The sequence below is a fragment of the Trichoplax adhaerens genome, genomic scaffold (genome assembly GCF_000150275.1).
Source record: "Trichoplax adhaerens TRIADscaffold_26 genomic scaffold, whole genome shotgun sequence".
Classification (NCBI taxonomy): Eukaryota; Metazoa; Placozoa; class Uniplacotomia; order Trichoplacea; family Trichoplacidae; genus Trichoplax; species Trichoplax adhaerens.
Genome location: NW_002060967.1, coordinates 261,684 through 377,862, shown reverse-complemented (window position 1 = coordinate 377,862; position 116,179 = coordinate 261,684). Strand labels below are relative to the sequence as shown.

At 34.7% G+C, this 116,179-nt stretch overlaps 12 protein-coding genes across 12 annotated transcripts; 5 read left to right on the top strand and 7 right to left on the bottom strand.

Annotated features, from left to right (window-relative positions):
- The first annotated feature begins 9,697 nt into the window (after positions 1-9,697).
- Positions 9,698-10,892, top strand: TRIADDRAFT_38460 (expressed hypothetical protein). Its single transcript, XM_002117615.1, has one exon. The coding sequence runs from the start codon at positions 9,707-9,709 to the stop codon at positions 10,670-10,672; it is 966 nt and encodes a 321-aa protein (XP_002117651.1). The 5' UTR covers positions 9,698-9,706; the 3' UTR covers positions 10,673-10,892.
- A 976-nt stretch (positions 10,893-11,868) lies between these two features.
- Positions 11,869-20,463, bottom strand: TRIADDRAFT_64362 (uncharacterized protein; the record flags this gene model as incomplete). Its single annotated transcript, XM_002117586.1, has 26 exons — positions 11,869-11,986; positions 12,065-12,153; positions 12,276-12,415; positions 12,497-12,591; positions 12,862-12,954; positions 13,058-13,145; positions 13,262-13,310; positions 13,415-13,625; positions 13,924-14,042; positions 14,121-14,255; positions 14,607-14,695; positions 14,803-14,830; positions 14,900-14,969; positions 15,100-15,314; positions 15,552-15,644; positions 15,815-15,916; positions 15,996-16,143; positions 16,272-16,392; positions 16,628-16,748; positions 16,953-16,990; positions 17,138-17,202; positions 17,964-18,062; positions 18,193-18,306; positions 18,434-18,536; positions 19,814-19,882; positions 20,430-20,463. 26 exons carry the CDS (start codon positions 20,461-20,463, stop codon positions 11,869-11,871), a joined length of 2,646 nt encoding a protein of 881 aa, XP_002117622.1.
- Positions 20,464-27,092: 6,629 nt separating this feature from the next.
- On the top strand, positions 27,093-29,147 carry TRIADDRAFT_32818 (uncharacterized protein; the record flags this gene model as incomplete). Its single annotated transcript, XM_002117614.1, has 4 exons — positions 27,093-27,869; positions 28,124-28,414; positions 28,563-28,781; positions 28,980-29,147. 4 exons carry the CDS (start codon positions 27,093-27,095, stop codon positions 29,145-29,147), a joined length of 1,455 nt encoding a protein of 484 aa, XP_002117650.1.
- A 1,343-nt stretch (positions 29,148-30,490) lies between these two features.
- Positions 30,491-34,052, bottom strand: TRIADDRAFT_32834 (uncharacterized protein; the record flags this gene model as incomplete). Its single annotated transcript, XM_002117585.1, has 12 exons — positions 30,491-30,644; positions 30,719-30,846; positions 30,970-31,026; positions 31,122-31,194; positions 31,286-31,366; positions 31,484-31,758; positions 31,847-31,891; positions 31,962-32,139; positions 32,265-32,371; positions 32,648-32,720; positions 33,124-33,299; positions 33,861-34,052. 12 exons carry the CDS (start codon positions 34,050-34,052, stop codon positions 30,491-30,493), a joined length of 1,539 nt encoding a protein of 512 aa, XP_002117621.1.
- Positions 34,053-46,756: 12,704 nt separating this feature from the next.
- TRIADDRAFT_32779 (uncharacterized protein) lies at positions 46,757-52,447 on the bottom strand (the record flags this gene model as incomplete). The annotated part of the gene is made up of 6 exons (XM_002117584.1): positions 46,757-46,982; positions 47,100-47,792; positions 47,918-47,997; positions 50,588-50,626; positions 51,423-51,585; positions 52,404-52,447. The coding sequence occupies 6 exons, from the start codon at positions 52,445-52,447 to the stop codon at positions 46,757-46,759; spliced, it is 1,245 nt and encodes a 414-aa protein (XP_002117620.1).
- A 5,138-nt stretch (positions 52,448-57,585) lies between these two features.
- On the bottom strand, positions 57,586-62,291 carry TRIADDRAFT_61654 (uncharacterized protein; the record flags this gene model as incomplete). Its single annotated transcript, XM_002117583.1, has 12 exons — positions 57,586-57,602; positions 57,783-59,318; positions 59,416-59,476; positions 59,619-59,684; positions 59,848-59,939; positions 60,100-60,279; positions 60,458-60,587; positions 60,710-60,811; positions 61,017-61,209; positions 61,405-61,595; positions 61,703-61,784; positions 62,152-62,291. 12 exons carry the CDS (start codon positions 62,289-62,291, stop codon positions 57,586-57,588), a joined length of 2,790 nt encoding a protein of 929 aa, XP_002117619.1.
- Positions 62,292-72,677: 10,386 nt separating this feature from the next.
- TRIADDRAFT_36727 (40S ribosomal protein S13) lies at positions 72,678-74,332 on the top strand. The gene is made up of 6 exons (XM_002117613.1): positions 72,678-72,736; positions 73,424-73,472; positions 73,564-73,726; positions 73,844-73,929; positions 74,036-74,136; positions 74,220-74,332. Exons 1-6 carry the CDS (start codon positions 72,714-72,716, stop codon positions 74,251-74,253), a joined length of 456 nt encoding a protein of 151 aa, XP_002117649.1. The 5' UTR covers positions 72,678-72,713; the 3' UTR covers positions 74,254-74,332.
- A 2,187-nt stretch (positions 74,333-76,519) lies between these two features.
- Positions 76,520-77,248, top strand: TRIADDRAFT_32769 (uncharacterized protein; the record flags this gene model as incomplete). Its single annotated transcript, XM_002117612.1, has 1 exon — positions 76,520-77,248. The coding sequence occupies one exon, from the start codon at positions 76,520-76,522 to the stop codon at positions 77,246-77,248; it is 729 nt and encodes a 242-aa protein (XP_002117648.1).
- A 1,567-nt stretch (positions 77,249-78,815) lies between these two features.
- TRIADDRAFT_61651 (uncharacterized protein) lies at positions 78,816-80,069 on the bottom strand (the record flags this gene model as incomplete). The annotated part of the gene is made up of 1 exon (XM_002117582.1): positions 78,816-80,069. One exon carries the CDS (start codon positions 80,067-80,069, stop codon positions 78,816-78,818), a length of 1,254 nt encoding a protein of 417 aa, XP_002117618.1.
- A 2,445-nt stretch (positions 80,070-82,514) lies between these two features.
- TRIADDRAFT_61650 (uncharacterized protein) lies at positions 82,515-83,333 on the top strand (the record flags this gene model as incomplete). The annotated part of the gene is made up of 1 exon (XM_002117611.1): positions 82,515-83,333. The coding sequence occupies one exon, from the start codon at positions 82,515-82,517 to the stop codon at positions 83,331-83,333; it is 819 nt and encodes a 272-aa protein (XP_002117647.1).
- Positions 83,334-86,225: 2,892 nt separating this feature from the next.
- On the bottom strand, positions 86,226-90,739 carry TRIADDRAFT_32809 (uncharacterized protein; the record flags this gene model as incomplete). The annotated part of the gene is made up of 17 exons (XM_002117581.1): positions 86,226-86,703; positions 86,850-86,995; positions 87,099-87,141; positions 87,233-87,333; positions 87,434-87,559; positions 87,732-87,829; positions 88,003-88,101; positions 88,241-88,337; positions 88,443-88,623; positions 88,809-88,921; positions 89,007-89,070; positions 89,098-89,160; positions 89,698-89,857; positions 89,952-90,036; positions 90,129-90,251; positions 90,425-90,505; positions 90,638-90,739. Coding segments are annotated over 17 exons (2,160 nt in total), but the record flags the coding sequence as incomplete, so codon positions are not given.
- Positions 90,740-106,933: 16,194 nt separating this feature from the next.
- On the bottom strand, positions 106,934-109,828 carry TRIADDRAFT_61648 (uncharacterized protein; the record flags this gene model as incomplete). Its single annotated transcript, XM_002117580.1, has 10 exons — positions 106,934-107,018; positions 107,165-107,296; positions 107,442-107,521; positions 107,634-107,690; positions 107,789-107,958; positions 108,032-108,211; positions 108,323-108,528; positions 108,644-108,822; positions 108,902-109,065; positions 109,756-109,828. 10 exons carry the CDS (start codon positions 109,826-109,828, stop codon positions 106,934-106,936), a joined length of 1,326 nt encoding a protein of 441 aa, XP_002117616.1.
- Between the last annotated feature and the right edge of the window lie 6,351 nt (positions 109,829-116,179).

Here is a 116,179-nt window from a genome sequence, read left to right as displayed (position 1 = left end):
AAAACAAATGTTTGCATAGTGATAATCAATATCCAATCGATGACACTGATCAACTGTCAATTGAAAGCAAGACTAGCCATGATTTTTTTAAATGCAATGTTGGAAACCATCAACAAGAAGCAGCCATCGACAGATCTATTGACTACTCACAGTGGAAAAAATGCTATTACTGTCTATATCGATTTCAATTACACGATGATATGAATTATTGTTCAATTTCTTTCGCTTGCATCCTCGTTTTTCTATTTTGAATCTCACGAGAAACATTTAAACACTCCTCACAGCTTTCCTCGTTATATTCGGAATTGTCAGGCCTTACTCATTGTCCCATTTTCTCTGTAGCAAGATTTTGCCTGTGCTATTCAGCTGGTGGAGAATCCCTCGTGTGTACATTGATTTCTTTTTAACCTTATCGTAGTCATTAATTAGTGTGAGAGAGTATCCTATTATCGTCGTTCCAAAATTGGAACTTTTTGCAGCATCAGCTCGTTGATCGTATTATATACAGTAATTATGACTGGTGCTGATGATGTGCAGTGTGCACACCGATTTCTTTTTATAATGTCAACCTTATTCGTAATGAATTAGTATATGATTATCCTATGGTCAGATCGTTGATTGATTAATTATGTCCTTACCGGTGTGCATACCTTCCATTTTAGCCTTACAGTAGCAATTAATTTTGGTGGTGTGCACACCGATTGCTTTTGAACCTTGTAGTGGTACAGTAATTAATGAGCATACGAGTATCCTATCGTCGTAGTCCAACTCTTTCTTGATTACTAGTGTGCCCACACGTTCCTTTTCACTTTCTACAGTAGTAGTGCCCTAATTGATAGACGTACGAGTATCCTATCGTCGTCGTCGTTAAAAAGTCTAACTCTTGCAGCATGAACTCGTTAAGTTCTAGTAGTCTTTCATTACCGCAGCCGAGCTCTTTTAATATCAGCTCGTCAACGACTGGTATGTATAACGATTCCTTTTTAGCCTTATCGTAGTCATTAATTTGTTTACAAGTATCTTATCCAGGTAATTTAAAATCAAAACTTTTAGTATCAGCTCGTTGATTCTTAACTTAATAGTGAGTGTTTATCAAAGCCTGTGCCTATCAAGTTGACATTGGTAGCCACAGTCTTTTCATTCCATACCCATGCAGAGACTTGTTTGAAGAGTCAATATTTTTCAAAGTCTGGGCCTATCAAGTTGACATTGATAGCCACAGTCTTTTCTTTCCATACCTATGCAGAGACTTGTTTGAAGAGTCAATATTTTTCAAAGACTGCGCCTATCAAGTTGACATTGGTAGGGACAGTTTTGTCTTTCCCTTACCCCTGCAGAAACTTGTTTATTTTGGGAATCTCAACAGTGTACTACAGTACTGTAGAGTAATTGGTTTCGTTTTTACTGTTCATTAATGAACCAATTAACAAGTGTCAAGTTTATCAAGAGATTGTTAATGAATGATCATCATTTCATTTGCAAGATCTTGCATGTGTGGATTTCATCGAAGCTCGGCATGATATTCTAGCATACAACTTGAACAAATTGGAATTTGTAGTGGATTGCGATGTTATGGAGCAATACCTGCTACATTTAAATCATCATTACCTACCTACCTGCCTATGGTGCACAACTACCTATTAGTTCATCATGGTGCATTGGATATTAGTCAATTAGTGTATGAATTTGTCATCCAAAAAATTGGTAATCAGTCCGGGCCGGTACTGGGTTCAAGAACAGAAAAACATGTTGGCCATATTTGTCGAGAATACAAGATTAGTTGATAACACTGCATTCCATTGCTGGTCGCCGACAATTTAATCTAATAGTAAGAGATTATTACCCAGGCGACACTCCTGCATTCTCATCTCGCATGGTTTTGATGGATGGAAGCCAAAGAAAACAGATAAAAAAAGCAGCAAATAACCAATATTGCATCAGGTTATGCATGAGCAAGTTACTTCAATGATGGCGTGTTCAATTTTCAGGCAATTTATACTGAGTAGAGGAGCAATGATGAAGGATAGGATAGTCTAATAAATGTCATTGACTAGCCATCATCCTTTTAACAAGGAAGAAAGGAAAGAAAATACCAATGTCCTATAATGGCTTTCAATGAGAGAGTGTGTGGCAATTATTGTTGAAAATAGTCAAGGACATTACAGAATGGACAGCAAAAATGCAATCCACTTTTATTTATTGTCAAATACTTTTGATGATTACGTTTGTTTATAGGATAGTAGAACTCATGCCATTGACTAGTCGTTATCCTTTTAACAAATTGTTGTTGAAAATGGTCAAGGGCATTTACAGTATTTTGTCAAAAGTAAGATGGAAGAGAATGGACGATAAGTGGAGAAAGAATGAATCTCTTTGAGCAGTCCACTAGTCTATCATGTTAGTTCAACGACAATTCTATCCATGCGATGGACTTACCAACGACAATCCTATCCATGACATGGACTTGCCAACGACAATCCTATCCATGACATGGACTTGCCATCGACAATCCTATCCATGACATGGACTTGCAAACTATAATCCTACCCTTGACATGGACTTGCAAACTATAATCCTACCCATGACATGGACTTTTCGATCTACTACAAGTATGATTGTAATGATTGGACAGTGGACGAGTTGCACATCAAGGCACAAAAAGAGTGGAGAAATAAATCAAAGTGCTCCATGGTAGCCTTTTCTTGCCGTCTCGACATGTCAAGTATGATAGATTGACCTTTTACAGTGGATGCTCTACTCGTCAACACTGACAGTGAATTGAAAGCAATAGCGTACCTGATCGCCAATGAAGGAAGAAACAACCACTACGCCAACATCCTTTGGCTTTTCCACCACTTGGAAATCCCCTTTGGGCAAATGTTTTCTTCAACACCGTCAGCAAGGCCTGTAGTGCAGTCAAAGCGATGGATGCAATACTCTGGTAGACAAGAATAGACAGCACCGTTATGCCTTGCCACTTGGTTCATTCATTCCAATTTTCTCCCTTGCAACAGACTACAGTACTCTTATGGATTGTCTGTCCATCATGCCAACACGAATTCACTTTAAATAGTCACTGGCAACACTTTGAGCTCTAGCGGCCATTAGTCGATTTCTTCTATTGGAGAGTTGGCCCAAGTTTCCACAGTCCACTGGCTAATTCTGGAGGATTCCTCAATAGCGCATGCGCTCAACATGGAATGCACCACCGCTACTTGTGGAGTCCATTTTGCCTCTATGCCGGAGCCGTCAAATTCCTCATCTGCGTCGACGATAGGCAAGAGAAATGGCGTCGAAATTGCAATTGAGAATGCAATTTAACTCTATATAAGTAGGTTTTCATTACTGAAGGGAAAATGAAGACGCCAGACAAACTTGCCTATTCAAACGCGACAGATGAGTCCCACAATTCCTGATCTGCGTCCATGGTTGGCAAGAGAAATGGCGTCGAAATTGCAATTGAGAATACAATTCCAACTCTTTATAAGTAGGTTTTCATTACTGAAGGGAAAATGAAGACGCCAGACAAACTTGCCTATTCAAACGCGATAGATGAGCCCCACAATTCCTGATCTGCGTCCATGGTTGGCAAGAGAAATGGCGTCGAAATTGCAATTGAGAATACAATTCCAACTCTTTATAAGTAGGTTTTCATTACTGAAGGGAAAATGAAGACGCCAGATAAACTTGCCTATTCAAACGCGACAGACGAGCCCCACAATTCCTGATCTGCGTCGATGATAGGCAAGAGAAATGGCATCGAAATTACAATTGAGAATACAATTCAACTCTATGTGAGTAGATATTCATTACTGAAGGGAAAATGAAGACGCCAGATAAACTTGCCTATTCAAATGCGACAGACGAGTCGTAAAATTCCTGTTCTGCGTCGATGATAGGCAAGAGCAATGGCATCTGCATTAGAATTGAGAATACAATTCAATTCTATATACAGTACAGTAAGTAGGTGTTCATTACTGAAGGGAAAATGAAGACGCCAAACAAACTTGCCTATCCAAACGCGACAGACGTGTCGCAAAATTCCTGATCTGCGTCGATGATAGGCAAGAGAAATGGCATCGAAATTACAATTGAGAATACAATTCAACTCTATATAAGTAGGTTTTCATTACTGAAGGGAAAATGAAGACGCCAGACAAACTTGCCTATCCAAACGCGACAGATAAGTCCCACAATTCCTGATCTGCGTCGATGATAGGCAAGAGAAATGGCGTCGAAATTGCAATTGAGAATACAATTCAACTCTATATGAGTAGATATTCATTACTAAAGGGAAAATGAAGACGCCAGACGAGTCGCAAAATTTCTGATCTGCGTCGATGATAGGCAAGAGAATTGAGAATACAATTCAATTCTATATACAGTACAGTAAGTAGGTGTTCATTACTGAAGGGAAAATGAAGACGCCAAACAAACTTGCCTATCCAAACGCGACAGACGAGTCGTAAAATTCCTGATCTGCGTCGATGATAGGCAAGAGAAATGGCATCGAAATTACAATTGAGAATACAATTCAATTCTAAGTAGGTATTCATTACTGAAGGGAAAGTGAAGACGCCAAGCAAAGTTGCCTATGCAAATGCGACAGACCAGTCGTAGAATTGCTGATCTGCGTCGATGATAGGCAAGAGATGTTGCATCTGCATTAGAATTGAGAAAAGAATTCAATTCTACCGTAAGTAGGTATTCATTACTAAAGGGAAAATGAAGTCGCCTATACTCGTACCAATGCGACAGACCAGACATTTTCAAGATGGAATGAGCTACCGTGACAAGAAGCCAGTGGCACTGCAATTTAAATAAGCTACTGCTATCACTGCAGCCCAATTAACTGTTCGTCGTCGATGATTTTTGTTGCAAAAGTACCGCTGATATAGTGCGATCTCAATGCTACTCTGAAAAGTAGCATTGAATCCCAAAGTTTACAGGAGTGATGTATGAGCATTTAAGGAACGAATACCTTTCTCGTCCAATCTGAGTGGCTATCAAGATTTCTGTTGGACAAAACAGAATTTGAAATCCTACATTAGAACTTGCTTAAAAGTGTGCAGTCCATAAAGTAATGAAACTAGAAAAATGAGTGCAGCGTCGAGAAGAGACGAATGTTTCATCGCCTACTAAAGTCAAGTCATCATAGCATTCTTGAACTTTGTTCAAAAGTTCCTAGTTACCGAATACCTTCCTGATGGATTGCATTGATGAAATTCGATTGTAATTATTGTATACGTACGATAGGTAATGAAAAGGTGAACGAGTATTAATGTCATTAACCGCATTGATATCGATGACTCTAATTTCAGCCTGACTAGCCCTAAGATTCTGATCTATCAATAGCTTGAAGTGGTTCAACTGTTATGTATGCGAATCTAAATGAATCTAAATTTGAAATCTATAATATTTATTTAATAAATTTATTTTATCGAATTAGTAAAACCAGCTCATCAACGTGCAGTAGTTACAGCCATTTTTGGAGTGTATCATCACAGAAATTCAATGTAGTAGACTATTTCTATGTTCATTTCCTAATGGCTGGATCGGTCAATCGCCACTAGCCAATATGATATGGCCGGCACGATCTCCCGATTGAACTCTTTGGGATTATTTTGGATAGGGCTACCTTCAACAGGGGTGTATAGTAAGAACTGTGGAGATGACTTTGTGAAATTAAATGTAACATAGAAGCTGCTATTTGTACAATTAATCCAACAATGTTGTATAATGTCCAGGAGGACTTTACCGTTCGCGTAGAACGATGCGTAGCCTTGGATGGCTCACATGTGCAGCTCTAGTATGGTGATGTATAACTGACTAATAATATACTAACGGTGTGATTTGTTGCATTCTTCTATCGTCAATTGTAGTGAAATTTTATTTTAAAATAAAGTTACGAATCCATCTTTTTTGTGTCATGAAGGTGTCTAATTCAAATGCTTCAGTATTGCAGGCATTGCAAAGAAGTTTTTAATTTCTAAATGCATCCTATTTGTGTCATGAAGGTGTCCAATTCAAATGCTTCAGTATTGCAGGCATTGCAAAGAAGTTTTTAATTTCTAAATGCATCCTATTTGTGTCATGAAGGTGTCCAATTCAAATGCTTCAGTATTGCAGGCATTGCAAAGAAGTTTTTAATTTCTAAATGCATCCTATTTGTGTCATGAAGGTGTCCAATTCAAATGCTTCAGTATTGCAGGCATTGCAAAGAAGTTTTTAATTTCTAAATGCATCCTATTTGTGTCATGAAGGTGTCCAATTCAAATGCTTCAGTATTGCAGGCATTGCAAAGAAGTTTTTAATTTCTAAATGCATCCTATTTGTGTCATGAAGGTGTCCAATTCAAATGCTTCAGTATTGCAGGCATTGCAAAGAAGTTTTTAATTTTCTAAATCCATCCTATCTGTGTCATGAAGGTGTCTAATTCAAATGCTGCAGTAGTGCAGGCATTACGAAGAAGTTTTTAATTTCTATAGATCCAATTTTATCTTAAAATAAAGAATAAGGTTACCAATCTATCCTTTTTGTATCATGAAGGTGTCTAATTTAAATGCTGCAGTAGTGCAGGCATTGCAAAGAAGTTTTTAATTTTCAAAGTCCATCCTATCTGTGTCATGAAGGTGTCTAATTCAAATGCTGCAGTAGTGCAGGCATTACGAAGAAGTTTTTAATTTCTATAGATCCAATTTTATCTTAAAATAAAGAATAAGGTTACCAATCTATCCTTTTTGTATCATGAAGGTGTCTAATTTAAATGCTGCAGTAGTGCAGGCATTGCAAAGAAGTTTTTAATTTTCAAAGTCCATCCTATTTGTGTCATCAAGGTGTTTAATTCAAATGCTGCAGTATTGCAGGCATTGCAAAGAAGTTTTTAATTTCCATAAGTCCAATTTTATCTTAAAATAAAAAGTAAAGTTACCAATCCATCCTTTTTGTATCATGAAGGTGTCTAATTTAAATGCTGCTGCAGTAGTGCAGGCATTGCAAAGAAATTTTTAATTTCCCCCCCCCCCCTTTCAAAACTAAACTACTTCCAGGATACAAGGCGAGTTACTGTTAGTGGATCACTCAAACTCTTCACCTTTTAAGTGCTTTACTATGGCAACGTAACGTGACCATTACTTTTTTTTTTTTGCAACACATTACGTCAGGGTTTACTGACCATTCAATGACCATTGCTGAATTGTATGTTTAGCATATTACAGTCCCGTTGTACTTTACTATGTAGAATCATTTTCTACTCTGTCCAATTTTCAGGCAGTAGTCCAATAAAATCCATCAATCAAATATTATTAGTGGAACGGTCGCTGGTGCTATTTCGCCTACTGTCGTACTTTTACTTTGGACTTGACATTAGCAACCAACTGCCCACTTACGGTATCCACAATGTCAAAAGAGATTGGGAGATATTGCTCTTCTTCTATAGAGTTGATTTGGCCATGATGGGAAGAAAAGTAAGCTAGATAATGGATTGGACCTAGGTAGTTTACTGTAGTTAGTATTGATGTAGAGTGGAAATTGGTCAGCAGCAGACTTGATCGAGGAGCTTCTTGACCTGGCGTGACCATTGTGGACTTCTGCCTATGGAGGCCATTTCAACCGGATGGTGGTCAACAAGCAAAATCTCATACTGTCACCTACAGTGGGCCAGCAAGCGAAAAGCGCCTGAGTAAAATCAACAAAAATGACCTCTCATCTTGGTACAATGGTCAGTGACGACCTGACATTGGTCACCATGGTCAGCTGGTCACAGGATAGAGTAGTCAAAGACGCATAAAAGGTGTCATGGCCAATGGCATGGTACTGGTCACCATGGTCAGCCGGTCACAGAGTAGAGTAGTCAAAGACGCATAAAAGGTGTCATGGCCAATGGCATAGTACTGGTCACCATGGTCAGCCGGTTACAGAGTAGAATAGTCAAGGACGCATAAAAGGTGTCATGGCCAATGGCATGGTACTGGTCACCATGGTCAGCCGGTCACAGAGTAAAGTAGTCAAAGACGCATAAAAGGTGTCGTGGCCAATGCCATGGTACTGGTCGGTGTACCATGGTCAGATGGTCACAGGATAGAGTAGTCAAAGACGCATAAAAGGTGTCATGGCCAATGGCATGGTACTGGTCACCATGGTCAGCCGGTCACAGAGTAGAGTAGTCAAAGACGCATAAAAGGTGTCATGGCCAATGGCATGGTACTGGTCACCATGGTCAGCCGGTTACAGAGTAGAATAGTCAAGGACGCATAAAAGGTGTCATGGCCAATGGCATGGTACTGGTCACCATGGTCAGCCGGTCACAGAGTAGAGTAGTCAAAGACGCATAAAAGGTGTCATGGCCAATGGCATGGTACTGGTCACCATGGTCAGCCGGTTACAGAGTAGAATAGTCAAAGACGCATAAAAGGTGTCATGGCCAATGGCATGGTACTGGTCAGCCGGTCACAGAGTAAAGTAGTCAAAGACGCATAAAAGGTGTCATGTCCAATACCATGGTACTGGTCGGTGTACCATGGTCAGATGGTCACAGGATAGAGTAGTCAAAGACGCATAAAAGGTGTCATGGCCAATGGCATGGTACTGGTCACCATGGTCAACCGGTTACAGAGTAGAGTAGTCAAAGACGCATAAAAGGTGTCATGGCCAATGGCATGGTACTGGTCAGCCGGTCACAGAGTAAAGTAGTCAAAGACGCATAAAAGGTGTCATGTCCAATACCATGGTACTGGTCGGTGTACCATGGTCAGATGGTCACAGGATAGAGTAGTCAAAGACGCATAAAAGGTGTCATGGCCAATGGCATGGTACTGGTCACCATGGTCAACCGGTTACAGAGTAGAGTAGTCAAGGACGCATAAAAGGTGTCATGGCCAATGGCATGGTACTGGGGTCAGCCGGTCACAGAGTAAAGTAGTCAAAGACGCATAAAAGGTGTCATGGCCAATGCCATGGTACTGGTCGGTGTACCATGGTCAGATGGTCACAGGATAGAGTAGTCAAAGACGCATAAAAGGTGTCATGGCCAATGGCATGGTACTGGTCACCATGGTCAGCCGGTTACAGAGTAGAGTAGTCAAGGACGCATAAAAGGTGTCATGGCCAATGGCATGGTACTGGGGTCAGCCGGTCACAGAGTAAAGTAGTCAAAGACGCATAAAAGGTGTCATGGCCAATACCATGGTACTGGTCGGTGTACCATGGTCAGATGGTCACAAGATAGGGTAGTCAAAGACGCATAAAAGGTGTCATGGCCAATGCCATGACACTGGTCGGTGTACCGTGGTCAGCCGGTCACAGAGTAGAGTAGACTAAGTGGTAAAAGACGCATAAAAGGTGTCATGGCTAATGCCATGGTACTGGTCGGTGCCTGGACACCATGGTCAGCTGGTCACAGTGTACTGTAGTGTAGTAAAAGACGAACAACCAGTACCATGGTACTGGTCGGTGCCTGGACCATGAGCTGACTGACTGGGCAAGCGCAAAAGGACGACTATGCGCTGTAGCCCCACTGTGACGATAGTATATTAGTATGGGCTTGTATATTGATTTGCTGTTCAGAAGGTGGAGAGAAAACTTCTGCTTGGACTGTAACTTTGCAAGCTTGCCAGCTCGTCGTTTCTCATCGTCATCTCGACCTTAACTACATTCCAATCTTGTAAGGGTAAGAATCCATTTCAAGCTATTACCACACAGAAAGAAAATGAGCTCAGCTTTAGAACAAATCAAAGGCTATACCTACGTGGTAGCAGATACTGGCGATTTCGAATCGATTGGCAAGTATTCACCTAAAGATTCAACTACCAATCCTTCGCTCATTTTGGCTGCATGTAAAATGCCTGAATACCAACATTTACTGGAGAAAGCAGTCGAAGAAGCCAAACAACGCGCTGACGATATCAACGGCCAAATTGAATGGGCTATGGATTTATTAGCGGTTAACTTTGGTGCAGAGATATTGAAGTTAATCCCTGGTCGCGTCTCTACGGAAGTCGATGCCCGACTTTCTTTCGATGTCCAAGGTTCGCTTCAACGTGCTCGCCGTCTTATTCAGTTGTACAACGATATTGGAATTGACAAGGAAAGAATCTTAATTAAGCTCAGCTCAACATGGGAGGGCATCCAAGCCGGCAAAATATTAGAAAGTGAAGACGGTGTCCATTGTAATATGACATTACTATTTTCTTTCGCTCAAGCAGTTGCCTGTGCTGAAGCTGGTGTCACCTTAATCTCACCTTTTGTCGGCAGAATTTTCGACTGGTATGTCAAAAATACTGGCCAGTCTTCTTTTCAACCATCACAAGATCCTGGCGTAAAAAGTGTAACACAAATTTACAATTACTACAAAAAGTTCGGCTACAAAACGGAAGTCATGGGTGCATCATTTAGGAACACAGATCAAATTACTGAATTAGCTGGTTGTGATCTCTTGACTATTAGTCCTGCTCTTTTGGAAAAACTAACCAATTCTTCTCAATCGGTGCCGCGCAAATTGTCGGTCGACATAGCCAAGCAATCATCCGCTGACAAAATCTCTTTAAATGAATCTGAATTCCGTTGGTTATTGAATGAAGATCAAATGGCTACTGAAAAATTATCGGAAGGTATCCGTAAATTTGCTGTTGATGCGGTCAAATTGGAAGATATCATTCGTCAAAAGCTAGCCTAGATTGGCTCGTGTATCTTGCTCCAGTAAATTTGTTCAATGCTACCCTTTAGAACGTTACCATTCAAAATGGGTATCTTATCCCTTCACTTCTTCAGTCACACCACGTTATTCCTTTCGTATTTCTATAGTTCATCTATGTATGTAGAATGGATGATGAAGGCTTTGTTTTGGATAGATCTAACTTAATTTTACTAATCTGCCTTCGTACACAAGAAAAGTTGATACAAGCTGAAAATAAACTCAATCTTATCAAGCCTAGCAGTAGTGAAATTTGAATGATGAGCAATATTGAACTGATGTGAACAATCAAATGGATTTAGTGGACAGGTTCACATTGCTTCGCAGCAAAGACTGCTACAACAAGCATGCCAAAAGGTCATTTCATCAGTACAGTACTCGTAGTATAAATCGATTCATTATGATTGCTACTCGACAAGTTGTACACGATACAGTCTGATACTTCCCTTCACTCTCGGAAGTTAGCTAGTAATGAATCGTCGTCATTCGCTATAGTCTCCTTCATTTATAATTTTAATAGTAATCATCTTAATAATAAACAGAATAAAAAATTACTTCACACACGCAACATATGTAATTTACCTTTTAATGACCACGAATTAATAACTGCTTATCAACATCAGTGATAGTTGCGATCGAGCAATGAAACGTTTTACACATTAGTATTTAGGCTTTAGAAATACAATCACTGCAGTATGTAGAGATATTGAAAGCAATATAATCGGTTGATCGAATTGCATCAAATATTTGAAACCATTTACGCAAACAAATGTCTGATATCGCTACTGATTGAATGGTATTCGAAATTACCTCAAGCAATCACTACTGGTGAGCTTGAGAGATTAGGCGATATACTTTTGAATTTATTGAATGCATTTTTAAAGATCCATAACATAGCATGCACAACTTTCCAGCATCAATTCTCATTGCAACGTTATTTTTACAGGGCGCATTAAAATAGTTCATAACCAAGTAAAGCTATTCATCGATAGGAAGGTTCTCATGTAAAATTACGCCACAACAATCTTGGTATTTGTTTCAACATTATAAGTCTCTAATAACATTGTTTTTTAGCTAGCAGATGTCAATTAAAAATTAAGACCTTTAAGGTTAACAATGATTACGTAGTAGAAACGTTGTAGAGTAACAGTTTTAATTTATCAATTAAATGAAATAAGCTAATACAGCCTTTTCCGGCAATTACTAGCACCACAAAAGCAATATTTGACTTTTCCCTCAACACTTCCCATTTCATAGCCATAATCCCAAGTCAATTCACTACCAGCCGGAATAGATCTATCCATGATATTAAAAGCCATCATAAAATCAATTTAAAAGACACCATCATCACTTATAACTAGCCAATACCATTACCTTAACGTAAAGAACGACAACGTCGGAAATCTTAAATCTTGTGTTTTCCAAAAAACATTCTGAACAAACATATTCGGATCACAGCTATGCTGTTATAAAAGTTCAATCATAATGAGATACTACATAGAATTCAAGCTCTTCGAGATACATATCGTTCAATAATATCTGAACAAAGCTTATTCCAGCACTATTACTCAAAATTTTAATTTACGTTATAAAATCTTCCTATGTTGCCAATTCTTTTAGAATCAACGATGAAGGGTTCCGATGAGCCACCATGTAATTGTCTAAATTCTTCACCTTCTATTTCTACAGTTTTGCCAATCGTAGTTCTATCTTCATCGTCTGAGACTAATTAAAGATAATATACCTCAACATATACGTAGAATTTATCGCTGGAATTGGACACTTGATAGAATTATGCTATAATACCTTCAACATCGAATAATTTTTCCGATAAGCTATCATGATAATATTCAATGCTGTTCTGCCGATTTTCTTCTGACGTAGACACCACATCTTCAAAACTATGATAAAGCTATGTCATTCAAAGTACGAGTGACTACTGTTCAACCTTATATGGTACGTTACATTAAAGTATACCATGTCAAATCAACCATAGCTGACGATATAAAAGGATCGTCACTCTTAGTAGTAGTTTTATAACGTCTATGAATATGGTGATCCCTGGTTATCAGATTGTAATAGAATTCTAAGCTATGCTATTCTATGCACATATCATGACTTCAGTTGTAGACTAGTTAATAAATATCTAGTAACAACAACCATACACAAACCAATTGGAAGTAGCATCCTTTTCTGAGTAAGACCGATTGTACTGGTCCGATAAATTATCGCTACAATTTTCTAAATCTTCTTTACTCGATGTTCTAAAAAAAATTCACATCATATTGATTACATTATCTAGGTAAAATTCGTATTGATACATTTTCTATAAAAAGTACTCAAAGATCACAAGAAAGCAAGATTTACTTATTTTTGTTCGATTTTTTATTGTTCTCTTCTTTTGAAGATCTACAATCTTTCGATTTCTTAGCCTCTTGTGATCCAATGATCATTTCTGAGTTCAAATAAATTAATTTATTAAAGACGCTTATGATGAAAGCATCAAATTTCACTTAAGATAAAATTAACTTTATCTCAAGAGAGTTTGCTGTCGTTGAAAATGTTACTAACCGATAAGATCCAATTCCGCATAATATTGATCGTCATGCTTAACTCCTCTCTGTTAATAACAGGATGCAATAGCAAAACGTAATATGAATTATTTCGCAGGTGTATGCATTATGCCTTCAAGCGTAATGAAATCAAAATCAAAATGCTACTGACACGTTGAGCTTCTTGTTCAGTAATTACAACACCAGCATACATCGATACAAAAGCTCCTTTTGGAATATCATCTAACGTTCGAACACCCCACCCTTTCTTGGTTGTCATAAAAACCTGTAGTCGATGCTGAATTCCATTTTGAACAACAGAGTTATAGCATTGCCCGGCTTTATTTCTCTTGCAAGTACATCGTGGATTACATTCATAAATTCTATAATAAAAAAATAATAATAAAATTACCCATGCAGCAAGACATCGGTACTACAAACGTTATACGATTGATTGAATGTATATTTTAGGTAGTAATAGAAGACAGTTGTGGTACTATCATAGAGCTATTAGGCATCTTCTGATATAAACTAGACAATTTTAAATGTAAATACTATCATGCATCATTCACTTTTTTAACAAGATACAACAATTGCGAAAATTTAATGTATATTATTAAACAAAGCAAAGGTTTTCATCTGTATGATATTATAGCATACGCACTACAAACTCTTACAAACCCAGTCAAAACACGTGCGGCAAGTCTCTTTAGTTCATATCCAACTGAATGTGTCGATCTACCAAATACAGCAGCATTACTTGTATATGTCAATCGTTGACACTCACACTTAGTTTTATCCTAAAATTAAAAAAATTAAAAATAAGTATACTATCTCGACAGAGCCTTATTACCCAAAAAATCTCCATTCTTACTTACTAAACAATTATCCTTACAGTTGCAGCAAACCATAAAATCAGGATCGGACGGAATTTCTAGTCCATCAATACAAATACTGTCAGCGATATAAGTAAATGACTCCGAGACTTGGGTGATATCGGATTCATTCATGCACTAAATTGATAAGAAAAATGCAGTTATCATTGAAAACATATCATCAAGGTATTTAGCATAACTGATTTAGTTTACCGAAATCGGCACCCGTTCCAAACCGTTAGTTATATCGACGCAATAATAAAACGGATCCTGCAGAATTTTAAAGTAGATTGATCAATCTTGACCTTAATTATATTATTTAATATATTACTATCCGTACAACAGCAAATATCAAATTTTCCGATAAAAACTAGCGGTAGGTAGGAACAGTAACAACAAACACCTTCAAACATAAGTTATGCAATATATTGATAGGCAGATGATTGCATAAAAAAATTGTGATTATCACAGAATCTAAGAATGAGTTACCTTTCCAGGTACAAATGAGTTATTTGAAATTGTGATACTTTCCACCGCAAAATGGTCGATCGAGACGTTCTTAGTTTTAGTCAATATTACTGCAAAGTGTATATAAATTTAAATGTCAATTTTATTTTTTAATCTGACGTGAATGCAATGCAGAGCTACCGTATGTTTGACCAGGATAGCACTATCTGCTACTTACAGTAGTTGTTAATTTCCGTCAAGTCTGTCTGATAAAGCACAAGAGTCAATGATTAAGACCCTGTTCAAAATTAATAATAATGAATTTTGTAACTTACTAGTTTCCTTGAGCATGGAGCAATATAATAATATGACTGGTCCTCAAATCGCCTTCCTTTAATAGGTTTTCTATATAAAAAATAAGCACAGTAGATCATTCGTAAAATCATCATCTTATAAATTATTTGAAGTTACAAAAAAATTTGATCAATTTTTATACAAACTGTGAAAGCAAGGCATAATTTAGAATTTAAATAACCTAGTCCATCCAAGTTTTTCAGGGATCAGCAGTGGGTTGCAAACTTGAGTAGGTAAATCCGGTACTTCGATTCTTCCGCATGCAATTGTGCACTGATGTTGACGAGTGTTAATTTTCTTTTTCTTCAGATAGCCTGAGTTCATGCTACCGAAATCGAGATCATGATAATTATGATCTGTAAGGGCTTCTTCCATACATTCTTCACTATCGTTGATCTGAAATATTGTTCAATACTTTACTGGTTACAAAATCAATGCACGCAATTGGTAAAATTATATAAGCTAATAAGTATAAATAAACAAGGAAAAATCTATTTTCTTTTGTCTAAATACATTTTATTTCAGTAATTATGAAATTAAGTTAATATATTTAAGGCCTATATTTCGCGATTACGCTATCAACGTAATGCTCAATGTCTGTTTACATGTAAACCGTATCACTATATTACGTACGCTAATTGGAGAACTGCTTTCCTCATCAGCGAAATCAATTCTAGGTGTACCGCGATATAACACCTCTGTTTTCTTATCGGTTAGAAACATAACCTGACATGAGTGAGCAAAACAAATGAAGATCATCCAAAGTTTGAACGATACAATCCTACTTATTCCTGTACCATTCAAAAAACTCGAGAGTAGTTCATATTATAGATATAGCTAAAGTCGAGTGCACTTGTCATACCAGTAAAATTTTTAAGCACATAAAGCACTCTTACCTCTACCAAACTACAATCTAGGGAATGTATAATAGCGTCCCACCAATAGCCTTTCCACTCGACAATTACTGACTGTTTAAGCCTAAATTCTTTTAATGGAAACTATTTCAAAGTTATACATTCAACTAAACGTATCATTTATGCTAACCAGCATAATTTGTAACTGATATACTTTACTTACATCTGGGTATTTGGTTAAATATTCTTGAAAAAAACTTCGAGTCACACTATCTAAGTCTGACCAAAATTTATTGCTTTGATCCCATACAATTCGTATTTTATCTTCGTGTAAATACGATACGAAACCATCATCAAAGAATATTAAATATCTAAAGTAATAATATCGTCACCATAACGCATCACCGTTGATATGTTGATTTCTGATTATATCTGCTATTTTCTTAAAGCTAACAGTAATGGGTACCGTAAGATAATGTATTAGTAAAATACTATATACCTGTCATTATTGGATTCTGATGGCACCTCAGCGATAAGGCCACCTTTATATTTTTTGATTATGCCGTAAAACGCTGGAATAAAGAATAAAAGTGAGACCCTACTGATATATGATAAAAGTCCTGCATATTAAAATACACAAAATTGTTAATTATATATGTCATGGGAAGCCGTCAGTCTATCTTGCGTTAAATATAGAATGTAATTAGACATTATTTCCTATATTATCAAAGTTTCGATTTCATATCGGGTCAATAATGGGTGAAGTGACCGCATTCATTATTATAATAAACCAATGGGCAATTTATAGCCTGATAGGTCAATATTTAAGCTGTAGCTAGTTAAATTTCATCATACCTATAATTCGCAAACCGATTCTTAATTCTGATCTTAGAGGGATAGTATCGTGCGCAATATGATGTTGTTCAGTAATGACAATCTTTCTCTTTTTTAATGATTTCAATTCATATGTAATTGGCTGAATAATTTATCCAATGTTATCAGGAAACAATAAATATATAACAAGGTAAGCAACGGCTAATAGTAAAATAAAATTACCAATATCATGTTTAGATATATTCTAAAGGATTATGAGCATTAAAAGTGAAATCTATCAACTTTAATCAATTATATACTGGTAAATACAGTGCAAATCTAAATCATTAGCACGATATCCATTTACATGTCCATTTTGATCCTTTGTAACGTTGTTGATTGAACCTATGAATAAAGTTTCAAAATGCATTGTAGACCGACATTGTAAGCGCAGCTATTCTTAAGCTATACGGATATCAATGATGATTTAAAAGTAGGTGTTTCAATTTTCTTTAGAGTTAACGTAATTAAAAGAAAGAGCTATTAACCAACATTTATACCACCAATGTTCATCTGCAGGCCTAGCATATACAAACTGTCTTCTCGGGTATCGTGCTCTACACAGAAATAAGACCTCCAGTTAATCGCAAAATTTTTCAATCGAATACGTGTATAATATTATCCGTACACTATATTCATATTAATCGAATATTACCTTCGTGTCGATTTAAAGTAGCAAGATCAAGATGGCAAATTGATAATTGTCAATCAACAAGATGATCATCTCAATTAAAACGAATATAAACTCTTTTAAGTTGCGTGTACTGCACTGTAGTAAGCTGAGTGAGAGCAATACTAACACGATTGTAAAATATGACGAGTGTTAATGAACTGCATGTTGTGAAATAATACTAACTCTTATAATTGTTACTCTACATCGACGACAAGTTAAATATGTAGTAGGAATTTTCACATTTTAGGAGATTTTATAATCCTGATCCGAAACAGATCTACAAATTTTGAAGTAATGCAAACTCTAATTTTGATCATGACTGGATATACGTAGCTTCATTATTTGCAGTTATGATTGATTAAAATCGATAAAAGTTCAAATCACATTTTAGATAAAAGACTGCATGTACGTAAATTCAGACAATCGAAACAAGACTGTTTTCTAAAGATTAGATTGTATAATAGGTTAGCGTAGTTACTACCTGATGATTATCAAAATAATCGAAATTTCGGCAAGAAAGGTTTTGACTAATACTGTGTACAGTACAGTATTAATTCATTTCTAATCTGCATACATATCAAATTCTGTCTAGATTACAATATTTACATACTGTGACAAGCATTAATAAAAGTGACTGCACGCTACCTCTTTGAAAATTCTTCTTTCACAGGATATTCTCGCTTAGCGAATTCATTCTTTACGTTTAATTTACTATCTTCTTCAGGAACTATCACGCTCTTTGACCTATCATATTAGTAGACAGTAATTAAGCGAAGTTGCACATTAGCAAGACGAAAATTGAATGCCTTGTATAGTATGACTACTATAGTATCGGATGTACAACTGTAAACTCTTGAACAGATTTTAACGTTACCTATCGGATGCTTGTAGCATTTTAATCTTTTGTTGAATTATTACTTTGGAATCATCTGAATTTTGGCAGCTTTCGACTTCAATTACTTGATTTTTATTATTATCAGCCTTACTACTACAATATACAAATTAAATTATTATGTAGCAAACTCTTTGCGAACCAGAAACGCTTCATATATTGGAAAGAATATAATAATCGGTGATCGATAATAATATTACGGTCTGAGGACAAACGATTTTACCTCGTCGGTTCCAAAACTATAGGACTTTCATTACCGGTGTCTATCGAATTGCGTACAACATTTATTAATCCCTGTAAGAAAGTGGTACACGATCGTCGACGATCTATCAATTCAATCGAATATCCGAGGAAGAACATTATTAGTCTAAGATCAATTTTAATTCTTGCAATGGTACGTTCTGTAGAAGAAATCAATACACGTATGCCTAGTATCCAACGTATTGTAAGTGGATTACCACTAAATTGGTCCAAAATCTTGCAGTCATCTTTGTTGATTGTTGTAAGAGATTTTTCACTAGTCGTAACGATACATACGAAGACGAAGATAGAGTAAGTAGCAGTTAGTCATGGAGAACATCGCTGATAGAATAACAAGATCTAGATAGATCATTTGTACATTACATTGCGTCGATAAATCAATTGAAGCAGTGATGTCTACTCGTAACACACTACAAACTGACTCATCGTAGAGTTCATTTTGGTTCAATTTGATGTTGTCCAATTTTTTTACTATAAGAGGAGCTTTGACCGAAATACTGTAGTAGTTATTGACGTGCAACAATATACTTATGGCGGTCCAAAAAATGCTTTTCATGATGGCCTTTCAACGTAAAAGTGAAGGAATAGGAAGTTAGCATTGAAACCTGCTTAATATCGTTCACTTCAACTTATTTTTACACGAGACATTAGTTTATTTACTGCATTTGTACGTCCTGCAGTATACTGTATGTTCATTAAAGCAGTAATGAACTGTAGTAACATTCCATCATCATGCATAAGCTTATTCCATGGTGACAATAGGATTTCCATTCAATTTTTGGCTACAATTCCAAGATGTCTAATCTTTTACAAGCATCTATCAAGAAGTATTTGGGTCAAGTTGATGCAATATTTATTTACCTATCGTCTAAGTGCGTAATGAATCGACTGTAGTCATCAACAACTTGATTATTGCAATGTTGTATGCAATAGTAATACAGTATGATGGACTTGAGCACGAGATACAGGATATACCGCTGCATCTGCTATAGTCGTAGCACGTTTGGGATTGTTTGTTGATGAAAAACCTAAGCAGTATTTGCTGCTTTTTGGGGGGAAGTATGTAGTGAATCGACCATAGTCATCAGCAACTTGATTATTGCAATGTTGTATGCAATAGTAATACAGTATGATGGACTTGAGCACGAGATAATATTGTAGGATGGACTTTAGCACAAGATATACCGGTGCATTTACTACAGTAGCGCGTTTATGTACGATTGATTGGTAAGTAGTCTATGGTGTTGTTTGTTGATGAAAAATCCAAGCAGTATTCGCTGCTTGATAAATAGTCGAAATTGGCCATTTTCAAGAATACATTTAACGTAGAACCAATGCTAACCGACCTTTGCATTACCAGTACTCATGGTTTTCGTATGAACCTCGAGGTACTGCAGATGAATTCCATATCCTTGAATGGAAATTTAATTTGCAATAGCAGAACCAAGAGTTTTTTTTTTCTTACAAGATATTTTGTTTACGTTTTGTGGCGTTTTCAATCGACAACTACCAAGTTACTGTAATGCATGAAAGACTTACATCGTCATAACGAATTCTTCACTACTGTACTATAGATGAATTCCATATCCTTGAATGGAAATTTAATTTTCAATACTAGAACCAAGAGTTCTTTTTTTCTTACAAGATATTTTGTTTACGTTTTGCAGCGTTTTCAATAAGTTACTGTAATGCATGAAAGACTTACATCGTCATAACGAATTCTTCACTACTGTACTATAGATGAATTCCATATCCTTGAATGGAAATTTAATTTTCAATACTAGAACCAAGAGTTCTTTTTTTCTTACAAGATATTTTGTTTACGTTTTGCAGCGTTTTCAATCGACAACTACCAAGTTACTGTAATGCATTTAAAACTTACATCGTCATAACGAATTCTTCACTACTGTACTGCAGATGAATTCCATATCACTGAATGGAAATTTAATTTGCAATACCAGAACCAAGAGTCCTTTTTTTCTTACAAGACATTTTGTTTACGTCTTGCGGCCTTTTCAATCGACAACTACAAGTTACTGTAATGCATTTAAAACTTACATCGTCATAACGAATTCTTCACTACTGTACTATAGATGAATTCCATATCCTTGAATGGAAATTTAATTTGCAATACCAGAACCAAGAGTCCTTTTTTTCTTACAAGACATTTTGTTTACGTCTTGCGGCCTTTTCAATCGACAACTACAAGTTACTGTAATGCATTTAAAACTTACATCGTCATAACGAATTCTTCACTACTGTACTATAGATGAATTCCATATCTTTGAATGGAAATTTAATTTGCAATACCAGAACCAAGAGTCCTTTTTTTCTTACAAGACATTTTGTTTACGTCTTGCGGCCTTTTCAATCGACAACTACAAGTTACTGTAATGCATTTAAAACTTACATCGTCATAACGAATTCTTCACTACTGTACTATAGATGAATTCCATATCCTTGAATGGAAATTTAATTTGCAATACCAGAACCAAGAGTTCTTTTTTTCTTACAAGACATTCTGTTTACGTCTTGCGGCCTTTTCAATCAACAACTACAAGTTACTGCAATGCATTCAAAACTTACATCGTCATAACAAATTCTTCACTGTCCATTTTCATCTAGTGGATTGCCACCCAATACAGCCAAAACCATCAATCTTGGTGAGAAATGGCGAGCCCTTTCCAGTCAATATCGAGAAAACTTTTTCACAGTGAACTTTTGCAACCAGTCACTGCAATGTCGAAAAAATTTCCCCACAGCACTAGTTCAAGACGTACAGTAGGATACCGCATACGAATCGTTGAGGCGGTATGATACGGACGATACGTAAGTCTATGGCTACTGACCGTAGCATTAACCCCCATTCGCGCACAACCCCATGAATGGAAGCATTCTCCACGTGGTTTTAGCCAGTCGGAGACTCTTGGTGCCTTGGGACATTTCCAATGTTGAACTACTCAAAGATCAACTTTTAATTTTATCAATATTAATTAAGCAAAAAACGGATGATTAGCACACACCAGTGTAGGTACCCTAACCCTAAACCTAACAGAAATGAATGGAGCAGGTTTGGCAGCTGAAGAATCCTTGGCAATACCGTTCAGAGGTGGTGTATCCAATTCTGTAAAAGGCAATCACTTCTTGGTGCCTTGGGACATTTTCAATGTTGAACTACTCAAAGATCAACTTTCAATTTTATCAATATCAAGCAAGAAATGGATGATTAGCACATGCCAGTGTAGGTACCCTAACCCTAAGCCTAACAGTAATATAAATGGAGTAGCTTTGGCAGCTGAAGAATCCTTGGCAATACCGTTCAGAGGTTAGGGTTAGGGGTGCATCCAATTCTGTAAAAGGCAACCACTTCTTGGTGCATTGGGACATTTGCAATGTTGAACTACTCAAAAGATCAACTTTCAATTTTATCAACATCAAGCAAGAAATGGATGATTAGCACATGCCAGTGTAGGTACCCTAACCCTAAGCCTAACAGAAATGAATGGAGCAGGTTTGGCAGCTGAAGAATCCTTGGCAATACCGTTCAGACGTGGTGTATCCAATTCTGTAAAAGGCAATCACTTCTTGGTGCATTGGGACATTTTCAATGTTGAACTACTCAAAGATCAACTTTCAATTTTATCAATATGAAGCAAAAATTGGATGATTAGCACACGCCAATGTAGGTACCCTAACCCTAAGCCTAACAGAAATGAATGGACCATCCTTGGCAATACCGTTCAGACGTGGTGTATCCAATTCTGTCAAAAAAAGGCAATCACTTCTTGGTGCATTGGGACGTTTTCAATGTTGACATACTCAAAGATCAACTTTCAATTTTATCAACATCAAGCAAGAAATGGATGATTAGCACATGCCAGTGTAGGTACCCTAACCCTAAGCCTAACAGTAATATAAATGGAGTAGCTTTGGCAGCTGAAGAATCCTTGGCAATACCGTTCAGAGGTTAGGGTTAGGGGTGCATCCAATTCTGTAAAAGGCAACCACTTCTTGGTGCATTGGGACATTTGCAATGTTGAACTACTCAAAAGATCAACTTTCAATTTTATCAACATCAAGCAAGAAATGGATGATTAGCACATGCCAGTGTAGGTACCCTAACCCTAAGCCTAACAGAAATGAATGGAGCAGGTTTGGCAGCTTAAGAATCCTTGGCAATACCGTTCAGAGGTGGTGTATCCAATTCTGTAAAAGGCAATCACTTCTTGGTGCATTGGGACATTTGCAATGTTGAAATACTCAAAGATCAACTTTCAATTTTATCAATATGAAGCAAAAATTGGATGATTAGCACACGCCAGTATAGGTACCCTAACCCTAAGCCTAACAGTAATATAAATGGACCAGGTTTGGCAGCTGAAGAATCCTTGGCAATACCGTTCAGACGTGGTGTATCCAATTCTGTCAAAAAAAGGCAATCACTTCTTGGTGCATTGGGACGTTTTCAATGTTGACATACTCAAAAGATCAACTTTCAATTTTATCAACATCAAGCAAGAAATGGATGATTAGCACATGCCAGGGTAGATACAGAAATAAATGGACTAAGTTGGCTAGCTGAAGAATCCCTGGCTATACTGTTCAGATGTTGTGTATATCCAATTCTATCAATGCGATCGCAAGAACACAAGTCGTACGCGTGTAAAATCGGATCAAGTATAAAATCCAAATCATCTTATGCTTCATGTTCTATACAGCGCTTTCAACTCAAGATTGATATTTTCGGCGCCGATTGGCTATCCGAAACGTTATGTAGATTGTCTAAATTTGAGTATCTTCACTCTAAAATCAAAATCATCTTATGCCTCATGTTTAGAAAGCGCTTTCAACGTAGAATGGGTACTTGGGCGTAGATGGGTTATCCGAAACGTTATTTATACTGTACTCTATTCGGATCAACATCGATATACAACTCCCCTACATAACATGTATAAAGTTCAGTACAGTAGATTGGTATTTTATACATGTAAATGATGAAGAGTCGTATATGGATAATGATACAGTAGATTGGATTTTCTAAAATCAAAATCATCTTATGCTTCATGTTGATAATAGCGCTTTCAACGCAGAATGGGCATTTGGGCGCGGATGAGTTATCCGAAACGTTATTTATACTCTATTCGGATCCACATCAATATACGATTCCCCTACATTACATGTATAAAATTCAGTATAGTAGATTGGTATTTTCTACATGTTAATGATGGAAAGTCGTATATTGATATTGATACAGTAGATTCGATTTTCTACATATAATCTACGGCCAGTCTTCTATTTGATGTTGATCTGTAAAAAGGAGGTACAAATATAGTATATCGTATACCCTGCACTTGCTGTACTTACAGATGATGATCCCGTCGTTGCGATTCCAAAATTGGCTTGAAGCAAAGTATTCTTATGTACAGTTGGAAAATACATTGGTAGACAGCATGAATACTTTTAGCTCAAGGTAAATTATGTGCTAACCTCCAGGCTATGCCTTCACACCAGCTCTCTCTCTCTTTTTGCTACTTCTTGATTGATAACGTAACCTAGACAGTTAATATTCATGTTTATGAAGTAGAAAAGTACTTAAGTCATGCAAATGTAATTACATATGTTTTTATATCATGGGACATTCTAAAACTCGTTCAACTATCCGAAAGGATTGATATTTCATTGACAAAGTAAATTCTACATGATCCTCTAGTCAACGATAATGAATAGAATTTCAACAGATTTGGATCAATGTCCTGCTTGAAGACATGTTAAATTGTCTTTCTGTATTTATGTGCTATATGCAAGGTGCAGTAATTAATATGGTAGACTGAAGTTGAATAGGCAGAATAGCTAGGGCTAAAATCAATTAATGCGAGTAAATTGACTTGCAGCACTTTTATCCATCAAATCGTAGGAAAATTGAATTGTACGGTAACCCACACTTGTAGTCTACAATAAGGAATATTTTCTTACTCAATGCATTTGTGTCAATCTCTAACATGGCTGCTTAATCGGTTTTCGCTGAATCATTGAACCTTCCATCATGCCTACGCTACAGTAGCGATTTTGATTTACTGTACAGTAGATATTCGACGACTGACTATAAGTGATGGCGATGTTTCAGTGCAGAATACGAGAAAGAAACACTCTCCACTCTGAAATTGTGTTTTTGGATTTCGGAATGAATCAGAAGCAAGTCGTGAAATACTGCTCACCAGTCTTCAGTGTTAAGCAAAATTGAATCTGCAGTACGCTTGCTTCAGCATTTCTATTCTATGCATTGACTATTTATCGGTTCATCATTCTCCATCTAAGCATCTATTTTTGCATATTATACAATATACAGTACGCTATATAGATGGATATAAACTATCGTTGAAGTTAATAAAACTAAGTTAATGTTGTTGTCAAAGTGTATTTCAGAGTGAAGAAGCAGAAAGTTGCAAAACGCCGATACAGACATCACAGTACATTGATTATTTATGGGTTAATCATTCTCCATCCAAGCATCTATTTTTGCATATTATACAATATACAGTACGCTGTATAGATGGATATAAACTATCGTTGAAGTTAATAAAACTAAGTTAATGTTGTTGTCAAAGTGTATTTCAGAGTGAAGAAGCAGAAAGTTGCAAAACGCCGATACAGACATCACAGTACATTGATTATTTATGGGTTAATCATTCTCCATCTAAGCATCTATTTTTGCATATTATACAATATACAGTACGCTGTATAGATGGATATAAACTATCGTTGAAGTTAATAAAACTAAGTTAATGTTGTTGTCAAAGTGTATTTCAGAGTGAAGAAGCAGAAAGTTGCAAAACGCCGATACAGACATCACAGTACATTGATTATTTATGGGTTAATCATTCTCCATCCAAGCATCTATTTTTGCATATTATACAATATACAGTACGCTGTATATATGGATATAAACTATCGTTGAAGTTAATAAAACCAAGTTAATGTTGTTGTCAAAATGCATTACTCATTTTACATTTCAGAGTGAAGATGCAGAAAGTTGCAAAACACCGATACAGACATCAGAGTACATTGATTATTTTTGGTTAATCATTCATTTGCTGTACAGTATAAGCATATATTGTTGCATATCACACAATATACCGTACACTGTATATACAGATATTAACTATCGTTGAAGTTAATAAAACTAAGTTAATGTTGTTGTCAAAATGCATTACTCATTTTACATTTCAGAGTGAAGAAGCAGAAAGTTGCAAAACACCGATACAGACATCACAGTACATTGATTATTTATGGGTTAATCATTCTCCATCTAAGCATATAATAGGGTATATTATACAATATACCCTACACTGTATATATAGATATAAACTATCGTTGAAGTGAATAGAACCAAGTTAATGTTGTTGTCAAAATGTATTAGTGATTTTACATTTCAGAGTGAAGAAGCAGAAAGTTGCAAAACACCGATACAGACACCAGAGTACATTGATAATTTTTGGTTAATCATTCATTTGCTGTACAGTATAAGCATACATTGTTGCATATCATACAATATACCGTACAATGTATATATCGATATAAACTATCGTTGAAGTGAATAGAACCAAGTTAATGTTAACAGCTGTATCTAATCGGAAGTGCTCACGTTCAAAATGAAATATTACAGAGTATATTGCAGTATTCAAACCGACGTCCATGAACATGGTGCCACTCATAAAGGTAAAAAGAAAGAAACCTCTATAGTGTAGTGTAGTGCCGCTCTACTATACTATGTCCAGCACAGTAGGGAAAAGCTTACCAATTTAATCTCCAATTGTCTACAAGTTATTCTAAGCAGGGATTTCTCAATGATAAATCATAGCCAAAAGATCGTAAAATTGAGAACGATTTTGCGGCTATGATTTATTCTGGAGAAATCCCTTTTCCAAGCAGCCGGCGAACTCAGTCCATCCGTCCGCAACTGACACGTCACGCCTTCTTGGAGTTCTTCGATACTGGATTGGAGTTGGTGCTAGTCCTCCTGTTTCTCCTTTTCTCTTCCAGGACAGGAAATGGTAATTTGCCATTTATAAGCCCAATAAGAAGGGAATCGATTCGTCTTTCCAGCAATATCGTTACGAGTGGAAGTATAAGACTAGCCTATCTCTGGTTTACAGGTATAGTGATGTTAATACTTGCTGTTTAAGGTTAATTACAATACGAGTGGTGCGAATCTGCTAGGGGATGTTACCATCCACTTTTCAGTGATGAGCTACTCTCAAATTTTCAATGACTTGTAGCAGTAGTAGAATAATAATTAACCTATCGATACTGAATCTGATGGCGCAAATTACAAGTTCTGTAAAGCTAGGCGTATTTCAATTTGGATCGATTGCATCAATTACAACTGAAGGTTAACAACGCCATTGTCTATTTATTAATCTCAGGTTATACAGTACACTACATAACAGTAGCAGCGGTAAGAAATGAAAAATTGCCTTAATGTCATAATCTCTCGACAGTGGTTTAGGATGCGACCACTCACTTTATGCGTTCTTGCAGTTATCCTATTCATTGACATTGCCAGTGTCGTTAGTGATGATCAATTGGATAGATATTCTGATTTACATCAAAAATATTTCCAAATGAGCCATTTACAAAGACAAGAGTGTAGTAATAACAAATGCTCATCAGAGTATAAAAAGTTAAGTAAGAAACAACCATGCTGGGGTTATGAGAAACATTGCCGAAAACGAAATTATTACTCTTATCCAATATGCCCTGAGGATTCACGCGGTTGGGAGCATACCAAAGAGAAACAAATTGATAAATTTTGGCGTTCTGCTGATTTTGGTATGATACGTGAATTTCGCGATGAAATGATGCACTTATGTAAAGCTGACGAAGAAGGCGATTCAACCTTAGATTGTAATCAACATATGAGATATTGTCGAGCAACCAATCTATACATGAATTTAAAAAATTCTCGAATGGCTGATAGTCGTGAACGATTTCGAACCGATGTATTTAAAAAAGGAGAAATTGGTGGCCATTGCCAATTGGATGGCCAACGCTTAAAAAATAGCGATAAACAAAAAGGTGAATTACAATCATGGCATTCAGAATTACGCCCTTTCACATCGTTAAAATTCAAACCCGTCATAGATCGACATCACTGCGATGTTATTGTCGAGCGTCCAACTTATTTCATGAAGTTAGATGCTGGTATCAATATGTTTCATCATTTTTGCGATTTTGTCAACCTCTACGTAACTCAACATGTCAATGGCTCTTTTACCACCGATATCAACATCGTCATGTGGGATACTAGTTCTATGAATTATGGTGATTTTTTCACATTAACATGGAAAGCGTTTTCTCGACATCCTGTCAAGCGATTATCTGATTACGACAATAAGAGGGTAAGCTTTTGTTGTCCAAGTTTGTGGTAATATTTATATCATCAATGGATTCTTGTACAATTCTACTCTGTTATAAATCAAGTGTACTGTTTCCGTAACCAAAGTAGCCTGAAGCATTTGTAAGAAACTCGATTTGTTTTACAAATTGAATTCTAATGGATATTATTATCTACTTGATATTGGCGATGAGTTGACAATGTCCTACCATATAATGCATCACTAAAGTTTTGTCTATTGTATGTTTATAAATATAGGTTTGCTTTAAAGATGCTATTTTTACTCTACCCCCGCGAATGTTTTATGGATTATATTATAATATGCCATTGATTCCTGGATGCTATAATAGTGGTTTGATGAAAGCTTTCTCTGAGCATGTTGTACATAGATTGAATATTACCACAAAACCTTACGATCCAAACCGATATAGAATCACACTACTGTCACGTAGTACCAAATATCGTAGAATTCTTAACGAGGATAAACTGATAGGAGCGCTAAAGACCATTTGGAATTACGATGTTACACGTGTTGACTATACCTATCAGGTAATCATCCAGCAAGTTCTACCATAAACTCACTTCGATGATAACATGATCGCGTCTGGCGATAGACATAAATGATAATTCATAAATAAATAGAAGTTCTACCCATTGGTTTATTCCTGCTTTTGACTCATTTATAATTTTTAAATAGATGCCTTTTGAAAAGCAATTAGAAATTACTCACAATTCAGACATTTTTATTGGTATGCATGGCTCCGGACTAACACATATGCTATTCCAACCTCATTGGGGTGTAGCATTCGAGTTGTACAACTGTGAAGATGAGGGATGCTACTATGACCTTGCAAGATTGAGAGGTGTAAAATATTTAACTTGGGAGAAAAAGAAATATTTAATTCAGCAAGATGAGGTAAACTTTGATGTTGTTACTATATATAGAAAATTTATGTTGCATGTACAAGCAGCAATATTCGTTACTTTTAGACATTACTTCCATTATTGTTTAGGCAATGTTATGAAAGAATTTTTTAGCGTTCATTTTTACCAATCATGCACATTTTAGCTAATGAGAAATGATTAATTTCATTATTTATGGATATACCATTAGGGCCATCATCCAACACTTGGAGCTCATGCTAAATTTACAAACTATGCGTTTAATATTGGTGAATTTTTAAGAATGATTGAAAAAGGCGTTAAGCATGTTGCTGCAAATAGGCCAAAAATTAGCGCGGACAACTCTGTGGAAGATTCCTCAATCAAAACTGAATTATAACCTAGTCTGAATGAACGAATATTGAATAATAAATTATAGATCGTATTAGTGTATCAAGCGGTCCTTGTCCACTTTGATTATTATTACATTTTTCCTTCAAGTATATATAGGGAAATTGAACTAGTTTTGTATTAAGAACTCAACTGTATACCAGGACTTCCGACTATGTAAACAGGGTCTATTTTGGTTAAGTAGTCCCTGTTATATACAAGGAATAATTGTTATTAATCAGTGTAAAATTTAAAAATTTTTCCACGGTTTTGAAATCTGGATCAATCGTATTTGTATATCATTATTGGATGAGATATTTTTTAAATAAAGTACCAATTTCAGAAACTGCATATGAAATAACTTTGTAGATATAGAGCCCAGAAAGAAATTTCGATTATCTGTACTCCTTTAACATACAATACAACATAACGATAGGTTTCCTTCCCATTCAAATATGTAAACATATTTATTGATAAAGGTTGTGCTATAAAAGCTCCGATTATAATTATCAAATCTTTTAGATACAAACTACTAAATATAGCTATAGATTTTATCCCGAACAGAAAGCATAATTAACCAAGCAATTACGTAGTTTAAATACCAAAATATGCTGATCTACATCACTACAATTGTTACTGGAATACGTGTTTGTGTATCAGTTGTCATAAATTATTTGATAGGCTAACAATGATGTGTGTAGATTTCGAGAATCACATTCGAAATTTAGATACAGTTGACTGAAATAAATATTATTACAATAATTACCATGGAATGCACCGCAGCATAGCATACAGTATACTCATCGAGATACCGCAGTGATTCTAATATATCAAGGTATATGTTAAGAGAGTATTTAATATATATTTACTCAATCAAAAATGTATCGTATTTTATCATTAATTGATTAAAACTATTAGTAGTAATTATAATCTACAGTATTGTATATACCCTACGTATAGCAATAAAGAGGAACGTTTTCATATTAGCATACAAAGTAAACAAACAAGTACAGTTATTCATTACTACATTAAAAACAATTTTCTAATACTATAGAAATACTTTGTATGGGCGTAAAATCCACTCTACTGGTTATACAAATGACTTTTAAAAGTTTTTTTTTTTATTCGGTATACTTTTTACCAATTTTCAACGATAGTTTCGATTTTCATGTAATTAATATTAATTGCAGCACAAAATAAAAATTTCATGGAAATATTCAATGATTTCCTTTCCTCTTATCAGTATGTGTTTTGTTTTCGACAGCATCGCAACTCTCAGTATTGAACAAATGCTAAATAAAGGGAAGTAATGGATTGTACTGTAATATCCTAACCTATATCACACTCTAAGGCTTATGGTGATATCAGTAGTAAAGTCCTCGTTGTTTTAAGGTATGTATTTATACGAGAAAGCCATAACGACTTATCCCACATCGATTTTGAAAATATGACGCGCCAAATTATGAAGACAAGAAGAGCATAAGTACCCCATCGTATATGTTGTCGCCTAAACAATAGGTTATAAATCATCATTTTACAGATACTGTGCAAATTCTGAAGCTTTTAAAATATAAAATTTACCTAGCCATTTTCTTTTTTGCTTGAGGAAGGTTAGATAAGTCTTCATTCATTAAATATCTTTTAATACCAATACAATAATTCGAGATATATGATTCCCAATTCAGTTCAGTGAAATCGAATGGAAATTCCTAGAAAATAATAGGAAAGGAGAGACTAAATTTTCTATAATACTATCAGAAAATCATACAGTTTACTGGCTGATTAATGTTACATAGTAGAAGTATTAGAGCATAAGAGCACAAAAAATTTACCTTATGATCTTCTGGTGTCATAGTTTGCCACAGTTTTTTAGCATTCTTGTTAGTCCACTGTAAACCAAAAATCACTCTTATTGTGAATCAATATCAAAATAAAAGATCACCAACCATTAAAATAATTTCACTTGTATAGTTAGTAGTAATACCTTAAATTCTGTGCACGTAAAATACTCAAAGGCAGTCATAGATCTGTGAATGCGATCATACTCATTTATTAACCTAAAAGGTAAATGGTTAATCAATTTGATGGTAAATTAATACTTTGCTGCATAAAACAAAAAATATAAAAGTCTACTTTTTGCAGTTATACCTTGGTTTTTTGCCACACACAAAACGCCATGCATCCACAATGTATGCCGGAACCCAGTGTTGCATAAATAGATGAAATCGGCTACAGATAGAAAACGAAAGTTTTGAGTAACCGTGAGTCCAATATGGAACTCACTGGCTGATGAATATGAACTTACTCCAATTTCTGAAGTATACTACATCGATTCGTAGTACTTACTTGGTTTCGCCATTCATTGAACAAGATGGCATTCTAAATACTTGATCATGCGGAAATTCATAGGAATTCTTCAGGGTTAAAGATAACCAACTCCCCCATACAAAAGGATTGTCTGGCGAACTACAACAGTTGTAGATTAAAGGAGTCTGCTGCTTCGAAGCATGCACTGCATGCCAACAAGCAGCTATAAGCATGTTGACAGTATAGTCGACTGGAACTAAATCAGCTTTGCATTTCTCTTTGGCAACAATTCGACGTAGTAAGCCCTTCGCAACCTAATCGAGATTATCAGATTATCATCAACAAACTATTATTCGACTTTCTTTATGCTCAGTCAAATGTAATGTTTCTGTATTTACGAACCAAAACCATCGCTGCTGTCCCACCATAATAATTGTCTATCCATCCCTGAGGTGAATACTAAATATCAATACCAGGGTCATCGTTGTTGGACATATCAATTAAAATATGTACTTACAGAAACAGGCTCTTTCCAAGAAGCTCCAATTATAGAAGGTCTAACAATGGCTATTGGAAGATTTAAACCTTCCGTAGCGATAACAATCTCAGCTAATTTCTTAGTAAATGTGTAGGTATTTGGTAGTCTTCCCAATAATTTTGGTGTTACCTGGCTTATCATGTCGTCGTCCATCCAACTATCAAATTAAAACAATTAATATATTATCTGATCTTATTCCATAGAGTACGGCTATTAAGTTTAGGTAAAGCACATCGATATTAAAATCATTATAACTGAATAAAGTTTGAGAAAATTTTATACCTCATTGCATCAATTAATTTTTGAGGTGGAACGATATCTGAATATATGACTTCTTCAATTACTTCTTTATCCGTATTGCAAAAGGCCGTAGATACGTGTACATAGCTCTTGTTATAGCAGAAATAGTAATAGGTTAAAGTTAAAAATAAATCTATATAGGTCGTTCAAATGAAGTATTGATGCTTTCCTAAGTACTAACTATTAACTAAGCAGACTATAATTCTATCATAAATACTCGTACAGGGTGATGGATATAAAGATTACTGAGTGTTACAACTGTTACTATAAGCTGCTGCAAGTATTGAGCACGTAAATATTGTGCACATATATTCAATAGTGACAAATGTTACATCATAAATTGTCAAGTTCATGCAGTATAATACCTTTAACTTGGGCATTCGTTTACAAATCCGGATCATAGTTTGAACGCTTACTACATTTTGCAAAATAGATTTGCTAAGAGGGCACAAATTAAAAATATTAGACTTAAATAGGATGATAGCAACACAACTTTACATTACTTCATAGGTTTACAGTCTACAATTTATACTAAGATTGTTTAGCTATATGTCTTTACAAAATATGCATATGAGACTTCATTACGATAATAGCAGTGCAAGAAGTATTTCGCTACATTTATAAGCATAACAATCTACAATTTATCACTCTACACTCATCTTTCACTAATGAAATAAAGATATGTTCTATATCTGTCTAGTACTTTGCTTTGATAATTGTGAAAACTCGTATAAAAAAAAATACATCACAACTTTGCCTGTAGTCAATCCAAACACATAAAATCCAGCCAAGTACTGTATTTATCTAATAAATTAATACCGCTGTATGATGCCACATTTACCGTAGTAGTTCATCAAATTTGATTGTAGCAGCTACATGAAACACTATGTCTGTGTTTGCAATTATATCACACAAGTCGGATTCACATATACCATAATTTTCAAGTGTAATATCGCCAAATATTGGAATAACCTTCTCAGTGAAGTTTGGTGAAGCTTCTCTAATGCTGTCAAAGAGCTAAAAATATAGACAGTACATAAAATTATGTATCTCAGCCGTTGCTATTACTCATTATACGGGTATTTTTCAATAGTTGTCATCCTATGTATTTTAATTAATACAAGTGAACGTAGGAATTATATGTTCTTACGCTTCATTCTCAAAGTTTGTCAAATGATACCATGCACAATCCCATACCGTAATCGATGAAATAATACAGCTTTCAGTAACAACTTGTGCTAATTTAGTTCATACGTACGTATCTATCTTAAATGAAATAGGTCTACTGGCACTAGTAGCAGGCTAAACTCAATTCTATTTTATTATCAAGGTTTATAATTTAAAATATTATACGTTACTACATTAAAGTAGATAATACTTCTAGTACTATAGTAATACATTCCTAGTTAAAATTGCATTGTTCTAGTTGGTTAGTAGTAACATATGCTGTTACCAATTTATTAATAGACTGCCGTTAATTTATACATTTATACAACTTCAGAATAATTAAGAGCATCCTTTCTAAACGAATTATCAATTAAGTATATATTCCTTCATAGGGATGCATGAAATTATCACCTTAGTTTGTAGAATAGTTTTCAATCTTTCTGTGGGTTGTTGACCTTTCTTAGGTCTGAGTAAAACATAAATCCTTTCTATATTGGGTGCAACACGTAACAATTTTTCCAACAATGCCTTGCCAAGGAAACCAGATACGCCAGTTATAAATATTGTTTGTCCAGCATACAAATGTTTAATTGAGGGAGGCATAGACTCTATAAATTTAGTAAGTAATAATTCACCAGTCAACATTACAGCATAGGTTAGGGTCTATTACAAGCGATGGAAATTAAATAGTGTATATTGTTGTACCAAGAAGATACTGTTGACACGAATTATGGTGAAAAATGGCAAGTTATTAATTATTTCTTTAATACACTAGTAATCACAGACTACAGTTAATGTGAGAATTATCCGAGACGCATTAAATGACATTTCTAATTGTTGAAGAACTAAACTTGTACAGTATCATGTAGAGCATCCATAGAGAATAATAAGTTCATCCTTACACGAAATAAGAATATTTTGACCCGACAACTGTTTACATTAACTCGTATGATCAAACTGTTCTTAATTCAAATAGTCAATTAGCGTAACGACTGCCAATCGTAAAATAGGTGAAACAATTCAGTACATTGCATGTATGCATTGTATACGTGTAGGTTCAAAATTAAATATTTGCTAACAATCACAGTGTAGATTTCAAACGTAATATACTCAGTTTGTGGCAACCATGACTGCGTAATTATAATGCAGAGATACCATACTATGATGAATTTCAGTGCAACAACTAGCTATAGTAAGGATTAAAAAGTTTATGTTAACGTTCCCTGGTGTACTGTAGAGTTTAAGCGTAATAAATTCAGTTTGTTGCAACCATAATTGCGCAATTACAAAGCTGAGATACCATACTATAAATAATTTCAGTGCAGTAGTTATGTACAGAAATCGATATTGAATACGTATACTCGTATAATAGGAAGAAATACTCTATCGCGGCTCAGGTGGACAATATATCGAAATCATTAATTATCAGTTTTGATAGATCAATTATAACTTCAATGTAGTGAACTTATTTCTACCATAATTTATTGATACCTGTGCATTGCTTGTCTCCAGCTTCTTTACTTGCCGATGTACCATTATTACTTCCTTCACCAGGTTTCATAATGACTACAATAAAAACAAAATAAATTATCATTTCTATCCCAAAAATAAAAAAAGCTTTCAATGATTATTATTTATTTTGTCATAATATAGCATTGGACAAGATTCAATTCTTGTTTTGTAGGTTTTGAAATTTTATAAATTTATACGGTTACTACCAGGCTATAGTACTGCAAAGTACGTGGACAAATTATTTATTTTAAATTAGTACGTACAGTACAATAAAGCTTGCTGATTACGTCAGCTGCTCAGATCTAAACTCTTCTTCCACAATAAAAGAATCGTAAAGATTGCTACATTGGGTTTTTTCCTGAAATTGACTATTTGTAGGGACTAGGAAAAGTTTAGTCGTCGCTGATATTTGTTGTGCATCGATCGTATTGGCCTATTGGGCTGTAGTATTACAGTATCCCTTAAATGCGAGTGAGATCGTTGAGGCTTTGAGATAGTATCTTTATCCCGCATACGGACTTCTACCATACCTGCTCTATTTTTATGCCATTTATCAGTAAGACACAAGTTTAGAAGGATAAGAAATTCACCTTCAAATTCTCTGACCAATGATTAATGCGTTGCAGACTAATTGAACTCTGTACATGAAATAAAGAAATCGGTCATATTATTTAGCGAGTTCCTTGATATGATCGTAATTTGAACTACTACAGTATACTGTATTTGGCAGTGTAATTACTCATATGGCTATGCTTTACAATGAAAGCTACAAATGTCGAATGGTGGGTAGAAAAATTGTTGGGCAAAATCAATCGACACAATCAGCTATCCCTAGTAGAGTGCTTAACTAACGCGTGACTCGATCATGGATGATTTACTATTTGACCGATCATTTTTCGATCTTGTAGTATTCCTTTAGCTACTTTAGTACTGTACCAATACAAAAGAGTTCAAAAATGGTAACCTTGACAGGACATCATTTTAATAATCATTATTATCATCAGCCATCGAATCACTTGGCAAGGCTTTGCTGAAAATGTTTCCATGCAAGTCTCAAACTTGGCTGAAAATGTCCCATGCGACATCGCAAAACTTTACTAAACAATGCCTCCATGCAATATGGTAAAACTTGGCTGAAAATGTCGCCATATAAACATGGTCCAATTTTTGGGCTAAAAATATCTGCACGAAGTGATGAGTAGTCTTCGATATGATAAAGGAAATGAATTTAAAAAAAATCTTTGGCAAACGCTCACTAACTCAAGTTTAATTTCTAATTAATGAAACAACAATTGTCTTGGACAGTATTCAGGACTAGAGCAGTATACTGTATTATACAGTATCCTGTATTATTTCAATTACACTATGGTGCCGCTTGATTAAAATGCATGACGAAAATGGGAAATTTTAAGCTTTTGATCACTCGGCTTAATATGTTTAATGAATTAGAAAGAATTGCCGGCTGTTTGCCAATCATACAAATTTAGTCGTTATCATCAGTCAAAATGGATAATGACTTAGCGAAAACTGCGACACAATAGTTGCGGATTTTCACGTTGGAGTTGGCAGGATGATGGTAGTTGCCTTGTAAATGTACTCTCTACTGTCAGGATTTATAGGCGCAAGCAAGAGATCAGTCAAGTCGGTATAGTATAAAATTTCTACTAGGCTAAGTACAATATTCCGAGACGTCTAGCCATCGCAAGCGATCGAGACTCTCTTTCCGCATCAATCAAAGCAATGGTCTATGAGCCAATGTCGGCTCGATCCAGCTAGTAATCCATCATCTGTACAGTAATTATTCAATCTCGAACTAGCCGTGGTGATGGCAACGTCTACTGGAGTAGAAAGCCCCTCGCTACAACATCCATTAGAATAATATTTCTATCCGTAGACAATATCCAGAAGAGTGTTAATAGCCAAGCTGAGTGGGCGTTGAAAAAGGCAGACTGAAGTTAATGATAAATAATTATCCATAGTTTGCTTATTGAGCGCCATGATGATTATCAGTTTAAGCATAAATCCATGTCTAGTTGTAAGTTCTGTGATGGTGTAGGGCTAGAAATGGTTGATTCTAGTTTGAAAATGTTATTTGTATAGCGATCCAGAGAGTCAGTAGAATTGAATTAACTTGATCATCAAATGTGGTATGACTAAAGAGTCCTTTGCGAGGGTATTGATCAAGATTAGATCAATTCCCTCATTAGCAAAGTGCAAGCTGATGTGTGATGATGATCGACGATAGAGGTAGCCCTAGAGATTCTAGCATACACCAGTACAACGTACTAGCTAGCCTGTAATGGTCTAGACTATTGCTGCATGAGGATCGTACAGGCGAGTTTGTCCATTATTAAATTCCAACTGACATTCTCCGTTGATGATAATGTATTGTAGAGGAATGAGGCGGTTGCACGTTGTTATGGTAGGAAAAATATTGTAGTATAGATACAGTCGATGGATTGGCCATATCTTTATTTGATTGTTTATTTATTTATTTATTTTACACTTGATAGGTCCTAATCTCGTCGTTATTTCGAGGAATCGACATTAACCAATAGAAGATCTATCCGTGAGGATATTGAAATGTGCGAATACTATACACTATAGTACTTTACAGTGTAGTGATTGTGTGGAAAAGCATAGGAATTTTTGATTATTCATGCCACTACTGCTGGACACGATGGCTTATTGATGGTTTTAAAGGAAGAAAAGGTAACAGCATCATTTCTAATGAATGCATTTGTGCAATACTTTCCACATGCTCACCTTCTCAGTCATGACGTATTGGTGATTGCTCATTCACAAGTAGCAGTATGAAGAGAGAAGAGAACTAGCGGTGCATCCGATGACTGATCGCTAGGGTACAACACATGAGCTAGTTTTTCCATGTTGCTACGATATTGCATGGGATAAAAAAAATGGTTTGATTGTACTTGCAATGCTGGATAATAAGGGAGTTTAAAATGGGAGTAGCGTACACTATTGTCCATGGAGTGAAATATTGTACAAGTTAGCAAACAAGTACGCCAAGTCTTACGAGCTAGGTGTTGGATAAGTTGATTGTTCTTGTCGAGATCATTGCATGATGATGTACTGCATCATCACCTTACCCCAAATCAAGGAGCATGAATACCAGCCAAATCGATCACATGAAATTCTTAGTCTACCTATGCATCCTGCTACTAAACGCAACATGGACTCAGCTTAAGACCTTCACCACTGTTCATGAATCAGATGACATCCATTGTCGAGTCCAAAAAAGGAGAAAAAAAAATGTGGAAAGCACTCCCTTGACTAGACCTGCCAAGGGAGAATTTCTGACTACTGTATAAACTCTCCTTGAAAGCCAGCCACATAGCCCCAATTACATGGTGCAACTTTCAAATCGTCAACGACCTTACACAGTCAGTTCGAGAGCACCTTTGCATTTTTTCTTTCTCCTGTCTGTCATTTTACACTACGCACTACGTAGTCCATTGAAAAATTGACCGTGCAGTGAAAATGTTGTCCATAGACCGTTTTCAAGCGAAAGAAAAACAATTGCCTCGGTGGGCTCAACACGATCTATCCCTCCATTAGCTTACCTTATTTTCAGGATCTCTTGTTGATTTTCAATCAATTAATAAGGGAAAAAAATGGCTTGTGTTCCCTTTGGGCTTGCCTTGTAATTTATTCTAATCCTAATAATGAAGAATGGAAAGGAAGCGGTCGCGCAAACAGTCTTTTAATTGCAGCCCTTCCTTTCACGAGTACGTGCAGCCATGGACGGTAGGACATTGGATGGCATGACATGGTATCGTCGGCAGTGCTACTGCACACTCACTGCACAGTGCACACAGTCCCGTACAGTACGACAAGAGGGAGAGTGAGTGTAAAGTACAGTACGTCCTGTGTGTACAGTACTGTACTGTACTGTACAGTAGTCACTACAACGCAGTGACCCACAGTACTGTGTGAGTACGTACAGCCATGGACGGTAGGACATTGGATGGCATGACATGGTATCGTCGGCAGTGCTACTGCACAGTGCACACAGTCCCGTACAGTACGACAAGAGGGAGAGTGAGTGTAAAGTACTGTACTGTACGTCCTGTGTGTACAGTACTGTACTGTACTGTACAGTAGTCACTACAGTTGTAGTGTCACTGTACACTCAGTGACACTACAACGCAGTGACCCACAGTACTGTGTGAGTACGTGCAGCCATGGACGGTAGGACATTGGATGGCATGACATCGTATCGTCAGCAGTGCCACTGCAGACTGCAGTACTGCACACAGTCCAGTACTGTACAGTATGACAAGAGTGAGAGTGAGTGTACTGTACAGTAGTCACTACAGTTGTAGTGTGACTAGTCTCGCTGTACACTCATTGACGCTACAACGCAGTGACCCACAGTACAGTGTGACACTCTGGTTTCGTGTGACCTGGAAAAAAAACCCATTGTACTGTACTGTACAGTGAATGTGGAACAAGGACTACTAAAAGGGAAAATCTCCCTTTCGTAGTCGCTGTTGTATAATGTAGACTGCTTAGTACAGTACAATGTGTTGATTGTTTTCAGGTATGGAAAAACAGGATTTTAATTAATTAAGGCTTTAATAGTGTTCTTTATCTATCAACATACTGGACACAGTACACTGTACAGTATAGTTAATATCGGAAGAATTCATTCATGATTAATTCATTAATAATAAGCACATCGTACAGTACAGTACAGTACAGTACAGTACAGTACAATACAGTACAGTGATTAGGACTGTACAGTGTACAGTACAGTACTGTATGGGCATTCAGTCGGCATTACACATCACCCTCTCATACAACCTTCACTCTACCATGTGCCGTCGCTTGATCGTAAAATGACGCGCTGCACAGTGGAGTCAAAGGGAGCAGGGACAAGGGAAAAAAAAAAATGGAGACCACAAATAGTGGGTAGAGAGAAAATGATTATTGATGAATGGAAACCCTACTAGATGATCGCTGACGAATGCAGGCCACAAGTCTATAGGATGCACTCAGACACTTGGGGGCCAGTATTGCATTTCCAGGTCAAATTCCAAGAGGTAAACGATAGGGTAAACCTCTCAGCGCCTCCATTAGGTCAAACTTGTGAACTTGATTGCCAGAACAATAGGTCACCCAGCCATTGATCAACACTCACTCAGAGGAACTGCAATAGATCCCACTCGTCCTATTTCGCTAATAGCTTACTCGATCCTCAATGGAGTACTTTTGCAGATGGAGGGTTAGATGACTCGGCGATAATGGACTTAGTTTGCCGTTGACACAATTACACAAACACTTGAAGTAGAAAATGATGCTAGATTGGAAGAGGATGATGACTGCACTCGTGTTACTTTGCGTAGACGAGTAGGTACTATGGAGACTCCTCCATCACTTACTATGAATTAAGATGAGACCAGTACGTGTAGATTATTCATTATTAGACGCAAGAGTCCAACGACAACAAGTACAGTACAATTTCCCACTCGTCTTACTTTGCGGAAATGGACTGTTTCAATTCCTAAATAAACTTTGACGCCTATTATGATATCGAATTGAAAGTCCAACGGCTAGTATTCCCAGGGGTAGAATATCCAACGGATGATGCTTTGCGTAGAGGCACTGTTTGGACTTCATATTATTAATAACTACTATACAAAAGGGTCAAACAGCTAAACCTACACATAGAATCTTCTACTTGTCTTACTTTGCGGAAATGCATGAATATCATCAATTCCTAAATAGACTATTACGCGTGTTATGATACGGTACATCTACTTAAAAAGTCCAAATCATATTGAATTATTAATGACTACTGTACAGAAGAGTCGAACGGTTACATCTACAGGTAGAATTTCCCATTCGTCTTTCTTTGCGGAATTGTACTAATATCAATTCCTAAATAGACTATTACGCGTGTTATTATATCTACTTAAAAGTCCAACGATTAGTATACGTAAAATTGCCCACTGTATTTCAATTTCGAAATAGACTAGTACGCGTGTTATTATGTCTACTCAACAGTCCAACGACTAGTATTACGATGAGTAAAATATCCCACTGGTGATACTTTGAGTACAGGCACTATTTGGACTCCACATTATATTGAATGAATTATGAATGACTAGTATACACAAGAATCGAATGGCTACACCTATACGAAGAATTTCCCACTGTACAGTATTTCAATTTCGAAATAGACTAGTACGCGTGTTATTATGTCCTCTTAACAGTCCAACGACTAGTATTACGATGAGTAAAATATCCCACTGGTGATACTTTGAGTGCAGGCACTATTTGGACTCCACATTATATTGAATGAATGAATTATGAATGACTAGTATACACAAGAGTCGAATGGCTACGCCTATACGAAGAATTTCCCACTGTATTTCAATTCCTAAATAGACGATTATGCGTATTATTATGTCTACTTAAAAGTTCAACGGCTAGTATTGCGGTAAGTAGAATATCTCACCGATGATATTTTGCGGACAGGCACTGTTTAGACTCCACATGATATTGAATGACTGCTATCATGGACTTCTAGATACTATACCATACAGTATAGTATCTAGTAGTCCATGCTGCTATTCAGAAAAATTGAATGACTACACCTAGAAGTAGGATTTCCCGCTGTATTTCAGTTCCTAAATAAGTACTTTGATAACATATTATATCTACTTCAAAAGTCCAACGGCTGGTATTCCGATGAGTAGAATATCCCACCGGTGATACTTTGCATATTGGCACAGTTTGTACTCTACATGATATTAAATGTATAAAGAGAGTTGAACGGCTACACCTAAAATACGACTAATGCTACTTGGCCTACATATATAATTTACTGCATAACTATATGCAGTAAACCTGGGTACAGTCCTAATATGCACTATTTAGACTTTTAAAGAGACTATAATTAGGTTAAAAGTTAATCGGCCAGTATTCCTGGAGGGGATACTTATTTTACGCACTTGACTAACTCATCATACTGTACTTTGTGTATATCGATAACCTCAAAATCGAAACGGCCAGTATCTTCAACTCGTAGAATATCACAGTGGTCATACTTTATGTAGAATTCTATTGTACTGTACTATCTAGACTCCAAAATGCTAGCATCATTATAAGCCGTATACAGTTAAAAGACCGAACAAATTGCCGTTACTACGTGGAAAGAGTTTCTTTGCAACATTTTAGATGGGCCATAAACGCTGTATGCGTCGATACTAATGTAATACTATTCCAAGAGACTGCAATTGAACACAACTAGCTTCGTCATACTCGTCGTAAAACGGGAATGCAGTCTAAATTTCATTGCGGTGGGAAATATCCGATGTCAGAATGCGTTCCCTTCTACAAACTATTCGCTATATAAACCTATTAGGCGTATTAATAAATCATACAAAATCTTAAATACAACATCCAATTTTCACAATACCTTGCTAATTTTAACCTCAGCCTAATTCCAATAACAATTGGACTGTACAAGTGCACAATAATTTCGTCATTTCATCAACTTAGACAATCGACAACAGAAAAAATTCATCAATACCATCGTAATTTATTTGTTAGCACATCATAAATGAATACTGCTGTTAATAAAAGAATTCATGCTAAAAGCTTAAGCTTAATCAAGACAGTAGAACGTCGTACTATAAAAAATGCTGAGATACGTACAAACGATCTCAAGTAGCAATTCATTTCGCTAGACGTATTCGCTTTGAAATAGTGTTATTATAACTGTACGTAGAGCGCAATAGAATCGAGCCGAACACACGTTAATAATAAAATAGAGCAGCTGATATTAAATTGAATACTCTATATCTTCTTCTGTATAAATGATAAAATATTTTTCCCCTTTCAAAATGATCCAATACTTTGTTAATCACGTACAGCAATCAAATTCGAAGCCATCGCAATTGATAAAGAATAGAGATATAGTACTATTGGCATGCTGTATAACGCAACTTCAAAATAGAATAAATATATAAATAATAACAATAATAAGCCCTTGTCGATAGCAGTACAAATTTTATAGTGAGCTCTATGGTTAGCTTTGTTTTTAGCTATAGTAACTATAATGATGGAATTCATAGTTGATAGCTCAATTTCAAAGTAGAAAACTAGCATTGAGTATTACGACCAAGTGTACCGCATAAGAAAGAAATGGGATACAGCATATTATATCTATTCATTGGGATGTAAATAATTGAAATACTTATAAATTGACATCGATCTTTCTCTATTAAAATGGATCATACACGTATGATCTCAAATTAGAATTATTTAACTCCAATATGCCTACAAGCACATACACAATATTATGCGCGCATTTTAATATCGACGAGTATAATCCGTCTAGCCAGATGCCAAACAAGCTAAGTGACACGCAAAATCTTCCCTTCCTTTAGGACTGCAATTATCAAAATTGTCGTATATCGTCATAACATAAAAGATAGACAGATCGACTGACAATATCTATAAAATTGTTGACAATTCATTACAGATGTATCGATTGATCTACTTTACAAGCAAAAGTCAAATTAGCATCTAATGTGAAATACTAGAGGCGAGGCGCAGCAATTTATTTTGCTCATGATAGGAGGATAATAACTCATCCTCTAAATGATGAACGGTCTTGACTAAGGCAAGCTGTTCATCTCGCTTTGCTTTGAGTGCACTTTGTGTTACCTTTAGTAAATGAAAGAGGCGTTCGTTGTCTTCTTTTAATCGATCGAGAGGAGATTTTATAATTGAATTTTCCCCCGATCGCGATAGTGGAGCGTCGGCATAAGGATCACCTAACGTTCTTCCTATTCGCTTTGGTAATGTATCCTTTGATTCACTCAACGGAGCATCGGAATAGACTAAATCTCTTATTTCACTAGTATAATCAATTTCATCGTGCTGATCGTCGTCACTGCTACTAGCTTGTGTAGTCCGTTGGATTTCTTCAAAGTCTCTGTTATCAACAATTTGCTTAATATCTTCCTCAAAAATGCTACTCGATCTATACATTGCAGTCTCACGAATTAACATTTGAACAGGCAAAATGTTCAAGCCAAGGCTGACTAAATCAGAGTTATCATTCAAAATACTAATTAACGAATGGTATATCTCAAAAATAAATGCCATCCCCGGCTTTACTGTATCAACAGTGTCGTCTAAGAAAAATCGATTCATATTTGTTAAATTCGTGGCCATAAGATTTCCGTAAATACCATTCAACTTCATATGAGCAAAGATACTACCATTCGAAAGAGTGATACGACCCCTAACCTGGGAATCGAACAAATGCTGACTGTGCTTTAATGGAGGAGTGATTACTCGAGCTTTACGACCGACAAAATGAGCAAGATCAACGTTGCCCATTTCTCGAACTGTTCCGTACCTGGAAGTAACTTTCATTATCATTTCTGAACCCAAAATTTGAATGCCTAAATCAAGCTGCTGCAATTTTATCATAACAATACAGACTTCTGTATGGGTATCATCAGGCGATCCGTAAAATAAATTCACATTTCGCAATCTTTCTAGTTGTTCACTAGTAAGTTGGACATCACTGTAATCAACTTTATCATATTCAACCGAATTTATGTCATCCATTGCCTGATTATGACAACTGCTGTCTTCGTCATCAGATATATATTCATTTATTTCTTCGGTATTACGGATGTCAATTAAAGCAGTTACAGGCTTGATATCTAATTCCGCAATAGCTGCAGCAACAGTAGTTACCCCAATGGCACTGGAAAGCAATCCAATATTGCTCAGAGTGGATGCTAACAGTCCTGACGTAGAGGTATTTGTCTCAGCGGGTATATTCTTCTTTGCACGAGTATCTAATCTTTCCGAAACTTTTTTTGAAGTCTTAGCTAAAACGTCAGAAAGACTTGTTGTTGACGGATGAGTTTTGGGCTTACCAAGTATTTTGTTACTTTGAATTGTAGGTGAATTACTTATATATTCGGTAATAGCGTCTTTACCTTGATCGATATCGTCTTCAATAACCACGTCTTCATTAGAATCATCCAAAAGATTAAATTCTTCATTAATATCATCAAAGTTTTGCGAATCAGATAAATTATTAATTTCACCGGTATTATCATCTGTATTTTGATCATCATTTAAGCATAATTCACAAGAATCGCTATAAGGAGACCGTGGTAAAAGTAGCCCAAGTTCTAGCTCGCTAATAAGTAAAGCGAAGGAAAGCTTTAAACCTGTCTTCTGAGATGACGTATCTGGACTTGATCCAAGATCTCTATTAAGTTGCATGAGTGATGCCTGCAACCGTAGAATAAATAAGTATTCCATGTGGTTCAAGACAATATTTAATTTATTTTTCATATCAACCAAAATACTTAAGTCAGGGTTAGTCACAAGCTCTTGACTGTTCCCAGAGCTTTCCAATACTTGATCATCTTTATTTAATTCCTTGTACGAATAAATCCATAGCGAAATAGGCATAGGTTCCATAAAGGTCGATAACTCATCATCTAATACGAAATCAATACTAACTCGCTTACAGTCAACCTGCCATGATGGGCATTTTGCGTTGTAAATCCATTCCAGTTCTGTATCAGACGTACTATCTTTATAACTAAGTACGTCAGGTATCAATCGTAAATCCTCTGTTTTGTTAGGGAACGAAGTACCTTTAAAGAACTTTTTAGACAAATAAAATTTTGATAGCTTGTACGTATCATGAGCAATCCTGTTGAAGATAGAGTTTGTTATATTGATTTGCGATACTCGGACTCTAAGAGCACTAGGAACATTATGCAATTCAGCAAGTTTTAATTTCTCCTTGATCGGCAAGTCTATCGTTAGCTAAAATTTAGATGAAATATGAGTACTTGTTGTTAACGATAAAGTGCAAGTAATAGATAACAGTTAAGATAGAAAATTGAGTAAGATTTCCATTTGAGAGATATCAGCTGAGTAAAGAAGAATGGTTACTAATCTCACATACCGTCGTCGTCTTCATGTCAATCTTTATATCCATACTTTCATCTTTTTTCTCTTGTTGCTTCGAAAGTTTCGTTGATTCCTAGTCAAGTATGTAGATATATTTATAAAGATTTATTGAATCCCAATATTACACTATAAACTTATCAAGAATAAGCATATAATAGTGTTACAGAAAGAGAGAGGGCAAGATAATTACCCAACTAGAGAAGACATTAGTTACGAAAGCATTGGCCCATAAAATAGTGGTATCCACGATAGTGCATTGTATATTGGTGGTAGAAACGAATAAATTTGAATTCGGTAGCTCTAATTCTAGTACAAAAATATTTTAAAGGCATTGAAACTGCATTAGACGACGTAATTATTGCACCAAAATCAGAACTGTAGTATATGGTTACTTTAAAGCTAGTCTTATATTCAAAAATTCTTTTTAATTTCTGTTTCGATTTCCAGCTAATACTAACTAGATTTCATTTTCTCCTGGATGCTCATGTAGTTATAGAAGTAAAATGTGTGATCAATGCTCAATGCAGGATATATCTTCAAAGTTCTTTCCGAAGATAACAGAGGTTTTATCTTATCTTTACCATCGCCATCATTATCGTCAGTAAAGCTCCTAAGCTGGCTAATGGTTATATCTTGCAACCTACATTTAGCCAATTATAGATGTTAAACTCTTCTAAAGGCATCAATAGACGTCAATGTCTCCAACATATATGTTTTCTAAGATAGAGATCAATCTGTTGCATAGTATTATTTCTATAATTTATGCAAGTGATCGAAAATAAACTGTAGACAACAATAATCGATATTTACCTCATGAGCAAAGCACCCTCGAATAAAAATTTTTTGTATCCATTAAGATGAGGGTTATTGTCAAAAAATGATGTTAGTAGCTGATGACTCCATGTACTTCGCGACAAACTTATATTATCATGTTTTTGCCAATGTTGCCTTGTTGCTCCAGCGATATGTTCAGGATAGTAATCCAATGATAATCTATCAAGTAATACCTGCATCGTGCTACTATCTCTCCTACTAAAATAAGCATTATTAAAGAATTATAGATCCACGTATACCAAGGTTATAAGCATGTCAATAGTCGATCTTGTTAGAAGATTTTAAGCAGTTAATAAAATCTTACAATTAAAGTACCTTTGTAAACCTCCACAAAAGTGAAAGTCTATCCTGGAAGTGACAATATGAAACGATGTCTCTAAAACATTATAACGCCAAAATAGCCGATCGATCGGTTTATCGCTCATATTGACAGGGCTTTGGGCGTATGGGGTTTCCAGATCGTATTTCATGGGATTCTTTTCAGAATTTGTAGACCCAGTAGTTTGCTTATCATCTTTCGTAGTATTTCTAGTGTGTTCATGAGATTGGCGCATAATATCCACAACAGATTTAACAAAGGCGACAGAAGCTTTCAATTGTTTCTCACTCAAAACCCACAATATATCATCAAGAACAAGTTCTAATTTACCACAAATAATTCCAGAATCGCTTATTCTCTTTTTCACAGTAATCTTCAGACTAGAATGGCTGGTAATTAATCGTAATGGAGTAGGTTTATCTTCACAGCCAGCAGTAACCGATGCTTCTAGCTTTATAGCAGATAGCAAAACTTCCTTAAAAAATATTACTTGATCGCTCTTATCATGTACAATCCGTGTTGATCTTAGATCGGCAACCTGCCACAATGGATTGGTACTCCTTAATTGAATTCTTGAGGCATGTAAAAGTGCTTGAAATCCAGGTGATCCAAATTTAATGTCGACAGAATTGATACTAAAACATATACTATCGATAACTTTGTCGATAAAGCCATATTTCGTTGATGTTCTGTAACAATGGAGCATTAAATAAAATGAGTTTAATATCCAACAATCGTGCTTCAATTGTGTACCCGTTATTTATTTTATTACACACTCAAAGTTACTAACGATTTTGATCCGCTGGAGGTAGACGTATTGGCTAACTGGACACTACTATTTGGTTTATCATTTGGTCCAATAGCACTGATTTCCACGTAGATTGCATCAAATTTCTATGTTTTAATTATGAAAACAGTTAAAGAGAACAATTTTATATATCTAGCTTGTCTACTGTGGATTTATTCACCATTTTATACAGTGAGAATTTAAGCACCTTTCTCTCTATCTACGGGTCTGTCACCAATACTAAAGTGATAGGTGTGAATCGTGTAATGATACATTAAGCAATGGAGCGATCTAGATAAAATGCTCTCGAAATATTTTACCATACTTGTGATTGTATAGTGAGAGTGTGAACATTACTAATTGATCATCATTGGCAGTGCCCATTTTGCTAAGGTACAGCATCACTATAATCTCCAACTACCTGCACTAATATATAATTTTAATTTCAAAGGCCTGGTTGCAAGTACTAGATGAGGATAAAATTTTGCAAAACTTGATGCACAGGTGAATTTAGGCCACAAATAAAATGTTATTTCTACGCAGTAACGGCCAAGCAAGGGGCACAAATCTTCCCGATCGATCAAATTTGAAGAAGTGATTACTCTGGTCTTACTGTCTATCATATGATCGTTGTCAACAAATACAGCAAAACAAATATTGTTAAATATTGTATAGCTGCACGATATACGTATCGGTATTAAAATGAGATTTTAGTGTTGGTGTCAGAAAGGGAAGGCAACTAACTACGTCGATTTTGATACCGACAACTTCATTTCTTACTCCATCTCTTATCTGTCTATCTATCTATTCTTGATCGTTCACGAGGAAGGGTGGTTGGAAGTGTAATTACATCTGAGGAATGTATCTATTTATAAGCAAAATCAATTTGCATAACCAAACTCCCTCACTCATGTGTGTTTAAACTTAAAAATCATCTCTCAATATCTTTCCGAGTTGTACTAATTTATAATTTGACTTACATGCATGTATCGCATGAACAATTAACAGAGTCAGATCTGAATATTAAAACCTAGGTTATCACTTCTTCAGGATGAAACTAGTCAAGGCCTATTAGATGGGCGTCTTTGGCTGCTTAGAAAATATCATTGTTAGCCTCGTATATACCCAATACCAATTCAGGAACTGAAGAAATATGCAAATTAATATCATACCACTGTCACAAAATAAATAAAATCAATCAATCAATCAACAAATAATAAGCAAGTAAAGTATGCATATCGTTAACATATGATTCCGTTCGGTAGGATTAAATAGTGGTCACGATATCTAAGGACTTTAGGTGGAAATATTGAAGTCACTTGACTTACTATTGGACTTTTCTATGATCAATTCAATATTATTGAGTAAAAATGTGAAACAAGGTAGATTCTGTTACGAATAATTTAATATTATTTGATGAAAATGCGAAATGGATATTACTACAAATACTCCTATTACGTGGTGAAATAAGCATAGATATTGCTACGATCACTAATATTACGTGGTGAAATAAAGTAGACTTTGCTACGATTATTAACATGACTTGATGAAATACGTAAAGCTTTGCTGCCATCATGAATACTATTCCATGTTGAAATAAATCAGACTTTGCTACGATTATTAATATGACTTGATGAAATACGTAAAGCTTTGCCATCATGAATATTATTCCTTGTTGAAAGGAAAAATGTGTGTATAAGCTGTTAATGTGTTAAGCCATCATTATGATCATCGTCGGATTGCTAAAATCAGTACTATAATTAATTGAAGTATAGCCAATTCTATGATGTCATGGACTACTGGAAATTCACACCATCAGCCCAGAGGGTAATCTACTGTGTAACAATATATAGTATGATTTGAAATGATACTAAGATAGACACTGCTGTTGTACCTCGATCTATTTATTAAGGTTAATCGAGACTAGAGAGTATAAATTAGTTACAAATAAGAACAGTTCACACTCGTCCATAGCTAGTAGGGGGTAAAAGCTAAAATGTCAGAAAAAATGATCATTATAATCACAACAATAACGAATAATTTGAAGAGACAGTAAAGGCAGCACTATTGACTAGTACCTAGCTCATGGTCGTTTACTAGATGAGTTATTAGAGCAAAGTGGTTGATTATGCCAATAATTCTGTATTACTAAACTATTCAATTCGAACGTTATCATAAAGAAAGCGCCATAGGGGAATAGCAACTCATATAGTAAATCTTTTTCGTTGTCAGTCATGGTTATTATGGTAGAGTAAGCAAGAACAAAACTAGATGCATAAATAATGAAGTGATTGATTTCTGAGAAACGGAGAATGGATAGCACTACCTTTGCATACTTTCCTTTTAAAATAATACTCGATTTTACAACTTTCTTCTACATGTATGAGAGAACTATTTGATCAAAACATGACCTAAGCACATAATTCGATAGCCTCAACGGGTGTCTTTTTAAACTCTCGCTATCACGCTGATTGATATTCGCATGCAGTATGAGTACGTATGGTGCTTGCACAAAATAAAAAGTGAAAAGGGAAGCGATGCTAATGTTATTAATAAATAAGTCAATGATATTACTATTCGCTTCAAGTAGGAACATCCTTTGCTGTGTGCATTGAATATAGTTGCCATTCCATTGCTCGATCGTAATGTCAATTGCTCGAAAGTGTATAATCTAATTGTACAGCAACATTTACTTACAATGGCAATAGCTTCAGTTTTAAGCTTGGTCCAAGGTATCTACAATTAGATTGAGAAGAAGATTGATATAATGACACAGTTTATGGATAAAATTCAAGTTATAAACTACAATAACAAATGATATACTCTATAAGAAACGGTCAAGTTCGAGTTGGAAAAGGTTAGTATCCTGTTGAGGTGAACTAGAATAGACTATGCAATCCAATCGACGGTAAGTCAACAGATAGAATGGTCTTCTAATTGTAAAATGATGCATTACATAGAAAGGAATAATCTATTGTATTGCCGTGAAAGAGAATTACGTTGTCAACTAATTGACATTAATCTCAAGTAGGGAAATACGATCATACAAAGACTGAGAGTAAAATTACATTTGGAACGAGCTAGGCATAAAGTTGTATCGAAAGTAATTGATCGTACTGTCATCAAGGGTAGCGAGTAATCGACTGTATTATCAACTAATTGATCTCAAGTAAGGAAATATTACTAATCAAAAATAAAAGTAAAATGACATTTGGAATGATTTGGGTATAAAGTCATTCAGCATAGAAAGGAATAATCTAGCGTCTTGTTGTGAAAGAGTAGCGAGTAACTGATTCCATTCTATCATGATTAACTCATTGATCTCCGGTAAGGAAACAAGACGCAAGGATTAAAAGTAAAATTCTATTTGGAATAAGCTGGGCATAGAGTTATTTAGAAAGGAATAATCTATCGTATTGGCATGAAAGAGTGACGAGTACTCGATTGTATTCTACTGATTCTTCTTGAGACATGATGTAATTAGAATTTAAATGACAGTGTAGATTTTCCCCCAAAAAAGGGTTGTAATAACCTTCCATGATACTCGATTGCAAGTTACTTTCTCGATGCGCAGCCATTGAGGCATATGTAGGACTGAATGGAGGACATTTTCATCCAGCTGTAGATTTAAGAATTCGCCTTCACCTTTAAATAAGCTGAGATTGACATTGTCAGCGGAGAGATTCTTGGTATACCTACAATAGACATGAAATGGATAGATATTCATTTTTCAACGATGGAATAGAAGAAATGATGACATGAACATGATGAAACATGGCCAACTGGAAACGAGCCACACTACGTGTATTGTAGTCATAGTCTTCTCCACAATCTGATCGCGCATAGAAATGGACAACATGTATAATCGAATACTGCCAAGAAAGTTGTCGGAATTGGGTTCAAATTGGTTCAGTAAAATGTCAAAACAGTCCAAGTATTCGGGGTAGCACAATCAAAATAAGGCATGGCTCGACAGGCGCTCTGTAATTAACAGTAAAAACAATAGCTAGTTGTGATCCTAATTTCCCCCTCAAGAGAGTATTTGCAAATTTCAAATTCTTTCCACTCATTCAACTACGAGGAAATTAGCTTATTTTTTGAAGGCTATCTCCAAAGCATGGCCATGCATATTGAATAAGCAAGTAATGTGGCAAAAATGGATAGACAAGCTTTGAAAAGTGAACTCTACAGTATGTGTATGTGTACGAATTGCATAGTCAACATTTGCAACGATTGATGACATTGGCAGCCACTCTATTGCCAACATTATCCCTTCATCTAGCATGACAAACTAACAACAATCTTTTAATATCCAATACCAACGTCTAGAAATGGCCAGAATTCAACTGGTCATGACTAATCATGACCCATTAGCATGCAAAAAGAGATAGATGAGCCAATGTTGTCCATGTTGTTGGAGGTCTACTCTGCCTCCGACAACGCCTCAGATTGTGAAGAAAAGCTTGACATCATCCATTTGAAGAGGAATATTTCCTGCCATTTTCCCACCTACCTGGCCAAATTCTTGATAATTTGAGACTTAATAAGGCTTGCCATGATGAGAATTATCCAAGAGCATGCTGACCTTAAGACTCATCTGCTGTTGTAAAAAAGAAAAACTACTTTTAATTCAATTCTCATCTAAGCAAATAAAAATAAACTGGACAACATCGATCCCAGGACCGCCCGTCTGAGCCCAAGACCTTATGGGTAGTGTACGGTTGACGATGGCGCCACTATACACAACTGTAGTCAAAAGATGCACACCAGTTACTTGATAGCTCATCTCCAGCGGTGTATACGACACTCGACTCTAGTCCACTATAGGATAGCCATCGACTACTACAACAAGACCCAAAACTACCACTGGATCCAGTGAAAGGTCTTTTGTACTATGGTACAATAGGGGCTTTCATGTCCTATCTGATTGTCTGTCTGTAGTAGCCGGCAAATGCAGCCATACTGAATTCCTACGGATGTTCGTAGTTGATCACTAGGCGTGAAGATATCGGCTAACTACTTTGTAAAACTGATATTACCTTTCGCCATGAGTTTGTTACGAACTTTACTGTACGCTGTAGGGCTTGGATTTTACAATTTCTGTGGTTTGCAATCGTCTAACTCAAAATCTGAGCTATTAAAATTGAGCAAAATCTCCCAACATGACACAAGATGTGGTAAACACCGTGTTCAACCTTGAAAGTATCCTTTATTAATGGAACGCTTGACAAGGGAAGAAATCCACTTTTCTTCCTTCATATGAACAGTCGAAAGTGGCTAAGATAAACCGGATAAATCGGCTTGGTCTCCACCATAACATTGCCTTATTATCGAATAACTATATTAAGACATACGCAAAAATATCATCTTATATGGTTGCCTACTACGGCCTTAGATCAACATAGTGCGCATAGTACAAGTACAGTACATTGTTTCATCATCAGCTGAATTTATTCCAAAATTTCCAAATTATTCCGTAACATTAGTATACAAAGAAATATCCAAAAATATTTGGCAATTTGCCAACGTCTGTCATTTAAATGGCGCTTTAAATATCAAATGACTTTCCACACACCCTGTACAGTACAGTGCTTCATCATCAGCAATCATGATATTAACTTATATGCATAGTGGACTATATGTAAATCTCGAACGTGACACAAGATCAGGTAAACACCGTGTTTAATCTTAAAAGTATCCTTCATGAATAGAACGCTTGACAAGAGAAGAAATCCACTTTTCTTCCTTCATAATAACAGTCGAAAATGGCTAAGATAAACCGGATAATCGACTTGGTCTCCACGATAAAAATTGCATATTATCTTATAGTTATATTAAGACATTACACAAAAATATCATCTTATATAGTTGTCTACTACGGCCTTAGATGAACATAGTACGAACAGTAGAAGTACAGTACACCGTTTTATCATCAGCAATCATAAAATTACCTTATAAGCATAGTAGACTATCCTACTTCTTAAAGCTACCGTACTTCAATTACTACTGTAATTAGCTGAAACTACTACATACTGTACACATAAAAGTGCTTGATAGTACTTTTTAAGCATTACTGTAATGGTTTATAATTTACAGTGAGCACCGAACTAGTGACTTCATTTTTGAAAGCGATTATATGCAGTCATATGGCATGAAGCCATGGACTACCAGATACTATGCTTAGCCATGAAAGTCGTCCAAGGCGCTTAGTTCATATAATTGTACTATGAGTATACCGTACAGTGTGAAATTATTCTTTGACAAATTATTAAAACGCTTTATACCACAGTTTCTGCTGTTGATCTAGAGGGGGTTAGTCTTTGATTAGAATAGTTGCATATTCAATACATATTTCGGATAAATTTTCGCTCAAGGTTGAATTTCATATATACGAAATTGGACAATGCTCGCAGCAATGTTCAAATCTTGCCAAATTGATTCGGTTCATTGATATCATTCTAGTGTATGTAGTAGAAGGAGGCGAATTCAACGATAAAAACGGCATTTTCCACTGTATAGGACGATATCAATAAGGCCTATAAGGGGATGTACTCAATCTAAATTTAGAAACGAGGAAAAATTGAACTAATACACCAAACTAGACACTACCAGTTTATAGTACTCTCAGGTTAGTCCTCCCTGACGTCGGTCAACACTGCAACTCTAATTATTGACAATCTCTTATCGTCAGGAGGAATAGTAACACCACTAGTCTTTCTCAGACAAAACTAAACCCAAACTTTATTGAAAGTCAATTTCATAGTTATAAATCGGCATAAATATAAACTGTAACGATCAATTTGTAGATAATAATAAAGTTAGATTAATAGCTCGTAGCTAAAGTCAATAAGGTCTGAATAATTGTTCTCATCATGTGATTATCAACATCACTGCCATTTATGTACACTGTGAAGTAATGCAATCAATTGTATATATATATCTAATTGTAACTGTTCAACTTTAACCTTATGTTTACCGTCTATAGTCTTTCGATACATCTCCCGTTTGATTAGGTGAATATGCTTTAAATGTGCAGTTGATATTCAAAGTTCATAAACTTCATATCTATAACTTACGGACAAACGGTGCTATCAATATACGGTAACAGGGTATATACACTGATGAAGAGCACTCTAATGTTCCATGAAAATTAATTTCTTGCTGTCTGTACTAGTTCAGTAGAATTGTACTTTTTTTCAATAAAAATTGACTGATATGAGTTATAACAATAACTTTACGTAAAGTCTACTTTATCTACAGGTTGCAGCGTGCATAAGATGCACTTGTAAATCTGATAAAACCCACAGAATTTACTATTTATAACTTATCATCGCTACTCTTGACATGCCTACATTCGTCAAAACATTAATTAATCAGCGTTAAATTTTCAAGCCTTTAAGAAAGAGTAATGAGAAATTGCGCATCGGTATCCAAATTTTTAAGTTATACTTAAAAAAAAGCCAATTACAATACGAGACATTACAAAAGTCCTAATACAGGATACGGTGAATGCTGTGCATGAATAAATATAGCATGCAGCGGTAGCAAACGCTCGTTAGACAAGCATTACAAATCGATTTGAATTAAACAAAGTACTGTGCTAATACCGTCTGAATACATCGCAACTATAGCTCCTATACAATCCAACGAGAGTAAATAGTACCGTACTAATAGAGTGTTTAGCATATTGTGATAACTACTGCACTTAACTAATACGCCATTAACGACATACACTATACTAGATACGTGTGTAGAATATTACTTCAACAAGACTCTTTTTATACATACTGCACTAATCTAACTGCTCGACGCTTTGATAGTGGTTCACTCGATACTTCAACAACAGTAAATTAATATTCAGCAAAGTTTTAGACTTTGCTCTTCCCTTTCATTTACCGTTACAAGTACAAGTATAATAAAATTAGGTCTAACAGGAAACTGATATATTGGATAGATCATATCTGTATTAGAAAGTAAAAGTGGATTTTGCTGTATACGAATGATAGCTCTTGCATAGTCTACTCCAATCACGTAAGCTAACATCTCCATTTCTTACATTAATATTACGATGCGTCTCTTCGGTATATCGGTCCAATAGCAGTCACTTCATTCCTAGTACGATACACCCTCGAGATAAGTCAAATACTGTAGCAATGCCATAATCACTTGCTTTACAACATCAGTAATATTATGCACCCAGTCGCAGTGACCGATAGAATTATGCTTGTAATTTAAGGGAAATTATAGCTTTCCAATAGTAATTATAAAATAACGCGTAACAACCCCACCAGATATTCAGTATAGTGCATACGAGGATTAAATACAAGGAATAATATTCCTACGTACTTTTATCACTTTCATTAGTTATAAATTAATAGACTAAACCAATGCCAAAGTTTAATAAGAGCAATGTAAATGTAGTAAAACCCAAACTGTACAACACTTATTACAACTAATTAATAAGTTAATAAGTACATTAGTAGGTTTGGTACAATGTTGTTTGCTTGTACCAATTTTTAAAGATAGCCAACTATTTACGGCAATGTAAAATTAAAAGTATGTAGCGAAATACCTAAGGAATCGATTAGTAGAAAATCTATTTAACGATAATAATACAGCATTATAGTTAGGATAACGTAACATCATGATCATACAGTAGACTCGTGTAAGAATATTAGCCACAAGAATAATGTTAACGATATTGCAATGTATTGATATAACAATAATGACAATAATAACGATAGTGATAACAATAATAATAATATTAATAATAATAATAACAATAACAATATTAATAATAATAATAATAGTAACAATAATATTAATAACGTTAACAATAATAATAATTATAGTAACAATAAGAATTATTACCTCCGAAGATGAGAATAATTAATTGAACATTACTGCTTACTGTAGTTTATCGTAATATATACTTTCTTTCTACAGTATAGGAATCGATTCTTGTTTAAATGAGCACAACAGACATACTATAGTAATAATCATAGGTACATCGTACTACACTTAACAATGGATGTGTAAAATCTAGCTAATCGCATCCAAATTTGAATCATCTATTTTCCATACAATACAAAGGTAATATTACCAATACGAAATCTTTTTAAAAACGGTCAAATACTTTGTTCCTTTTTCCTAGACTGTTCTCCATGTCTAAATTTATAGTCATAGTTCTCCTGTTGCAATTGTGTATATAAGGTAACAAATACCATTGCATATACAAACTAACAATGGTATTTTTATCATGCAAGTAAAATATTGTACAAAAACTAGATAACTATTAAGAAATAATACATTTTATAAATTAAACACAGTACATAAATTTGTTCACTTAAAGAAAGTTATTAGATGATCATTAGCTTTATCATTATACAATTAATACATACTCGTAAGACATGCATTCTGATGTAACAAAGAATAATATAACATAAATAGCAGTAGTACTTCTATAAGGCTATTAACAATTCTTCCAATGTATTTTATGAAATTATGCCTATAATTAATAAAACTCGCGTCTGGTTGTACGACTTATATTTCCAAATTGATCAGATCTTATACCAGCCATAATTTTCTTCGTCATTTACAAGTAGAACAATATCGATATATTGTCATTAAAATGAATTCTTGAAATAAGAATTCTTTCAGTGCTGACTTCTTAAACAAACAGGAGTATATAGTTCCTAACTGCATTCTTCATCTAGAAAGTTATACAGTCAAATAATAGCATATTTTTAAAGCAATCCAATAATATAGGCAGTTAACTAGCATATATTAAATCACCCATCCAAATACAAATATTATAATTCTAGCACATTTTTTTATACATTGGACAATATACATTTTCAGATATAGAGAAATCATCAACATATAAACTTACCTTTGGCTTGATTACTAATTTCACCATTTTTCAAAAGTGGCATAGCATTGGTAAACTCTGACGTATTTGGATTTATGGCAGAAGTAAATCCTGGATTATAAAATTGAGGGTTATGATATTGTTGTTGCTGTTTAAGATTATGTGCACCGTCTACGGATTGATGTTGAAAATAAGCAGGATAATGATGCTGCATAACAGGCTGTGAATGAGTCATAGGACCAGTACCATCGTATGGTTCTTTACTAGTATTGTATGATGGTTGCCAATTAAGATCCGGATAAAATTGCTTAGATAATGTTCCTTGATTATATTGTTGTGCGTTACCATAATTAGGAAAATATTCATTCGGCGATAAATGACCATTTGCGCTTTGTATTACTGGTTCAACAGAACTTCCTCGTTCAATATTTAACGAATTACTATTACCACTATCAGTACTCGCCGGATAAGATGAAGCATTAATTACAGATCCTTGCTTACTCTGATTACTTACAGAATTAGCGTATTCGTTAGTTGGTACATGTCCCTTCATAGGATTATAGCTATTTGACTGCTGCGCTATATTAGATGCATGATCGACTCCACCCGTTCCAGTATAAGGCATTGGAAGGTTTAGGCGAGCAGCATTTTGAGCTACTTCACGGTTTCCTGCTGATAATCGATTCGGTTGATTGCTATTAGATGTATTAGAGACATCTTGACTTGCTTTCGAATTAACGGTCAAATCTCCTCCGGTATTTGTCAAATTAGCATGATTATTAGGAAGTTGAGACATTTTAGAAGGAAAAAATTGCTGATGCGGCTGCTGAATCATCGAAGCTGATGGAAGATGAGGTGATGAATGAGGCAAATGATTGTTATATGGTGGAGTCAGAGTATGTGCTTGTTGTTGAGGAGTTGAAGGAAAGACATGCCTTGGTTGTGATAAAAGTTGCGCTTGCTGCGTCCCAAATTCTAATAATTGTTGCAAACGGCCTTTGTTATTACCCTGCATTTGCCTCATACCACTAGTGGCACTAGATTCTCCATGATTTACCATCATTGGATTATTCCACGCTGGTATATTGGTATAATTAGGTTGCTGATTATTATTACCAATTGATTTGTGCATGTGATTGTCAACTACTGGTTGTCCGGTAGGATAATAATGAGGAAATGGATGACCGTGAACAGAATTTTGATTAATAGGGGATTGACCAGTATGAATAAAAGGCGCATATTGCGGATGGTGTACATAGTTAGGGTAAGGATAAGGTGCCACATTCGACATAACCACATTGTTAGGATGACCATTCCAGTTATTCTGTACACCTGTAAAAGTACCACCGTTTGATATAGGTGGATGTGGGATATTTCCTCTAGCTCTTTTAGGAGCAGAATCGTTCTCATTTTCGTCCTCCTCTATTTCACTGGATTCACTAGATACCTCGCTTTCTATCTTATACTCTTCATCGCTTGTTTTGTCATCATCTAATAGATGTTTCTGTACACTCTTATTGAACATGGCTTCAAGTTTATGAGCCATTTCAGTATAACCTAAAATGCAGCGATAACATTGTAATAATAGATATTAAGTACAATATGTTATACAAGCCTTAACTGATAAAAAACGTTATAAGGTAGATAAGCATACAGTTATCTTCTCCGTTATATTCTATACAGTTGGCAAATATTAAGCGCATATCACTGATAAACTATAATAGAAAATATAGTTAAGACATAACGGTTAGTATCTTTATCACAAAAAATACTAATAAAATAAAATTAATAGTAATTCACACAAAATTCTGAACACGGTAATTATATTTAAAGTACAATTGCAAAGATATTTTTTACCTCTTCAGATTTTTTATATGTTCGTTTCTCTAACTTTTTCTCGATAGTTTCAATATCCATTGGTTGCTAAAGCATATCATTAATTATAATTTCCAATTATTAATGCTAACAAATTATTACGAAAATACTAATTTCGTCCTCAATATCAATAATTGTACACATATTGACATATTGATAAAGGGTCAATTTCATCCCAAATATTTTTAAGACAATTAAAAAAATATCCAACCTCGATAACTTCAAAATACCCCGGAGCAATATCTTCCGTAACTGGTTCCATAAAGGGCCAAGAATCTTCATGCTTTTTAAACACTTCAATTACTACAAATGCGAGGTGTTATAGCATACATATAGTAGATTAATTTAAGAGTACAGTACAACGTTGGATCAAAAACATGAAGTAAAAAAACAACATGTTACAATTATCCTACAACCAACTAATACTGACAGGCTATCAATACATATAACTCGTGTTAAATACTTTTGTGCATGCCAATATATAAATCTTCATATTCGTCCTCGACTGATTCTTCTTCGCTTTCATTATAGGTTTTACCATCATTTTTGCTTTGAAGGTATTCTGGTAGTGATCCTAGACCACTTTGTTGCCACATAATTCGTTCATGTCTGAGTTTAACTCGCTCAGCGCGATCTTGTCTTTCTATAAATTTAATTTAGTACAAGTAAAAGTAAACTTTAACTTAGCAATAAACAATGCGGACTTTGCAGTCCATCTAAAAAGTAATTTATTGATAATTTCGATTGTGATATAAAAGAAAATGAACCAGCTTTAGCGAAGAATCAACTTCTAATTAAGCCTTTAATTACATTATATTTACCCTTATCTCTTCTAGCTTTAGCAGCCTTTTGCTCTTCTCTTTCTTTTTGCCTTCTTTCCTTCTCTCTTTCCATTCTAATCTGCGCTAATTCTTCAGCTTTTTTGCTTTCATCTTCATCTTCGTCTTCCTCCTAGACATTATATTTAAAAATTGACGTTAATAAATATATCTGAAATAGATAACAAAATTCTTAGTCCACTTTTTATTAACATTAATAATCCATGGAAGTCTAAATAAAAGTAATCTACTGACAGAGTCTTCGCCTTCATTTCTTCGCGCCACCTTAGAAGCAATTCTATTAGAAGTCCTTCTTGGCATTAATTCTAGCATTAACTTTTTATGAGCCGCTTTTTCCTAAGTTGTTAAAAAATATCAATTTATTCCTATAATTATTAGTATTAAATAACCAAATGCAAACGAAGATATTTAAAAATAAATATCATTCTTCAACATATTATTAATGTTACAATACTATCAAAACTTTGATTATAATCTTAAGAAATAATTTTTAAGTTTTTACTGTCAATACTGTATACGCTTTAGTATTATTAATACGCACCCTATGAATAATCATAGAAGGAATTTCTGGTACGAAATCTGTTGACAATGTTGCGTAAAGATACTTTTCATTTTTGTCGGTACTTTGCCGAAAAGATTTTGCTAACTTTGACCATTCCGCAGCAGTAGCACAGACTACTGACCATAATGTACTTTCCTTGTTATTAACCATTCCATTTTGAATTTCTTGATTACTTTTAATGATAATAATTCGATTAAATTACTACTTCTAGATTCATATATAATACGTTCCTTCTATAATATTTTAACATCTAGTATACTGCTCTAACGAAGATATACAATGAATTTAAATACAATAAACTCAGGTTAATCTGAGATTTAATTAATTTACTTTGTATCATATAAAGGAGAGCAAAATATGTACTTACTTATTATTTTTTGTTGGCCTACCACGACCTTTCTTTTTAATCTTATTGTTCGCTTTCGAAGATCTCTTTCTATTATTGCTACTATTATTTACTGCTTCTTTATATAACCTTGTCCCGAAAAAATACCAATACTTATTTCCATGCCGATCAACTCCAACAGGTTCTAAACGTGTAGCGTCTGCATCGATTGCCTATTGTGGTGAACAAATAAATTAGTAAGCTTAAATCGTTATCAAGCACAATATACTAATCAATATGATTAATTATATATTGCAGTTTGAATATATAATTTACATACCCTAACAGTTTCGTCAAAACTGTCTATTGACCAATCACATAACTTATGCAAGATGTTGATTCTTTCGAGGGGTGTTAATTGGCTATAGTAAGACAGGGCCAGAGAATTATCAAATAATTAAATAAGAGTTATAAAATAAAATGATCACAAATGATAATATGGCTCGTATACTGTTACGATAGCTATTATTTATATGAATTGAGAAATAAAACGACGTGAAAACTAATCTTGAATGATATTTGATATGAGAACAAATGCCAATATATGTAATCTATCATTTAGTAACGTATTTATTTGCTTCAAATTCATTCTATTCTATACTAACTAGCGATTACTACAGTAAGAATTATTGTACTACCCTACATAATCGTTGGTAAGAGCAAATACCATAATCTTACCCGAATTGTCTGTCACATAAAGGATGTGGATGATTCTCCTCCACTTCATACCTGACCGTTAATATATCCAACAGATAGGTCGAAAACTCGTCATCGCTATCAGTGTAAAGGAATAAAGAAATCCGATTTACATCTTCTTTTCCTTGCATATAGATATCATTGTTGAATCCAGCAACATTATCACATGCCATAGTAATTTAACGATTAATAAATGACTATATTCTGCTACTGTCATAAATAGATACATTGCACATTCTCAGGAAATACTGCAAACAGAATAATTAATTCAAAAAAATTAAAATACGACACTATTTCATACAGGACTAAAAAAGTGATGACGCATCATAATTCAACTTAAAAGTAAAAATCAAACCAAAATCGAAGAGAGATAGCTGTATGTTTCCTAAAGTAGTAACCGGGGCATCCCATGCACATTGGAATAGATATTAATAGTAAGTGTATAGTATCATACTGTAATTAGACGGTATAAGTTAATCTGCATATACTCGCACCTGAACGTCAGATCTTATAACGAATTATTTTTAACCTTTCTATCCCATTGAACAACTAGTCCAAAATGAAATTCCCCGTGCAGGTGTAATGTACCGAATAATTCAGATCTTGAATTAATTATCTATCGCGACATACTCATATAATAGCTATTATGTTATAAGGGCTTTATTACAGTATTTTATCAATATGATAAACACGTAATCACAAAGAATTGCCTTGATTGAATTATTAACGTGTTTAGCAAATCAGCTAGTACATGGCAATAGTTAGTGCTGATATATTATAAATTTCCAAATGATATTAAAAAGAATAACATTTAGCATATTGTTTTCCAAACTGTAAAATTTACAATCGAAAAAGCAGGGATTAATATGGTAAAGCTGGCGAGCAGAATAGTTTAAATGGGATACAATTTTCTCCTACCAAAATTATTTCTATAAAGGAACTGATGTAGTTGCCGTAGAAAAACCAAAAATACTGTGCAAGCTTGTTGATGATAGTATCAACAGGTATAAACAGTAAAAGAAAGGGCAGATTAACTTTAATTTATACGCAGTCAATTAATTATACTGTATGCTGTACTAGTACAGTATATCTGTTAAAGTAAAGTTCTACTAAAGATGTACCTTGGTTTAATTTTAGTAAAACAGATATCGTAAAAACATTTTTGAAATTAATTTAATATACTTATCAAACTGAAGAGTAGCAAGTGGTATGATTTAATCTGTCTACTGTATCTAGCATTTATAAAAATACCATTTCAATGTAACAAACAAGCTCACAGCATGTACGTACTATACACTACTGCAAATACCCTGTATTTGATTGTCGAAGCTAGTAAACATTAGAATACCGCTTAGGCTGTGAATGGCACGTACTTATTGTACGTACTGTATGTCGGCGAAGATTTCAAAACGTCATTCAAGAAAGATGTACGAGTGCGATCACGAAATCGGTATACTTGTAGAACGGACGATTTACCCCTTATCCTATTTCACACTAACTAAAAATATTGTTAGCCACCAGTCGGTCACCAATATTACCGTGTATAATATAACTATATACGTGTATATTCTGTAATACTGTACTAATACTGTGCAGAGTAAATATGAAAGTGGATTAGCGATCCCATTATAGTATAACACAATCCTTGCAGGACACGCCAATTATATCTGCCGGTAGGGATCACTAAAAACGAAACAGCAATACACTCTTTCTTTTTTTTTAAGTAGTCCGTAGTCACTGGTATACTATCGGCATATCATAGCATTTGAGATACAGGAAAACAATAGGATGCAATTTATCAGATATGCGATAATATAATGGTAGTTTTTTCTTAATTAATTTACACGATAAATTTCATACTGGTAATCTAGGAAAGCTGTGCTTGCGTACTTATACGAGTATATTGTATGCCGCAACATACGTGTATGACTATAGATCACTACTAGTTGTACAGTTCTCATGGTTAACTCTGTTGTTTGCCTTGCAATAATACGTACGGTGGTTTCAATGATCTACAGCAATAACTTGTAGAGATAGCAAATGCTGCTTTAAATTAAATTGTACTAGTTTTTATATATCTACAGTACAACAACGACCATAAAAACGTATCTTAGCTACGAGATTATAAAGTGAAATATTTTATTTGCCAACGAAGTGTCCTATACCTATAAGTGAGACCAAAGGAATGAAGTATGGTATAACGCTACTACATTTAAGAACGGATATTTCTGCACTATTTAATTTATACTCGACAATTGTAGAATTATTGTTAACTATTTTGTTCACTTGATGTTGTTTCATATCAGGTTAATTCTATTACAGGTTATTTTGATATTACATATTAAAATAGTATGAACGTTACAAAGTATGACTACAATGGTTATTAAAAGGATGAAGGAAGTAAGCGATTTATTGTACAAGATTTTATGTCGAGAAATCAGTATATTTTCCCCTTATATCATTCATTACTGAAGGCTGTGATTAATTATGATATCACCACAACTAACCAATAATTATTTGTAATATGTTCATATATTATTTTTTTTTATCAACTCAAGGAAAAAATCATCGATCTGATAAGCATACAGTAACCATCAACTACTTTTTCAGATTTCACAATGGCATCACTTCGCCTGGTATACTGTACAAGGCGCACGTGTCCAACTTCAATGGCAAGAAGTAAACAGTAACGGTGTACGCTTTTGTCAAGTAGTACTGTACAACAAGCAACACATTTTTTATTTTCTACTAGAGTCGATATAACACTGCTGTACATTAGTGAATTATCATGTGTAACAAGACATTTTAAGACGCAAAACTGTAATGCTATAAATGTATAACAAAAATGTATCTTTTTAATAAACTAAGCTAAATTAGACTTGTTTTGGCGTCGTTTCGAATAGCGCTAATCTACGGGGATAGTACTATTCTGCACTTTACAATATTCTAAGTGATTGATTAAATGATTATAATTATTTTTAAAAAGAAAATGGGAGATTAAGAAATTTAGGTTGATAATGAATGGGAAACCCATTTTACGCTTTCAAGATTTAGATGCACAGTATAGCGCTATCGTGGCCAATCTGGCTCTTGTGGGATAATAAAACGAACAACTTCATTACCTACTATTCCAGTACACATGTATCTTACTACCGTATAACTTGCATTCGTCACTTACAAATAATAATGATAAAATAAAATAAAATAAATAATAATGGTTATTGGTTTATACGTAGGTATAGTATATCATACTGGATGCACAACGCTAGTTAGTGCGACTAATATCAGAACTGTTTTCTAAATTATCCTCATTTGTGGGTTCCTATCAATACAAAACACGTTCAAAATCTCTCCTTAAGTACTGTACTGTTATGTTTTATTACTGTATGTAGAGTGATTCAAAATATAATCTTCTCAGTAAGATTTAAATAGTTACCACTTCTTTTACTCTAATCCATTAGCATGCGCGCAACATGGCACTGTAATCATCACCCACGCTCAATGTTTTGTATAAGAAAAGAGATCGGTATAACTTAAGGGTATACGCGTATACAGCATATATATATATCAAACTTGCTAACTATTTTCAAAATAATACAACAATAATGAAAGAGAAAATCAAATTCTTACATCATTTTCAAGGATGCTATCATTTACAAGAAAATTAACGAGACCGCTTAAATGTTTGAACGTTTAAAACTAGACGCTTACTGTATGAAACAAAGTAAAAGTGAAACAAAAGATTGAGTCATGAATGAAAAAAAATTTAAGTAAAAGTAGAAAAAATAACAACTGCAATCGGTGTGAAGATAAATTGTCTGCTTCAAAACGTAGATGAACGATTAGTTATAGTAGCTTCGTAATGGAAAATGACGTGACATCTTGGTAGAAATACCGAAAAATATCTGCATCCTTTTTTTAACACTCTATTAACCCTTGCAAAAATATTTGTTACGGATATCCTCTGACAAATGACGTGCAAGTTGATCAAATATCGAAATGGCCATTGCTATATCTGACTGAGTTACAGTTTCAATCAAATTATGTGCGCTACCATAAAGGTATTTTCCATCTTGTACTTTATAGAATAGTACTTTATGCCGTTATCGTAGGATAAAGTAGACTCAAAAACTAGCGCGTACATAGACTAGTAGCTTTTTTTCCAATCTCTAAATCATAGAAAGCTATCGTTTATGATTGATTAAGCGCGCTTAACGCCTATTTTCGTGGTGAATTTGGATATTTTGGGCATTTGATGTACTTTTCGTCTCATGGATATCATGTTTAGTAATTGCTAAAAATTGTGTACAGTGTCCTTACCTCACGTTCTTGCCGTAAATAGCCGAAAGTAGTCTGATGCACAATTCATGGACTAGAGATTGTTGTTGCTCGTCTTCCTTGTCTCTGTCTCGTAAAAGATCATCTTCTAAATCCTAATGATGGATACGAAAATGGATTATGGATTAGATTAAAAGGATCGTAATATGTAAATTGAAGTTTAAAATGCATTTAAACATTTTAAGTCAACAGTGTCATTTAAGAAAGCGTTGGACATTGTTAGGAAAATTATGTAAAGGGTTATAACATCGCCATTAAAACGGCAACTAATGTGCATCGTTTTAGTTCATTTAAACGATTTTCTACGATGTCCATTTCACGACTAATACGCGTAAAGGGAAAAAAAAAAATATATAAGGGATCAACTCGATATAAGTAGTACGCGTAACTTCTTGTCAATGGCATGGTAAAATGCATCCTTTATTCTTAATGTAATGAAATGGGATCAGGTTTGTAAAATTCTTGCATGCTGTCAGTATCCAACATTCAATAGAAGGATGTATCCTTCTACTCTATACGGTTAGCGTTGGGATGATAATGACATTCATTTTTTAAATTATTACAACTTGATGAAGCGATAATTACTGAAACGACATCATAGGTTGAGAAATACGAGAGTACGTTGTTGTAGGCAAAAAGTATACGGATATGGAATGAATCTTAACGCCAATACAGTACAAAGCATAAAATGGAACTATCAACCATGTCGAATGAGTCGACGGCAATGTAGATACTGTACGCATCCAGCGCTAGTGTGAATGAGTTGGTAGAAAAAAATGTCTTGTTCATAGAATGATCGATAGTTGATTACCAATATCAGATAATCCCCTCGAATGTGTCCCAAAGTATCAGAAATTTCAACAAATACATCATTATCAGCTGTATTCTTGAAATTGTTGGAATCAGTTGGTGGAAAAAAATGCCTTGTTCATCAAATGATCGATAGTTGATTACCACTAATATCAGAGAATACCCTCTGGAAATGTGCCCAAAATATCAGAAATTTCAACAACAAAATACATCATCATCAGCTGTATTCTTGAACTTGTTCGTCGTTGATTATCATGATGGGAATAAGAAAAGGCTTGAAGTAGCAAAATTAGAAGTTTACTTTATTGGATCGGGTAGAACTAGTCTAATACACACACAGACAAAAAAGAAAAAAGAGAAAAGAGAAAGGACTGTCTTTCAATGTCGAAGTTACGTTAACGCTAATTATCCCGTTGAGATTGATTCATTTTTGTGCTGGTGAAGACGACAACACGGTTGAATGATGATGGAGAAAGTTAGAAAGACAAGCACATGATGAAAAAGTGAAAGGTAATGTAAGAGAGAAAAGGATTTGATTCTCTTTCATTTTTATTCAGGGAAACGATTGAATAGCGTATTTGTCAGGGAAGCAGTGATGATGGTCAATGCTATACGCACGGTAGACTGTTTATGGGTGCACTTGCGTGTGCATTTTAACTTACTGCAATGGCTGATTGATAGACTAGAATAGGTCTGTTGTACAAGGATGGCGATGATGTTGATGACATTAAGCTTTTCTGCTTGATAGTCCAAGAAAATGACAAAGAAGACTATCGATTTCCAACAAATGATGTCGAGTAGAGTACGGTGCAAATGGAGTTGTCGACTAGTTGGGGGGGGGCTACAGTACAATACTTTGTATGAGTGGACATGAATTGGCTGTCAAGACGGTGATTGCTTTCTACCTTTGGCTCTTACCTCAATTTGAAAGTCGAAAAGGCCTAAAACGCGGCGATATAGGGAACAAAAGTGTGCAACGTAAGGCACCTTCCAAGTATTGAGCTCAGAAGTCATCAATGAAACTTGGCCTGAATGACAAATACAAACGTTGAGCGTGTAATGGCGTCTGAATGGGACAGTCCAATTTCCACTTGATTTTTCACTTTGTTTGGAAAGCGTCAATCATTTAATGACGACGATGCAAGGATGCCCAGCAATAATTAATGTTGAAATCACTTTTATCCAGAGGTAAGCCACAGTTGAAAACGCTTGATCCAATCTTTAACAGCTCTCTTTCTACTTTGTACAACACCAGCACAATCAGTACAAAGGGCAAAAAAAAGATTTCTCTTTCTCTCTCTCTCTCTCTACTCTCTTGGCAGGGATACAGTGGAAAAAAAAAAATTGCCTTGACGCTACGCTCCTTGTCCTTGGATTTCTTCCTTCCTTTTTACATTCAAAGCGTTGGTGAAATGCAATGGAAGCCAATGGACGATTGCTTTTGTTGTAATTTTTCTCTCTTCAACAAGTACCGCAAGGCGCTCAATACTGCAGTGGTTTGCATTAAAATTCAAAGGTAAATAATGGATATTAAAATGCAATTCTTTCTCCTCTTTTACCTACTGCCACTGAATCAACGTATCCACTTTTTCCAGCCACAGACTTTCTTTCAAACAATAATAATGACTAGAATGGCCATGGCGCTGAGCAAGGCCAGTGGCGCTTCAGTACGATGCGACTGACCCGTAGCGATGATTCAATCACTCTACAGTACAGTCCGTCAAGGGCATTTTTTCACTCTTTTGCCTGCAGTTTACAGTACAAAGCTTGGTTGCACTGTACACTGTACACTGTACAGTACTGTACCAACAGGTGTACAGTACAATACTGTACAGTACAAGGAGTGTCCGTCCATCCCTCCTAATCTGCCCGCTGCATTGAAGCAACTTGCTTTCAAACAATAATCATGACTAGGCTGTCCATGGCGCTTCAGTACGATGTGACTGACCCGTAGCGATGATTCAATCACTTTACAGTACCGTCCATCATGGGCATTTTTTCACTCTTTTGCCTGCGGTTTACAGTACGAAGCTTGGTTGCACTGTACTGTACAGCGTACTGTACTGTACTGTACACTACAGTAGACACTGTACAGTACAGTACAGTACTGTACACTACACTACAGTACAATGGGTGTCCGTCCGTCCGCCCCGCCCCCCTCCAATCTATCCGCTGCATTGAAGCAGACTTTCTTTCAAACAATAATCATGACTAGAATGTCAATGGCGCTTCACTACGATACGACTGACCCGTAGCGATGATTCAATCACTCTACAGTACCGTCCATCATGGGCATTTTTTCACCCTTTTGCCTGCAGTTTACAGTACAAAGTTTGGTTGCACTGTACACTGTACAGTACTGTACCAACAGGTGTACAGTACAGTACATTACTGTACAATTAGGACATCCCCCCCAATCTGCCCGCTGCTTTGATGCGGACTAAAACGACCGTGTCAACGTGTCGCAAAATCTCCTTGGAATACACTAGTACTGTACTACACGTTAGCGTACGCACTGTACTGGTAGTCGGTCGAGTACGAGTCACTTGCACTCATCACAATAACAATATCAATGGTAATGATAATGATTATCATTACTATTATTTGTATTATGAGGAGCAGGAGAAAAGAGAGAAGGCCATCAATGATCACTTGCTGTGACTTTTTTCTTTCTAAGAGAACAATTTCAATGACAGAATGCTTTTATCATGACCCGCCATTCCAATGCAAGAGATCAGTTGTAGGCTTAGTTCAAGCCTTCAACAATATCGTCGTTGCAGATTCAGTCAAGGATCCCTTGCATCCTAGCGCGATTTTGATCCAACGCGATTAGTCGATTGACTAACAAAACGATGCTTACAGGATCAATTTGACAATGGCAATGTCTCTCATTTTGAGCCAAAGCATCAAGTCGCCGACTATTCACCTTCATCAGCTCCATTTCAGTGCAGTAGAAACAGCACTGTATCTATGGAGACAGTGATGGGAACAAATGAGACGACGATCTACTTTCATCACTCACTGGCCGTGTAAAAAAAACGACAATCGTTTGTCCTAGTACAGTACAGTACCCGGCTTGGAAATGCTATCCTAGACATTGCAACCACAAAACTACGATACTCCATAGCAGCAGTACACTATAGTATAGTATAGAGAACAACAGCATTGGATCAATCAGTCAATACCATCGAGTTCAGCCAAAAAAAAAACATCCACTCCATCGTCAATACTAACAAATGATGACAATCTTCAATGCTACCACCAAAGCTCATTGAATTCAACAGTCTGTTTGTCCATCAGTCCATGCAAGACTTTACTAATTTATGCAATGTTGATGAGACTGTAGAGGACTGTAAACGTAGACATCGCCTGGGGGTGCTGAGCAACGCATTGTGGCGAGTGTGGTAAAATACGGAGTACAGGGGTCTTGCATGGGTAATCGACCCAACTGATCGTAGACTGGACTCGACCATAGTACACACTGACAACCTTGACAGCCAACCAGCCAGCTGCACCCTACTCCATGCACACACTATCGCACACCTGTACCCATCCTATGGACCCAGTCGGCTTGATGAATTCTTCTCTTCTTTATTGTACTGTGCAACCATCGCACAAACAGAATTCATTACTAGCCAAATGAATAAAATGACGACTGTATCTCCACCCTAAATGACCATGCGACTACAACAGATGGTCATTCAATAAATTAATTAATTTATCAATATAACCGAGTTCCAATGGATGCACTATCGTGACATATTCTCACAACACAATTCTTTGATCTGACGTGTGATTCTACTCACAAGTCGCAACAGTGTTTTTCAACTTGGTTATCGACTACACACCATCATCATAACAACACTAATGATATAATGGATCTTTCAGAGATGATATTTGTCTATGAGTAAAAGCTGTAAACAACACATGGACTATTTAATGAATCCAACACACTTTATACACTCATACTTGGGTCTATTTTTTCCATTTTGAAATGGTCAATATGGTCTAGACCGGACTCGTTAGCCACTTGGGTCATGATTAATGAACTGTTTTCCCCCCCCCCCAAAAAAAAAATTGTTTCCTAATCCATAACACATACGTCCATTGCCATTCCTCTTCATGGCAGCGTTTGTTCATAATTCAATCTTGAATGTAACACTACACTGTATCGATGTCATGACTCGTATATAGACTGATCAGCCAGGAACTACTCGCAAGTAAAATGTCGTCTAAATAGCATTCAATGGAACATAACTTAATTAATATCCAATAATCACTCAATTACTGTTATATGATTACAAGATGGAGCATCCGGCCTTTTGCTGTCCGTAGCAGCAAAGCTGAGTTGTGATGTTTCTCACGAAAACCGTGTTTGCGATAGTATGGGTATTGAAAATGAAGAAGGATGATTCTTTTACAAGTCATTTTACTGTACTGTATCACTGACATCCTACACTGCCCTGTTGTATAAGTTAGACAGTGTCATGAAACATGGACTGACTGACTGACTCCTAGGAACAAGAGCTGGCTGGGAAACTTCTTTTGGACGGACAGATATTGGACCTTATTTTGGCAGACAATCCATTGTGTCAAACACTTGATTATGGAATTACTTTCTTTAGTATGCAGACGGTCGATTCTGAATGGACCGATTTTTTCTCAATGAAGTCATATTACATTGCCTTCCATTCCCTGTTACTAAGCTTAGTTTAGAGGCAGTCCATTTAGATCATAAACATTATTCAAATGAATACGAGTGATTTCCAAAACAGACACGGAAGATCTAAACTGAGTAAAACTAGTTTCCACATTTTCGTCAGTATCCGCTCTGAAAAGTCCGTCTGTCCGAAGAGAGTAGCCAGTCCAGGTCTTTTTTCCAGTGGTCCGTGGGTTGTTTACTAACCTATGAGTGAGCACTGAGCAAGTCCATAAATTAGCCACCACAAGCAAGCAGGTAGTAAGCCGCAAAATTCATAGACTACTAGTGCAAACTCCCGTCGCTTTGCTGACGGTTTACGATAATGTGCTCATTTAACAGATAGTATTACCATTTGATAGACCTATCAGAGGTTCAGTAACTTTTTACCGTGTACTAAGCAAGAAGGCAGTAAGCCGCAACATTCATAAACTATCACAGTCCAGTGCGGTCCAGCGCGGTCCAGTACTGGACTACAGTACACAGTGTACAGTACGTCGAATACAGTATAAATACCGCACTCGACACTGTACTCAAAAGAGAGACATCGCTCACAGGCCAACTATTTTACTGGTCATTTCAACTCTACCGTCTGTCTGTAACTGGACACTATGTCTCTATACAAAATCCACGTACAGTACCGTTTCGCTACACATGCGCACATCCAACTTCAAGCCAAGAAGACAAGTCGCGTGGTAAAGTAGAAAAAATCCTCTTTTGCCTTCATCAACTCATCAAGTACGCCATCATGGGTCGCATGCACACACCTGGGTAAGTCTTTTACCAGCCTATTTCATGTTGTAAACTGGATTCTTTTCCATAAAACTACACTATTCATGATATGGAAAGCCGTTGTGATCATTTTAGCGCAGTTGAACAACTTATTGGATTCAAAAAAATGATATTGGTGCTAGTCTTGAAGTCTTTTACCAACCTGATACAAGAGATGCTGCACACTCCTACTGTACTATGCATGATACGACGACACGATGGAAAATAACCATCTTCAACCACTTAATTGCAAGGAGTCATACAGTGAAATCAATCGTTTAGTGTCATAGGAACTATTTGACAAGTCAGTTGGACATTATTTTCACCAGAAATTGCGTTTTCTTCTATCTTTGAATGATACAATAATCATGAATATTTCACCGTCGGACTCTCTTGCTACCATACTATACTGTAGTTGTTTCCTCATCACGTCTGGTCCCTTTTACAATTAGATCAATCTTTTAAAACGGGAATCCTCTAATCCGCTATACAACATGACTATAAGGATAGAGTAGTTGGTTATCATTCTTTCTTCTCCAAAATTCTCTCTCGTAGCAACAGTAATCATGTAGCAAATGATCATCATTATCACAGTCGAACGCCACCGTTCACTGACCATCAATAGCTTTGATTGATCCACCTTGATTGCCTTCTAATCGATACCATCACTTGCCTTGATCACTTTAGCAAAGGTATATCTTCCTCGGCCTTGCCTTACCGCCGAAGTGTTCCAACTGTAAGTACCAATAATGGCAAAAAGGAGCCTTCACTCTTTGTACTACCTATTCAACGACCAACATCTCACTAATAACGTATTCCCTTTATAGTGGCTAAAACTTTCATCTGACGAAGTCAAGGATATGATTTACAAATTAGCTAAAAAGGGCTTGAAACCTTCCGAAATTGGTGTACAATTGAGGGATTCTTCTGGAATTGCTCAAGTCCGCCGTGTCACTGGCAATAAAATCTTAAGAATCCTCAAGAAAAAAGGTACCAGCACATTCTTAATTCTTATCAAGTAGAGAATACGATCCTTGCAATTCGAGAGGATAAGCACGTCCTATAGTAGCAATAATGTAATGATTGTATACCGTTCATCCTGGCAAGGTCTTGCACCTGAAATCCCTGAAGATTTGTATCATTTGATCAAGAAAGCTGTGGCTGTCCGCAAGCACTTGGAGCATAACCGTAAAGTAAGCATTTTTCATAACCTACAGTAGCCCTGATCATTTCTTACAATAAATGATCAACACAGATGGAAGCACTGCTAAAATTTTCTAAAATATGACGAATCATTAGGACAGGGATTCCAAATTCAGACTGATTCTAATCGAAAGCAGAATTCATCGTTTGGCTCGATACTATAAATCTACCTCAGTTTTACCACCAAATTGGAAGTAGTAAGTACTATCAAGAGTTGCATGTAAAACTCGTCTCTAGCATAATCATCAGATCTAAATCAGATTTGCTTTTTCTTTTACAGCGAATCGGCAACAGCTTCCGCCCTGGTTGCGTAAACCTTTTCATCTTACTTGTGAATAAACTAGATATAGATGAATGTAATTAACATTGCCAATTAAAGAAGTGTTTGAAGACAAATTAATGCAATTGACTTTGTAGTTCTTCTATGTAAGCTGCGTGGAGAAATCCTTCGCTACCAAAGAATCATAACTCTCCAACCCAATCTGCATATAATTCTGCTGTCAAATTTATCCAAGCATGCTATACATCGTACATTGCTTAACTTTGTAATTTCGCAATGTAAGACTGATCTATAACATACAGTAAAATAGAAATTGAAAATCCATGTAGAGTGTACAGTGGATATTTATTTTCCACAATCTAGACTGTATAGAGGTTTCGGCATTACTGATAACCGCCATGCTATTTCCAGCGATAACCGTGTTCCTAACGTCTACGTGCAATATGTAGCCAACATGGTAGCATAGTTCAGCGTATACCAATATGAAAATAGCAAACGCTAGTTCACTCACACCGAACAGTAACGTGAAGTAGTTGAATATTCCTTCTGTCAATATCAACTCTGTATTTCCACGTCCATTTCCCGACATTAATTAAAGATGGAGCCTATCAAGCAATGTCGTTACTGTACTGTAATGCGATGCTGGGGGACATTTTTTAATCAAAGATGAACAGTCTTGCCTCTACTCGTTGAACAACATTTTAAAATCGATATCACCAGTTACTGTCTTATAATGAAGAAATAGAGCCGCTTAGGCGACTACAATATCCGATCGCAGAATATAATGCAATGCTGGGGGCATTTTTAATCAAAGATTAGCAGTCTTGCCTCTACTCGTTGAACAACATTTTAAAATCGATATCACCAGTTACTGTCTTATAATGAAGAAATAGAGCAGCGTAGGCGACGACAATATCCGATAGCAGAAATAACTATAGTTAGGGTTTTTACTTGTAGTGTAGTTCCTATCGATCTGGATGTAGTTAATCAGTAGATTCGCCTTGTGCGCGTGCTTGCACTCAGTAAAAATTCATATTTGCAGAACGAGACTACAGTAGGCATCGATGTAATAGAGTAAAGACTGCAATCTATCTGTTTCGTTGAGGGATTGAGCTGTTATTTGCATGATAGAGAACGAAACTTTGTCAAAATCATTGGATAAATCTTTATTGCTGCAATCCTGTACTGTGGTAAATGCCCGTCCGCACGATCTATCGATCAACCAGAATCTTACTGTAGAATAGCGTTTAAAGAGAGTGAACTCGGCAAACTACCTCATACAGTTTACGGATCAAGCTGTTGCTGGTTGCAATCTACTGAACAGAACTCTTCAATTCCGTTACAATCACTGGATAATCTAGGGAGTGAAATAGAAATTGCGAAATAGTTAGGCCTGAAAACGATGAGTAAAAGACTTGGAAAGATTGAAGAGTTATTGGTATAACCAATATCAACACATTAACGCTGGTTTTTACATGTAATAAAAAGCAACCTTTGCTACGTACAAAATTGAGCAAGAATCGTTACCAATAGGCAGCAACAAGCAGGTTTGTGGAGTTGAGATGCTACACTGTAGTAGTCCTTATTAAATTAACCAGTAGAAGGGCCCGGATTGCATCGACCTACTCGTCAATTCTATTCATAGTTTACTGACGACATTGCTTGATCCATTTGCAGCATATTCCGTTTCTTTGAGTGAATCTTTATTTCAATCAAAATTATAGGTCGCTTTATCCCAAGACACCTAAATTACTGTACTTTGCATTACCTACATCTATATTCATGGTACTTCGATTGCAGTACAGTATATTCTTATGGCAGTTATGTAATTTCATTACCTGTACAAGTTACCATCATAATGTTCAAACATTTTTAAGTGCATCCTAGCTGCAAACTACTGATAGCTGCTACATGCTACAGATCTACGAGCACACTTTTCCTAAGTATGCTCCAATTAATTATTGCCATCATAAGCATCTCTAAATATTGCAGTAAGCAACGGCTTGAAGTGATTAACACGCCTTATGGGTTTGTAGTAAATCACTCATCGCTGTGTAGGATACAACTAGGTGTATGCGGACACTGCGACGCAATTTTGCAACAACATGCATTAAATTACTTGTGTTCAAGACCATCAGCTTTGACTTTTCAAATCAAATTGCTCCAGCATTTCAGAACGACAGATAGGCGTTCTCCTATACATAAAATACGCATTCAATAGCATTGTAGTTGACTTAAATTAACCAACACTTTATTCCATTATAATTCTTTTGCTTAGGATCTCTAAAACATTGACCATCATGCCTTTAAGGTGGATATTTTTTGATGCTACAAACACTTTATTTGGCGTACGCTCATCAGCAGGTGAACAATACGCGGAAGCAATCTTCAAGCTATTCCAAATACAAATGCCTCCGAGTACAATCAATCGTCATTTCGAAATTTACTGGAAACAGTTCAATAAAACCAAGCCTAATTTTGGCCAATCGTCTGGTATTACAGCCAAAGAATGGTGGCATCAACTTGTCACTCATACTCTGTCAGATTCCGGTTTAAAATGCCAATCCAAGATCGACACCGCTTTTGAACGTTTATGGACCCAATATCGGTCTTCTCCTTCATGGTCTGTCTATCCCGATGTTGAACCAACCTTAATAAAATTGAAAGAAAAACAATTACCACTAGGCATTATTTCGAACTTTGATCAGCGTCTACATGATCTACTCCCAAAGTTAAAGCTTAACCATTACTTTGATAAAGTTATTACATGTGTAGCAGCGGGTCATGCAAAGCCGGACCTAGGCATATTTCACTATGCACTTCGAGATTTACCAGATATACCAGCTCATCAATGTGCTTACATTGGTGACAGTCTCGAAGTAGACTACTATCCAGCGGAAAAGGCTGGTATGATTTCCTACTTAGTGCAACGACAAAGTGATCCTAACTTAACTCCTAACGCTAATAATACTCTCCCAACTAATGTAAGAACATTAAAAAGTCTAGCTGATATTTTAAATTATGTTTAAGTACGTTTACTAATATAGAGTTGACCAATATTGAAATGCCTAGCCGATATCTTTAATGATGTTCTATAACGTTAATGAAACAACCTTATGGATGGATGCAACTGATTATATAGCTCTTTCTTGACAGATTACTATAATGACGATAATTTATGGCGTCAACATATAAAACGAATAATTTCATCACTGTTATCATTTGATAATGGATAGTGTATGAGAATTAGTTTTTATTTACTTATAAAACGTTCAATTTTCAATCTTGAATAATATGTACAATTAATAAATGTAGTAGTGATAGTCATTTCATCTGAACCAATTCGATATGATAATGCATTATGCCAATGAAGTACAGCTAAAATTGGTTACAATTTGATCGTCATCGAATGCAATATTAGTATAAAGTTAGTGGCAGTAATTAAACATTAGAATACAAAAATAAAGAAAAAATAATTTACAACAGCAAGATTTTATATTGTATCGATTAATCTCCAATAGTACTGTAATTTCTCCATAAAAGAATTAGCTTTAATGCTGTAGGAATGTACCCTGTCTATTGACTGTAATTAATATCATGTAGAAAATAGAATGGAGATTAAAATATGTGGTTATACTGTATGTCAAATTAGGACATTGATATGAATTGCTATTATTTCATTTTATATACCTAAATAGTACAAGTTTGGAGATCTTTGAAGTCAATACTTAAAATATAATATTAAATATCAGCTTAGACAGCTGCTCCTTTACAAAATAATTGTGATTAGAATAATAAGAATTCATGAAATAGTGACCGTAGTCACACTGTTGTAAAGCTTATATATATTAGAATTGTATAATTTAAATGACAGAAATACGACTAGTAAGTCAAAGCAGAATCATGGTAACTTCATGAAGCAGTGCAGCAATTATTGATAATAAAAAGATAGATATCTCATCAGTAATAAATCAATTCTTGTTATAATTTATAAATAGGAATTTGTCTTCGGTATATATTTATAATTATCAACCTATTCTAATTACGCTAATATTGCAGGTTGAGATTTTTATGATGCCGAATGTCAATATATTAAAAGCGACAACAACAGCTTTTCAGTAAAAGATTAATTAAAGGCAATTAACGTCCATGTATTCATTATTGTTTGATTTAATTTACAAAAATAAGCACAATCTAATAACTTACTGCTTGCCATGACCATATTACATGGATATTGCGAATGTCGCACGTGACAGTTTAATTAGAGCAACTACAGTTACAATAAGTAAGAAATAAATATTGCTATTAATAGTCATATAGTATATGTTAGTATTTGAGAGAACGATGCATTGAATATCCTATGTGATGGCAATATCTAATTATAGCCAAATTATACATTTACTAATATGTTCGAACCAAATATTTATGACAATGACTTGAAAAATTTCGTACACGATCTACAGTATTATCGAACGAGAAATTAATCAACTATAAAATTTAATTACTAAATGGCAAACATTCTATGGTATACGCCTATAGCATAGGAGAATGATACGATTTTACGCAATTTATACAGCTCATATAACTACTCTGAAATCAATACTTGTGGCTATACGGATTGTCCAACGTTTTTTTCACTTTATCCAAATGTTGACCACAGTCTACTTTCTTTTTACTTGCTAATATATTTAACATTCTTTTCTTGGCTACTTTACTTATTAATTGACTTGTTTCTTCATCATAAGAGCTATCCTTATTTTTATCCATCTTCTTTTTCATATTGTCTTCCATGCTTTTCTGTTTCAACCATTCATCATATGAAATACGTTTTTTTGATATATCGTCATTACGAATCGCAAGATGATTTTGCGAATTGCTAGAACTTGATTGTTTAGCTTCATCCTTTACTTTAGCTTTCGCTTTCTTCTTACGCCTTCGTTGATTAACTTTACTCGTTTCCTTTTTTAATGGGGTCTCTTGGTGTTTCGACGATGATACTGATGCCTTTTCAACATGGGCTTGTTCATCCTGTTGGCCATATTTTTCATTAACTTGATCATTGTCATGATTGACGTCAACATCTTGATTACTTTCTTGTGGAGTAGCTACAACTTGTTTCTCGGAGAGTACAGATGATGAGTTATTGACAGGATTAGCTGATTTTTCTTCTCGCTTTTTTATACGCAGCCAACGTTTAAATGAAGTTTTTGCTTGTCGTTCTCTAACTTCAGATTGTATCAGCCTTTCCTCCTTGCTTAATTTCTTCTGTTTACGTTCCTTTTTTATTTCCTGCCTTTTCTTAAGGGCAATTTCATCTTTCTGTCTAATCCAAGCAAGAATGTATTCATTCTTAGTATTATCAAGCCTATGATCGCTAGGTATCCACTCTTTTTTTACAACTGAAGCATCATCATCTTCTTTCTTAATTGATTTGTCAACGGATTGTTTGTTTAATGATTTTTTCTCTTTATGAGCTGCTCTATTTTGATTCTGTTCTTGATTATCCATCGGAAGAATTCTCTTCTTTTTCCTATGATTTTTGCGTTTAACTTTTTTCTTAGATAGTAAATTATTAATTTCCTGAGTCAGCGTTCCAACTAAGTTATATTTTCCATAGCCAGTCCTTGGTGATAAATAGGATTGGATGAGAACTGTTTTAATTTCGTCTTTACTTAATTCTATATTTGCACTTGTTAAGTTATTGCTGACGAAAGAAGCCTCATCGATATATTTTTCGTGAACGTCACTACCTTTGTAAGAATCGTTTTTTGCATGATCCACACTTTCAGATGCTACAAGATCATCAGTTGGCGTATCGAGTATCATGCTAAGGAAAGTTTCAGTCCCCATGGCCAATAAACGATTCAATTATTCCTTGTGTTGGCAGTAGTTTACTATAATGACTTGCAACTTACCATAGAAGTGGTTCAGAAAATTATACTTGATCAATATTCACCAGCGCATTAGCCTAGACGATAGTGATAGTAGAAAGTTTCCAGTTATAATTTAACACCATATTCTATATCTTCATGTAAACTATAGCAGCATAGATTTCGCTCCATAACGTTGGAACGTCCTTTGCTTATTAACCCAAGATGAAGTATAAAGTTAAACACCAATTGCGGCACCATAAACTGCTTATAAACTTACTCCTCAGCAATAAATGGTTTTAAAATTTCTACACAACTCGCTTGAACTTGGTTTTATAGCTCCTCCAAATTTAATAACTAATAATTAGGAAAATATTGTAAATAATCATAACAATATCATGTGTCTATCAACGTTAAGTAGATGGTATTGTGTTCTAGTTGCCATGGTAATGACGCCGCTGCAATATCATGGCTATAGCTAGCTCTAAGTGCTGATTACTAGCTGTATGCTACTTGGTATAGGCTTTGCTATCGAAAGACAATAAATAGACCTTGAGGAGAGTAAATCATATCAATAATAGTAATTAGCTGTAATTTCTGACATTATTTGACCTACTTAAACCACTCTATGCGTAAATTACATATTAACTGAATTGTGAATAGCGCCATAGCTTCTGATGATAGACAAGAATTGGCTAAAATCTGCTATAATTTCTGATATTGTTTGATCTACTTATATCACTCTACGCGTAGATTACATATTAACGGAATAGCGAATAATACCACTATGCCTGATAATGGACAAGACTTGATTTAATGGTAATACTTCACCATATTAGTGATGAAATTAAATGGAGATCTTAATACTTATTTGATAGATCATCATTCTGTAAATCTGCTACGGAAATAATTTCAAGAAATCCATTTTTCAATATAAATGATCAGGGAGTATTGAGTATCTGTATGGTATCTTACTATCAGCAGGCATTACTAGCTAATTATAATAGTGTAGATATAGAGGCATTTGATCTACTTATACAACAGAATCTATTCGTAAATTACACATGGGTTTTAACTGAGTAGTAACTAATGCCATTATTTCTGATAATGGACAGAATTGATTAGTGGTAAATACTTCATCATGTTGGTGATGGAACTAAATCAAGGCCTCAAGACGTATATTAGGGCATTTACATTTTACAATCTACTACTGAGATACTCTCAAGAAGTGAAAATGATTAAAGAGTATCGAGTATCCGTATGATAGCCCCTACTATCAAGAGGCGCCATCAGCAAATTATAATAGTGTAGGAGTAAGAGCCTACTGCAGACATAATGCAGCATAATACTGTCATGCTGGCAAATATGGGCATAATAAAATACGATGGGTACTATACTGTAGAATTAAGGCAGGTTGTAGGCCTTCATCAAATGTACTCTAGAATTCAATATTAAATGAATCTTGAATACAGTAAACCACACTAAGAGCGGTGATCAGCGACCGTATAATTTCTTGAGTTAGGAACTTGCGGTACATACGAGCACTCTTACAATACACTAAAAGAACTATCACATGGTAATATTAGCGGGTAGAGCAAGTGATGAGAACTACAGTAGAATTAAGATAGATTGGAGGGCAGTTTAAGCATGTCTATTGTCTACAGTAGACGGTAAATCAAATCCATCTTAACCGCAGGCAGTCGGTTTCTATAGCAACTGACTAAAGAGTAAATCGGATAATCGCGTGAATTTAGTTTTAGTAAACAACCTATGAAGAAGCTACCAGAGGCATTAACTGTATTGGATATGGAAAAGACATTTCTCAATCTTGAATACCAGTAAAGAATCTTTTATGGCCACCATGGATTAATATTTCATCTTCCATTCAAGCATCGATGTAAGTGACGAATTCTACGTTATAGGATTAAAAGCACCATTAGTCAAAGGTTGCCTTGTAAAGTATAATGATTAAATTAATTTTTAAGTACATATTACTTAATTATTAAGAGTAAAATAATAGTATTGTAATTTCGTCGCAGTCCTACCTCACTATCCTATGGCAGCGAAAGAATACGAAAAATTCTCTAGAAAACTTTTACTTTTACCTTTGAATTGGAATACCCCAGTTATTTTTTATGATTAATAATATAGAAATCAAATCGATAAACTCATAAATCAAACAGATTAAGTTCAGCAGAAAAAGTGATGACTGATACCAGTTAAATTTTGTTTCTTTTTACTCCTACGAAAATATTATTCTACGTCTTCTAGTAATTTATTCAATTGAATTATCGTATCGAGTTTTTAACTATAAATTCGTCGTTATCGCTTAACCTATTAGTTTTTAATTAAAGTAAATATGGCCTAAACTAACTTTAATGAATAAATCGACGTTTAAAAATAGAATCAAATCATCATGGCAAAAATGGCTGCATTTCAACCAAGAACGGATAAAACGTATTTACCTAAGAAAAAGATTTTAGATAGCCAATTAAATTCATCAAGTTGGTTACGTAGTGAATTCTCAACGAGAGCGAGTGGTAAAATTTCTCCTATATATGCAAAATGGATGAAAGCCAGTCAAGAAAAGATTCGATATAGCAAGGACGCAGATCTCAATGGGAATGGTTATCACGGTAATATTTGGAAAGAATTTTACGTTGATCAGGAGACATTAGATAACGATGATTTACTTGATAATGAAGATAGCTATAATACAACTAGTCCAAAAGGTAAACATCGTGATATAACAGACCTGATAGCTCAACTTTATCCTATTAAACTGCCGTATGTGGCATGGGTTGGTGAAAATAACATCAGCCATTACGAAAGACAAATCGCAAAGAAACAAAAAAACACGATTGCATCAAATAATAACGATCGCTATCAACGTATCGATTATAAATTGTTAAAATTTCAAACTGATGGTAGAATGCCTCCAATTAATAGCCAAGGTCGTGTTATATCTTATTCTATTCCCTATAAATCGACACAAGGCAAGAAAAGAGTAAGCTATCATCTAAATAATAATCAACGTAAAGACGAAATAAGACAAGCAGATAAAGCAGCAAACTCTGTGCTTGGATTACAAATTTCAAATTTACCTTTATCTGCAAGAGTATCATCGAAGCCCTTAATGAATTCTAGTTTAAAAAAGAAAAAATCCAATCAAAGGTCAGCGGGTACCAGTCGCGAATCAAACATAATCATAACCTTAAATGATAATCAACAAATAGAAGAATAAACCTTTTATGTTAATCGATATTGTCGAAACTATGAAATCACATATTTATTTTTCTACCCCTTCTTTACATTTATCCTAAACTACTTCTATTACTTCAGATAGTACGTAACTTCTGTACTCTAGATAGATGTTGCGGGATACGTACATATATATGAACACTACCTTAAAAAATCTATCGTGATGGTCACAATATCGCTAACTGTAAATGATTATTATAAGCATGTATTACTAGTTGTAACTCGGTTTTGAATAATTGCTAAATCAACCTTTTCCATTCTATATGCCACATCATCTTTGAAGTATTACTCTGATACTTTCACAAAATGTACAATCATATCAATTCCTATTACAGCTTTGTAAAAAATAACACAAGAATAATAAATAATCGCACACAAAATTCTATCTCATATAACTTTATTATTTCCTAAAGATCGAATCCCTATCTAGTTTTTTATTTTATAATAATATCAATTATAATAGACTAGATTTTTGTGAATAATTTTTTCGCTGATATATATTTATCCTATAAGAATTTGTTTTAGACGGAGATATAAATAATGTAAAAATCTTAACATCCTTTTTGATAAGTTAGTTTCAATTATAATGTTGCTGTAAAACTCGATTCTATATTGTAATTTTATTTTAAGTTTACGTCTTGCGATTGAATAATAACTTTAGTGTTACGAAATCTCAACAATTATTTTATCCATTTAAATTTAAGTTATTAGCTTTAACGATTAATAAATTTATTGATATTGAAGCTACCTCTGTGCTAAAAAGCAGATTAAAATTTTTGAAAGTGTAACTGATTTATCATAAGGGCTGTATTTCATCTTAGTGATCAATACGCATCTAGTACACAAATTTTTGCAGTATTCAAGAATAGATGCTACCAGCATGAAATCTATGAATCTCTTTCATATTTACAAGATAAACTCATTTTAAAAGTTAGCCAAATACTACCAATAATTTAGTTTCATATGTACAGTAGATCAATATAGTGCGCCAATTTTTGTGGTGTATAAGAATAGACGCTATTAGCATGAAATTGTGAAATTTTTTTATTTATACATGACAAGCTCATTTTTAAATTTAGCCAAATACTATTAATAATCTAGTTTGATATGTGCAGTAACAATAATTCATAAAATATTCGAATTTAGAATTACTAGATATAATGATATACTGTAAATATACACGTTTACAAACAGAAGTCAGTAATACGATACTGCCAACTACAGACGTCAATAGCAGGAATTACCTTCGCCATTTACAGATTTATCGCTTTTGCATAATATAAAAAGATTTACATTTTATTAGTAATAAATACTTGGTTATTATAACCAATGTTTCGGAGTATACTGCAATATCGAAAGATCTAGTTGTATCCATTCATATCATTATTCTCTTTATGATACTTCAGTATGATCAAGGTAATAGTATAATGTAAATAAATACAAAATAAAAGAAAATTTATAGCTTACAATATTAATCCGTAAGTGAAAATAATTGAGTTCTTATACGACTGTGTCTAGTTAATGAACAGACAATATATGATTCTAAACTAATTGGATTATTAGTCCTTATCAATACACTGATATATTTGCAATGTGTATTACTGTAGAAAGTCCAAGTCTTAAATTTGGAATAAGCAATGAGGTATACTGTAAAGCAACTTTTAACGCGTCAATATAATATAGGTTACAGAATTGTAACCTAACTGCGAATACGTGCACCTAAACAACTGCTCTTCACCTTGACAGATTAGTTTTATGCTGAATATTCCATGTGTATCATATATTCATCAGGTATCATAGGCTGTGTGTACACAAATAATTATCGGTGATAAATGCAAAATAAAAATTACGTTCATCGATAAGTGGTAATATTAATGCGGAATCGGTGACGCTGTACTTAACCATGAACACACGCAAAGCCTTGATGTCATTTTACTATCTTATCCGAGCAATAACATGCTAGTACCATAAGCTGTAATCATAAATCTTAAATACTAATTAAATACAATCATTTACTAGGCAACATACATAGATAAACATGCTTTGGGTCGAGAAACTGACATATAAAAGAGATAAGTAAAAAGAATTTCAGAAATTTTTATTCATATAGAGATAGATCTATCTTAACAAACATACACATAATTCCGAGAATTAGTATTAGAGTGAAAAGACTTAAATCAGTTTTTATTTATTACTATGCTTCCCATACAAATAACATGGATAAAATAAGAATAAATAAATTAATTACCACATGGCAAATTTGATTTCATAAAAATTAAAATTGTATCACAACTATTAATTAATACCTGTAACACTCAAGTTGTAGCAATATTATACACTAGTTAAGCCGCAAAACAGATTGTCATAAATGCAATCGAGCAACGAATGCTTTATCACACTGCATATACACTATATGACTTATTTATATGAAAGTCAAAAATAAAATCCAACAATAATGTAATAATTTTGCAAAGAACCCAGTCCTTAAATTTTAAATCGCTATCGCGACATTCTGTAGTTGAATCTAAATCGTGTTATAAACCCGTACAGTAAAGTTGTAAACAATTGCTGTATTACCAAATACGAAAATTCTTATAGACCAGAATATATTAACAAATAATAGTCATAATGTGCTTTTACAATAATGTATAGAATGATTAGAAGCAGATCATCGTTAATTTTTGCAGCGAGGATAACATGTATTTAATTGCTTCTATTGTACTCGTATGATGCACTGCTAGGATCTCAGGTGGCATAGATACATAAAATATTCTTTTCAATATCGGTCTATACAGTAATACTTTTAAAAAGTGATCCACAGGCTAGAATAATAAAATATTGCGGTAGTAACTGAATTTAAAACTGAAAAAATATTTCAAAAATAATACGCCGCCAATGATGCAGTAAGTCCAACAAAAATTGATAATAAAATCCATACTAAACGAAAGGGCGTTAGTACCTGACGATTTGACATACCACTTAAATGGTTATCGATGCGTTCTATGGACTTTTGCAAGCCATCCATCTGTTGAGACCACCTATCTTGTTGAGAATGAAGTGATACAACCAAATCTTGTAGATGCTTAAATTCTCGAAAGCCTGGATTATTACGTATTGACATTTCTCTTTTTTCACTTCCAGTAGTGTGTGTAATTGATGATTCATCAGAACTAGAATCGACTTGTTTCCTGTGGCTATTCATTCTGACAACTTTTCTACTAGCGTTTTTAGTAAGTGACGATTCCCTTTTAACAAGATTTTTTACTACAGGGTTACGATGCCGCCTTTGTGTTTTAATTTCGCCATTCCATTCGTACTGCATTAAATCATTACTTGGATCCCAAGGTCGCATACTGTAACAAATCATGTAATAATTTTTAAATCAGGGTCTCAATATCGTCTTTACAGATAATTAACCGTAATAATCATCCGGACATTTACTTCATAAGTCCCAACAACTATTTTATGAGTATTTTAAATTTTAAACTTTATTGCTTACTCAATATAACGATAGACATATCGATTTTCATCCTCGTTCACACAGCTAAATAATTTTGGTTGCCATTCAGTACCACAGTCTTTCCGTTCTTTTGCGTCTTTCCTCTGACGATCTTCTAGTTTTGATTTCTCAATAGTTGCTGCTTCCTATATATTAATATAATACATAGATAAATTAATCTATGTTGGAATTATGAGCAGCAAATTAAAATTACAGCTAAGAGTAAAATTGTCCTTATATCATATTTACCTGATCACTTTTATTGATAGCTTCAGTTACCTTACTCCATAACCTGAATTAATATAAACAAGGTACCAATATCAACTTTATACTGTACATAAATTATTTAAGCAATTTTGTCTAGGAAAAGCAAAAACACTTACTTTTCAGATTCGTTATCATCTTGAGATTCGTATTCTACAACATTCACTTTTAATCTACTTTTCTTTACTTCAGGTGTTGGATTCCAAAACAATGATCTCTCCTATAATTAATTATAAGTTATTGATCAATGATATCTCCTTTACTGAATAGTCAATATCGTTTAAATAGGCTAATGTATATCATCGATGTAACATTCTCACATCAGTAACTTTATCGGTAATATAAATCTCTCCATCCCAGTGACCATCCAAGGTAAATAGAACCTCTTTACCATGCTTAATTTTGCCGCTAATTAGATTAGTAGCATCTTTCTTTGCCCAGAATGACTAAAGGAAATAGCGATTGATTAAAAAAAAATTTTTAAATCAGCTTATAATAAATGTAATAGCTAATTCACAAGGGGCTAACAAGTACTTCCGTTGCGAAGACAAATTAACTTTATATTTAAAATTGTTATTACGAACAGTCTATCAAGCATCAAAGTTGAATATATGGTACCTTTAATTTAAAAGAAATCTCAGCAGTATATCCAGTCTTCTTACATGTAATGGAAATATCACCTCCAAGTTCCATTGTCATCGTACCAACTAATATACCTATAATGTGTAATATATTAATTAAAGCATTACTCAAATAGTGTTAATATATACTCGTAAGCAAAGATTATATGTATCCTAACAGACTAGTTTCCAATTAGTGCTAAGAATGGAAATATATCATGTCATACTGGCACCGATCATAATATATTGCCTATTTCTTATAGACTAACCTTTGCAGTTTGCGTATGGTAACGTAATGATATACTCTTCTCCTTGGTCTAGCAACATCAGAGTCGCTGAACCATCCAAAATCGCTTGCGTTGAGTTACCTTTCGACATCAAATTTGTGGAATCATTAGAATTACTTGAACCAGACCTCTAATTAACTAAGCTTATATCATTGCTATCTACAGGTTATGCAGTGAAGTTAATTTGATTTCGTTATCGTTATTCATTACGAGAGCTAACCATAAAATTTCGATCTAGTAAGAATTGAGGCATTTAGACAAAATCCATCTTTTCGATTTGCCATGAAAAATGCTGAAATTGGTGGGTGATGTGATACCTGTTACGAATTAAAAATATTTTAGATTATAGTAACGACATTTCTAAACCATTTTTCGAGCTAAGGTGCTACTTGTAGCTGCAAACATTCTTAAAAGTACGATACCTGTTCTGAAACGTAGTATGTTACTGAATCTGTTTCTGGGTGGTTCCATTGGCACCGATATATTTCTCCTAGAAGAGGGTTGTAAGGCTTTTTTAATCCTTTCGGCTTTTTGTAAAATCCAGATAGATACCAACGAACAATTTCTTTTATTCTAACTACAGGACTTTCTTCTTTTGCAGCACTGTAATACGTATATCCAAGAAATTAAATTATATAATAGAAAAAAATTCCAGTAAGTAACTTTAAGGATCTACTATACATTTTACATCTTGAATAAACTGAAAACTATAATGGCTATAGATACCTTTAAATATGACACACTATAATAAACGTACATTTATGTATCAATTTTTCACATTTACAAACCGTGATAGGATATCAGCATGAAAGTAATAATCAGCAAGCTTTTGCAGCAACGATCGAGGTTCAAGAATAAAAGTCGGTAATACAACTCGGGATAAATCCATTCCTGGCCTAACCTAAGAGATTATATCGTTTTGAGATAAGTAGTTTGAATATAACAACGCTAATTGGACTCTAAATCAAAGACATGGCCTTACGTACTTGCTTTAATATAGCCCAAAGAAGGTTTTTATTTTCGTCCTCCATTGATTCAACCAATTCTCCACTCTGAAATATAATACAGTATTAAAACTCAACTCCAATAAAATTCGTCATCTGCTTATAAATTTGGCAAGAATTATTAGCTTTACCTCTACTACATCATCGTATGGCCCAGGAACATAAGAGGTTGAAACCACGATGTCCTCATGATTGAGAGAGATTGCGTCTAGACATTGAAATGCAGGCCGTATCAAGGATAGTGTCACAAATTAATTCAGATTTATTTTGCTCTTATTAATTATATTATTTATTTATAGCTCACCACTGCCTTCAGCAGGTCCTGTTGTACGATCATCAGTTTCCTAAATTAGCAATAAAATTTTTTTCAATATTATAATCATTGTAACAGCTACGATGAAGCACTGAATAGCTTAGATAGCACTTTAGCTTCATATTTAGCTTTACCGACAGTCCAAAGAATTCTCTCTTTCTTTCTAGATCTCTATTGAATCAAACGATAAAAACAAAACATAAACGTATTAAAATGTTATTATCAATTATGAAACACTATGGCTTGCTTATAATACCATGTCAGATAACATGAAGTTAAAATTTATTAATCTACGATAACGATCCAAGTACAGCAGTTTAAAAGATTAAGTTGAAATTTATGCTTCAATAAATTCTGTACTTGTTAGCTGTTAAGTATTTTATTGCAAAGTCTTCTTTTGGTTCATTAGCGTTTACGTCCTCTCGGGTAGGAGTATCAGCGGCATCATCTTTAACATCAACATGAGGATGAGGGTTTCGTGATTTGATAGAAACTTCGATATAATCCATCCAGCATCTCCCTACATAAAATTTTTGTAACAATTAGTAAACTAACTTACAAAGGAGTATTAATACCTTAAGAATATAATTGCAATAGAAGATTAAGATATCAACCAGTTTCTTCTGTTGCTGCTCTAATGATAAGATGGTCACGAGGCATAGGTTGTGCAATTGAGCCTGATAATTCCCCCTTTGGACCCTAAATGAAAAATTTAATCAATCATAATCAAGTTTAAGCACTTCTATCGAGACTTGAAGAATTTTTACGATTTATAATAGTAAATATATTACCCTAGTTGCCCAAATTGATTCGTCTAATGGGTGATAAACCTTGAAGCAGAATCCTTCTTTTTTTGACGGTCTCTCGATAACATCGCATGTGTTTAAAAGAACAGTACCTATCCATTGCTCATGCTTTGAATTTAGTAAATATAGCATAAATTAGCTCAAGTGTGTAATCGAACTATAAATTAGGATATAAGTATTGTTTTGTACGATCGCTAGAACGTAATTAAATTTATTATCAATTCAAATTCAGATTCGATTGGTTGATCAATACATTTTACTAACTGAAATATACAAAGTACCTTTTGATGTTTGTAAATTAGTAATACTCCAGGTTTTAAGACGCACCAATACTTTGCCCAGGTCTTTAATGAACCCCGAATCTGAATAATAAAGTGAAGATACATCTTTAGTAGTGCTTGAAAAGTTGTTGATATACGACGTATACATGTGTATATAATGGACTTCAAATCAGACTTGCTAAACCTATAATAAAATTGTTTCAATCAACCAACCTTTAACCAAGACTGGGTAATAACCGCTGATGGATCAGTTAGACTACTGTAAGACTCTTCATGCACCTTCTTTTTGATTAATTTATAATTCATTTTCATAGCCTACTCAATTAAAGTGGAAATAGATTAAGACCAGTCATAAAATACGAGTAGAAATTTATAATAGATGGCATAGTTTAAGAATAGAGTATAGAGACTTGAAGAATTAAAAATAGCTAAAATTAAATTATCCCCATATAATGATATAGTAATTTATGAATATTTCTAGATGCAATTGATTATTTCATTGCGAATACCAAATCTTGATTAATTAATACCTTAAAAGACTCTTTCCTTAACTTCTTATCGCCAATCTGTCAGATGGGAAAAGGAGTTAGTATAGTCAGTACTATGCTTAGAGTAAGGCCACATAATTTGTCCACAATTTTACCTTATAATTAAAGGAATATCTACCCGCATGGGCCCTATCGAATGACAAAGAAGCTGGCCCATCCTCATCTTCAGTAGAAATATCACCTAGCAAGATCGTTTTTCCAGTATCAAAAACAATTAGCTACTCTAATTGTCAATATTATTAAATAAAGGATCCCATATTACAAGAAAATTGCTCATAAAGGATACATAAGTAGATTAAATTTTTGGCAAATGGATTATTACAATTATCAATAAAGGTGCTTTGCTATTTAGTATCCCGTATCATATTTACAGAGTACGCCCTAAGGTAGTTAACTGTTGTTTGCTTTTTTACGCAATCAGTTTATACTAAGTTTAATAATTGAAGTTACTAAATTTAATCTATTTATTTTCCCTACAGCTCTTTAATTCATCTTTTGAACACCTGTCTTAAAAAATGGCTGCTGTAACCTCATTTTGCTCCGTTATGTATCACTATCAATACAACTCTATTACCTTGACTGCAAGCTGAAGAATCATGACCTGCATGTATATCCTGACCTGCCGAATATGAATGACGCGGCAGTCGTAAATGTTTCATATCTTCAGAACATGAATTATATTCCCCTAGAATAATTCAATTATACTTCAATGCTTCTAAAATGCATAATATATCCGAGCTAAGAGAGAATTTCAAAATAACACTACAACTAGTATTGTGTGAATACTGTACAATGTACATAATAGGTCTAACATGGTTGTTAATTATATTGTTATATGGTGAATGAAAGTTAAAATATAGTAAATGATCATCTATAACTTCGTAGCTTCCCTATTTGTTGTAGATAACTTACCTGTATCAGGACTAAGTTTATCGTTATAAAGCGCGTCGCTTTTTTTCTCACTTAGTAATAACTTCTATATCAATAAAATAAAACGGATGAAAAAATTCATTCAATAGATTGTAGTTTTAATCAGATATGCTAACAATTTATCTTTTCCTATTGGTTTCGATGACTTTTTAATTGGGCATTTCAATGATTAACTATATCAACAATTTGAAGTCAAAGTGTATACTCAGACTGTCATTATTATGTAAAGTAACCATTACAAAATTCAAGATAGCCAGCATTGTATGTAATTGCCTCTATGATGACCTTAAAACGACTGTAATAAAATGTAATAAATGATACAAGGAATAAAAAATATTATTTGGTCCAAGTATTTCTAACTTGCTTCAATTACTCATCATGAGATATAAACTACTGCAATATGAAGATTACATTTACGATTTTAACTTTTGTTAACCGAGTTCTTACCTTATGCGATGACTGATTATTTGGCTGACCGTGATCAGCGCCAGCCATTAGTATTTTATCCGACTAAAATATAAGAATAATCATAAACAATGAACGTTTTAAAATAGATTCATAACATCCATATTACAAAATAGACAATAGTAATCGAAAGAAGCAGAGATCAAAGTGACATGAAAGTTCTTAGAATTATGATAATAGTTGGTCAAGTAGTTTAAATCATAATGATATGAAATAAATTAGCGTACGTATTAGAAAATTGATTTTGTTATCTGTGGCTGTATATTTATTTCATCGAAATTAATTGAAAAATTAGCCCTCCCATAATTGAAAATAAGCTAACAATCAATTACAGTACAGTACAATCAAATGGGTACAAATCACTACTAGTAAGGTTCGTGACGACATCAGCATCAAAACAATACCGTAAAATAGCGAATTCATCATCAAGTGTAAAAAAATACAATGTTAAACTGTTTAGATGGCTTTGACAAGATGAAAGGAAAGAAAAAGGACTTGGCATAACATAGCCAGTTTTGATGCAATACCAAGGATAGTCAATAGATGATATTATAACAGCCTCATGTTCAATGAATAGAAGTGACGGTGTGGCGGTAATATGGTTCCGGCATACTGATTTTTCCTTCACATCCTCTCTTTAGACAGCATTCGAATTTAAAATATTGTGTACGAATATGCTATTAGTAATAACTTTATTATTAAAATGAAATGTTATCTGTTATTATCATATCCTGTCAAGCATATTATCATTCCTGATGATTGATCCATTTATTTCAATTGCAATAATATCGGAATGTTTCATAAAATACTGGTGTACAGTTCAATCATGAAAGTTCAAGTCTCTTTATAAGATGGCAATAAATCAATTTCTGAGATATTAAAGAGTCATATTATGTATCTTGGTTAGTCGACTCGAAAGTAGACCAAATGAAATAAATGAGTACAGTAGCATATTGGCAGTATCAACATAGTACTTAATTAGAGCTACTTTTTTAGAGGCAATCAGTGATCATATTTACTCATAAATAATGATGGCATCAGACGACCGATAAATAAACTCGATAACAAATACGGATAAATGTTTTTCATAACAAAAATTCTTAGAAAAGTTCGTAGTCAAATAAGCTACAGTTAAAATGATCGCTTTCTGTTTATAATTAAACTAGCGGTGAGACTGACAGTTGGTCTAGGATAATTTTTAACAATAGCCAAGTCAGTAATGATGATAAATTATAAATTATGATTACCATCATTATTATTGCTATCACAATGGTTATCTTTTCCTTCAATGATAGCTAGTCTTGATAGCAACTGGGTCACATCATAGCACTTATTAACCACAATTGCAGTCAATCTATAATTAAGTATACCCGTTGACTAGGTAATAAGAAAAGCTAACAGAAATTATCAATTCCATCTTACTGACAAATTTCATTAGGCTAGGTAAAATCATTTCAATTGATGCATCTATTGATCGATGTCGGTCTTGCTAAAAAATATTATGATGATCCTACGGTAAGTAATATTTTACATTTTGATCTAGTTAGGATAAAATGAACTACAAACGCGTAAGTTAATCCTACCACAACTTTCAATTATAATTTGGTATTGAGAGTTTATAGTCTTCTCAATATTCATCTAATATGCGACGTAAACTATCATGACAATGATACTATAATAGCCACGTACATGTTATAGACTGGAAAATAGTAGTTTGTCTAGCTGTAAAACGCAAACAAAGGTTGATCAATGTATTTCAAATTATTTCTATTGATGTGGTCAGCGACTAGATTCATAGTAATATTATTGCTATAACGATTCGATGAATGTTCTTTGTAGGCATCTACAACAGTGATTTCAAATTCGATAGCGCAAAAGATGAAATAATCCGATAAGTTAAAACAGTATTAGAATTGAGATATAGGTAGTAAGCATGAGTTCTGTTCAGTAGAATACTATTTCAATTTAACACTATTGAGGGTAGTCTAGCCAAATGGAAAGATACGTGTATGCTAGTATGTCAATTATTGTTCACTTGTATTTCAGTGTTGACAATATATCTCCAACGAGGATCGATCATGATGATTGGATATAATTGACTTTATAATCCGATAAAGCAGTATCCAAACCCAATCGAATGGTACTATACAGTATTGATAAGATAATGTTAATCATTTACCTAACGGAGACCGAAAGGGAAACTTTGGAAGGAGCATCTTGTTAATTGTTATCATTTTCCGAGAAAATGTTTGTGTAGTGTGGTCTATACTGTAGATCGATATGCTATCTCCAACATGTATTGACAATATCATACTACAATCCAAAATGATGTTGTTGGAAGCAGGATCGGTCGAATGTGCTTTATTCCTTTGAACTAATTTATAACATTTCTATATTTAAAATGAATGCTGGACAGTATGCATTTTGATGTAATGATCCATTGGTATGATGATGATTTTGTTGATGGAAAGGTTATCATTCAATGGACAGTAGCGATACTTGGGTATAGGATAACATGACTATCTTTCGGCTATTACTGCAGTCGTAGTCCATTTTGACTGACAATATCGGAAAGAAGTCGTTAGCTAGACGTACGTCCTGTTGAAGTATACTATATTATAATAAAAAGAAGAGGGATGATGATTTTACTGCAGTACAATACAACGGAATAGACGCGTGGATGATTAATTCAAACAGTATTCTGATATTGGTTTAGGACTGCCTTTCTGTTCATACAGTCTCTACATTTGCATGGAAAAAATGAGATACATGTAGAGTGGAAAAGAATAAACTTGTCAATTAGCTGTACTCATGATTATCAATCAACACTGATGATGAACCACTAGCGAATGCAGTGTGGACTCCAACTGGATCGAATTTCAAGCATCGTGTTATAACCTATCATCAGCCTGCTACTATTAACGAATCAACAATATCAACAAGAATCAATCAATTCGACCGTGGCCATGCTGTATGTATCAATAATACTTGATTAGCATTTACCCCGTCATCATCCATAGCGCACAATTCAAAATAGCTGCAAAAGGTTTGACCAGTAGAATTGCGATTACAAATAGGTTGCAAAAATGGAGACGTTGCTGCTGCTGCTGCTGCTGCTGCCGGTTGTGGCAATCTTGAACCTCCTTGAAATTGCAGTCCGTTGATGTGAGAATTTTTAGTCGAGTGTTAGTACGTAATATTAGTAGTGTACAGTGTATAGTACTCAATGACGCATGTATCAGTACTGTCCATTTTGGGGGTACTGTAGTTTTTGAAAGAACGGTTTGTCTTTAAACGTAATTTATGAAAAAATGAAACGTCGTACAGCAATTTTGACGACAGATCCTTGTCAATCAACTTATTCTCTTTCGTTTGGTATAAAATTGACTCAAGAAACCCCGCAAAATACTTCCATACTTCCACTTTCTCCAACATCCTACGTCTTAGCCCGGACACCCGTTCTGGAAGATTCAATTATTACTGTACTAAGTACTGTACTCGACACTGTCTGGTACTGTAACCGGTACGGTACGGCAAGACCCAAAAGCACGTGACCATCAATCAGCTGACGTTATTTTTAGCAACCTTGACGACTCGAATAAAACAACGTAATCATCAGCAAAAAAATCCCAGTTGGAAAAACTTTCTAGATGCCTATCAGAAGTAGAAACATGGCCATGGACTAGTAGATGCGCAGCAATGTAGTAGTTGATGACATGGCACGTTGTTGTTGAGCCCACAACGCCATTAAAGGCTTGTGGGTTATCAACAGTATTACGTATAATATAGCTTAATCATACAATGATTGACGATGGTTGAAATACGTTGCTAAAATCGATTGCAGTCATTGCGTTGCATCACTGATTGTCCGTGAATAGCAGCAGACTTGCTCAATGATATCCACTAGTTTTCGAAAGAATGTGATATTAGAATTATTATTTGTTTATTGACGCAGCAAAATGACTTAGCCGCCCTGATACCTTGGGCTCTTACACCCGTGTCGATAATGCCCACCTATCGTACTCAATGAACTGAATGATTGCACAAGATGAGCGTGTTAGCTTACCCTGTTCCAAATTCTATTCTACAGTATGGGCTTGTTTTATCTCATCGACCAACCCAAACTTTAAATTAGTGATCGGAATGATTCTAATTTGGTGATAGCCATCTCTACCAAATAATCCTATCTTTGGAACAGCATTTAGGGGAGCTTTGTAAGGCTTGTAACGGTAACTAATAAATTCAAGCAAATAAACTAATTGTACGTCATTGGATAGATACTGCATGGACTACATGTTAGTCATAATAATATTATAGACGTATATAATGATTCGCTCACAAACTTATCGGACGGATATGGTCTAAAATACTGTCATGATATAGGAATCTGTACAACTTTAGCTCTAAACCATATGATTCTGCCGTATTATTACTATCCAAGTTCAGTTTTCTTCTCCCCAGAGCTACAGTATGCTTTCTACATTACTCTCCTGAATAGTACATTGTACTACAATGTCGTCATCATTAATACACAACCAAAACTAGTGTATAATTCATTTTCCAAAGTAGTATTCGCGTCTTCTCGACTGCACACTATAGTCAATAGACTCTGTCGAGTATACCGCCATGTTGACGAAAAATTGCGTTCCATTCCCAAAGATATGACCCAGTGTGTATTATGAGAATTGTTAGAGCCAATGTACTATTACAACAACTTCAAATACAACATACGTGTACAATATGGAGTAAATTACAGTGTACACAGTACAGAAAGGAAAAATGACAGTCCTTCCCTCTTTCTTTTCTTCACTACCACTAGTAGAAAATTTTGAACCCGTTAAATCATATTACTGTATGTTTGTATTATTGCATCTGCATACAGTATTGTTATTTGTTGCATAATGCCTACTGACAGTAGAGCGTATTTCTGGCTTTGTTGTAATTGTTTGCTTTCTTTTTGTTTATCTGAGCCTATTTCGTTCAAACACTGACATTAGCACATATCCCAGACTACTGAGTAGTTAAAGGTTACTTTAATGATTAAAGAAGGGACAACGTTTTTGATTGCTACTGTCAACTCATACACTGCCGAAGCAGTCAAATGTAAAATAAACTGCCATCCTGCCTGTGATAAACCCACTCTTTTTACTGTATCCCAAATACGTCTGGATTAATGTGCAACAGTGCACTAGTAGTGTACAATGTACATACTTGCTTTCAATACAAAATCATGCTGGTGATAAAACTAGAGCATCATAAATGGATTAAAATGGATCTATTTACGCAAGTACTGTACACATTGGATACAGTCAATCATACCAACGTCAAGATTTCATTTTAAAGAGTAAAGAATATTCAAAGGGATGCAGAGCGATCCAAATTTGACCATCGCCTAGCATAATAGGCATTGCAGGGACTTTTTTGAAAAGGGGAGAGGGGCCATTGTGTACCCCCCCCCTGCGTTCTGCAATTATCAATTCATCAATTGATAGGGCAATTTCATATTTTTATTATAGTTTGATTTACAACGAATGGCACGTTGAGTGAAATGTGAAATACATCATAACGAGCGCAGCATCGCAAATCCCAATGGATATTGTGAAGTAGTAGTAAACAGCTGTGCACCGAAGAACAAGACTGCTAGTCCCATACTCTACAGTCTACAGTAATCGTTATTAAGTTATTCGTCTAGTGTCGTCCAGTCTACCGAGCCTAGCATAAACGTTAATAATTATTATAATTTGAGAATACACAATGTTACAAACTGATAGCGTTCAAAAATGTAGCGTCGGTAAAGCGATATGGAAACACTCATGTCAAGATACTTTTTAGTTTAGTAGTGTTAGTATAATCTTTCTATTTCAAAGCTGAATACTCCGGAGATTTGACTGTTGCACGCAGGATAATATTAGTACGGGTAATAAGAGTATTGCGAATGAGTTGGGATAGTTATCATTTTTTACAATATTGTGTCTGTCTTGGGGCTAATAACCCGAAGTGGACCCTGATATATCTCAAATACAGTAGGTATGCTACAGCACCGTAGAATCAGCGGTGAAAAATAAGGTGCTGGAGGATTGAAAATGCCTAATTTGGTTGTGCTGTAATTTCAGTCGTCTATTCTCTATCTCTCCTTTTTCGAGGTTGAATTCAATGGCATAAGTAGGGTGGTCAAGGTTAGACATAACAATACGTCGAACAGAAGCGACAGTACCAACTATGGATGGAGAATTCAATGCAGCCAAGTTACCAATCGTCTACTGTAAAGTATCGATGATGATGATGACGGTTGCTGGTAGTCATTTCTACGTCCATTCTATCGTCAAGTTATCAATTTGCAATTTTGAATCATTTTCAAGTCAATAGTGTTCGAGTGCGATTGTCTATACAATGATTGGACTCTTTTCTCTCCTTCTTATAACAGTGGCAACGAAACAAGTCATTGTAGCCATAATACCTTTCAACGGGTTGATGATACCATTCTATGTGATAGTTTGGGCTGAAAACAAGCTTACCTCACAGCACTTTCGATGCCAGTGCTTACGGATGGTGAACCAATCGTCCGATTGCTCTAGCTTACAAGGCGTCCCAGTGCCAATGCAGCATTGAATGCTAACAAAATGCAACAAACTGATGGCGGCGGTACTCTGATCGATTTGGTTTTGGTACGTTGACAAAAATTGACAAAATGCGCTGGGGACTAGTGGGGACGTTTGGACGCAGAATACAGTACTGTAAAACCATAATGAATCCTGGCGATGCTAAACGGCCATACAATCTACTATACCATTTATAACTGTATGACGGCCTTAGTCAATAAACCACCTTCGATACCAGAAAGAATTGGTACAGTACGCCGACTGTCAATTATTACCAATTCTATTATTATTGGGACCCAGGTTGACATTCAATGACGTGACCGGCCTAACGTGGTCAATCACTGTTGCAGGCAGGCTCGCCTTGAAAAATTTTCACCTCCCCAATGAACTCAAGGTTAACGTTGGAAGATTGTAGGAAAATAGGCCCAGTTGTAAACTGGGCTGGAAGAGAGTGTAGAAATGGTACGAGATAGCTTAATTAATGGAGGATAGTTGGTCCTCGGTATGATTAGGCGAACCAAATTAAAGCACAGCAGCAACAACAATGAATGCAGCAAGTAGGCTACCACTGCTACTACGACTACACCGCACTCATAAAGGGTTTGATTGACTGAAAATTCTGTAGCCCACCTACAGTACAAGAGAGCTAAGGCATGTAATAATATCTTCTTGAAGTAGCGTAAAGTATTTGAAGGTAGACGATGATAGAAGGTATCAAGGATTTTATTGAGATACAAGTTATAGGCTAACAATGATATGGTTGTTATAGATAAGGTATTTGAGATAGCAAGAACGAACTAACGAGTTAGCTTACAAGGGTATTTATAGGTTTTAGATGAGATTGAGATGATGTCTTTATAGCATGTCGTCATGATGTCGTATGTTATGAATGTAATGCAATACAGTATTTGAATGGTATACGATAAGTATTCGTATATTAGGATATTACTATACTAGGCATCTTCTATATGAGATCATAATGTTACAAGGCATAGCAGAAATTCCCTTTGAAAATTGCCAAGTGTAGTTTAACCTGATGGAGAATAGCCCCAAAATGAACTCAATATGAAAGTGATAAGAATGTGGAAAAATAGTTTCAGTTGTAAACTGGGCTGGAAGAGGGTGTAGTAATCGTAGATAGCTTAATTAATGGAGGATAGTTGGTCCTCGGTATCATTAGACGAGCCAAATTCAAGCATCGCAGCAACAACAATAAATGGAGTGTGCTACCACTACTGTACTACTACTGCAGTACTCTACACCGCTCTCATAAAGTGTATGATTGACTGAGAATTTAGTAGCCTACTCACAAGAGAACTAGAGATTTGCCTTGAAAATTGTCTATGTAGCTTAAACTGATGGAGAATAGCTCCTAAAATGAACTCAACACAAAAGTGATAAGAATGTGGAAAAATAATTTCAGTTGTAAACAGGGCTGGAAGAGGGTGTAGTAATCGTAGACAGCTAATTAATGGAGGATAGTTGGTCCTCGATATTATTAGACGAACCAAATTCAAGCATGGCAGCAACAACACTGAATGCAGCAAGTGTGCTACTACTACTACAACTACTACACCGCACTCATAAAGTGTATAATTCACTGAAAATTAACTAGCCCACCTACAAGGTAACCAAGGCATAGCAGAGATTCGACTCGAAAATTGCCAAGTGTATTTTAATCTGTTGGAGAAAAGCCACGAAAAGGAACTCAATATGAAAGTGATAAGAATGTGGCAAAATAATTCCAGTGGTAAACTGAGCTAGAAGAGGGTGTAGTAATCGTAGATAGCTAATTAACAGAGGATAATTGGTCCTTGGTATTATTAGACGAACCAAATTGAAGCATGGTAGCAACAACAATCAATACCACTGCTGCTACTGTACAGCACATATGACGTGTAGATATCAATAACTAACTAAAAATTCAATAGCCTACCTACCAGGTAACTAAGGCATAGTAGAGATTCGCCATAAAAAATTGCCAAGTGTATTTTAAACTGTTGGAGAAAAGGCCAAAAATGAACTCAATACCGTATTATAGTTATAAGATTGTAGGAAAATAGTTCCAGTTGTATATTAGACTAGAAGATGGTAAAGAAATTGTTCTGTATTCACCTAAAGCACAGTTTCTCACAACACAGAATTAGGCCAACAAAATAAACCTCACTTGATCCATTGCTCGCTTCTGCAGTCGAAGTACTATGGTACCGTGGCGTACTGAGCCTGATAACTCAACACCATTAAACTGGCATACAAGTTACAGTTAAATGTTATTTCTTACATCATATCCCGCATCATGTGCGTTATAATATCTCCTAATAACATCTTATCTTTAACTTATTGGAGAACAGTCCCAAAATGAGCTCAATATTAAAGTTGTAAGATTATAGGAAAATAGTTCCAGTTGTACATTGGACTAGAAGATGGTAGATAGCTTGATGGAGGATAGTTCGTCCTCCCTACTATTAGACGAACCAAATGGAAGTATAGCAACAACAACAAAGAGCGCGAGTGTGGTAGCATGATGTATATGATTAACCGAAAATTCAGCTGTCTACCTATAAGATAACTAAGGTATAGCAGAGATTCACCTTAAAAATTATCTAGTATATTTTAAAAGTAGGCTAATTTCCCTTGACTATGGAAACAAATCATGAAAGTGGAACAAATACCGTCCACGTAAAATCTGCGTCATAAGCCTCAAATCTCTCTTCAAGAGGTTATACGCGTATGATGTAAAATAGGCCTATCGAATCAGTAATCCCGTCCAGGGTCTGCCATGTAAAAAGTAATAAAGATATTGAGTGTTTCCCTTTTGAATAGACGCTTAAATCAATCAGTGAAATGTATCATTACGGCATACTGTATTACAACATGCCTATGAATCGTGTATGGCAGATTATTTATATTCTAGATATTATCAATACAGGAGGACTTTTATCCAACTGATCTTCGCAACAGAATCAAATCATTATGCTATAAGAAGATGCATCTAAGGTGACTTTTATTCATCAAAGTATGTGGTAGTCATTAGGATAGGTGGTAATTCATTCACATACTTATAAAGTACTGTATACCTTTGTCAAGTCTAGTAGACCGATATAAATCCATCACCCGTTTAAACCGATCATTGATTTAACCTTTGACAACTGACAAATCGCTAGAAATAAGGAAATATCTGCATATATCAGCGTGTGAATTACTCAATAAAGTGTCATGATGTATCTTGATGCAGTAAAGTAACGGAAATGATAAATATGCCTAGTTATTAAGGACATTTCGCTTTACTTCTAGCTTGCATAGGATACTGTGGCATGGACATCTATTCAATAATATAATGACCATAGCTAACAATACTATTATCATAAGCATACATTATAACCTATTTTACTGACAGAAATAAATTAAGACTTCAAAAAATAAAGTATTCTAGCTACCTAAAGTCATTGTTATGAATTAATTAAAGGCTAGGACTTAAAAAAGCATCTACGTTGTTCATAGTAAACTAAATAAATTTTGCTTTATTTGATACACTTACAGCTAACAGCAATGATCAATTACCCATTGGAGTATTTCAAGCAATCTATAAAAATTCCAGCTATGGATCCAATATTGAATATTATGATTGTGAAATTGAACACTTTCAAAGTTATTCCTCCCTCTCTTCATTCAATCAATGCAATAGGCGCTTAAGACTTGAGAAATGTTTTAAATTAGTTGGACATTATTTAAAACAATAGAAGATTCTTTCAGTGTAAAGTACAACTGACTTCTTTTGTATAAAAATCTTATTACTTTTATTAACAAATCTTTGTCATGATACCAACACATTGATTACTATGCCGTTTTTCATTTCTTGAACAAATAAAAAAATAGGACAAAGAACCATTTAATTTTAAAGAAAATGAAAGTGTACTATAAGAAAGTGAAACTGTATTATCCTTGGTGACGGTGATCCGAGCTACTTGCAAAAAGAATACTTACTAATATGTTGTCTTAGAATAGAAAGAAGTGATATCATTATTAATTTAAGCCAGATGGCTATTTCAGCTATAATACATTTTAGAAAGAATAATGTTGCTATTTAACAAATATTGTTCGACAATTGTATAAATTAAATGGTACTCACGTTGATTTTATGTTATTGTGCACACTGAAAGGTGCTTACTTTTTATCTTACATCTATCTTAAACGATTATTCGAGACTACTATGCAGTTTAAATGTTATCTATCATTATCACCTTTATTCAAGTATACCAATGCAATCATACTGGCCATAACAGACATGGAAGATATTCTACGCGTATATTTCTTATTCACATTTATTTACCATAGTTACTACAAACTAATAAACGATACAAGTCTTTATGGAAAAGTATTCATAGATATTCAACTACATGAATATAGTGATGAATAATTAATATTTATTTCATGAAATAAAAAATTGCAACGTAGTTACCATTCCAATCCTTGGTAACGGAATTTAATATGTTCTTGATTGGCGGAAATGGAGAAATTAATTTATCTAAAGCGATGAATAGGTTCTCTTTGTTATCAAGGATTATTTCGATGGGTTATTATAGTACTTTTTACAAAACAAATGAAATTAAATATTGCCTTGATAAAATCTTGTTTCATATGTTCAGTTTGTACTAAAGTTGTGCTTTTTCTTTTTGCTAGCTGCAGTACCAAATCAGTATTCTATACGTCTTAGCTATGCTATATAGATTGATTATGGTAAAGTGAAAATAGCTTGTCTTACTTAAATTATCTGCTAATCTGTTTCGAATGATCATTTCATATTTCCTTACCTACTTAACAAATTTGCCAGGACTATAGTTAGAGACAGCGTATTACCTTGGATAAATCAAACGTTTCTTACTTCTTATTTAGTATTTTAACTCGAAGATTTTGTCTAAAGGTTTAGAGGCAGATATGAGTTAACACAACATGTTCAGTATATTCTCTATACACTTTTAATCGAAATTTTGATCTAGTCTCACTTGCTTTTCAGACACCTACGACAATAAGTGATGTTCATTTGAATCCATTCATGTTAGGTGAGAAGATTAATGTTGGAAACGTGATCAATCCAAGTGCGCTTTGTGTAACTTTACCCATAGACAATTTCAAATTATTTCGTTCATTTTTTCGATTGAGTCATCTAAATTAAGCTAGCATATCATAGTATTTCGTTAGTTTCCATTTTCTCCCTAAAAAATAGAGATTACAATGATCTAAGCTTTCCTTTAGTTTTGCAGAACAAAATAAGATGATTAACTATTATACCAATTGCTATTTTTAAATAACTACGCGTATATCATTTTCCATCAGGTTTGTAGCCTAACAACTAAGAAGGAGAACATAATTCACTTAAAGCCTTGTACGCTAATTAGTAAATAAAATAGCCAATAAAAAGATGGCCAATGGATCGCACTCTACTGGAATACAAAGATGCTTTCACATCCTGCCTCCGCTTGAGAGAAACAATAATATTTGCTCTAAAGGTGCAACTAATCTGACCATGTTAAAATACGGCACGGTGTCAAATTTTCAGTTTTACTCTGCTATATCGTCTTTTCATTCAGACACACTCTTGCCTACACCAAATTTATAGACAAGAAAAAAGTTAGAAATTGCAAAAATCAAGTTTATCTCTATTTCACATCACGTAGATATCTCCTTATATTTTGCATACTACAGACATTATTTGGCAACTAATATTTATACCTTTCTAAAGAAATTAAAAAGACCGAGCTGTTTGTTATACTTTTATCAACATTTCCTAAATATTATCCTTCATGCAGCTATAAACAGGTGCAATAACAATAAATTAATAGCTATGAATTAAAATCTGAATATTAATATGCTGCTGATCAAATAATGCGTTATATTCAGATGCTTCTTTTGTCATTACTATAGTACTGATTTAAAATTGTTGCTGTATCAACAAAAAATATTTACTATAGGAACAGCAATAACTCGGAATAAAATGAAAATGAAATAGTAAACTTTAGATACAATAACAGTTAAATATAGTTTAATCCTGACAGTAGGGAGATATCATGAGAAATATTGCCTTATAGTCATACTTTATTAAACATTGCAACAATACGTTGGTGATATTTCTCTCTCAAAGATACAAGTATAATTTGTACTTTAAATGTAAAAATCTCTTTTCAATAATTGCTTATTTGAAAATCATTACGTAATCTAAAATACTGCAACATAATTGAGGATTCAGTTTTACATCCAATTTATTAATACGGTATTCGAATATATTTCATATCTTGTAATGCGAGTAGATATTTATAATCGAATATCGGTTACAGTCAGAAAACCATAATTATATATAATTGCATCCAATCAGTTTCATGCTAACTATCAAGATATCAAAATAGGATGATAATACGAGTAATTACTGTAGTGTTTTTCTTGCAAGCGATAGCATCCGGCACGTTCCGGCGGAGAATTCAAATAACTCATTTGATATCTGATATTTGATAACAAATAGTATCATGAGCTACATCAAACACTTTATTTATAGTTATGGTGTACATACAGTATGTGAAAATAAGACACATTTTTAATTGATTTGTTCTACGCAAGTATCGTAAGAATAGAGAAGTATCAATATTGACACCAAGTCTGAATATTTATAACCTGCTTTATATCTACAAACGATCTAGAGTACTACAGTATATGCATAGGATTTAATACAAGCATACATTGATATTGAAGCTTAAAATCCTGAGTAAAACGTAAGGCCGTTTACAAAATTGATCAATTTTAAGTACTACAATAGTTATAATTATTTTAGTTACGTAGTTATTATAATACATGGTTCGTACCTTCATTACTGCAATTAGTTATGAACTAATTAAGTCTTGGATTAAAACAGCTAGTAAACAGTTTGCTACTGCATTTACAGATAATATACATTAACGACAACAATACGTATGGTTTCAACTATGACTTATCTTAGAAGTGATTAGTAACTGAACGACAGTAAGTTTAAAGGATATTATTATTATTGCCTCTAACTGGTGATAATAAGAGTATATTATTGTATTGTATAAGAGTATATTATTGCTGCTAGGCCCGCACTATAATAATTATTGTTCTATGTGATACGATTAAATTCTTAATAATAAAAGTTCTCATGTAAATAGTAATTGGTTCCTTGCAGCACTGTATTTTAAAACAATACAGCATAGTATTGATATCTCTGTGTAGAGATATTTAATTCTATGCACCAAAAGTCGTTCCAGAATCTTCAATCTGCATATTAAGAATTAATAATGAGATACGGTAACTACACGCAGGTAGATAATCAAGAATAGATGATAAAGGATTAGCCCATATAGCAAGCGTTATTATAATATGTGTAAATTTTTGGCCAATCAAAAACGAGAAATATCGGTTAAATATCAGCGATATGAATAATTTTAGCCAAACAGATGATTAATTTATGGATAAGAGAGTAAGAAAGAATTTTAGATTCTAGGTATTATTTCAGTGCTACGAAAATGGATCGGTTTATATATATTATTAATATAACAATAATACGTGACTTATAAATTAAATGCTACTCTTTCCATGCGCATTTACCATTAAAAAAGGAATAATTATTGATTTAATGAACTAGTAAAATTTTAGTTCACCTTAACTTAAGGAAGGATAAGATATCAAATCAGCGTTTAATTGATCACAATATCTTAATTCATTTTAAGCTACTAAAAGAAGTATTTTACGAAATAGTGTACAAGGTTGAGTTATAGATGAAGAGCCTTCGATAATATCGTTTTGTTAATAAACGATTAATAAAATTAATTCAAGTATAACTAGCACAAAATGTGAGTTAGCACATCAACGCGTATTATGGCTAAGGAGGACTTTCAAGTCTATCACAATATATCCATGAATTTCTAGTATTTGATATCAAACTTGGTCAGCTTCTCCTTGAACTACTTAGGGAAGAAACCTTTTCCATACAGAGTATCCAATTTAGATAACATTTCGTCATAATCAACATAACATCCCACAAGATGCCTGTAAAGAGATACAAAAACCAATTTAATTATATAGCTATTATTGTATAAACATGTACATGTAAAAACTTGCAAACTGTAGCGCTATACTAATTGTCTATGTTGCTGTATAACGTAGTTCGATTTTATCAGAAAATTTTATCTTACCGAGATACTCGATCCGAATTGAATGCAGATCGACCATGCAACACACGACGATTATTGAATGCTACTAAATCTCCAGGTTGTAATCCTAGAGAGTATTGTAACTCTGGATCGCGAATCTTACGCATCAGTATACTAAATATTCAAAATAAAAAAAGTAAAAACTATAATGTTGACCCCTTACAAAAATGAAACTATTGTATCTGTGATATATGAACTATTTATAGTTCATATCACATGTCAAAATCGAGGAAAATACAACACATGTAATAGCACATACTTGTATGCAGAGTAGAAGGGATTTATAGTTTCCTTCGGAGCCTGGATCGGACCCATGGTTCTGTTATTGACGTGGATTTCCTATACATAACATATCCAAATTGTAAATATTATAATCAGTCTGTTCAGTAAAAGCCAACATAACAATCCCAATTTAATAAGTTTTACTTTTATTCGTAATGCTAGTAGTTACCGAAAAATTGCCATCCTTATCCAAGCAGATAATTGGTTTTGTCTGGTTATAGGTAAACTGCAGTATATTAAGCATTTAGTACGCCGTTTAAGAGCAATATTAAATCAAACAATATAAAATATCAAGGAAAAGTATATCAGGCGAATAGAAGTTACCGATTCAGTTGTCAATTCAAATTTGACTTCGATTGAACATAAAGTGTAAAATGCTGACGGATGATGCTTCTTTAACCAACTAACAACGTGCAGACCATCGACAAAAAAAGTTCGTCCCCCAGGATTACTAACATCGTGGTTGTTTTTTAAACAATGCAACATCTGTAAACCTGTAATATCGTAAGTTTTTTGTTGAGTAATTTCTTCATCATTACTCCAGTGGCTCAATATTCCACCACCTACCTGGTGAATTTTCTCTATAGTTCATGTCCGTATGATGATCTAAGCCGCGAGCTGAAAAGGCTAAATGTGAATTCGGTTTTGGTTCAACTACTACATCAAAGTATTTTCCGTAAGATGTTTCCTTAACATAAGCAATCCTTTCAGCCATATCTAAGATAAAATCTTTCTCTATTGGTGTTCCTACAAACGAATAATTATTTAACAAAATTGAATATTTACATACAGGATCAAATTTGTAAGCATCGGTCTTATGGTGTTAAAAATCACATCTTGGGGAAGAAAAGGACTAACCTTTCACTATAGCTACACCATATCGGTGAATTAGACTTATCCATTTATATAGTGCAACCTCGGATGACTTAATTTCATCATACGACATTACAGGAGGATTTTCCGTAATCGAATGTTGATTCCATTCGATTTCTTGTGGACGGCTATTACGTTTAGAACTTTCACTCGGAATATTGATAAAAAAGTGCCGACCATTTGCTCGTAACCTTGGTTAGACAAATTTAATTTTATATCAATGTTGGTATGCATTATTCCTACTTTAGTAATGACTTGTTTTGGTCTAAAATAGTTTTAGGCACACTATCAATACAATTTACTCACCAATGACTGTCATAAACACTTTCATGTTGATCGTTGTCCCAAACGACTCGAACATGACTACCTTCATCGACCATCTCAATAGCTTGTGGTTGTAAGTCTAAAGGCACTCGAGTTATATCAAAAAGTTTTTGTCCAGTGTGTGGATGCTTGCATTCAGAACACTGGCAATTGTCTCGTAACTACAGTACATAGGAAAGGATAATAAATTAGCAACCTTTTATTAATGCTTATAATATTCTGCTAGCATTATAATCTTACCCATAAATAGTTAATATCGGCTGTTAAGCTGTCATTCCAAATAACTTTTGTAGATGAAGCTGTCACAGGGAGTACATGAGTAAAGCGATATTGTGACTTTCCATGAAATGTCGACGCTGCAGATGAGGCAAATGTACGTTTACATTGCAATCTAGCTGTAGTTACTACAATAGATGAATGTGTAAGAATATCATGATTAACCGAGTTTTACTGAGAAATTAATCATACAAAAGCATGATTTTACAAGTAGAGTGCAATGTACACTACTTAAATACAAAAATCTAGCTCAAAGTTCAATTAGGTAAATTGATTTTTGAAAAATTTATAGCGTTTACATTCGCTTCTTATACGATAATAATTTACGATCGTTGAGCTGCGTAAATTCTGAACGATAGCTCTTCACAATATTTACAAGGCATAAATTGATGAAAATTAAATAAAGATTGTTTTCATCATGAATTGGAGTAACATGATGAGTTAATATACTGCAATAGTTTCGCCAGCATCAATAGATTTGCTTCAATCACTCATGCAAGTAACAAACTATCAGATATGTACCGCATTCATCAAATTCATGCTCGCTGATGTATGAGTTTGATATTACATTATGCACGACAGAAAGTACATCCTAGCTCGTAATGATAGTAATTAATACACGTTGGGAATCTGACAATAGAAGACGCTAATTTGAGTTCAGAAAATAACTTATCTTCTTCACTGTAAACATAATTACATCCAAATTACAATAGTTTAAATCGATACTTTTAAAGTTGTACAGTTAATTCTATCTTTCATGCTAAGCAGATACAATCATTTATACTGGTATTGAAAGCCATTTATTGTCAAAATCTTACCACTATAATTGTTTTCTAGCAGGCAACGTCCTATTAGACGGCGAGCTGTACTTGATACAAAGCGTGTCAGCATGATTCGCTAGTTTCAGTTGTTTTCTGTAGTGAGAGAAAATTTAATTTAATCCAATATGTCAAGTTACAGTGACATTTCAATCATCAACCACGGCAGTACAATCAAGAGCAGGCACCAAAATTGTCGCACTAACGGGATACAATATATTGACAAGTGTAAAATGAAAATTTTATGAATTCATTTTAGGCATACGAATAGAAAAAGGGAACAATCCTCAAATAGTTAAGAGTAATAAAATTGATACTGAATTATAGCATTAAGAAACTAGTAAAATTAAATAAAGCATCGACTTAGTGGTCCATGATACAAACATACAGTTTAAATACGGTTGACCTTTTTACAAATTTATTCTTCCTGTGAGCTTAATTTGAACCAATTTCAATTGTTACAGTCTATTTAATGTGCATTAAATTAAGTAGAAGGTTGACTATATACCGACTATATACCTATTAAAGGTACAAGGTAACAAAACTTAGTTTACGTCACGGTACACGGTATAGGCTTATATCTATTTTTGGAATACCAATTACTTAGCCCTAATGCAGACTATAATATAAAACAATCGTTTTTAGGGGTATTCTGGTTGTGGGTGCAGCATCATTTGATTTTATTATTTGATGGGTACAGTAATTGCAGGACTACACCTTTTCTGGAGTCGTTCCTGGTATTTATAAAGATCGTTAGGGGAGTGCTCCATTGATTGGATGCTACTCTGCGCAAGCGATTATGTAAAACTGTAGATTATTACAGTTAAATGAAATAATTAACAACCAAACTGATAGCATTTAAATATTACATCGCACTAGTGTCAAGTATTCATGATTTAGAAAATCGCCAATTTTAAGCATTGCACGGGGCTAGTGTCAAGCGTTATTAGAATATTAGAAAGTTACTGATTTTAAGCATTGGATCATGTGCCACGGCTAAGCGTTATGATCGGCTCAGCAATTATTCATTAATGTAAACTGGAGCATTGCAGTAACATTAATTTTAATTAATTACGCTTGAATCTTGCATTATTGACGTCGATTTCAAATATTGCATCACTGTGCTACAGTCAAGCGTAGTATGCATATTATTGGCGTAGAATTCGTTAATTAGCTATAATAATAATAATAATATTTTTCTAAAGAATTAGTAATGCTATGTACGTAGCCGATTGTCTTCACTTGATGGTGGGTATAACTGAATTACTAGAGATTTACGAAACTATCACATCACAGATTTTTACACTTAATTTAATTAATACGTGGGTATTGCATCATATTAACGGAATTTATTACATACTTTCTTCTGCTCCTTTCCCTATTGACTACGCCTTGTAAAAAATAATTCAGAATTGAATCTTATGACCAGTAATACCGTGAAACTATCTTTAATACTTGTTGTTGTGTAATGAAGGAAAGTTGCAATCGTGAAGCGATAATTACAGTAGTTAGTTATCGAAATGCTACGGAGTGTGATAGAGCCAATGTCATTGAAATGCAGTTTCATTGGCATCTAAAAGGAATTACACGAGGGTAAATCAATACCGTTGCCATTTACTTGAATTAACACCGTGTAAGCCCAATATGTTCAGTAGGTTGTGCAGTTACGGGCCATTTATAACATTGGTTCTATAAAAGCTCAACTATGAGCAATCGTACTTTTGTAAACAAATACATCGGTCTGATCAATTACGCTCTTCTTATGACTACGGTATCCAGTATGCAGTAAAGTAATATTCCCAAGATGGCGCAAGTTCAAGTTGATTATCCTATCCATAACGAAGATAGGCATTGGAAAGTCGGGTAGAACTATTTTTCGCCTCAATCTGCCGTGCGAATCGAACAGTACTGTATATCACACACTGCTGTGGCCTATGAAGTATGTGTTGCATGATGGACAGTATATCAAGGTCTATACGTCTATTTTAATAGTAAATGAAGAGGGCATTTAACAGTGTTTACCATGTAAGATGTTGTAATCGAATGAACTATTTTCATTACAGAGCAACATGCATATTTGTATACTGCATTCTGATACCATCAATGGAGATTATAAAATTGCCAAGGCAACCTGTACGATAGCAGTGATGTACTGTATTGAGGAGGAAAAGTAGAAGCACTAGAATGGATATAAATTAGATATAAACTATTGGCTGTAAAAGTCGCATCCATTTCATCATGCAATGATCATTTTATACAGGATTCTTTTTAAACTTTCGATTGCTTTCAAAAAGAGTCCAATTTCACTAGGTACGGTAGTGGTAGATTATTCTATAGTATACTGTCATCAGGCTTGCTATGAAATAACCGTTTACAGCCAGGTGTATGCAAAGCGCTTGTGGCTCAGTTTTGAAAAACCACTTCTGAACGATATAGTAGGAAAATAGCCACGGGGCGACATTACTTTTGCTATCGATTCATGAAGTAGAGTACAACGCTAATCGCAGCACTAGTCGTTGGCAAAAATAATGTCACTCAATCCGCTGCAGAGGAATGGCGGGTGAGTCATGCCTACAGTGTACAGTACCAACTGTAGCTCAGAAAAACAGAATTCTACAGTGCAGCGTACTGTACCGAATTCATTTCCATACTGCCACGCGGATACCTCCAGGCAGCTACACGTACGATATAGACTACTGACGAGTGTACAATACAGTCCACTGATTTTATTATTCTAAAAGGGAATATCCTAAAGTAAAGTAAACAAATAAATTCTGGACATACCGGTGATGTAAAGTACAGTAAAGACAGTACAGGCCGAAACCCCCCCCCCCAAAAAAAAAAATTATTGATTAATTAGCAATGTTTTGGTCAAGGACATCGAGGGTTAACGTTGTCGTTCATCTCAATATTCTTGGATTTTGGCAAGAATCAAGGATAACTCAGTTCCATTTTTTGTCGATATTGCTAGGGCGAGTATCCATCCATCATCGCATTTCTACTCTCGATGTTCAAGTGTGAAGACTGAGTCATTGAATAAAATGAATAAAATAAAAACTACTAGATAGACGCTTAAGTTAATGTAAATTGATGACGTGGATCACAACTAGCAGTAACGCTCATCCTTTCAACTGGATGTACCATTAATAAAATACATGATAGGATAATTGTGGTGGGTAAACTCTTGCGCCGATGGATTGATCCATTCTACGTTAATGAATTGATATTATTTTACAGCAGTTGGATGATGTGAAAAGAAAAGCTGTACAGTAATCCGGCAGCACAAATAGTATCATTGATTCAGTCCTATCCTACGCAGTGTCAAGATCAAAAGCACTCAGGATATACTGTACACTGTTATACTGCAGTTTGTGAAAGGAATGAATCCGTTCAAGATGACTCTTCCTTATATTTTTTGAAGACTGAATTAACTCATTCTCAACTTGAACCAAAGGGATCAACACGAACGGCGACAACATGTACCCTTGCACAGTGACGTTATCAACGATAACAACAAAATAGAAACGAGTCCTGTACAATCTTACCTCCACTTTCCAATGACGATAGGTGCCTTAACCGATTATTAATTAGTGTTGTTGATTGACTTTGGTCTCCAATCAATCTACTGTACCACAAAACCTGAAATACATGTAGATGGATTCCCCAACTGAAATTGATTTTCACTCATGCAGATACAAAAGCCGTGATTGTTTTCCCACTGCGCCCTACAGTATGCTACTGTAAGACACAAGAGAAAGACTCTGCTGCTAGCGTACTGTACACTGTAGAAATACTATAGTAAACAAGTGGACTACTCAGGTACGGCCGTCTCTTTGCATTCAAGCTTCCATTGTCAAGACAAAGGGATGGTGTCAAAACCGGAATGCATGATGGGTAGCCAATCCTTGGTCACCTGGTACGAGAGGCATTTGTGATGTCACTTTACAGTGGTCGTGACCTGTTTTGGCATCAATTTGTCACTTGCAATGTCCTTCAAAAATGGATTCTACAGTATAATACAGATTGACAGTACTGTACTAGCACAGCATTCTATGGCCAACGTACAGTACAGTACATTGAACAAGTGTTGAGATCATAGAAAAAATGACATCATCGTGAAAAAAAAAAGATTTATTTATTTCTATGGCCACTATGGGCAAAAATGAATGCAGCAAATGCTATTAGCTACTTTTTTCCAGTTAAGTAATTTCTGCTTAATCTACCTTAACAAGTCTTGAGATCATAGAAAAAATGACATCATCGTGGAATAAAAAATATTTATTTATTTATTAAACGTCCACTACAATATTGTATATACAATACTTTACCAGTGTCCAATATGGCCGACTTTCTCGGCCATACAGGTAAAGGACAAAACCTCTAGGCTCCCGACACTGGTCTTGTATACGTCTCTACATGCGTCGTATATGGACCTAGGTCAAAATTCAGATAAATAATAAATTCACTGACTTTATGTTGCAAGAAAGGATGCCGATCAAGTACCCCAGTGTGCAATTGGACTTCATCGTAGCATTCAACTCAATCTTGTTCAAAAACTGAAATCAAGCAATGCAAAATTGTTCATCATCATGCACCTCCGCGTACAATTCATTATACGGGTACAATAATTTTACTTCATGGCAGCATTCAACTCAATCTTATTCAAAAACTGAAATCGACCAATGCAAAATCGTTTTATCATCATGCACCTTAGTATACAATCCATTACGATTTGACTTCATCGCAGTATTCAACTTAATCTTGTTCAAAAACTGAAATCGAGCAATGCAAAATTGTTCATCATCACGCATCTCCGCGTACAATTCATTATACGGGTACAATAATTTTACTTCATGGCAGCATTCAACTCAATCTTATTCAAAAACTGAAATCGACCAATGCAAAATCGTTTTATCATCATGCACCTTAGTATACAATCCATTACGATTTGACTTCATCGCAGTATTCAACTTAATCTTGTTCAAAAACTGAAATCGAGCAATGCAAAATTGTTCATCATCACGCATCTCCGCGTACAATTCATTATACGGGTACAATAATTTTACTTCATGGCAGCATTCAACTCAATCTTATTCAAAAACTGAAATCGAGCAATGCAAAATTGTTCATCACCATGTACCTCTGCGTACAATTCATTATACGGGTACAATAATTTTACTTCATGGCAGCATTCAACTCAATCTTATTCAAAAACTGAAATCGACCAATGCAAAATCGTTTTATCATCATGCACCTTAGTATACAATCCATTACGATTTTCCTTCATCGCAGTATTCAACTTAATCTTGTTCAAAAACTGAAATCGAGCAATGCAAAATTGTTCATCATCACGCATCTCCGCCTACAATTCATTATACGGGTACAATAATTTTACTTCATGGCAGCATTCAACTCAATCTTATTCAAAAACTGAAATCGACCAATGCAAAATCGTTTTATCATCATGCACCTTAGTATACAATCCATTACGATTTTACTTCATCGCAGTATTCAACTTAATCTTGTTCAAAAACTGAAATCGAGCAATGCAAAATTGTTCATCATCACGCATCTCCGCCTACAATTCATTATACGGGTACAATAATTTTACTTCATGGCAGCATTCAACTCAATCTTATTCAAAAATTGAAATCGACCAATGCAAAATTGTTCATCACCATGTACCTCTGCGTACAATTCATTATACGGGTACAATGACTTTACTTCATCGCAGCATTCAACTCAATCTTATTCAAAAACTGAAATCGACTAATACAAAATTGTTCATGATCATGTACCTTGGCGTACAATTTATTACAATTTTACTTCATCCTAGCATTCAGCTCTATCTTGTTCAAAAATTGAAATCGAACGATACAAATTATTAATAAGCTGGACAAAACATCTATTTTAGTTTGAATTGTTCAGGATTGATAGAGTAAAATCGACCATAAGCGAAAATGATCCTCATCACGTATATATATATATACTTGCACAGTACTATTTCTGTATAGTAAACGTTGATTAAATTAAGCGAAACTTTGTGGATGAGTTCAGATAAATATGCATCATGAGTTGAATAGTTTTAGCAAAGAATTGATCAGTGCAGACACGTTCTTGACCAGGCTTATTCTCCACCTCTATCATTAGTGGAGTTCTTGAGGGATACCATACGGTACTCTGCAGCTACTAGTAAGTGAATTTCATGCTGTTAAATTGGGATTGATTATTGATCATTTCCACAATGGATGAAATTGAAAAATTGAAAACGATTCATTGCAGCAATACTGATGTCCAAATTGAAAAGTAAATATACAGGCCATTGAAATAAAATGACAAGGATGACCGTTGTACGTATAGACTGTACAGCGTTATTGTTTATTAAGGGATGGATACTCGTATGCTGTTTATAAGTAACTTGCTC

Coding starts and splice junctions, on each gene's coding strand:
- TRIADDRAFT_36727 (XM_002117613.1), top strand. CDS start 72,714: ATGGGTCGCATGCACACACCTGG. Junction 72,737..73,423: donor GGTCGCATGCACACACCTGG/GTAAGTCTTTTA, acceptor TGATCACTTTAG/CAAAGGTATATCTTCCTCGG. Junction 74,137..74,219: donor TTACCACCAAATTGGAAGTA/GTAAGTACTATC, acceptor TTTCTTTTACAG/CGAATCGGCAACAGCTTCCG.
- TRIADDRAFT_38460 (XM_002117615.1), top strand. CDS start 9,707: ATGAGCTCAGCTTTAGAACAAATCAAAGGCTATACCTACGTGGTAGCA.